The sequence below is a fragment of the Thamnophis sirtalis genome, unplaced genomic scaffold (genome assembly GCF_051295495.1).
Source record: "Thamnophis sirtalis isolate CommonGarterSnake01/CBP01778 unplaced genomic scaffold, rThaSir2_p1.2 scaffold_5, whole genome shotgun sequence".
NCBI classification, from domain to species: Eukaryota; Metazoa; Chordata; class Lepidosauria; order Squamata; family Natricidae; genus Thamnophis; species Thamnophis sirtalis.
In genome coordinates, this window is record NW_028261385.1 from 73,524,894 (window position 1) to 73,649,271 (window position 124,378).

Genomic DNA, 124,378 nt, shown 5'->3' on the forward strand with positions numbered 1-124,378 from the left:
AAACATATGGACTTCAACTCCCAGAATTCAGTTCTGCTGGCTGGAGAATTCTGGGATTTGAAGTCCACAAGTCTTAAAGTTGCCAAGTTTGAAGACCTCTGGCATGGAGAGAGCTTATTGAAATTGCTGCTAGCTATTCCTTGCTCATGCTAAGCTAATCAATAGTGGAGGTCTAAGAATGCCAGATGATCAATTGGCATGTTCTCAGTTTCAAAATGTCTGACTTTTCTTTCTCCTACCAAATACCTTCTGGGGTTCTTCACAGGAAGGGAGGAAGGAAGGGAGGGAGGGAGAAAGAAAGAAAGGGAGGGAGGGAAGCAAGAAAGAGGGAAGGGAAGTGAAACTGAATGAGATATGGATGGAAAGAGAGAAGGAGGGGGGAGAGAGAAAAAGGAGAGGACCACAAACTTGGTGCTAGAAGCAGCTTCAGAGGATGCTTTGAAACAGCACAGCTCCAGAAGGAGATCTTATATCATCTTGGTTATTTTGGTGTCTCTAACACAGTTTTTGAACCCCACCATTGGATCAAGATAACTATAGCATCATTTTGATAAGCTTCTGAAAATGCCTTGGTGTGTTTCTTTTTTTTACTGTTGCATATTTTATTTTCAGTGGTGCTTTTATTCAATGTGGTCTTATTTTACATTTTTGTAAAATGCCTTGAATAGATTATGCTTTATAGTAAAAGAGGGTAATTAATAAGTGGCACACAGGGTCAGATAGGCTGAACTTCACTTTGTCATGCCGTATATTAAGTAACATTTTGAGTTCTGAGTTAAGTACTAATTTGCAGTTATTTGGGGAGAAGTGTAATATTGCAATGTCATGATTTTGCTTTCTCTTTTTGCGTTAGTTAGAAAGAAGTTATTTATTATGCAAGGGATAATTTCCCTCAAAAATGGGACTTTTACTTCTTGAGAAATTATTTTAAGAATACAATTTCTTACTAAGAATTGTAATTTCATAGAAATAAATGAAAATCATAAGATCAGTTGAAAAAGAGGCACGTCTAAAGCTGCCATTCTGTGCATCCATTTGTAAGACTTTATTCTTCCCAATTAAAGTACTTATCCCCAGGCAAGTTTTATTTTAAACTTGATTCACAAAATGAGGTGTGGTAACCTGAATACTGTGCAGGTTCATATTGCCAATTTTTACATGTGCTCCTTGCCTACAGAATATCTGCCACATGTTTCTGATCTCAAAATGCTGAAAACATCATAAGGATTCATCCACAAGTTCTGGGTTCAACATAGCCATTTATTGGTGTGCTGCTTAAAGTAATGTAAGCCAATGGAGCTTTGGGAACCAGAACTGGCACTAGGAATCAGACTTAATGGACAGCTGTCAAGCATGACATTTCTATCAGGGTCACTGTTCAGAAGTCCAGGGCTTTCTGTTCTGAACTGTCTTTTTCATTTTGTTAGAAGAATAATTGGGGGTTTCCACGAATCATGTTGATGCAAGAATTGATGCAAATCAAAGATGAATCCAGACATACTGTGAAAAAGGAGATTCATTTTCTGGGGTAGCCACAGAGGAACTGGGGTCCAGAAACTTTGTTCCACCAGAGGGGGGTGCTGATCCAGTGGTGGGATTCAAATTTTTTTACTACTTTTTCTGTGGACGTGGCACGGCTCTGAGTGTGAGACATGGCTTTGTGGAGGTGGCTTGATAGGTGTGGCAGGGGAAGGGTACTGTAAAATCTCAATTTCCTCCTGAGCAGCTGGGACTCGGGAGGCAGAGAATAGATGGGGGGCGTCAGAAGTAATATTTACCAGTCCTCCGAACTATTCAAAATTTCCGCTTCCGGTCCTCCAGAACTGGTCAGAACCTGCTGAGTACCATTTCTGGGCTGGTCCTTGGTGTGAGCTCAGGGATGTGGTTTGTGAACATGCTGGTTTTAACATGGGTCCTTCCTGTGCAGATGTGCAGTTCAGGATGCTTCTGATTTGAGCTTTGAACCTGAGGTGCATGTGAAATCCAGAAAGGAACATCACCCTCAGTTATATAGATTCCAACTTGGGTGTTTCCCTTTAATCTGAGGGGAGGCGATTCCGTTCTTTTTTAAAATATATTTGTATTGTTTTTGCATTTAAAATAGTGCAGTGCAGGGAAGGCGTTGTGGCCATACAATCACAGTATATACACATAATCTCATCCATTAGCTGTTAGTCTACTTAGTACATTTTCTATCCTTCTATACAATCACATTATTTACAGTTTGTTCCAGTCTTGTCACCTTGTCTTATACCAATAATAAAATCTGTTCATAATATTCCGACTCCCCTTTATTTTTTAATTCTAGGGTAAGCCTATCTGCTTCCACACAGGCCAAGATTTTTCTAATTATGTCTGACTAGGATACTTTCTTTTTTCCAATACTGCATAGGTTATTCACGCCGTTGTCAATACATGGATAACTAAATAAAGCACATCCTTCTTATACCCCTCTGGTATTATAGCTAGGAGGAAAATTTCTGGTTTGAACAGAATTTGAGGGGGATTCTGTTCTTTGATGGAGTCAGTAAGATACAGATCTAAGCATTAGGATTGTATGTTTATTCTGAGGCTGATTGGAAGATCAGGGAGCTGTTAAAGTAGGGTGCCAGATCAGAGACCTTTTAATCAATTTTGCCCAAAATTTCTGATTGGTCATATAGTATAAACTCAGAATGGGTGTTCTCTTGGATACCTTTAGCCTAGCTTCTATTGCTGACCATAAGCCTATGGTACGGCATCTATGTTAAAGATCTAGGACACATCTGCTTTAGAGTCTGCTATATTGGAACATAGGGTGACAGAGAACATAGAGGTGGTTTAAAATGCTTTTTCACATGACCGAAGGCTTTTCCCCCAGTGTCTCTTGCCAAACTTCTAGGCATTTCATTCTAACAGAATTGATGACAACCATGTGATTTGAATTTCTGAGTCAACCAGTAAATTCCTGCAAATGATTAGCAGCGTTTCTTGCTTCATAAATCTGGAACGTGGCTGGGTTTACTTCGTTTCTAATAATTCAGATATAGGTATGTTAGGAAATCAGTGTGCATTTTTTTAATTGCACAGTTTGTGAATTGTTACTGTATCAGGCAGGAACTGCCAAACTTTTGATTTCCTGTTGAGATGAAGTTGTTGATAAACCTTTTCCTTTTGAGATAAACTAAAATGTTTGTGTTCTGCCGCTGAAATGACTGAATATGAGCTATATGAGAAACATTTGTCCTTTACAACCAAAGGCCTCATGTACGGAAAATAGGGGAATTCCTTCTAGAGGCCTGATTAACTATTGATTTGTGCTATAGTACTGTGGAGCCTATGGTGGATGCATAAAGCTTCATAGGCCAATATGTCTCCTGTAGAAGAGAAACATCAAATGCGTGAAATTCCTATGGTGTAACAGTTATGTCTTTCATGAACCTAAAGGGGACGATCCTTTGTACAGTTACCTGAGGAGTGAGTTGTATTGAATAGAATGGACTTCATATACACAAGCACAGACATACGCACACATATATACACACAATCTCTTCCACTCATCTCTTCTCTCATCTATATCTCTCTCATCTAGCTGCATTGTACTCAAGCAAGCAAATGGGCATGTATGTATTTAAAAAATGAACTCATACATTTTATTTCTTTGTTTATTTTTCACATTTTTGAACCACCCATCTCCCTTAAAGAGAAGCCCTGGGTGGTATACAATGAAAAATCAGAATATAAATCATAAAATTAAAATGTTAAAGTTAAAAATTAAAAATATTTAATCATTCAAAACCAGATGTTAATAACGTGTTTTTTTCCCCTTTGCTTCACTGAGACCTTTGAATATGCACTCTCTCATAACTTTGTCTCCTGAGAAATTGGACTATTTGGACCTATTTGGAAGAAACGTCCATTTCCCTTATTTGGACTTAATGCCAAGTAAACACACTGAGGATTAATCTTTAATGCAGGAAACCCTAATTTCTGCAGCCAGATTTGAAATATTGAGAAGCTCTTTTGGATACTTGCACAAAATCGTGGCATAGTGGGAATGTGGAACCTCAAGAGAACAATTTAGGGGAACCCCAACTGTAGCAATTGCTCTGGCATTTATACCCAAGTCTCTAAAGGGTGAAGTTTGCCTTTAGGGTGGAACCTCAAGAGAACAAGATGGAACAACAACTGATGACCTCCTTTTACTGCTCCACAATAGAAAACGTAGAAGATTGCATGTTGTTAGTATGATTTATTGGGTTAGGGATTCTCATTGTTTCACTGAGTTGTTGATATGTATTTATACTGGGTGGAGGGCGCCCAAAAGGAGGCTCAGCCAATCTCATTGTACACATGTTGTGCATTGACAATAAAGGTTGAATTGAATTGTGACATTACAACACATTTTGACAGAATCTTGGTTTGCTACAGATGCTCTTGCGGGAGATGCACTTACCGTATTCTTAATGACACACTTTGCAGCAGACTATCTCCCCATAGTTATAATTCCTTTTTATTTAAACATAAATTTACCAAAATAAAACCAGGAACCATTGGAGGGACTGCTGGATGTATTCATGGAATACATGAAACCACATTGGGACTTGTGCTTCACTGTAACCGCTTATATTTCATACCAGTTAGTATTACTTGTAACTCCCCAAGTTATAATGTCTAATTCAGTTGCTAGATTGTCATCCATTTTCTACTTGCAGAGGAAGTCAAGTGGATTTTGTGACAGCCAAGTTCTAAATACGTTGAGACCCCAATCAAACATTCATTCATTCACCAGCTGCTCCATACCAGCTCCATCAACTCTCTGGCCCCGGAGCCTGGAGAAAAAGCCAGCTTTTTACTAGTTTCTTGAAATCCAGCAGGGTTGGGATCATCTGCATCTCCATTCAGAGGTTGTTCTCTAGGGCTGGTTTCCAAAATCCTAGTAGGTGATTTTGTCTTTGAACAGGGTCAGGGTTAGATGGGGTGAATGGATGAGACAGGATTCGGGCTTCAGTGACAGCTCTTTATTAGAAAACTATTTACAAATCCAGCACTAGCCCTTTTATAGGGAGGTGTCAGACGGTTCAGCCAATTGGCTTTGAGTATTCTCCAAACGGAATGGAGGACCTTGGTGGAGCCTATTGCTCTAGACTCGATATATAACAGTCACCAGATAGTGATCCATAGATGCAGTTGGTAATGAGAAGAATGGATCCAATGGAACAATGACCTCTTAATAGTGCTTGATTGTATCCACTTCTAGTTTTCCAGCACTACTTCTAGAGGCATTCTCAGTTGAAGAAGGCAGGGACTATCTCTTGGCCTTAATCCTAAAGTATTGGAAAGTCCTTCTCATATGTTTTCCTTAATGGCCTTTTATTTCCTCAAAAACACTTGGAATGTCTAGTGAGATGAGGAAATTAAGGGAATTTTTAAAGGTCCTGTCCAATGAGAACAAAGTACAGTTCATAGAATTGTTTAGAGGAAGCTGGGACAATTTTTCTCTGTAATTCCCAGAGCAGCATATCACTGACTTCGTAAGATAAATTTCATTGTAGATAAATTCTGTCCATATCAGATTTTATATTTTGGCTGAAAACCAACAGTCAAATACAGAGAATTAAATGGCTATTAAAAAGATCAGAATAAAGCTGTATAAATGAAATGTTATAACATTTAAAAGCTAATGCATATTTCTAGTTTACTCCCTGTAGTGCAGGGATGGGTGTCAACCTCGGTTTAATTGAGGGCCACATCAGGGTTGTGTTTGATCTTGCAGAGGCCATGCCTTGGGTGGACAGATGGTCCTTGATTTACAATCACAATTGAACCTAAATCATCCTAAAGGTGCTTTTTCAGGAAGCAATTGGACTTCCTTGTTTTTTCTTGGAAGACTAATAATAATTGAGTGTCAAATTCTGGTTGCTAAGCAAGACAGTCGTTAAGTTGGTTTTACCCTACTTCATTGCTACAATTGCTTTATTGCCACAATTGCTAAGTAAATCACTACAATAGTTAAGTTAGTAACACGCCAATGAATTGTTAAGTGAATCTGGTTTCTTCATTGACTTTGCTTGTTAAAAAGTTGCAAAGGGGAATCACATGATCCTGGGATGGTGCAACAGTCATGAGTACATGCCAGTTGCCAAGTATCAGAATTTTGATCTTGGAGATGCTTCAATGGTCATGTGAAAAGTGGTCATAAGTAACTTTTTTCAGTTATAACTTCAAACATTCACTAAAGGAATGGTTGTAAGTTGAGAACTACCTGTACTGGCACATAAAAGTTAATCTGGTATTCCCCATTAGATTTTCTCCAGATATGTTGAGATTGTAATTCTCACTATTCCAAACCAGCCCAGTTACAGGTAGTCCTCGATTTATGTTGCTAATTGAAACATTTGTTAAGTGAATCTTGCCCCTTTTTACGAACTTTCTTGCCACAGTTGTTAAGTGAATCATTGTAGTTGTAAACTTGTTAAATTGAATCTTGGTTTCCCATTGACTTTGCTTGTCAGAAGGTCACAAAAGCTGATCACATGACATTACAATAGTCATAAATATGAGTCAATTGCCCAGCATCCAAATTTTGATCAGGGGGGATGCTGCAAGTGTGGAAAAGGTCATAAATCACTCTTTTCAAGGCCATTGTAACTTTGAGCGGCCACTAAATGAATTGTTGTAAGACGAGGACTGCCTGTGTTCAAGGCTAACCATCTTGGGGGAAGAGATGTCATGGAGAATGAGGAACATCTGTTGCTCCTAGCAGGCATGGCATGGCCTCCTCCTCCTGCTCCTAGAGACCATCGAGATCAGCTATCCTGTGAGGAAAGGCAACAGGAGAAATGTGGAGGAGGCTTCATCTCGGTCTCACTGATAGCTGATTTCAACCATAACTGGCCATCATAGAAACCCTGACTCAATAATGCCTTTTTTGGGTGGTTTGACTTAGTCCTAAAGGATCACTATCACTAAGTTTGGATTCAGTATGTGTAATAAAATAGAATATAGAATAACAGAGTTGGAAGGGACCTTGGAGGTCTTCTAGTCCAACCCCCTGCTTAGGCAGGAAGCCCTACACCACTTCAGACAAATGGTTATCCAACATCTTCTTAAAAACTTTCAGTGTTGGAGCATTCACAACTTCTGGAGGCAAGTTGTTCTACTGATTAATTGTTCTAACTGTCAGGAAATAACAGTTATTCCTCAATTTTGATAGGCCTATAACTGAAGCATCTCTATTATCTTTCTTCCTTTATCTGAAATTATTTCCTTATAAGGTGCTGTATCTTCAGATGAAAGCATGTTTGGGTAGTTATATAAATATTTTAAATAAAGTTAATGTCATCATCTTCTACCTTCCTGAGAAGCAATTACTCACTGTCCTTTAGAATGCTGGGGATTTTTTCCCCTCCATCCTACACATTACTCCACAGATTGTACAAGTCCTTACTACGGCATTTCCCTTCTCCCCTCCAATTCTCTCAAGGGCTTTCCTTGTCTCTTTTCTACCCTTCCTTCCCATACATTTCTGGCTTTTTTTCAATTGTGTTTTCTTGAGAAGGGAATAGCTGAATCACCTCCTCTCTCCACTCGCTGTGGCTGTTTAGGACTACCGTATTTTTCAGACTATAAGATGCACCAGTGTATAAGACGTATCAAGATTTCAAAGTGGTAGGTAAGTAAGAACAAAAAGTGTTTGTCCGCCCCGGCCCCCAGGAGCACTCCGCAGGCTTCAGCAGGGCTGGGAGAAGGCAAAAAATTTTCCCTTCCCCCAGCCCTGCTGAAGCGTGCGGAGTGCTTCTGGGGGGGGGGAGGCAAAAGACCCCCATTTTTGCAAAAAACAGGTGGTCCTTCTTTATCAACCACAATTGGGACTGGCAATTCAGTCACTAAACAAAACAGTTCTAAGTAATTGTGGTTGGATTTACAGTTTTACTTCAGCTTTCCTTTGTTTTTATAGACCTGCAAAGTTGTAAATGAGAGGACTGGCCACAAAGTTACTTTTCATCATTGTTATAATTGTGAATAGTTGGAAAATGAGGCAGTCACTAAATGAGGACCATCTGTACCATTTTAAAGTAGGCTACCCCATTGCCAACTTATTTTCTGTACCTCTTGCCAGCCTCTCAAGTAGATCAAACAGGTAGCATGATGAACTAAATCTACCCTCTTGCAAAGTAACAGAAACTTGCAAGTCTGAAAGTGCAAATATCCGACAGTCTCTTTTTATCTTCTGATTAATTAGAGTGGATCCTTTCTAAGTTTCTTTCTCCGCCTGTTATTCACTTGTGGCCTCCTTCCCCTTTTATTTCATCATTCCCTACGCAGCATCTCTCTCTCCCATGCTTTTCAATATATCTCTGCTTTGATTCCTTGCCACATCTGCCCTAATTTTGTGTGAAAAGAGCAGGGTGAGCAAAGTGATTGGTTAATTCTTCAAGCTATGCTGCCCTCCCTTTTTGCAGACTACCAGCCAGTGAGAAAGACACCTGCCAATCAGGATAGGTTCATCTTTAGATTCCTTCTATGTCATTCTCCTTCTCTGTCCTTCACTCCATTCTAATTCAAAAAAAGTTAAAAAGAAAAAAAAACAATTGGAAACAAACACACTATTACTTTGGAATTCTCTATTATTTTCCCATTATTTTTTTAAAATAGAGGCAACAAATGCCAGTTTCCAGATTCCTCTGTGTTTTTGTGTATGAGGCAATAGAACGGATTTGTCCTTCCATCTATTCTATTATAACCCCATTTCTCAATTTTAAGATTTGGCACATTTCTTACAGGCGTTGTCCAGTGATTGTGTGTGTGTGTGTGTGTGTGTGTGCGCGCGTGTGTGGGTGGTGGTGTAAACATTTGATTAGACAGCTTCAAGTGCCCAACAGGCACCAGGTAGATCATGGGTGTACTTGACTGGGCTTCTATCACCCTCTCCCCATAAACATCACAAAAGGCTGTTGCTGTGAAAAAAGGAAAATCACTTTAACTCACCTCTGGAAACCCAAGACTATCTTACTCATAGAATAGCACACAGATGAAAGCACACTGCAGGGCGGGGAGGAGGGGGGAAATGCCATCAGCATTTCTATTATCATCAGATGCAAGCTAGGAAATTCCCAATGATGGTCAAAACAAGTGGGAATAGTGCTTTTTGCTAAAAATGAAAGCAAATTCCGCTTCCTAGGAGAAGAAAAAACTGATTGTTTTTGCTGCTTTTTTTTTTAAACAACCAGCTGACTGCAAAGGAAGCAGAATCGTTGCATTCTGGTGTTATTTAGATACTTAGCTCAAGCCAGTGCAGAGGGAAGTCTGCTTGAGAGAAACCAAGGGAAATCATCTGACACGCTCCGGAGGTGAGTACAATCCTGATAAACAACAGTAGTATCTCTCCAGAGTACTAGAACAAGTTTCTCTAATGTGTTAAATCCTTTGCACTCAAAATGAAGAGAATTCAGAAGAGGTTGAGTGCATGATGGAAAAACTCTCAACCATGGCATAGGCAATGTCTTTGTGGCTTCCATCCACCAGGAGGCATTTTTAGCCATGGGCTCAACTGCATGTGGTTCCCAACCACAACCTTGTTGTGTTTGCAGGCAGCTCTCTCAGTACAATCTTTCCATTTGCAAATCCAGGTTTTCTATGGGGCTTAATCCATCCTGGTTAGGGAAAACCTCTGTTCAGGGGCCCCCAGGAGGACGGGAAGCATGGCTAATATTTATCCCGTGTTTCTTTTGGACCAGGCTAAGTCTTGTCTTCTTTCAGGTGTGTTTTAGTTTTGTTTTGTTTTTTCATTTTATTTTAAGGGTTTGTTATTTTACATTGAGACAGAGAAATGGATGACAGAGGGGAAGAGAGAGAGAGGAAGGGAGGGGGAGAGAGAATATAATAAAAATTAGGTTTATGTATATTGCTTCCATAATTTTTATTTTGTATAATTATTTTCAATCACCTATGTTACACCTAGAGAACTCCAGGTATTGGGTGGATTGTAACAGGTAACAGGGAATATTAGAGTCATGAAAGGCTTCCCAAGCCTGTCACTCCCCATATGTGTTGGAGGTTGAATTTGACAGAATTCCCAGATGCTAAATTTTAGTCAATGTTTTAAAAACATCCTCAGAAGAATGTGACAAAAGAGCAGAGATTTTGAAATCCTCTGGGGCAGAGTTTCTCAACCTTGGCAACTTGAAGATGTCTGGACTTCAACTCCCAGAATTCCCCAGCCAGCATTTGGGAGTTGAAGTCCAGACATCTTCAAATTGCCAAGGTTGAGAAACTCTGCTCTAGGGGAATGGCATTTCATTTTCCTTTAGCTTTGCTGTTTGGCATAATTTAAAGAGAAAAATATATTTAAATCTCTGTGCATATTCAGAGGAGGGTCATATTTCAGGTAACTTGTTAGCGCAATCTTCAAAAGCAAGTTTCTAGTCCAGATACAAAAGATATAGGTGTCTCCAAGGATTTGGGGGTAGGTAAAACAGTCATGGGGGTTCACAGGAGTGGGCGGGGGGGCATGACTGCAGTTTGCTATAGTCACCACTGGAACCCTTGCACCAATCCAGGTGTCAACAAGTCAGTAGAAGCTGAAAGAGCAACTGATAATCACATGATTTCATCTCCATATGCTTTGAAAAATATTGCAGATTTGGGGGCCCAGGCAGGCCTAACATTTATCAAAACCAGAACGCAGGGATTCTCTGGAAAAGGAAAACATTCAATAGAAAACATCTGGTTTTGCTTTAGGAATACTGTGCACAGGAGAAGACTAAGTAAGACTAAGTGGCTATCGGGTCAGACCCCGTTCCCTAATGACATCTAAGCCGAGGAAAGCGGGTGCAAAAAAGAGGCAGGCATCTCAATTACAGCCAAAGGATGCTGGCCAGCTGCCTTCTCCCCTCCCTCGGCGTCCCTTGTCTCTTTCCAAGCCTCTTCTGGGAAGCTCTGTGTAGATGCGATTGTTAGGCTCCTGCCACTGTTTCCATTCTGCATTTCACCTCTGTTGGCTTTGAGCGTTTTTTTTTTGTTCTCACAATAAAGGTAAAGGTAAAGGGGAGTTCCCATTTATGCCTCAATCCTGTTCCATCCTGCTCTTCCCTCTAACTGTGACCAGCTCCTTGAGTCATTAGAAATTTTATCTCTCTCTCTCTCTCTCTCTCTCTCTCTCTCTCTCTCTCTCTCTCTCTCTCTCTCTCTCTCTCTCTCTCTCTCTCTCTCTCTCTCTCTCTCTCTCTCTTTATCTCTCTCTCTCTCTATCTCTATCTATCTATCTATCTATCATCTATCTATCTATCTATCCATCTATCTATCTATCTATCTATCTATCTATCTATCTATCTATCTATCTATCTATCATCTATCTATCTATCTATCTATTTGGGGGTTGACCATATCGTCTGAATCATCACACAGTCGACAGCTGTTCTCAGGTCTGCTTTCTGTCATCCCAGAGGGCAGGATATAGGATGAGGGATTTGAAGTATAGGCAGGCAAGCTCTGGTAGGAAGTGAGGGTGAAAAAAGTCTTATTATAAGATGGTGGAACCAATCCAAAGGCTTGCCTTCATTGGCTACAATCCTGCAATTGTGCAGGAGCAGACTGCTATCTACCTACAATAGTTTAATTTGGAGCAGGGGGTTAGGCTCAGTAACTTGATAACTAGCTCATTAATGTTATGATTCTGCCTCACATTGCCAATTTATAGAGCAATTCTCTCTCACATGGAGAGATCAGAAGCAGAGGAAATTATGAGCCTGCATGACACACAAAATGGAGGGAGGGAAGGAGGGTGGCAGACCATGCCAATTCCCCCCCCCAGGTTTTAAAAAGTGTTTATTTTGCAAATCCTCTCCCCCTGAAGCTATCTATCTATCTATCTATCTATCTATCTATCTATCTATCTATCTATCTATCTATCTATCTATCTATCTATCTATCTATCTATCTATCCATCCATCCATCCATCCATCCATCCATCCATCCATCCATCTATCTCAGCAAAGCCCATGGTTTTTCTTCTCTGTGCCTGAGATTGGGATTTCTTTTGTAGAATTGGATTTCACAATTCTTTGAGGATGAGATCAGTCCTGTGACCTTTGGAGTGCCTTTGCATAGAACATGGGATTTAATTTAATAGGACATGGGATTTAATTTAAAAATGCACTTCTATTCTTGGGGGAAAATAAGACTTTTTGTCATAAATTTTCCTTCTTACCTTACCAATTGGATTGGTATATACTTATTGATGCCTCTTTCCAAGGACCATGCATGAGTAGAACTATTGTATTTGGATAGGCCCTTGGTCTGATCCAGCCTGCCTCTTTTTGTTTTGGCCAAACAGGTAGCCTCAGCTTATGACCATTCATATAACAGCAATTCAAAGTTATGATGATGCTGGAAAAAGTGATTTGTGACAGGTCCTTGCATCAATAACATGGTTGAAATTTGGGGGCTTGGCAACTGGCATGTATTTACAATGGTTGTAGTGTCCCAGGCTCATGTGATCAACATCTGCAACCTTCTCAGGGAACTTCTGATAATTTTCTGACAAAAATAAACCGGGAAGCTGAATTTATTTAACTATTTTGTGATTTGCTGAACAACCACAGCAAAACTGATCATAAAATTGGGCACGACTGACTTACCCGTATTGCTTAATGCAGACGTTCCAGTCTCAAATGTGGTTGTAAGTTGAGGACTATCCAAAGTAGGTTGGATGTCCAAAGTAATGTCAAATACCCTCTCTGCACTAGAGAGTAGTTATTTTTTCCCCAATTAGATTTATTGAAATCTTTATCCATGCATCTTCAAGGCAGTTTCCAAAAGAAATATGTAGAAGCATACTGTCAAATAAAAACATGAAGTAAGACTACAAAGCACCACCTAGTACTAAAACAATGCATGAATAGCAATAGCAATAGCAGTAGACTTATATACCGCTTCATAGGCCTTTCAGGCCTCTCTAAGCGGTTTACAGAGAGTCAGCATATTGCCCCCAACAATCTGGGTCCTCATTTTACCCACCTCGGAAGGATGGAAGGCTGAGTCAACCCTGAGCCGGTGAGATTTGAACCGCTGACCTGCTGATCTAGCAGTAGCCTGCAGTGCTGCATTTAACCACTGCGCCACCTTGGCTCTGAAAATAGCATGCAAGAGGTAAGTTATCAGGTTAAATGCAACTGTCAATCCATTTGAGCAGGAAATGTGAAGTTCTATGGAAGAACTTTAAACTTGGACACCAGCCCAGCAAAGTTTCTACTGAATTATAAAATTAGCTCTCTCAATTTGCAACATTGCTGCAGCCCTAGCCATGAGACAGACATGTCATTACTGATGGGCAGGAAGATGCAAATGCTAGCTCATTTCTTCTGGTGAAACGGGAGTTGGAAGCAGCCAAATGTCTTGGGATCTGCCTGTCTACCCATTAAATTTCAAGGCCAGGGGACACATGGCGAATGTATCTGAGTATGGTCTCAATTGACAAGCATGTGGTTTTTTAAAAGATGCTAAAGAGCCATTTCTCTGTGGCAAAGGAAAAATATATCTTCCTATTTGCATATCAATTGTGTGTTGTTTTTTACGTCCTCTGTGAATTGGCTTTTATTGACAGAAACATTGCAAAGCATGCTTGACTCAACCTGCTGAAGTAGTACAGTATTAATGATGCCACTCTTTTTTAAAGATATTTCTGGAAAAATGGACAATTTCCTACCAGTTCTGCAGTTTGCCATCCAGCTTCCTTTGACAGCAGGTAAGAGTTTTCTATTGAATATTTTCCGATAATATTCTCAGAATTGTCCACCAAATTTAGAACTTTATGTACTTTATGTAGATTTATGCCAGAACTTTAAACTGTTCACTACTCCCTAAAAATTCAGGTCAGGAGAACTGTGGAGTGATGGGCTTTAAGCTCAAATGAATCAGTGCTTACAGTGCTTTTGATGTGGCCATGATCCTTTGGGTACAAGCACTGTTGTAGTTTAGTGGGAGATATTCAAAAGGACAAGTGTTGTTGTTTGTGTCTCCCTCTTTTCCATTCAACCAGCATAAAGGGTATTCCAAATATATCTGGAATACCAATGGAAGAGAATATTTGTAGCTCTGGTTTGAACTGTGGCATCCTTGATGCTGTGTGGGCTTGGTTGTTTTCTTGCAGAGGTTTCATTCATTCATCCAACTAGGTCAGCAGCCTTCAACCTTTTGGGCACCAGGGATTGGTTCTGTAAAGAGATATTTTTCCGCGGACCAGAACGGGTGTGGTTTTGTGTGCTACCTGCATCCCACAGATGGAGCTTCACTTCTTTGTGCGGCCTGGTTTCTGGCATGCCATGGCCCATTGCTGATTCATGAACCAAGGGTTGGGGACCCCTGAACTAGGTAATATAATCAGTGCTAGAAGGGAGTGGGATTCACTGTCTATTTGTATACAAGTGGCTTGACCCATCTGTGTTGGTGGGAGCAGTCTTGGTAATCCCTTGATTATTGCTGTTGTTTACTGTTTGATTGTTTGTCTGAGTTGTTAATTACTTGATTGAGGTATTGTTTACCTAGTTAGGTAATGAAACATATGCAATAAAAGCTCAAAGAGGCCCAAGGACCCCACATATCTGGAATAATCTGCAAAGGATTGGTTCCGGTTATGGATTCAAACCAGTGGTGGGATTCAAATAATTTAACAACTGGTTCTCCGCCCTAATGATTTCTTCCAACAAGTTCACCAAACTGCTCAGAAACTTAACAACTGGTTCTCCCAAAGTGGTGCAAACTGGCTGAATCCCACCGCTGATTCAAACTCAGGGTAAGCAGCCAGGAACCAGAGACATTCTGGGAAAGAAGCCACATCTAAGCAGGCTTGGGGGAAATCATCTGGAACCACCAACCTGATGCTTTGGCCAGCAGTGTGCCTAAAGGTGTCTCCTTCAAAAACCCTTCCTATGTCTCACCTGGACTTTTCATTTTGTAATTCACCACAAAGCCATGATAGCAGGCTTATGAGCTGGGAAGACCATCCTTGTGACATGCCTAAGACCTTCCCTATACAGTCTGAATGCCAAATACCAGCAAAAATGCTGCCCCACATCCCAATTTATGCTATTGAAGATTTCCATTTTTAGAATTATAGGATTTTTAAAAATCATCTTCTTGATATTCACAGACCCTTAAAATTAGCAAAACGTATTTTAGTAATCATAACGAGAAGAAGAAAATGGTACCAACTGCAATAGATAGAGGTAGGTAGGTAGGTAGGTAGGTAGGTAGGTAGGTAGGTGGGTGGGTGGGTGGGTGGGTGGGTGCGTGGGTGGGTGGGTGGATGGATGGATGGATGATAGACATTTGGCCAAGTGTGATTGGACACACAAGGAATGTCTTGGGTGCACATGCTTTCAGTGTACATAAAAGAAAAGATATATTCATTACCAATCATTTTCAAATTTAAGCAGATTGCTTCCCATTTTGCATCAGTTCAAGTCAAAAAGAGAAAAAAAGAATTCAATTAGAAGTATTTTCCCATTTTCAAATCTTTTTCTCCTAGTAGTTCTATGTTTAGTAGACATTTTTCCTAACATTATCTGTACGCGGCTTTCATTGAGTTATAACTCTTTTTCACGCTATCAGTGAATGTACAGCTAGCAGGAAAAACAACCTGATTTGCATACCAGAAATGCAAATGATATTACTGAATAAGTCTACATTAAAATGAGGACCAAAGGAAATGACTATTTCTGAGATCATAGTTACTCATGTAGACAGCCTGCAATGATTAAGACGGCCCCATCAATCCCTTTCAATTAACTCAGCTTCTACATTATGGGAGCAGCAAGAAATCTGAGCACATGAATCCCTTAGAAAAAAAATGTCACAATAGTACAGGTAGTCCTTGACTTACAACTGTTCATTTAGTGAACATTCAAAGTTACAACAGCACTGCAAAAAAAGATTCATGACTGTTTTTCACAGTTACGACCTTTGCAGCATCCACATAATCATGGGATCCAAATTCAGATTGCTTTGGCAACTGGTTCATATTTATGACTGTTGCTGTGACCGTCATATGATCCCCTTTTGCAATCTCCCGACAAGCAAAGTCAGTGGAGAAGCCAGACTCACTTAACAACCGAGTTACTGACTTATCAACTTCAGTGATTCACTTAACAATTGTGACAAGAAAGGTCGTAAAATGGGGCAAAACTCTCTTAAGAAATGTCTCACTTAACAACATAAATTTTAGGCTCCATTGGACTATCTGTATAAACCAAAGGCATTTAATTGATTAGAGATCAATTGTATAAAGTATTTCTTTTGATTATATAAAGTATGTAAAAAGAGAGCAAACCAATTCCCTTCTAGCACTGGATGATTGTTACCTAATTTGATAATGAAACAACTACAAGAAAAAATTCAAGCTCAGTGAGCAGTAAAGACCTCACACTTCAGTTAGTATAAACCTTGGTGGTTGTGTTTCATTTATACTCTGTAAATGCACATATTTAGATCTTCAGCATATTTTGGTATTTGCAAAATATCGATAGAAGACAATATTTGTAGCTCAGGGTTAAACTGTGGGGTCTTTGGTGCTACAGCACTGATGATGTTACCTAGTTTGATAATGAAATATCTGCAAGAAAACAACCAAGATCAGAGAGCACCAAGGACCCCCACATGATTAGAGATGTGTTCTGACCCCCCGGCCTGTGAATAAACCAGAACACAGGCTTGGCTGTTTGCCACTGTTCAATTACTGAGACAACAAATCCTTTGGCTGAGGGCCCAGGCAACTCATGTTCAATGGAGTAGTTCTGCAGCAATCCAGATAGTTCAAATGAACAGACACGGCTAGAATACACAGATAGATTTCCTTAACTACTAATTCGAATGGTTATTTCCTGTAAATGTTCCCTCCCAACACCTCACCTATAATCTCTCTTGGGAGGGGCCAATCAACAGCCACCTGTGCTTAATCATCTTCTGTGAGTCTGCCTACGGAGTTGCTGCTTCTGTTTCTCAGCCCTTCTCAATCTAGCATCAGAGACAAACTGCCTTTGATCCTCCCCACTGCTCCATGCCTCAAGCACCTCCTAGTGGCCAACCAGCCTCTCCGGTCCCTGATCTGAGTCTGAACCCTGCCCAGGGTCCTCCACATCGTCCAGGGCAGACTCATATGGTTCCTCGCTATCCGAGTCCATCAGCAGCTCAACCGGATCCTGCTGGGCCACAACAGAGATGTATCTGCAGGTTCTTCGTTAACTGAGTCACAGCACACATACTCCTGCATAAAAATGTTAATTGCCCTGTGAATACTCAAGTATGTTTGCTTCTTTTATTTTTTTTCCAGCTTTATTCAGGGTGAGTGTTATTCAGCCTCATTACTCTGCAGAATATGGAAGCAACGTGACCATGGGATGTCGCTTTCCAACTGAAAATTCCTTGAATATGGCACAATTGAATATCTTCTGGCAGCAAAAACTGTCAGACGAAGTCAAGGAAGTTTACAAGCTCATAAATGGACATGAAGACCTGTCAGGGCAACACCAACATTTTCAAGGAAGAGTCACATTAATATATGAGGAATTGAAAAGGGGCTATTCTATGCTACATATCACCCATCTAAGAATCACAGATGCTGGATGTTACCATTGCGTTGTCAACTATCGTGAAGCTGATCACAAGTACATTGACTTGGAAATTGAAGGTTAGTAGCTATAGAATAAAGAGACGTGGTGGCTCAGTGGCTAAGACGCTGAGCTTGTTAATCAGAAAGGTTGGCAGTTCGGCGGTTCAAATCCCAAGCGCCACATAAATGGAGTGATATCTCGTTACTTGTCCCAGCTTCTACCTAGCAGTTTGAAAGCACGTAAAAATGTAAGTAGAAAAATAGGAAGCACCTTTGGTGGGAAGGTAACAGTATTCCATGTGCTTTTGGCTTTTAGTCATGCCAGCCACATGCGCTGACTCTTTGGCTTTGAAACGGAGATGAGCACTGGCCCCTAAAGTCAGGAATGATTAGCACATATGTGTGAGGGGAACCTTTACTTTTAGCCATGGAATGTCACAGGCAAAAATCTGAATGACATTCCATTATTTTAGAATATCCTTTTATATATTCAGCACTGAAGACTACCTGTGGGAGAAAAGATGCATTAGTCTATGATAGCCAAAAATCTGAAGACGTATGCCTTGATAAAAATTGTTAGCCTGCAAATTGCTATCCTGACTTCTTCTGATTTTTAAAGATATATTAATCCATTATGCAGATAGAATTGTGTAAAAGTACATTAAGGGCCCTCTTTGCTCTTTCTCTGTTAACTTCATACTACAGAGGCAAGATCTCAAGGAAGGGGATATTTTATACTTACAATAGCTGTCCTTTATTTTAGAAGATCAGGTGGAGAGCCTACACAACCAGCCTTGGAAGAAAGCTACCCAAGGAAGACAATCTGGTTATGTTCCAACAAAGTGACGCAGAAGGGAGTGGTAGGACCAGGGCCATCTCCACCTTCCTCACATCCAGTGGTGGGTTCCTACCAGTTCGGCCTGGTTGGGCCGAACCGGTAATGGCTTGGCAGCCTGGGTCACTGGATCTGGCAGCAACCCAGGCCTGCCACACCCCCCAAAAAATTTGCGCACACCAAACTGGCAGTAATGCCGGCAGCAACCCACCCCTGCTCACATTCTTGCAATCACAGAGTGATATGTCTCATTATTGCCATCATTTGTTTCATAACAAATAAACAGATCGACCTTCTTCATATCTTCTCAATTATCCCTATGAATATCCAAAGAAGAAATGAACTTCTACTTCCTGCCTCCTATTTTTATGGCTTCACAGAAATTTCCCTGGAAGGGAAGTTCTGAAATTAGCTCTCCCCACCCCCAATCTTGAAAAAGACATATATTTTATAATGGTAGCACTTGGCATTTGTTTCCTTTATATCAGAAGGGTGAAACATTAATGAATGCTTTTACCTTTAACATGCAGATTTTTTAAAATGCAGCTGGGAACTTGTGTGTGAATTCATAACTATCAAAATGTAGCTGGCAGCAAGAGAGATTTAAAATCTTTCTCCTTTTGTGTGGCCATGATAAAAATGGCTCCTTCTAAGCCAGTATTGGCAAACCTTTTCGGCATCAAGTGCCGAAACGGGAGGGCGCAGGCATGCTGGAAACCAGAAGAGTAGCCGCCTGGTGTGCATGTATGCACCAGGAAGATAATATTCTGGTTTCCAGTGCACCAGCTGGTCTTTGCATGCACATGAGCACCAGAAACTGGAAGACCAGATGGCCAATGCACATGCGCGTGCTGGAAATTGGAAGATCATCTTCCCAGCAAGCGCATGTGCACTGGTGGCTGCTCTTCCAGTTTCCAGCACTCCTGTGCAGGTAAAGACCAATTCGCCAGTGCACCAAAACCCGGAAGAGCAACGGGCGACAGCTTGTGTGCTCGTAGAGATGGCTCTGCATGCCACTTCTGGCACGTGTGCCATAGGTTCACCATCACGGTTCTAAGCCTTTGCTATTGGGAGGAAAACTGCTAATAATACCATTGTAGTTTTCTCCCCAGACATTTTTTAAAGACTTGCACAGTTAATGAAAAAGCACATTTAACAAAAGCAACACAAAATATATTTCCTTGTATAATGTTCTTGTCAATCACCTGTAAGGAAAATAAAAACTTCTTAAAAGCTTTATTTCTTTTTATGTAGCGCCTTACAAGAGGATAAACATCCAGGAAAGAAAAGAAGAAGAAGACCACATTTTAACTTGCCAGGCAGAAGGGTACCCTCTGGCTGACGTTTTTTGGTTTTATGAAAACAGAATCAATGACACGATATTTGCAAACACCACACATAAGCTGACAGACACAGGACTTTTCAACATAACCAGTGTCTTGAGAATCAAACCAACTGCTCCTGGAAATTACAGCTGCATATTCCAAAATAAGGAATGGAGGCAAACCTCAGCTCACAGAACAGTATTTCTAATAGGTAAAAAGAATAATGCATTGATTATATGGGAGTTTAATCCTGGCAGAAATGGAAAAGCTAGGGTTCCAACCATAAAAATGACAAAAGATAAAATGTGTTGTGTGAATAGATAGGGATGACTAGCCTGCAATATTGAAGATGCTCTAAGACAGAGGTCCCCAATCTTTGTGGCTTAGTGGCCTGGCTGGGGGTGGTGGAGAGGGAAACTAGTTGCAAGAGTGGTGGGCCGGCATATGCTTGTGTGCGCACATGCAGCCCTTATGCGAATGGTGGGCCAGCATGCAGCTTGTTATGGCCCATCAGTGGCCAGCAGAGCTGGCAGCAGATTCGTATAGTGAGGAGGTTGGAGAGGAACATGGGCCAGTCCTGGAGTCTGGGGAAGGCTCTGATGAGGGCTCTGAGGCAGAGAGGGGGCCAGAACCGTATGCCAGTTATCAGCTGTCTTCAGAGTCAGACATCAGTGAGGCAGACGAACAGCTGAAGCCTGTTCCTAGTGTGCACATGCGCAGAGTTGCCAGATGAAAGGAACAATTAAAGAACAGGGGTCGACTTGGGGGTAAGGCCAGAAGTGGATGATAAATGGCCCCTCCCAGAGGAAATAAAAGAGGAACGAAGGGGGAGTGGAATTTGCAGGAGACAATTAGTTTACTTAATTGGTTCGTGACTCTCCGAGACTTCTTGCCAGGTTTTGCAGATATCGGCCTGTCAGCTCTCCAAGCCAGATAAGGTCTGGGGTTGTAAAACCTCCCTTGAAAGACTTTGTTGGATGTGAATGAGCAGAATTGACAGTAAATTAATAAAAGAGGCTTTTGTCGGGACAAGGAGTTTGCTTCATGCTCTTGGGAAGCCTGGGTCAGAACACAGCTCAACTTACATGAGCAGTGAATTGGCGCACATGTGCATGAATGCCCATCAGCCTACCGCTCATGCAAGTTGAGCTGTGTGCAGGTGCTCTAAGCAGCCACTTATGGGGCCCAATTCCGAATAGGTCATGGTGCGGTAGTGGGCCGTGACGCAGGCCTTGCAGACCCCCTGCCCTAGAAACATGTAGATCAGTGGTTCTCAACCTGTGGGCCGGGACCCCTTTGGGGGTCGAATGACCCTTTCACAGGGGTTGCCTAAAACCATTGGAAAACACATATTTTCGATGGTCTTAGGAAGCGAGACACCAATTTTATGGTTGGGGGTCACCACAACATGTGGGAACTGTATTAAAGGGTCACGGCATTGGGAAGGTTGAGAACCACTGATGTAGATGATCACTAAGGAATCTAAATGTAGGGTAGTTGAAATAAACAGTCTAAGATGCAATGGCTTAAAATCTAGGAAGAATAATTGAGTGTGGCCGAGTCAGGAAGGAAACCAGTATAGGGAGGAATTTCTCTAATCCAATCTACCAATTACTTTGTCACCTTCTCTCAGAGCCACAGATTGGATTTGAGACATAATTGCAGCCTTAGGACTTTAGTGTAGGATTGATACATTTCAGATTCCAAAGAACTTGAATTTTTAAAAAAAAACATTCAAAATTTCAGTATTTGGGGCAACATCTAGAAAGACTCACAAGCTGCTTAAATCAAATAGAACACCAATTAAGTTTCTGTGATGTATCCATTATACATATCCTCCTATGAGCCTCGAGTCCACTTCTCCTCTTACTCTTGTCTTTTCTTATCTTTCACCTGAGCAATCATTACTACCGTAGATGATTACTAAAATCTTCTTTCCTCTTAACAATTATTACTAAACAATTACTAAAATCTTCTCTCAAGTCTGTATGTAATTCAGGATAGCCATCCAAATGTATGTCAGAAATTTTTTCTGCACATTTGCATGTCATTTTCAAGATGAATGTTTATTCAGGACTAAGAATGGCATGAAGTTTTCCATTTAAGGACAGATTATAAGCAAGGTAGAGTATGCAAGTTTGATGGCACCAGGTAAGGTAAGGCACCAGGTTAAAAAAAGGTCTAGTCTTGCCTGAGGCACAAAAGAAGCTGGGTGACTCTTTCTCTCTGCAAGCAGGTAGTAGCAAATCACTTCTGAAGTCTTGCCAAGGAAACCATAAACAGTTGTCAGGAGTCAACACTAACTTGAACGCACAGGAGAAAAAACCATCTGAAATAGAATCCCTGAATATGCAACCAAGATACTGCAAGGAATCTAACCTTCAAGAAGAAGGTTAGAAGTAAATGGTACATTATGAAAATTCAGGATCTTAAAGTCCAAACTCAGTGCAGGAAATATCAAGGCAATTACTACCTAGGCAATTGCAATCATTAGTTGCACAGCTGGAAGAGTGGAATGGACTCACCCCAAACTATAAGAACTAAAAGCACCCATAATTCTAACTTAAATCAGGGATCAGCAACCTGTGGCTTTGGAGCCACATGTGGCTTTTCCATCCCTGTGCTGTGGCTCCCTGTCACCGGTTGGCTCCACAATTGATAGGGCTTTCGGTTAGGACAGGTAGAGGAAAAAGGGCACCATTCTAGGAGGAGACTCTATGGTGGGGGAACTGGACTTCCACTCGGGTCCAGAATTTAACTGGGGTCTTCAGGTTTGGATCTTTGTGGCTCCTTGAGTGTTTAAGGTTGCCAACTCCTGACCTAAATTATGGGACCAAACACTTTCCAGTTAGGGGGATAAAATAATCTTATTGTTGAACATGAGAAAAGAAACCATGATGACCTAGGATGGATCTGTGTTCAGCTCTTTTGAAAAGAAGAAGTCTTCAACCTAAAAACAGAGCATGTAGTATTTTAGCATATGTGCTAATTAGAGACATAAAGGATTGTGCTATATCAAAGAAATCTTTGAAATATGGTTTGCCAATGTCTTTCACTTCAAGGGCTATACAAGTTGTCAATGCCTCAGACATTAACAGGCAGTGAAATTTTTTCCAACAATTGGTTCTCCGAACTGCTTAGAAAATTAACAACTGGTTCTCCCGAATAGGTGCAAACTGGCTGAATCCCACCACTGGTTATGGGCCCTGAGAGACTAATACTCAGGCAATTTATTGGTGCATTATTGCAAAAGTGAAATACTTTTTGGATACTGTCAATCCAATGAAATCAAAATAGCAGAATATTTTGCTGGCTTAGAGTTAGTTCTTCTAGGACAGCAATACAAGAATTATCTAAGGGACAATATCTCTGCTGGAACCTGACTTGTATTTACCTGCAAAATTAACTCCCATCTACCATTTTCAAACTGAATCTTAAATGCCAGTAATTCCATGTTCTAGTTTAATGCTTTTCAAACTTGATAACTTTAAAATGTATGAACTTCTCCTCCCAAATTTCCCCAGAGGCCAAACTTCCTGTTCCATCCATATTTACTTATTTTAGTTTTAACCAAAAATATCAACTAGAACGCTGGCAAAGAAAGTACCAGCCTCTAGCTTCATTCCCACCCACCCACCCACCCAAGATGTCCCTGTCAGGCCTGCAGCTGGTTCCTTTTGGGATCTTTGGCCTGCCACACTAATATTCTATTATACTATGCTGTTCATTAGTGGGTAATTGGAGGGAGAATAGTAAGGAGTAGAATGTGGTGTGTCAAAATAAAATTCCTTTCTAGAATCCAAGGTCATCCTTTGTCTCGACACCTTTGTACCTGACGGAAACTGGATGGGTGGAACTGCCAGCATGGCGGTGGAAGATTGGACCATGTGATGGATTTGTGGGTGTGGGGGCAAGATCATGAACATTCAACTGGGTGGGGAAACCCTAGGAAGCTCAGATTCGGGTTTCCCCAGATGTGTCAATGTGTCTCTCTTAATAAATTGGAACTTAGAGCAATACTTTGCCTTGGACTCTGATTTAATTTGGGATGTTATTTGGAATGCTGACAGTTTCCAAGACTTAAAAGAGGCCACATAGACATTCTTAAAAGTTGAAAATGGTAGATGGCTGGAGTGCAATGAGAAATGTGCCTACCAACTTCCTCCCAAATTAAAAAAAAAAGACAGTTGCATAGCCATGTTGTGAACAGGCAAGCCCTTATCATAACAATCATGTAAAGTAAGGATGTCAAACTCAAGGCCTGGGACCCGGATCCGGCCCAGGGAGTGCTTAGATTTGGCCCGCGAGGCCAACCTAGAAACAGCAATGGACCGGCCCACAGTGCCTTTTGCCAATGAAAATCGAGCCCTCCCAAGCTCCATTTTCACTGGCAGAAGGGGGCAGGAGGCCATCACAGTTGAAAATGGAGCTCTAGAGCCAGTTTTTACTGGCAAAGCACTTTGGCCCTGACACAATTGATGTCAAGCTGGCCACGCCCACCCTGGCCATGCCCACCACATCCCTGGGGTCAAATACAACCCTGATGCAGCCCTCAATGAAATCGAGTTTTATACCCTGTTGTAAAGGGTCACATTTCTGTGATATATAAAGCATCTTGGGGTAAAAAAAAAAATCCATTCTGCCATGGTAAGGATTCTGAAAAAAGATGCATATACCCAATTTTTTTAAACCTAACAATAGAGAATCAGATTTTGTCCAAAATCCCAACACGTTGTATTTTCTTATTTACAGATCAAAGAAATGAAAGAAATGCATCGGGCACTGGGAAAAATTCCATGATCTTGTTTATCCCAACAATTTTGTATAGTGCTATGATTTTATTTACTACCACTAAAGTCTAAGGGTGGGAAATTAATAAATTTGCACACCCAGAAAGGTAAGTGTCTATTTGTTTTCCAATTGAATTGGAAATTTAACTCCATTTGATATCTTAAGTATTTATTGCTTGGCAATTATATAGTACTAATGTATTTATGGGGAACCTTTAACACACATGGCTGTGTGAAAATGCGTGAGTTTAGCAGCTAAGCAAGAAATCCTGGTTACTATTCGAATGGGAAACTCGCATTGTGGCTGGAATGTACAGAAGATAGAGGGAAACTCTAGACAGGTGGCATGGCAATCCCAGTTCCATACTAATGCCAAGAAATGGGGTTTCCACAAAGTCACCAAAGATGAGCTTGATTTTTAATATACTAATTTTCTATTGACCGGGTTACATTTATTTATTTATATTCCCCCCCCCCATCTCTCCCTCCATCCACCCTGTGTGTGTGTGTGTGTGTGTGTGTGTGTGTGTAAAATCTCTTATTTACCCCATTATTTACCCCATTTACCCTCTATAATTTTGTCTATAATTTTTGTCTATAATTTTGACAAGGCTGTTTCTGATAAAAGCAAGTTTGGCCCCTTTACTCTAAGGATTGAAAATGTCTATGCAAATGTGTGATCAAGCAAGTGAAAAGCAAAAGTAATTTTTTGTTCTTCATCTGATTAAGCCTATATTGAAACAGAATTTTGGTTTATACTATTTCCTGTTGCTGAATGTGTCAAATCTGTATTGGAAATGAACTTAACTGCTTTGATTTGAGAAACCAAAGTTGGGAAATTTGAGAAGCTGGGTCTCCCCCCAATGATAATTTCTTAACTACGGTATGAAGTGCAGCTTGTAGCACTGATCCCAATTATTAGAAATCTTAATGTTGGGATGTCCATAGGAAAAGGTTGGCTAGCCACAACTCATTGTTTCTTATGTACCTCTTTTTGTCTCTCTGCTATTGGTTTTAGAAGAAGATCTGTAGCATCAAATCAAGGATAAAGTTTGATGACTGATGCAGATGGAGAATCCTGAGCAAATACAAGAAGCAGTTCTTTTTTGTTGTTTGATCCTCCATTGAGTCTCCTCTTAGAAACTTCCTTAAGGAAGTTGGACTGTAGAGGTAATTAATGCTGATCTCTCTGGTTTTCTTATGTTCATTGTTCATTCCAAATACTTGTGGAAAATGTGCAGGTTAGAGATTTGGGAATTACTTATTTTCAAGACTCCCTGCAGCTTCCAGATATAGCCTCATACAGAACAGGTGATATATAAGAAAACATTCTTCTTCTTGTTGCAACACAAACTCCAGCCCTTATGGACTTGTGTGTGATGTCATGATTTAATTAAGAAGATAGGGTGTATCCTCTAATACTGCAATGAACATTTCCTTATGTTGGCACCTTTATGGCTAGCTGCAGATGCCTCTAGTCTGACTTCACATTTTTGCTATATAAATGTTCTTTCTGAAAGCTAGCTCCACCATTAATTATTGCACAGCAGCATCTCAATCAACAGATGATGAGGTCTTAGGAAACAGTTGTGTGCACTAGATCTCCTTCCTTGTAAGACAGCCTGATATTCTCAAGCATTAGGGAGAATGTTGTCCTGTTACTATTAAATTAAAATAATTTTAAATTTTAGCTATTATTGTTCAGTAGATGGCTTCTGGATGGGTATGAAGAGTGGTAGTTCCATTTTGTCCTGTCTGATGCTCTTATGAAACATTGTAACTAACATTTTAAATATATTTACAAAGTATTGTAATATAGCACGTGCAAAGTATGAGTTAGAAATCGGATATCTGCTGTTTCAAACCTTTCTGCAACTATAGTCTTAGACAAGTTTTTTGTATAATAATGACATTCTGGATCTTTTCAATTACAATCAAAAATCTTTGTTGTAGAGATGTTAAAATGCTATACATTCTTTGAATACTTAATAATGCATAGTTCAGATTAACTGGGATATTAGGTAGTTGAAAAGCGCTGTGAATCTCTGAGGAAGATTAAAAGTAGCAAAACTGAATATTGCCTCAAGACTGATAATACATTAACTAGGATTGATTTTTGCTGACAGTTTAGATAAATTGATTATTGATTTAGTTCCAATTGAATGGTAAATAGGGTTTCTGTTTCAAAAGTATGTAAATAGAAGCTCTAACTTTCCTGACTGCAAATTATATAATTCAGCACATTTATTAGTTTCTATAATACATTCAGATGAAAATGATACTGAATAGGTCTGGCTCATGGACCATTTGGAAAGTCAAGCTTTGGAACTGTTGAAATCCTGTATATATGTGGTTCCAACTATGCAGGTAGTCCTCAACATGTGAATGTAATAGAGCCTGCCCATTATGGTTACATATTGTGACTGTCATAAAACAAGTTGTCATGTGACCGGTCCAATTTTACAACTTTTTTTCATGGTCATTAAATGAATGTGGCAGTAAGTAATAAGTGCAAACCCATTTTTCCCCTATGGGCACAGTCTTGCGGAAAACCAGAAGTGCCAGTTTTTCAGCAAAAATGTCATAAAATGTAACATGACTATGGGTGTCAACCGTCCCATTTGGCCAGTGCCGGATTTAGATGAAAAGAGGCCCTAGGCTATTCCACTTATGAGGCCCTTTCACCTCCCATTTTTAAGTTTGTAAATTACATGACAGACAATAAAATACATCATTACTGTGATATATATCAATATATCAATATATATAGCTGGCCTCCCGATGGAGGGCGGCTCTGCTCTGCGGCAAAGGCAGCGAGGCCAGCCGTCTCCCCTGCTGAGCTCAGCTGCCTGGCTCGGCCCCCTCACCCTCACCTGCCTGGCCGCTGACGGGGCGGCTACTGCTGTGGCGCTGGAACAATCTTAACCAATACATTTTTATGTTTGTTTATTAGTCATATCCGTAGAATTTCTCCTTATTTTTGGTTCAGTGTTTTAGTGTTCACTGTTTTTAGAATAGTGTAATTTTAATTTTGCTAACAATTTGAATGTAGGCCCCTCTTGATCTTGAGGCCCTAGGCTGAAGCCTAGTTAGCCTATAGGAAAATCCGGCCCTGCATTTGGCACATTCAACAAAAGAAATCCGAGGCTCTTTAAACTAATTAAGAGTGTAGCTTTTTTGAAAATGGCAGAAGCAAAGTCAGTTCTGGGATTTTCCTGTGAAAACCCACATAGGTAACTCCCCTTTTCCCCTCCAGGCCACCCACAGTTCATAATTCACCAACTGAGTTCAGTTCTTTTGCTTTGGGAAAAGCTGTCTGCTTCCATTAAAACATTCTTCTTCTGATTAAAACATCTGGCCTTGTCAGATAATGTCCCTCCAGCAATACAGAGTTCACTTGCATTCCATAGCCTCCCTCCACCCTTAGGAATTCACCACTCTTCTCCCGTCACTGTTTGGCAAAGCTGCAAGCGAAAACAGGTACAGGTGACTATAGAGTCAAGTCAGATTTGACCACAGGTGGGTTCATACCAGTTCATACCGGTTTGGCCGAATAGTTAGTAACTCAGCCTGCCACACCCTTGAACTGGTTCTGTCAGCAGTGCTGCCATCTTGCTATTTGCTTCTGCGCATAAGCATTTTTTTACTACTGTGCATGCGCCTGTAGTGCGCATCAAGCATGTGCCTGAAGCGTGTCCCTGAGTGAACCGGCAGTAGCAGAAGCTGGAAACCACCCCTGGGTTTGACAGTAGGATGCTGTAAACAGCTATAAATTCAGCTGTGTTGCCAAACATCCAGTCATCTGACTAAAATTTTTGGCTTTTTTGCCAGTTTCTGGCAAGAATGCCCATTGGTGAAAATGGGTTTGCTTAATGACCATGGGGTTTGCTTAGTGATTGTTGCAAAAAAAAAAAAAAGTTGTAAAATCTGGCTCTGTCATGTGGTAACATGCTTAACAATCATCATTATTTATGACTGTAATTCCAGGTTTAATTATAGTTGTAAATCAAGGACTACTTGTAATTAAAGTCCTTATTATATTCCCATTTTGTTCCAAATGCTTTGCCTGCCTCCAAAGGCCCTGATTTTTTAATATTATAGGTTTTGATCGAGAATAAAGTCATAATTCAACACCACCAATAGTCTAGAATGTTTACAAAATAAATATGGATAGAAAACTAGATTAGGTTTTCTTATTACAAAATCAGTGGTTTCAGGTCTTTATTTATATAAAATATGTGTTTTATGATTAAAGCCCCCACCCCCATTTTTTAGGTTTCCTGGACTTCCTAGTGAATGCTCAAATAATTCTGGTTACTGTCCTTACATTGGAGATAACATGCACATGCTTTGATTCTATTCGTTAGCATTATTTTATTGGTTCTATGTTTTTAATGCAATGAACCAGAGTTTGGGGAAGATGTTAAGATATTTATGAGCCATTACTTTATATTTAAACAATCTGGATTTTTATTTTATTATTTATAAAATTTATAATCTTACTATAGGGTAACTCTGGTCTGCTTACTATAGGGTAACTCTGGCCTGTTTTCAGTTACATAAAATCTAAAGCATAAAAAGTTAAAAACAAACATTAAAACCAAAAACATACATGGAGGAGGGGAGAGGGGGGATCTCTTATTATCAATCAACCATCCCCATTGGGGGCCCAAGCCATCTGGCACAGCCACATCTTTAGGCTCTTACAAAAAGACAGGAGGGTTAGGGCCCATCTCATGTTGGGGAAGGGCAAGATGTTCCAAAGGGCAGGAGCAACAGCAGAGAGCCTTCCTTATGGATTCTGCCAGCTGGAATACTCGGGGTGATGGGACCCAGCATGCCTCCTCTGCCAGCACGAGTGGTACAGGCCAATCCCAGGGTGGGTGAGACTCAATTTATCCATTTATTAAGAGATTTTGGTCTATCATGCTTAGTTACCAAAAAGATTATGTGCTCATGGAAAGCACATGATACATGATACGTGTATCTTAAATACTAGATACAAAATAATGGATCAAAAAAAAAGTCAGCTCTCAGCCTTTGAAATGGTTCTTTTATCACCAAAAAAGAAAACACTGGATCACGTGGTTCTGTGTGGTCAAAGGTTGTTCAAAATTTGAGTTGCACTATTTTTAATACAGATGTAATTATTATACTTATAGTACTATGGACTAACTCCAATTTTGTTTTTCTTATATTTGTTTTTTATATATTTTTTGGAATTATTTTAAGGTAAAAAGTTAGTTATAAGAAAAGCAATGAAACATTTTTTTAAAAAAAATAAACTTCCTGCTATCTCGCAACCTCAATCTTTATCTGTGAATTTTGTACGCTTCAGTGAAAGTAAAACTAACTGTAAAACCCTGGGACTTTCTAAAAATGTCATGCATCCATTGCATGACTTGGACCGCGTGTTTGCCGATCAGATGAGCAGTCTGTTGAGATTGCAGTCTTATGTATTTGTTTCATAAAATTTAATTCTGTTAGGGAGGTCGCCAAGAACTTCTTTACATTATAAAAGAAATCACAAGGCAGCTGGAACCTTGCAAGTTTAACCTTTTTCTTCTTGGCAACTGCAGATATATGAATAGGTATATTCCTGTAGAGTTCATCCGCACAGTGGGTTTGAATAGGAGAAATGCCTCCCCTCTCATAAGGAAATTCTAGTATTCTAATCTAGTAATGTGCCAACTATCCCTTTCGGCAGTTTACAAGACAGTTTTAAGATTCAGGCATTAAACACTATTTTAACTGAGCTTTTGATTCAAAAGACAAGCACCATTAATAATGAATAAATCCAGTGTTTCATGTGGCTCCTCGAAAAAATTAATAGCCCACCCCTGCTATAGAATGCAGTCAAAAAAGTGAATACACCAGCCACAGGGGCATTTTATATGCATTGCATATTTTTTTAAAAAATCCTTTTGCCTTTTTAAAATCATACCCTGCAGATACTTCTGGTGGCAACTGTAGGTGAACCTCTTCAGATAATTCCAAGCAGCATGGAAGCTCAGATTTTAAAAAAGGAGTTCTTTCAGGCAGCTGGATCTAAGGCCATTTAACGCTTTAGATTAGAATAAGGCAAAATGTGTGGGTGGCCTAAAAAAGAACATGCAGAGGCAGCCTTTTCAACAAAGATGTAATGAGGCATTTTTTTCATTCTTCTCAAGACTAACCCAGCTACCAATGTTTTATACTAACATGGTGGCCTTTGAACTTGGTTGCTTTATTGTAGACATTTCATTTCTAAACTAGATAACATCATCAGGGTTAGAACAGAGTAGGGATTGTGCTTTATTTATCTACCCATTCTCTTCTAGCACTGACGATGTTATCTAGTTTGGGTAATGAAACCTCTGCAAGAAAACCACCAAGCTCACAGCAGTGAGGACCCCTCATTTCAACAATGAGCTACAGTACAAATATTCTCTTCTACTATATCAGTAGTAGCTGAAGTTTCTAGTACAGACACGAAAGCAACCTCCTGTACAAGCACTGCTGGAGGGGAACCAGAGGTTTTCAGCAGGTGCTTTAGTTTTATTTCTATTATCGTCCAGATACATTGGACAAGTCAACCAAAGCTGGTAAATGGTCATCCTAGCTTTGTCTTAAATCTGTTTAATAGAGAGAGATTTGGATCCCAAAGCACTTCCAAAACTCAGCACTTGCTCTTTCTGTAAAGGGTACTCCCCAGAGATGGGATTCAGTTTTTTTTTAACTACTGATTCTGTGGGCGTGGCTTTGTGGGCATGGCAGGGGAAGGATACTGCAAAATCACCATTCCTTCCCCACCCCACTAATCTGCTTTCCAGCTGTTCAGGGCAACAAAAGAAGATCAGCAGGGGGCAGGGCCAGCCTATTTGCAGGTTCTCCGAACTACTCAAAATTTCTGCTACCAGGTCTCCAGAACCTGTCAGAACTGGCTGAATATCACCTCTGGTACTCCCACTCAGTCTGACAGTGTTACCTTGCTGGAATTAAAACCTCTCACAAGGAATATAGTGACCATTTTATCTGCATTTAGTTTCAAGTTATTATTCTCCAGGGAGCCGTTTACCGATTTAAATTGGTCCCTAAATAATTTATCACTTCATCAATGGTTTTATAATTAACAACAGATGTGCCTGTAGGGCAGAAGGTGGGTAGGAAAGAAAGCAGCATTGGTCTGCAATTTTTGTATGCCTGACATTATACAAACACAAGGAAGCGACAGAACTGGTGGTGCCGGCAAATAACTCTGATTAAGAGGGATTATGCTATTAAAAGAAAATATACTACTTGTATTACTGGATTTTCTACTCTTTGATCCAGAACCTTTGAAAGGAAATAATGAGTAAACATGTAGTTGAGACAGCTGTAACATTTCTGCTTTGAACTAAAGTTTAGTTTCTAATATAAGATGTGATGCAGCTCCCCCTTGTGTTTTTTATTGTATTCAGATTACTAGTCATTTTTGTTTTAAAAATGATGAACACTGAATTTTAGTATGGAAATAGAGAACATTTATTTATTCAGTCAAATTTTGTCTTATTGCTCACCACCTGTTTTTATTAACACATCCAATGTTCATTCAGTAAAGAATGTTCAAAGCCAACTAAAATATAGCATTATCAATACAATACCTTGAATATTCCCATTTTATGTCTTGAAGCATGATGATCAACAGGAATATCCAAGACGGCTTTGATCAAATACAGCTTAAAATAAGGAACTATTTTAGGGACTATTTTGTAATTTTGGAGTAATGGAGATAAACAGTTTTGAGTCCTCTATTGTAAAATTTAAAAAATAAAATAGTATCTTTTAAGTCTTTGATAGCTGATGATGAATTTTTATTGTTTGTATTTATTTTACTGTATTGTGTTGTTTTGAAGATTATGGAAAGCTATGTACAGTATATAGCAACAGTAAAGGGGTATCTAGAGGAAGAAAGTCACATTTAGCTTGAGATAAACAAATAAATACTATAATAAATAAAGCTACTATTCGTAGTAATTTTCTTGATTACATTTATGTGTAGCAGGTGTTCCCATTTCTAAAGATACTAAAAGCAATTGACCATTATGCCTGGGGGAGGGGGGAGAGACAAGCATTGTTGATTTTTGCACAAGAAAAATGGAAATGGCTGTCAACAAAATATATAATGTTCTTATCGTTACAATATTGCTACCCTTTAGAAGGCATTATTTAAAAATATTTTTACTGATCCATACAGAAATGTAATACCCAGAATGTATTTTCAACACAGCTACTTCGACTTTGCAGTAAAAATGCATGTATATGGGAGAAAATAAGCAAGTACCAACTCAGAGTACATTCCAAAAAGAATCTGGCTGCCTTCTATAACTACAGTGAATTATCTCCAGCTGTCATGAGCTGTAATTTCTTAATTGTAAGTTTAATATGCATACTGTGTTTACAAACTTATTTGGGATCACATTTGGTGCTTATCTATTGCAGAATATATTCTGTATTATGAATAAAGGCAAATATTCTGTGTTTGCCCTAGAGGTTCTACATCTTATTAATAAAAATAATGGGAAAATCTCAGAAGAAATGGGATCCTGCTCATTAGAAATGATCAATTATCTTTTATTTCATCATCCATAGCATCCCAGATAAGAGGCACTCTGCTGTACTTCTTTTCTAGTAGTTAAAGCACTGGGCCAGTAACTAGGACTGAGTTTTAATTTTGCCTTAAGCATGAAAGTCAACTGGGCATTTGTGGGCCAGTCATTTTCTTAGGCATAGGAAGAAGGCAAACCAATTATTATTTTTGACAAGAAAGTGGCATGGATTAATCCAGTTAGTCACGAAGGATCAAAATGTACTTGATGGAAGGGGGGGAAAAGCAAACAAAATTTTTGTAAAACCTACTCAATTGTTTACTGAAGATGGTTTGGAAAAATGTAGATCAACATATCTAGAAGGCAACTCAATAGGAAAAGCTGCACTAATGCAATCTATTGTGTTTTAAGCTGCTTTTAAAGAAAGTTTAAAAAATCTCTTTGGGCAGCAATAAAATATGCTAAGAGACTCATGCTCCCTGCATGATGGCTAGAGCAGAAAATCATAAAGCTCCCTTGAAAAAAAATGAATTGTTAAAAGTTCTTTATTAATACTGTGCAGCATCTGTTTAGTATCTTTAAGCAAAGGCTTCTGATAGTGTTAAATATGAATTGATATTCCTGCTTGGAAAAAAACCCCGAAACACAGATGGTTGTTACTACCCAGAGACAATATGTTTACTCAACCTATTTCAAGCATAGTTTAATGCTTACTGTACCAACAAGTGCAATCATAATACTCTTTTGAATTGTATATTTAATCATGAAATCAGAATAATTAAGGGATTGAAACCTAATTTGCTATTTAGAATAGTAAGTTCAGATTTGAATAAGTCTTTGAATACAGATACAACTCCACTATTGGCACTATTGGCATTTCCGATTTACACTAGTAATTTTTTTTGTAATACAACATGTACAACTTTTATTGTGTTGCTTTTAAATACAGTCAGGTTTCAAGCCCAATTATAGTGAACAGCTGTCAGTAATTCAAAATCTGGTTCCCAGAATATGCTATAACAGCCATATTTTGCTTCTGCTTTATATTCATATAAACTGAGTTTTCATTATTAAGCACTTCCACTTTTGCAATGGAAGTGTAAATAGGCAAATGCAAATAGGTAGCGTCATCTCTTTAAACTTCTACAGTATGTACAAACTTCTTTGTCAGGCTTTTTAACTATAACTTAACTTATATAACAGAGACAGTTATATAAGAAACAGGAAGACCACTGCTTTCGATGTTAGTTCTACCATCCAAGAAATCTCTGAGATTTTGTCTATCAGACACAATTTTGGGAATTTCCAGAGCACTTTTTGCATCAGTAATCGTAATCGTATGCCCTGTTTTTAAACCAATCTTCTATTTATATTTATATAAATGGAAGATTGGTTTAAAAACACATATACACACACACATACACATACACACATACTTTGCTGCAGTCCTACCTTATTAAAGCAGCCGTAAAGTGAGATTTGGACATTAAGTGTGAAACCTACTGGGTCAGCCTGGACAGCCTCTTAGAACCCCTTTACTTCTATATTAAAAGTCACATAGACAAGAGTTGGAACTTGCAATAGAATAACAGGGACAGTTAGAAGTTACTTAAAGGAAGTGTCCCCATTCACTAACCACAGGATGTTCTCGCCAACGTCCCTATGTCAAAACTTGTGTTAAAAGTCCAAACCACAAAGTTCAATTAAAGTTCGTTAATAACATGTAAGCCATACCTGAAACAAAAGGAGAAGTAAGACCCTCATCTCCTTATAAGGCTTTCTCCTCAAGGTAACCACTAAGAAATGTGTTAAGTATTTCTGTGTTGCAATGCTTTTGAGAATGTATAAGAATGCGTGCTTCGATAATTAAGGTTGTTCAGAACTTGCAATGCTAGCCATGGGCTAGCTTTCTGAACCTGGCTGCCAAATAAACTTTTCCTGTATCCTGAGAAGTCTAACGCCTGTCATTTTCTGCAACATTATAATAAATTAAATATATGTTTCTTTGGTAAATATTTGCATCTCAAACATTTCTGATGTAAATATATCCTAATAGTACGGTCTCCAAATCACTCTGGCTCTCACACACATTTTATTTAATTTTATTGTTTCTAAGATCTTTTGGGGGGGGGGTGTTCTGCTTGAACCAACACAAAACTATGTTCTTTCTAGAGTTCAGCTGACGAATCAAGCCCTCTCTTCCCCAAATTATAATGCCAGAGATGGCAAAATCTGCCTTAGGTGCAGGTTCATCATGCTCCAGTTTCAAAAGGAACTTGTAAACTAATGAAACTGGTCACTAGATGTGTTGATCAGAGATAGGGAGGGGAACTTAAAGTACAAGAGGCACCTGCCTTTGTGGTAGAGGATCACATCACATTTTGCTAAAAAGCATGAAATATAAAAGGTTTTAGGGAAGCCTGGATGAAATATAGGTAATCCTCGACTTACAACAGTTCACTTAGTGACCAAAGTTACAACGGCACTGAAAAAAAGTTACTTATGACCATTTATCACACTTATGGCAATCCCAGGGTCACTTGATTTATCCCAGGATCACGTTCTGCAACCCTCTGATACGCAAAGTCAATGGTTCATTTAACGACCGTGTCACTACAACTTAACCGCAGTGATTCATTTAACAAACGTGGCAAGAAAAGTCGTAAAATGGGGCAAGCCTCGCTTAACAAATTTCTCACTTAAGAACATAAGTTTTGGCCTCAATGGTGGTCAGACATTGAGGAGTACCTGTACAGTGCATGTACATTTTGGACTGGCGGCTTCAAAATGATCTTTTGCCGGTAAGAACACGTTAAGTGCGCGTCTGCCTAACTCCTTGGCCATCATCGTGGAGAAAGAGAGCCGACTCTGCATCCCAGGAAAGCCAAATGAAAAACCGTCACCCGCCTCTCCCCCTACCCTCGCCCCCCGCCTCGATCTCGCCAACCGCCCCGCTGATCGCCATCCAATCCGCAAAATGGAGAAGTCCTCCACTGCGCAGGAAATGTGAGGGAGGGGGAAGGGGGAGGATTTCTTTTCCTCCCTTCTAGCCTTTCTCTGTGGTTCTTCCGCAGATCTTAAAACGTCACCTCCGGTTTTTGTTCCCGCCCCCTCCTAAGGGCCCTGGAGCCAATCGCGGGGTCCTCTGGTCCGAATTCTCCGCCCCCTTTTCCCTAACCAGTACTGAGTTGCCGTCCTGAGGCGAACAGGGCTCGCTCGCTCCCTCCTTCGGGTCGTATGCGTCTCTCGCTCGCTCTTTCTCCTTCTTCACCCCCGCCCCCCCTTGCTGTCCACCGCCAGACGCCGACGTAGCAGAAAGAAAAAGAGATGGCGGCGGCGGCAGCGGCGGCCGAGGCAAAGGAAGCCGCGGCGGGAAGAGCGCGAGGCACCCGCAAGGTTAAGGCGACGTCGCGAGGGCGCCGTCTCGAGCTGTAACCGTCCTTTCCCCTTAGGACGCCCCCCCTCCTACTCCTCCTCCCCCCCGTCCCGTTGCTTGAACCCGCCAGGAAGGCAGCTGCGACTCCCTTCCTCTTCCGAGCGCCTCTCCGCCTGGCGAGGGGGCGAAGCCGGCCTCCCGAGTGGAGCTTCCATCCCTTCGCTATTATGCTGGTACCTCTCGGAAGCGCCGAGAGCGTCCCGGCCGCCCGAGACAGATGCTGAAAACCCTCCAGGCTTCGGCCGCCGTTTCTGCCTGCTAGGACGGCGCCTGGCCAGGACGCCCGGTTGGCTCTCCGGCTATGTATTTCCTCAGCGGCTGGCCCAAGAGGTTGCTTTGCCCCATAGAGGCTCAGGAGCCCCCGCTCGGCATTCAGGCCGACCCGCAAAGGACTTTGTTCGCCGTGTTGTCATCGTCCCAGCTCAGCATCTGGTACAACAGGGTAAGTAAAGTTGTCACCCTATAATCACCACCCTGCCTGGGTTTTTTTTTTTTGTTTTTTTTTTTCTGGCTACCGTCTCCTCCCGAAGCTCTCTCCTGTTTTTTCCTCCCACCCAGCCAGATTGCTCCATACCTGACTTTGGCCTCTTCCACCTCTTATTTTTGAATAGTGAGAAAGAATTTTGTGTGTGTGCGTGTAGATACATATATACCAGTATTTATGTATATACACGTATGAATGTAAATGTATATACATATATATCGGTATATGTGTGTGTGTAGATATAGGTGTCTATGTCTATGTCGTATATATGTATGTATGTATATATGTATATTTCATCTATCTATCTATCCATCCATCCATCCGTCCGTCCATCACTCCCTCATTGGAATGTGATGCTGAATTGGGAAATACTTTGAAAACATGGCTCAAACAAAACTTGTGGCTTTGTTTTGTGGTATGGCTAAGGCGGAACATGTGTGTTAATATTATCCTTTTAAATGTAGGTCTTTTGCCTCTTCTCTTACATCTTCAGATTGACAGCATAGTTTAAATGTATTTTTAGTTACTTAATAGGCTCTAGATGTGTCAGAAAGTTGAGTGTGCAGAGGGATGCTTACTTAAAAAGAAAGGACTTGTTTTGCAGATAAAACAGATTGGTTCTGTTGTAACGTCCTTGGAATTTTTCAAAATTTTCTTTTAAACTTTACTGGTATTTCTTAATCTCAATTCCAAACCTGCCTTCAGGTACATCCAGATAGTCCTCGATTTAAATTTGCTAAGGAGACATTTGCTCAGTTAGCTGTGCCCCATTTTATGACTTTTCTTGCACCGTTGTTAAATGAATCACTGCAGTTGTTAATAACATGGTTGTTAAGTGAATCTGGCTTCTCTATTGACTTTGCTTGTCAGAGATTTGCTACACTGTAACCATCATAAATACATGCCAATTGCCAAACATCTAAATTTTGATCACACAAACAGTGGTCATAAGTGTGAAAAAGGGTCATAAGTCATTTTTTCAGTGCTGTTGTAACTTTGAATGGTCACTTAACTGAATGCTTGTAAATTGACAACTACCGGTAGTTGTAGTGGCTAGAGCATAGGGAAAAAATAATTTCAAGAAGCTGTTCACTTTTTTAAAAAGTAGTAGAATTGCATTCTCAATATTCTCCTAACTTATATCTACATTTGAGGCATATTCCTCTTGATTATCCATTTTGTATACATGTGTCACTTATGAAAAGCAATTTAAGTTTGCATCTGAAATTTTCATAAATTTGAGTTTATTTCATACATTTCTTATTCCGTTGGATATCCGATTCCATGGAAGGAGTAGGACGTGCTGTTTATGTAAATTATATAGAGATGTGTTTAGAAAGAACCAACTAACAGAAATGATGAAGATAATTGAGTGGGTTTAAATTTTGTGTAAGAGTGAAATATCTTTCAATAACAACTTACTAATGACATTTCTAATACAGTATAGTGCTGTATACTCAAATTACTATATACATATGGCGCCCATTCCTTAAATATTTCGGTAATTGAATTTTTAAAATATCTTTTAATGTCCCATCAATCTGTTGATCTAAATTTAGCATCGACACATTTATTTTATAAAGTCCAGAAAGGAAGTTGAATTTTAGTTGTTCCATATGCTTCTAATTCAGTTCATATCTATGATGCAACATTATTTTGCAATCGCAGTCTGTTAGTTCCAGTAGTAATATCTTTGTAAGCAATGGTTTCAAAATGGTCAAGTTAGTGTAAGTCTACAATTCCCTGCAAAGTTATCATTCAAAATAGCAAACTTAAACATATTTATTATACTACTACATATGATTGCATTAGAGTGTCATCTGCCTGAGACAAGCAATGTGTTTTTATATAAGATTTGGTGTTCTATCGAAAACATACCGGTAATACTGGAAGGAAATTCAGAAAACAGTGATTAAAATTAAATGATTGGAGAACCTTCTCTTGGGGTTTCTTAATTTACAAAAAAAGTAGAGGTAGAGTAATAAAAGAAGAGAAATTTAAAAAGTGAATATGAAAAAAATATCATATATAATACTAGAACTGAAGATTAGTGAATCAAATGCAATGGAAGGTATAAGATGAAAAGGAAAATATATAATTATCTACAGTTCAATTTTTCAATGCGTATTAATCATCCACATGGCGTTAAACAATTTAGAATACAGTTCTACATATACTTACTCAAGAATAAACACTGAGCTAAATACCAGAATATCAATTTCTAAATGAACGAGGATTGAATTATGCCATTACATATTAACCTTGGGTTGGCTGTTAGTTGTAAAAGATGAATATAATATATTTTTGTTTATAATTTATAATTTATCATTCTATTTTTCTGGTGAGGAGGGCAAGTTTATAATGCATTTGCAAACATGTAAAATGTATTTATCTAGTACATATAAGGGCTTTGATGATGTAATAAGATTGTTCTTATTTTCTTAAATCCAGTGTAATATGTGCTTTTGATTAGGTTCTTTATGCAAATACAGAAAGGCTTTGTTATCATCAATCTTGTTCTAGTATTTCACATATGCATAATTTTTTAGAAGTTTTCTGTATTTTATATGTCCAAATCCCAATAGTTCTGGATATATTACCAACTTTTATTTTGCTCTTCATCCTGTCCTAATGACTTCACATGAAGTTGTGAATTCTCCTTTGATAGAATCTTCAAACAGAAGTTGGATGGTTATTGTCAGAGTTGCTGTAATAGAGTCTGTTTTGAGATGGTGTTGGGTTGGATGACAACTAAGCCTCTTTCCAGCTCTGATTCTAGGAGTAGATTACCAGCTTGTATAGATAAATGTTTTTTAGAAAATGCCTAGTTTTATACATGTGTCTATAAACATCAAAGGTATCAATACTTATTTGCAATGTGTGTTATGTAAATATGGCATCAAAATGGTAAATAATTTTCAATATTAACAAGAAGCATTGCTGGGAAGCTAATGTTTTCAATTTCTGATATCAGATTAGAAATTGCCCTTTTTAATTGCAATTGGGATGTTATTAACAATGGAGCTATTTTATGTATATGCTTTGTTATATCCACTAGATAAAATATCACTGAAATGAATTAGATCCAGAGGCTTCTGTCATTAAAGTAAGAAATGGAAGCAATATCTAATAATGATTTTGGGCCCATTACATAGGAACACTGCCTTGAGTTGTGGGATTTAAACAATTGAAAAGAGGAATCTTTTCCATTTCTTTGGAAAAAGACAGTAAGATTATCTACTCTATTAAAATCTAAGACAGTAGAGGGAAAGGAATAGGGTCAGTGCAAGAGCTAAATTAAGATACTTAATATGACGTTCAAGTTTCAGTTTCCAACCCTTTTGGGCCAGTAGGTGGATTTGGAACTGGGCCATAGTTGAACTAAATAAAGGGGCCAACATCAGAGAACTATTAACAGATCACTAAATACTGTTGTAATGAGCATGGTGTGTGCCATTTTTTGAAGTCAAGGTGTTGAGGCTAAAGATAATTTAGCAGAATGGTTCTAAACTGTATGAGTCATAACTACAAATACGCAGAAGATACGAAAAGCTTGTTAATAATCAGTAGCATCTTCAGATAACTATAGCTGTTAGAGGAAAAAGTTTGTTAGGCTTATTCTCTATTCCACCTTTCTTTCAGAAGCTTATTTCAGCCTGCTACATTCCAAATTATTTCAGAAGTAACTCCCATAATGGAACAAAGCATTTAGTGAGCTTGTGGGTACTCCCCTTTCTATGTTTTAATTAACTCCTGCTGCTAAGACACTAAGTCATGCATGGGATAAGGCAAGAGTCCCTTCATTCATGATGATTCTTACCTAGTTACAGTTTAAAGCTACTCGGTACCGGGATCACATTGGGATTTGTGAACCTATCTGCATGTCTTTCAAAGTTCCTCCACTTTACCAAGGGTTTTACAGTTGTTTGCCTCAGGATTTCTATAGTGAGAAGATCTCTTCCTCTGAGCGTGCCTGTTTCTGGGATGCTGGTGGTTGAGGCTACTAATTCCAAAGCTGTGGCTAAATAGGACAGCTGTTATCCCATTTAGAGACTAAGAGGAGCTCATTTCATGTGGCAGGTTGTAGTTGCTTTCATTGTACATTGCCTTTATTTAGCAATTTAAAACTCCAGTTCAACAGAGCCAGAGTTGGAGAAAAAATACAAATTCTTACAATTTGTATGTCATTCTACTGAAGACAGTTGGATTTGAAAGTTATAGATATTAAAACAGGATCCCTGAAAGATCCTATTCCTCTTACAGAATTATTTTCTTACCTACAAAAACCACTCCTTATATTTTTCTTTACCAATTATGTATTATTAATAACAAGCTTTTCTTCCATTTTTGTTGAAATTTTGGTAAGTGGAAAAAGGATTTTCTATGCAATCTAGTAGTTTCACAAGTCCCTCCATAGCACATTTTCCATTTTTTCCATTTTTCAGGTACACTATTCATGTTTATGAAATCCATACCATTCAGGGGGCATTGCAAGATTGATCCAGGGTTTATAATGAACTCTAACATGTTAAGGTCCCTCAGTAGTGCTGAGCTGACTTTCCCTTAAATAAAACTGTTCTATTACCCTTTCCCTACATATTTATCTATCTATCTATCTATCTATCTATCTATCTATCTATCTATCTATCTATCTATCTATCTATCTATCTATCTATCTATCTATCTATCTATCTATCTATCTATTTGGAGTTTTTATATGCCACCCAATCCCAAAGGACTCCGGGCGGCTTACAAGAAATATAAAAAGCACATAACGACAAAACAATTTAAAACAATTCATACATTCATTCTAGTCGGGGCCGGACCTCAACAGTGAGGTCAACAGCCCCAGGCCTGCCGGAACAGCCAAGTTTTTACTGGTTCCAAAGAGTCGGAGCAGCCACCAAGAAGGCTCTCCTCCGAGGGCCCGCCAGCCAACATTGTTTGGCCGACGGCATCTGAAGGAGGCCCAATCTATGGGATCTTACTGGCCGCTGGGAGGTATGTGTCAGCAGGCGGTCTCGAAGGTATCCTGGCCCTAAGCCATGTAGGGCTTTAAAGGTAATAACCAACACCTTGAATTGAGTCCGCAGACCAATAGGTAGCCAGTGCAGCTCACGGAAGATAGGTGTAACGTGGGTATACCTCGGCACACCCAATATCGCCCGCGCAGCCGCATTCTGAACTAACTGCAGTCTCCGAACGCTTTTCAAGGGTAGTCCCATGTAGAGCGTGTTACAATAATCCAGCCTCGAGGTGACAAGGGCATGTGTGACCATTAGAAGCGCATCCCGGTCCAAATAGGGCCGCAATTGGTGCACCAGACGAACTTAGGCAAAGGCCCCCCTGGTCACAGCCGACAGATGATGCTCCAATTTCAGCTGCGAATCCAGGAGGACTCCCAAATTGTGAGCCCTCTCTGAGGGGGCGTAAATTTTCTCCCCCCAGGGTTAAGGATGGACTGTCTAAACAGTCCTTCGGGGGCAACATCCAAAGCCACTCAGTCTTATCGGGATTGAGCACAAGTTTGTTCGCCCCCATCCAGACCCTAACAGCCTGCAGGCATCGGCACGTCACGTCCATCGCTTCACTGAGCTGGCAAGGGGCAGAAAGATATAATTGAGTATCATCAGCATACTGATGATACTTTACCCCATGCTGTCGCATGATCTCACCCAGCGGCGTCATGTAGATGTTAAATAGGAAGGGGGACAAGACCGAACCCTTCGGCACACCACATTAGAGGGGCCTAGGGGTCGACCTTTGCCCCCGACCAACACCGACTGTGACCTGTCAAAGAGGTAAGAGGAGAACCACCGTAAAACGGTGCCTCTCACTCCCACTTCCCCCAGGCATCGCAGAAGGATACCATGGTCGATGGTATCGAAAGCCACTGAGAGGTCAAGAAGCACCAGGATAGAGGAATATCCTCTATCCCTGGCCTGCCAGAGATCATCGATCAGGGCGACCAAAGCAGTTTCCGTGCTGTACCCGGGCCTGAAACCAGACTGAAAGGAATCTAGATAATCCGTTCCATTCAAGGTCCGTCGGAGTTGAAGCGCCACCACCTTCTCAACAACCTTCCCTAAAAAAGGAAGGTTGGAGACGGGACGATAGTTTTTCAAAACAGCTGGGTCCAGGGAAGGCTTCTTGAGGAGGAGTCTTACCACTGCTTCCTTTAATGGTTGCGGGAAAAACCCCTTCTGCAAAGATGCATTGATAATCATCTGGAGCCAGCCTCGTGTCACCTCTCTGCTGGTCGAAACCAGCCAGGAGGGACACGGGTCCAGTAAACAGGTGGAGGCACTCATCGCTCCCATGGCCTTGTCCACTTCCTCAGGGGTGACAAATTCAAACTCATCCCAAAAAATCTGATTAAGACTAGCCCTCAGCATCTCGTCTGGTACTGCCCAAGCGGAGTCCAGGTCTGTCCGAATCTGAGTGATTTTATCCAACAGAAACTGAACAAACTCCTCAGCTCTTCCCTGCAAGAGTTCCCCCGCCTCCTCGCCTTTCAGGAGGGAGTGGGTCACCCTAAACAGGGCGGCTGGGCGAGATTCCGCAGACGCAATAAGAGCGAAAAAATGCGTATATTTAGAGTGGTACCATTAACTTCTGATAATTGTTCATGTCTGTACTTTTCTGTGAGCTGTCTTCTGAACCTCTCTAAATTTCCAGTTTAACCAGGAAAAAAAACCATTGCAAGAAAAAACATTTGCAACACACAGGAAAAACCCAGGCAATTTGCCTCATATTGTCTAGCAAAAATGCCCACCATAGCAATAAGAAACAAAATGGGCATGTAGGCACACATATAAAGTAAACACACATTACAGCAACCCAGACAAAACATTTCAAAGACCAAATATTCTCTTGTATTGGTAAAAGCCATTCCTGTGTATTCTCTGCTACCTCTAGCTTTTTTTCCTGCCCATTTGCTAAATATATGTTGCCCATATACACATGAATAAAGACAAACAAGGTAGGGTGGTAACCTCAGAGGAAACAACTTCTACATTCAAGTGCTTTATAAGCGCTTTATCTTTGTGATTTTCAAAAATCCAGTGTGAGCTTGAATTTTTTAAATTGATCCATAAGAGAATTGGTTAATATATAACATATGATTATATATATAGGCATTTTGTTTGTATGCTTATTACAGTGCTCTGCTATGACTCTGTAATTTCCTGCCATTGACAATGCATATTTAATGAGCTGTACTGTACAACACATGAAACAAAAAATAAAGCATATTTCTGAAAAAATTCACTTGCAAGCAAATTGTATAAGAGAATTTTACATTAGAATTTGTATATTGTATATTAGAATTTTACTATAATTTCTATTGAAGGAGAAAATAGTGAAATGAAGTACAAGTATTTCTGATTGGGCGAAGTCATTACAGTAGTACAGGCAGTAAACACTGCTCTTCTTAAATGCTGCAGCCCTCTTTTCCCATTATGCTGCTTTCCTCGGCAGCTTATCTTCTGCAACAAGTTGCCATTAGTTACTGCCAAATATTATAGGCAAGGTTGTGCTTTAAACTCTATATCAGCCTTTCCCAATTGATGCCTTCCAGGTGTTTTGGATTATAGCAACCATTGTTCTTGACTGCAGGCCTTAAATGGCAATGGAAGTGGAGGAAATGGTAATTGTAATTCAAAACAACTGGAGGGTACCAGATTTAAACAGTTTGAAGTAATATTATTGCAACAGCATATGCCAGAATACCAGTATCTTAATATTCCATATCTTCATTTTAAGATATGACCTTTCAGCTGAATTCCTATCAATGAAATAAATGTATTTGAAGCATAAAGATAAAGGGGTTAGTGCATTTATGATGTGCTGGCATAGTAGTTTGGGGTTTCTTTTGGCTTGAAGAGTTTAAAAACTAAATTTTTTCACACTGTTAAATTTCATGAGTTACAATGAGAATCTATATTTATTATTATTTATTTTATTCATGGCACAAATCCAATGGACTCTGGATAGTGTATAAAAATATAAAACAAAGCATAAACATGGCTAAAAACATTGAATCAGATGTACGGCTCCAACTAAAACGATGTAATAAGCAGCAACATCTACAAAATAGGGACCTTAAACAAATAATAAACATTGTCCCCAGATCTGCAACCAAAGCCAGGTTTTCAAGCTTTCCAGACTTATAGGAAAAAAAGTGCCACCCTTGTCTCTGAGGGAATGCTGGTCCAGAGGATGGGACCAAAAGGCATGCTTCCTAGGTCCTACAATTTAACGATGGGGAGCTGGAGCATACTCATTTTGCTGGAACATACTAGTCAGGCAGAAACAATTGGAGATAATCAATTTTTCAGATATCCATTTAAAAGATTAAACATGCAGATATTACTCAGGTTATTTATTTGAATATACTAGAAAGCAAGCCATTACAATAAAATTAATAAGTAGTTGAATTTATGATCATAGCTTTTCTATCTATTGATTGTAGAATCTGTGATGGAAATACTCCACATATAGCTAGCCTTGTTTAGAAAAATAGCATAAATCTATCCAGATATCTAAAAATAGTGCAATTATTTGAAAAGTAAATTATTCAAGAAATTATTGTTTTGTAATAAAAGCAAGTTGTTGAATGGTACTTTATTTTTATTTATATATTCATAAATGAAAAAAACCCATAGTTTTGGCATACATACTATGTTTGTTTTACAATCTTTTAATATACTCCTGGGACCCTTCAAATTGATTCTGGAAGTATGTTATTGATACCCTAGGGAATTTATAAATTAGCATCTTGGTGAAGCATCAGCTTACTTTCCAATGTTTCTGGTATCTAGTTTAGATCTGAAATTTTGTGCTGCAAATGATAGAAATCAAACACTATTATAAAACAAATTCCCGAACAAATGCTCAGCCATTTGTTAAAATAAACATTTCTGAGCAAAATAAAATGTTCTGATCTTTCCAAGTCTGAGAATTGTAATGCAACATTAGCTTTTATTAATACATTTCTCACTTTGGAATGATTAACTATTCTATCTAAATTGACCCATTTGAATGATAGCTGTACATCTTGAATAAATCTTTAAAACCAATAATAGTGCATGAGCCATATTTTTAAAGCAGAACGTTTTAAGGCATCGTGCTTAATTTATTACTTGCCAAGTAAGTAAGATTATATTGTGGTTTTGAAATAAGGAACTCTTAGATTTTCCTAGCCACAATTCTTAATTAGTTTGCTAAGAGGGAGCTTCTTAAACATGTTAATATATGCTTTTGGTATAATGCATTGAATTTAGGTATAAAACAACATCTTAGAAAATATAAATAAACAATGATTTTTACAGTTCTACTGTAGTTGTCTTTAAAAAGAATTAGGTAGATATGCTATCACTTAAAGTGTATAAAGCTGTTTGAAAGAATTGAATTTATGAAAGTAATAGGTAGTAGATTTAACTTTGTTAAAAAAAGATAACATTGAAATATAAAATAATGTAACTATTGTGTACTATCTCTCTTCCTATCCCAGCCCAGTGTGCTAATTGTAAGCTACAAAGAAACACTAAAAGCTGTGTCGCAATTTGGACATTATGACCAAGCTGAATGGAAGCCTGACAGTACCACGATAGCTGTTTCGGTAAGTAAAGAAACTTGTATAGAGACATTTTATGACTCTAATAGGCATTTCACATAACATTTTATTGAAACAGATAAAAAATAAATTAAAAAATAAATTTAAAATGTATGTATGTATGTATGTATGTATGTATGTATGTATGTATGTATATATATATTGTTTAGAGCAACCATGATCTGAGAGTCAGATGCCATCTCTTTAAGCTGTCATCAGTTAGGGCTGTTTTCAAGGCTATCACAAAGTCCTTTGGGCACTCTTTTTTGTCTTTCCTCCAAATATGTTGGATAAAGTATTTAGTGTCCTACGATTCCAGCAACAACTTGTCTAAATACATCTGAATTTGTGGTTGCATTATGCTTCATAAAACCATCATTCTTCATAAAGACATACATTCTGAATTTTGGTATCTCATTCAAACGTGTATTCACATCTTTAAATTGTATTAATCTTTGTAATATATTAAATACAGCAATAGTAGGACAACCTCTTACAGGTGACCTATGCTTACTTCATTTTCTGCTAAGATTTGAAATGCTTTATTTTAATTGTTTAATATATTCCTGCAATTTGTCAGTTTAATCCTGAGGTTCTCTGAATGATGCACAGGGAGATTTTGAGGCCACAGTTATCCTCCCTTGTATACTTGCTTGATTGGCTAATTTTATTCAGAATCATAGTTGGCCATTAGCTATTTTTTTACTTGTTACATTCCAAAGCACTATTTTAAGGCTGTTTTTATATATATTTGTGTCAAAGTTGTGAAAACATTTATTTTTTAAAAAAAGAATGGCAAGATTAATTTTGGATTGCTTAAAAAAACCTGATAGCATTCTTCTGGGCTGTTGTAGCTTTCCATAATGATAATTGCTATTTTTTTGGAAGAATCTATATCTAAACCTATATCTGTTTACTTATATAATTTCCAATGAAAGTTAACGGTAGCTTCTTAAACTTATACAACCGAATATAAAATAATAACGTCGGAATAATTGTTACAGAATAATGTAGGCTAAATGTCAAATTCAGCCTTTTTTCATATCAGTACAGAACTGAGCCTTGTAACATTATCAACTTGTATGGCAAATGGAACACAAGAATGTGCATCTAGGCTGATGTCAGGTTGATACTTCTACATAGTATTGTCTTACACTTTCTTGTAGCATGACATAGCAAATGAATAAATTATTTAAATACAGAAAATGGTAAAGAATGCAAAATTAAGTAGACAGTGCTATCTTGTTCCTTTTGTTTCTTTCAAACACTGAATTTAATTAGAACATAATCTGGAAATTGTAATAGATATATAAACACATATGTCTATATTTGGATTCATAGTAGTTTTGCATCAAATATTAAAGAAAATATTACTAGGAGCAGCTGTGGAAATATGTTTTCCTTCTCCATCTTATTCTTAACTGTAAAACAGGAAACCATGCTTGGAAAGAAACCTGAAACCTTTATATTTTTTTCTCCTTCTGTCTTTGAGAAATATGTTAAATTATTTAAAAAAGGAATCTAGTTAACATTCTTTTAAGTGCCTGTTTTTGATTTAGAGTCCATATTAATTAAATTTTTGGGGAAAATACTGATTAGTATTGTGGGCAGTTACCCATCAAATGTGGAGGTTACAATTAAATAAAACAACATATTGAAACTAAAGAATGAAAATTCAAAAATCAGGTGTTCAAACTGTGATATTGTGTGCTCTCTCTCTCCCCCTCCCTACCCCATATAAACTCTGCCTTTTAAGTACCTGTCTGTCTTAAGGTTTTCTTAAACTTTTTTTTTGTCATTAAGTCAGAATTAATATTCTGACAGTATTAACAGTGTTAAAAGAAAGAATGCTCAATTTATGTGGTCAATAAATATAATACATTTTGATTTGATTTGATTTGACTTACAAGCACTGTTCCCTCTAAGGTGCGCGGCTGCGCGGCCGTGCACGTGTCAAGAAAACCCCGCGCAGCAGTTTCAACTGCCGCGCAGTGATTTCTGCCAAAGCAAACACATGCACACACACACACACACACACACACACAGAGAGAAACAACAAAGATGAGGTTTGCATAATTCCTGTTCTCGTGGCTGAAGATAAACAGCTGCGGCTTCCCAGTTTCCACCCTTCCTTGCGCCTTTTATTACCGTGCGAAAAAAACATTACAGTTTTACAAACCGTAATCTGTGGGCTAGAGGAGAATTTCCGCTTAGGAGGGGGTGGGATAGGGGTCGAAGGGGCGGGGCAAGGGTGAAGACCGGGCGCTATCATTGGCTGAGCGAAGGTACCATCCGTTGCAGGTGCAAATGCTCGTTTTGCCCAGCACCGCTTTTGCTCCAGGAGCGCCGCCTTCGTGTCCTTCGTGCTGGGGACTGCGGGGGTGAGAAGCACGAGGGGGAAAGGGTGCGAGTCCCTCGCGAGTCTTTCTGGGGCCCTGGGCGGAAAGGGAGCGGGGTCTGAGCCTGTCACTGCCCAAACACGCGGCAACCCCCTTCAGATCTTCCCCCAAAACTCTATGGGGCGAAGATGGAATCGATCGGTAGCCTCGCAAGCAAAATTAGCGAGGAAGGCATCGCGGTGGCTGCATTCACACAATGGGGTAACCAGGACATTTGAGCACTACCATTGCCCGGTTGTGGGCAACGTCTCCCTAGGAGCCCTCCCTCCCTCCCTCCCTCCCTCCAGGGCCCCCGGAAGACAACAAGGGAACAGCGCTCTTTTCTCTCTTCTTCACGGCCCGAACCTGGTGGATCTTGTAACTTGACAGCTTTAAGACTTGCATGCTTCAATGCCAGAGTTTCTGAGCCAACATGACTGGAGGAGGAATTCTGGGAGTTGAAGTCCATAAGTCTTAAAGCTGTCAGGTTTGAAGACCCCTGAGGTTTTTTTCTAAAGGGTTAGGGGTGTGAGGGTCTTGTAACAACAGCTTTAAGATTTGCGTGCTTCAAATGCCAGACTTTCTGAGCCAACATTTTGGTTGCTAAGCAGGAGCGTTGTTAAGTGATACTGATATTATATAACACTTTTAATTAAGCGGATACCTTGAATAAACATAACTTTGAGTTTCAAATAATACTGATTTCATTGTTGACTTAGGTGACATCTGTGAAAAAAATTCAGGTGCTCAGGCATGAAAATATGCCGCTCAAACACTATACTTTTTTGCTCACACTGAAAAAAAATTAGAGGGAACATTGCTTACAAGTAGACCTTGAGTTATGATCACAGTTGGCACTGAAACTGCTGTCATCAGTTGGTGTGGTCATACACCGAGACGTTACATGATCACACTGACTAATGACAGCAATCCTGTTGCTTCGCATTGTAGTCATTAACTGAGAATTGTGGGTCATTAAGCAAGTATCCATTCCAATCAAGACATTCTGGCCTTGGTCCGTCAGCTTTTCCAGTAACATGCAACCATAGGGTTACATGGGGGCATTGCAATGGCTATAATTTTGGGCATGGATCATAAGTCTCTTCATTCAGTGCTACCATAATTTCAAATGGTCACAGAAAAATGGTTGTATCCGAGGACTACCTGTTTTCATTTTTTTCCCTTGAGTACAACATTCCATATGTTTTAAATATATGGAGTTTAAATTACTGACAGCTCTGATTTTTTTGGAAAACTTTTAAATCTATGCATTTTTTAATTTTGTCTATCTTAACTTTCAGACTGCAAATGGATACATATTATTTTTCAATCTTATTTCTGCAAGAGACAAATACCTGTATGAGCCAGTCTATCCCAAGTAAGTTTTGCTGTAAATCTTTTATTTGTTCCACTGTACAGGGCTACATGTATAATACCACAGAAACAAATTTCTAGTTGCACAATAGGAATTTTCTTTTATTTTTCTTCCTGTCCCTCCCTGATCTTTTTCAGTACTTTAACATTTTGCTAAAAATATTATTTTTGATCCAGAAAACTATTCATATGGAAAAATATAGGGAAAGAAAAAGAAATTGGCTTTTTGTATGACATAAAATATGGATATATTAGTAATGTGTATAGTATACATGTCAATTTTTTTTTACTCCATAATATGAAAAATTAAATCCTGTTTTAACAGCAGGAGCTTGAACATTCTATTGAATAAGTGTAAATAAGAAAAAATACATATCGGGATCAGTTGTCTAGAGAAAGGATGGACAGGTCTTAAAGTGTATTCAGAAGTTGGTGGTGGTTTCTTGGAAGTGGTTTGTTGGTTTGGTGTATTGGAAGTGGTTTGTTGTTGGCAGAGGTTTGTTGTTCAGTGTATTCTGAAGTGTTATGCAAATTAACCAACACCTAGTTACCCTCAATAATTGTCATGTTAACACTTCATATGAAGTGTTACATTGTAATAAAGCTTTGCTTTCAAAGCTATGATGACCTTTGATGGCATAGAAATGATACTAAGCCACTATCTTGAATTAACTGCATCTAAGGCAAATTAATTAATTTGGGGATATATAAAACTCCTCAGTTTGGAATAGTTCAGGAGAACTTTGGAACATTCTGTAATTCTTCCACATCAGACTAAACTTTTTCCAGGATCATGCTGTGCCAGGGATGATCTGTAGTTGAAATGGAAGATTTAAAGAGTTTTCCAGAATTGTTTATGAAGCAGTGAGCTCTTCAGCATCCTTATAATGAAATCTTAGTTGAACATTTTAATATTTACCACTTGGTTCCTTAATTTGTGTATAAACAACAAGTGAAGTTTTAGAACTCAATCTGCATTTAAAAAAATCAATTTCATTTAATAAAAATCTTCCATTGTATTTTGATCATTTTGTTTTAACTTCATTTTAATAAACAGAATTCTATTAATTTTCTTCTTTCACTGTTAAGATATTAGCTAATTTTCAGGGAAGTAAGCTACCATAAATAATGTGAGAATGTAACAACTCCAAATATTCCTTTTCCTAATATCAAATTGTATCCTGTGATTTTGAAAAATAGTTTCCAGCCCAAAATTAAATACTTTATGCTTTTGATTAAAACTTTACTCATCTTTAGAAAGTCTTCTTATCACTGCTGCTTCTAATGATAATACTGTCAATATTGGAGGAAAAACTTGTAAATCTATTATGAAAAAATGTCAATAATTTCATTCTTTGGAAATGCTATATGTGAAATATACAAAGTTATGTTTATGATATGTTTATGACAGATACATATTTTGTTCAGAAATGCTTGATAGATAAATAGATTTCTAAGAGTATTATAAAACGTTTTTGCTGACAGTCTCTCATATCTCCTTATAATAGAATTATAATTTCTATACAATGTATGCATATAAAGGATTTTATATGAAATCACTTGTTGCTTTTGCTTTCTGTCATTCATGTGTTCTTTAGGTGATCTTCCTTTTCATTTCTCCTAATTTTTAGACATCTATGGTAAGAGACTGCAGAAATATAGCTCTTGTTGATGTTGCAACATAGATGAAACATTCTTTCCTGCTTCTGTCACCAACTTACATTCAGAGTTTAAAGGTCAAAGCTATTGATGTACTAAAATAAGTTCACAAGGCTATTTTGTGTATCTGAGTATTTTAAATGGGTGTGATCATCTTTTATTTTTCAACTTTTTCAGTGGCTATCAACAAAGAAAAAAGAGTAAAGTGGAGCCATTTCTGTTAAAGGATTTAGCATGGGATTGAATTCCAGCTTGATTCCCCATGACCAATGATGGTTAACCTTTTTCTAAAGGTATGCCAAAACTATGTGCATGTGCGGTATAGCACACACATGCCCTAAAGTGCATGCCTACCCACCTGCACATGGGCAAGAACCCCCCCCCCTACCATGCATGCACAAGCGATCCCTGTGCATGTGAGTTAGATTTTTGCCCTCCCCAGGTTCCGGAGGCTTTCCTGAAGCCTGGGGAGGACGAAAATGGCCTCCCAATGGCCCAAGCGGAACTTTGGGAACTAACTTCTGGTTTGCCCATTGGGCCATTTTTCACCCTCCCTAGGCTTCATTTTTGGCCTTCTGGAGGACCGAGGGAGGTTGTTTTGCCCTCCCCAGGCTTCAAGAAAGGTCATTTTGCCCTCCCCAGGCTTCAGGAAAGGGCTGAGGGAGGTCATTTTGCCCTCCACAGACTTCAGGAAAGTCTCTGGAGCCTGGGGAGGGTGAAAATCAGGCTCAACGGGGCAAACCCGAAGTTTGTTCCCGAGCATCCAGTTTGCCCGTTGGACCTGTTTTTTGCCCTCTCTAGGCTCCGGAGGCTTTCCTGAAGCCTGGGGAGAGCAAAACGACCGCCCTTGGCCCTCTGGAAGGCTGAAAATCAGCTGGTGCGTGACAGAGCTGAGGGCTGCCATGCCGGCAAATATGACTCCGCATGCCACAGGTTCTCCATTACGGTCCTAGATTGAAAAGATGTAAATAGAATGTTGTAAATGAATTTACATTTAATTTCATTTTTTAAATGAAAATGTGATGTCATCAGGGGGGTCCATAAAGGCTTGAAGAAATGTTATGATTTATATCTATAGTTAAGTCTTTGAGGGGGAGTCCATGGCCATAGCCCATGGCAACAAAAAGTATTTAAAGGGGGTCCGCGGTGAAGAAAAGGTTGATGACCACTGATTTTATATATTTATATATTCATCTATGTTGCAATACACAGATACGACATCCTCAGCTTTCTATTTCCTTTGCCTAACTGGATGCTGCACCTCCCAAGCAAATCATTTGTTTGTCAGAATTAGAAATGGATATGTCTAGAATTAGAAATGGATATATATAGGAAAGTACAGTTGACAAAAATATAAAGCTAGATAAAGAAAAAACAATTAAGCAAATGAGTTTAAAAGAGTATATACTCTTTCATTTGTTTATTGAGGGAAAGGAGCCAAAGCTATATGTTGATTTTGAGACTTGTGTAGAGAACAGATCACATTTTAGGTTGCATTTATGCAGAAATATTGAATATTCAAAAGGATTCATAAACTTTTATGCACCACAATATATGTATGGCCTTTTCACTATTTAGGTGTACAGGTAGTGTTCGACTTACAACAGTCCATTTTCCAGGGCGCTGCTCTGAAGAGTCCAAGCAAGGGTTAAATACAGCCAATCTGCCCAGAACTGAATTGAAACTTTAATCCACACCTCTGGTGCTGACTATCTTCAGTTTTTTTCAATTCAGCTAGCCCAGTGGATGCGCTTTCGAGTTTCTCTCCAATTCTACAGATTGCTTGGACTCTCCTAGAGTTTAAAGTAGGAAAAGTTTCCTTAATGTGTTCATCACGAGCAGGCTTGGTGAGGGAAAATTCCTTTCTTTTCAATTTGGCTATTTGCTCACCTTTTTGGTCCTCCTGGTGTCCTGGGTTTGCTCGGGCGCCGTAGGGCCACAGGCAGCTGTCGTAGGAGGCGCCAACACCAGCGCTATCGCAGCACCCCTGCTGCGGTGGGGACCTCCGCTGAAGGCTCTGTTGCCGCTGTCCGCGCTTTGCAGAAGCCGGCGTTTGGCGTGGCTCTTCAGGGCTCCTATTTAGTTCTGGTGGCCAATTTAAGTTGCATGACTGGTGCAGCAGCCAATTTGGGAAACAGGAAGTTCCGTCCGCCATTTTGTTTTTGCCAGTTTCACTTCTGAGCACATTGCCACAGCTGTCTGGTCGCCTGACTCATTGCAGGTAGCCGCGTGGAGGCTTTTTGTCCGCTTTCACTGGCAATTTGGCTCCTATTCTAGTGAAGCCATCAGATTAGTGTGGCAAAGGATCGTGGCTTACTTAGATCGCCTCCTTACCTGACCTGCAAGATGCTGGGAGCTGCTAACGCTCGTACCGCATTCCTGCTTGGCTGGATCTGATCTCAGTGACCTTCTGTGTGTCTCTTCTGAGCGCTTGGGTCTGCGGTCGGCAACTGTGAAGGTGGTGAGTGGAGGTAGTCCCTGCCTGTTTCAGTTAGATCCAACCTTTCAGCCATGGCAGATCAGATCCCTGAGAATTCAGAGCAGCTTGGGCCCTCTTCCAGAGCTTTCTCCAGGCAAGCCGGCAGAGATGCCCGGGAAGCCATCGGGCAGCAAACCCTATTCTAGGCCTGGACCCAAACATGGCTCAGGCCAGGATAAGGATGCCATCCGTCGCCAGAAGGCCTTAGAGAAGCACTTTTCCAAAGCTTAGTAGCAGGCCCAAACCTCCCATTCGGTGTCCCCAGTGGAGCCCTCCATGGAAGTTCAACCAGATCAGAGGCAACCTATCTCCGTTAGTGATGAGGAGGGCGAGGAGTTTTTTCCCACTGCTTCCCTTGCCATGGCAGCTTCTCCAGGCCTGTCAATGGTTGACCAGGCCAATCTCTTTGCCTGCCCTTCAGACCTGGGGGAAGGGCCTGTTCCCGTGGGCCCCTTGGTGCCCCAGCAGCCGGCCCCCTGACCCATTCCAGGAGTTCGACCCATTAAGGACCAAGGCCCTAACCTTTCAGCAGAGATGCAGGAGGTCATTAACAGGGCTATATCCTAGGGCATAGAGGCAGGCATGCTGCAGCGAGGCAAGCGCCCGCGCAAGACCCAACATCTCCAGCCCCAAGATATTCCTAGAGAAGTGTCCTTCACCCAGCCTTCTCAGTCTCCACATTCCTCTCTGGTCAGCGAGGATTCGGACTGGGAGGAAGAAGACATCCTATCTAGGCAGGAACCTGAGTTTTCTGGGGACAAAGGGGTTGCATCCGAAAAGCCTGTCTTTTCAGATTTATTTAAGCTTGCCAACTTCAAAACCGTCTTGAATAAGGCAAAGGTCTTGACCTGCTTAAGGTCTACCCCCCGCCCCAGCTCAAGCGACTAACGATCCAGACAACCCTATCTGGGGACCTATTTGAAGAGCCTGTGTCGGCCCCAGAAATAGTGCCAGTTCCCAAGCTCTTTCTGAATGTGGTTCAAAAGCAATGGGCACAGCCACCCACCCTTGCTACTCTCAATAGCAATGATAAGAGGTTGTACGTGGTAGATGCCAGTCTGGAGGACTTGCTTAAATTACCTCCCATTGATCCTCCTGTGGCAGCCCTTACCTCATCCTCTGTACTCTCCACCCCCCCCCCCCCCCGATTTACTGGAGGGACAAAAGAAAAAGAAAACAGAGAATGCCTGCCATAAAACGCACCAGGCAGCGGCTTGGGCGATTAAAACATCCGCCTCTGCGTCCTTCCTTTCTAGGGCCGCCCTTCTCTGGTTGTGACAGTTGCTGGCCAAACTTCCGGCCGGAGATACCAAATTAAGGCAGGATGTCAATAAGATTATGGCAGCTACTGAGTACACCGCCAATGCCACCTTGAGCGCAGCGAAATTTGCCTCCCGGGTCTTGGCGTCCAATGTCACTACTAGGCATCTCTTGTGCCTCAGGCACTGGAATGTTGACATGCATTCCAAGTGGAAGCTTGTCTCGGCCCCCTTTAAAGGGACAGGCTTTTCGGGGAGGTCCTGCACCCAGTCTTAGTAGAAAATAAGGACAAAAAGAAGGTGATGCCATCGGTCACCAAGAAATCTGACCGGAAGGGCTCCAACTCCTACATGAGACAGCCCTTTCATAATGCGGAGCCTTCGTCCAGCTCCGCTTCTTTCCATTGACCATACTCACAGCAGGCTGACCGGTCCCAGGACCGTCAGCCATTTTGCGACAGAGGTTGCCAGCAGAATTTCTCCAGGCATCCCTTTCGAGGGGGGTCTGGTTCCCAACCTTTCAAAAGATACAAGTGACCACCAATGTTCAGCTCCCATAGGAGGGTGTCTTCAGTTATTCCACGCCCAATGGGAGCAGATCACGTCGGACCAGTGGGTCCTACAGACAATCCGCTTGGGTCTCACCTTAGAATTTTTCTCCCCTCTCCCCCGACACTTCATCTGCTGCCCCAACCCTTTATGTCTTGTCAAAAAAGCTCTAATGGAACGGGATCAGACATCTCGGGGACATCAGAGCCATACAACCGGTCCCACCAGGTCAGGAAGGAACAGGATTCTACTCCATTATGTTCCTGGTCCCCAAAGGCTCCAGGGGGTAGAAGGGAATCCTAGATCTAAAAAGATTAAATTATCACATAACTTACCGGAGATTCAAAATGCAGTCCCTACAGTCCATCCTGGGCTGCATCAGGCCAGGAGACATCTTGACATCCATAGATCTCAAAGAGGCCTACCTCCACGTACCCTCCGCAAAGCTCACTGCAGGTACCTGAGATTCGTTTATGCTGGCCGCCACTACCAGTACAGGGCCTTGCCGTTCGGCCTGTCATCGGCCCCCAGGACATTTACAAAGCTCCTTGCAGCAGTGGCAGCTTTTCTCAGATCTTGGTCTGTGCGGCTCCATTGCTACCTAGACGATGTCCTCATCCAGCCGTCATCGCCACAGCAGGCGATCCAAGACCTGAGGCACACCATGGAGGTCCTTCAGGACTACGGCTTCTCCATAAATTTGGACAAAAGTCATCTTCAACCAACGACCAGGTTGCAACATCTGGGCGCCATCATCGACACCGTCACCTGCCAGGTCTTCCTGTCCCCGGAGCAGGTAGCGAGCCTAAAGAAAGGATTTTACAGGTGCAGCGGTCCCCTCATGCCAAGGTCGTGCAGTTGTCGCAACTCCTAGGCAAGATGATATTGTGCCTGTCCATTGTCCCATGGGCAAGACTCCATTCTCATCCCTTGCAGTGGCTTCTGCTGCCCTACCAGAGGGCCAACAAAAGCAGCTCGACGAGGTTGGTACCAGTCTCCCCGAAGTAGTGACTCCCTCAAGTGGTGGCTGTCTCCAGCCCTGGCAAGGGGCACCCCATTCAGGGAACCAGCACGGGTCTCCATCACGACGGACGCCAGCCTTTATGGCTGGGGAGCCCACCTCCACAATCAACTTGCGCAGGGCAGGTGGTCTTCGACCGAGGCCTCTCACAGCATCAATTGGCTGGAGCTGAGAGCAGTCAGATTGGCCCTCCTCCATTTCCACCTCAACATACAGTGGCATCACGTGAGAGTGCTAACGGACAATGTAGCAACAAAGGCGCACATCAACTGCCAGGGGGCACTCACTCCAGAAGCCGACGCCATAGGTCAGTGGGCGGAGAAACATCTCCTGTTGATACAGGCGGAGCACATTTTCGAAGCAAGCAACAGTCAGGGAGACTGGCTGAGCAGGGCCACGGTCGACCACTCGGAGTAGTGTCTATATCCGCTTCTATTCCAACGCCTGTCCCAGAGGTTTGGCTGTCCACTGGTCGATCTGTTCGCCATCCCGGCCAACACGAACCTTCCCAGGTTCTTCATGAGGTTTCACGATCCGCAGGCCAAGGGAGTCAACGTCTTGCACTGCCCATGGCCGCAGGGAATGTTGTATGTGTTCCTGCCATTACCTCTCCTTCCCAGAGTCATCCGGAAGATCTTGTCAGAGGCAGTGGAGGTCTTGCTTGTGGCACCGTTCTGGCCCAAGAGAACCTGGTTTGCTGATCTGGTGAATCTCTCCATCAACCCTCCTTGGCGGATCCCACCGCACGAGATTTCCCTCAACCAAGGGGCCCTTCAACACCCAGAGTGCCAGTGGCTGCAACTGGCCATCTGGCACTTGAGAGGGATCTCCCAAGCAAGGGCAGCCTCTTGACCAAGGTCATTTACACCATCCAGGTGTCCAGATGTCCCTCCACGACCCGGATCTACGACGCCACCTGGAGGACGTTCGCTGCCTGGTGCACCTCGCACGAGGTATCTGTGACTTCGGCCACGATTCCTGTCATCCTGGACTTCTTGCAAGATGGACTTGACAAAGGACTAGCGTCCAACACTCTACGACATCAGATGGCTGCAATCTCCACGATACTTGCGCCTGACAAACACTCCTCCCTTGGACATCATCCAACTATACATAGCTTTCTGAGGGGCACAACCAATCTGAGGCCCCCGGTGGTCCACAGATATCCCTCATGGGACCTTAACATTGTTCTCTGTGCTCTGATCAGTCCCCCATTCGAACCACTTTGTTCGGCCAGCATTAAACATTTGACCTTTAAGACCGCCTTTTTGATCGCCATCACTTCTGCGTGGCGTATCTCAGAGCTGGCAGCCCTATTGGTTTGGGAGGACTTGTGTTTGATACAACAGGACAGGGTGGTCCTTCGACTGGACCCAATGTTCATCCCCAAGATCAACTCCTGGTTTCACCGGCCCAATAGGTCATTCTCCCGGATTTCTGCCCACATCCCAGGCACCCGAGGGAGAAGCGTTGGCACATGCTCGATGTCCGCAGGACACTCCGCAGATATATCAAGCACATAGCTGTGTTTCGTCGTTCCGAATCGCTCTTCGTTTCTTTCCAACCGGCCTCCCAGGGCCGGAAAGTTTCCTCTTGTACTATTGGACGGTGGTTATGGGCCTGCATTGCCCTCGCTCATGTTCTGCAGTCCAAACCTGTGCCTAGCCACATCATGGCACATTCTACTGGGTGACGCAGGCGCCAATCGAGATTTATAGGGCAGCTACTTGGACTTCGTTATCTCCATTTGTTCGGAATTACAAGTTGGACAAGTTTGCCTCAACGGAAGGGGCCTTTGGGAGGTGTGTTCTTCAGGGCATTCATACCAGCAGAGAGACCCTGAACGCGACTGCTTCCCGCCCCAGTGACATTTAGCTTGGGTATGTCCCTTGCTTGGACTCTCCAGAGCAGCGCCCTAGAAAATGACCTTTGGCTTACCTGAAGGGTCTTTTTCAGGGCGCTGCGAAGGACAGTCCAACCCCACCCTGGAGTCTGGTTCCACTGGTTTCAGTACAGATGCCCACAGTTCCGGTCAGATTTGTGCCTATGTTGGATATGGTTCTTTTTTGGAATTATTGTTGAACTTCTCAGCGTGCAACAGTTCTACGCCTTCATTGAAAAAATCTGAAGATAGCACCAGAGGCGTGGCTTAAAGTTTCAATTCAGTTCTGGGCAGATTGGCTGTATTTAACCCTTGCTTGGACTCTCCTTCGCAGCGTCCTGAAAATGACCCATCAGGTAAGCCAGTGGTCATTTAGTGACTGTTCAAAGTTACAATGGCACTGAAAAAAATGACCAATGTGACCATTTCCCACGACCATTGCAGCATACTCATGGTCATATGATCAAAATTCAGACACTTGGCATTCATATTTATGATGGCCAGAGTGATCTAGGGTCACGCAATCACCTTTTGCAAACTTCTAATAAGCAAAGTTAATAAGAAAGCCAGATTCACTTAACAACTGAGTTACTGACTTAATATTTGCAGTGATTCACTTAACTTTCTTGTGGCATGAAAGCTTGTAAAATGGGACAAAACTCACTTAACAACTCTCACTTAGCAACATTAGTGTTGGGCTCAATTGTGGTCATAAGTCTAGGACTATCTATACATGATAGGTTACAAGTACATATTTATTGCCTTATTTATTTCATGTCTAGGAATACAGGTATTTAGCACATTAATTCTATCTTTCACTATCACACTAAAATCAAGATGAGTAAGAAAGAAAATCTCAAGTGTACAAAGTACTTTGTGTTTACCCAGAATTATATTGGACAAGGATTCCTTATCTACACAGTGCATCATCTCATAACTTGCTGATGTGTATTTTTTTCTGCTGCTACACAGGACATCTTAATTAAGCTTGTTGAGTGTTTTAAAATGTGGTTACGAAAAATTCTTTCTTATAGGTGACTTCAACATGTTTCAGTTTTATTGTTTTCTTACATTTTAGACATAGTTGGCATTTTGGACAGGCTGTGTATTTGAGTGAAACTGAGATGCATTTAAGATGCTAGTATTCTGACTATTCAAATAGTTTTGTTCTTTTGGGTTTTTAAAAATGTGTGTATTGCATTATTTTCATATAAAATTAAGCAGTTGTTTATATTCCTAACTATTTTATTTACTGGTTTTGACTGCTTTTCAGTTGTGGCTACTGACAGTCTTCGGGTGATATTAATTCATTTCATTTATTGTTGACTTTTTTTTCCTTTCCAGATTCTTAAATAACTTTGTAATATGTCCAATAAATAAATGTCTTCCTAGCCTGTTGTAATGAGTTATATATTTTTATAATCCAATGCAATAAACTGAAGAGATGCTACATATTTTGGACTGAGTGTCTTTCAGAAATCATTACTCATCCCTATTTAATGTAACAATGTAGTCAGTATTCATCTGAAGAACAGTTTTTGGTGACTTTGCTATTATATCATAATAAAATGTGATTAATGAAATGTTAATTACAATCTCTCTGTGTTAGTTGGAGTAGCAGAGTGCTCTTAGTCTAGATCAGTGGTTCCCAAACTTTTTCAGTCCACTGCCCCCTTGGTGCTACAAACTGATCCTCAGTGCTCCACACCCAGTGGTGGAATTCAAATTTTTTTATGACTGGTTCTGTGGGCGTGGTTTGGTGGGCGTGGCTGGGGGGAGTGAGTGGACAGTTTGCATGACGGAAGGAAGATAGTAACAGTAAAATTCAAAACTGTAACAATTAATTACACATTTATTCAAAATCCAATTTAAAAACCTTTGTAGTTAATATTAATTCAACAAAATTGTTGAACATGATGCAGTGAAACCAGGTTTTCAAAGTCTGATAGTCATTTATCAAAACCCTTAGTAACTAGTAACTTAGTAAATTTAGTTAAATTTAGTAACTACTTCACTGTTCAGTAAATTCTTAATATGATGGATGGACTTGATGAAGTGATACCAGTTTCCCAATGTCTGGTTTTAAGTCACTTAGCAGGAGTCTTAAATCACCACATTCAGTAATCTGGAGTCGATTTCTTTGCTTGGAGAGAAGTTGGATGACCACCCTGAAGCCACGTTCCACCAAATATGATGTTGGAAATGCAACAAGGAGCTTCTTAACCACTGTCCATAGTGCAGGATAGTGATCAGGAATTTCTTTCTGTAACCAAAACTCTTGGTACGATTTCTTGAACTTTGGCTTCAGCTCAATGTCACCAACATTTTCTTGAATTATTTGATGAGATTATTGCATGGTACCTAGGGATTCCCAATATGGAAAGTGAGAATGCGAACATTTTAACAGATCTATATGTTCTTGGGTTATAATTTTCACTAAAGAACCATGGGGATGGAAAGGGAAATATAGACAATGGAGTCCAATCCCCTTCCTCAACAGTTTGGAAGCAAAGAATAACTAGCAAAATGTAGCCTTTTACCTCTTTGGGGAATCATTTTTTTAAAATTATTATTATGATTTTTTTTTATTTTTCCCAATACAACTCATGCAAAGAGTCATCCACAACTGCATTACATTTTCCACACTCATATTTGTGATTCCTTATAACTTCTTGAAGCTAAATACTTTTAGTACAAATCAACGTATTGACATATATATCACTAATGCAATTTCCTATTCCATTGACATAATTAATACCTTATGTATTGAATACAAGTATATCAAGTATAGATTAAATACGAATTGAAAAACATCTAATTCAAATGTATAAGCTGTGAATTTATTATGTAATCACAGGCAAACATTGCACTTAAGTCCTCTACCCACAAACATTATAAGACATAAAACTATCTTAGCTGGCTGTTGTAAATATTACTCTGATAATTCAACAAGAAATGCTACTGCATGAATCCTTAATGCAGAACACAGCTAAAAGTGATTTTAGCAATTTTCTTCCCAAGTTAATTCAAAATGTATATCCAAACATTCTTCTATTTTTTCCTCAAGCACTAGGGAGGATTATATTCAAAACCAGACACTTTTGCTGTGTGTGTGTGTGTTTGCTTCTGGTCTCCGGAAAGAATTTCACCTGTTTTTCAAATTTTGGTCCCATTCGCATCTCCCTTAGGATTCAGCAGCCTTGTAAGGATTCCTGGCTTGCTTATAGCCAGGGCTGCATCGCCGCCTGCAAGCACGGGCGCGGGGGTGGGGACGGCAGCGGGACCTTATCTTCTAGGCGCTGGCTGCACCGCACAAACTACCCCCCTTCACCCGGGGAGGGGAGGTCTGACCACCAGCAAAGGGCTTCCGCCGAGGTGCCCCGTGCAGGCAAAATAGCGAGCGAGCGAAGGAGAATCAGGCAGGGCACCGAGGCCCCTTCGCCTCCCTTTGCTCTCACTTTGTCTTGATGAGGTTGCTGCAACTGCTGGGCGTGGACGGATGGAGCTAGTCAGAGCAGCCCGGGCAGGTGAGCAGGCAAGCAACAGAGGATCAGGCCACTCGCTTGCTTGCCCGCCGGGGCTGCCCCACCGTTCTGGCTACCTCTGTCTGTCCACACCCAGCAGTTGCATCGACCTCAAGACAAAGTGGGAGCGAAGGGAGGCGAAGGGGCCTCCCTTTGATCACTTGCTCCCCCCGCCCGTCTGCACTATGTTAGCCCTGCCCACCGCTCACTGATTGGCTGACTCACCAATCGCCTTGCCCACCTCTAAGAGCCAGCCAATCAGTGAGCGGTGGGCAGGACTAGCATAGTGCAGACAGGCAGGGGGAGCGATCGAGCAGCTTCTGGATGGGCAGGGGTGAGTGAGCGAACTGGTTCTAAATGGCTCACTAGAAGGGGCCACCTCCAGCACTCCTTTGCCACCCCCCTTGCCTCTTAGGGGCCCCCTGCTGCTCCCCCTTACATCTTAGCACCCCCTAAGCCATCCCATCGCCACTTTGGGAACCACTGGTCTAGATATTTCTGTTATATCCAAATGTTTGAGAATGGGAGATAGGAATGAAAGTTAGAGGAGAACAGAGTAGAAAGGGAACAGCATGGTTTCTGACTGCAAGAATTATCTCCCACTTTAAAAAGGCTCTTTAAACCTGATTGTTATTCAGTATTTGAAATATACATTTAAATTTCATATGTAACTGGATTTAGGAGGACTTGGACTCCCACATTAATACATTGTACTTCAAAGTGGTCAATTCTTATTATTTGATTATCTGACAAATTATCGGTACATGATGAGAAATTATTATGGTTCAAAGTTAATGGTAATGGTTCTTCTATTGAGGCAGTATTTTTAATAAACCACTTACAAGAACAATTTGCGTGGTGTGATAAGGGAATAGCCTTTAAGGTAATTTAGAGCCTATTCCAGGTAACTCTTCTTGAAATGATCTCTCCCAATAAATACCTTGTGGATGAGATTCTGAACATTTGTAATTTTTGAAAATACTTCATTTTTATTTATTTTTTTCTTTGTAAAGTCTTTTATGGTTTTGATCATGAAAATCATGATACAAATAATTGAAATAAACAAATCTGTGTTTTCTGCACATTTAAGTTTTTCTTGATGAAAATTTCTTTCAAGTTCTTTCAAATTGCAACATACAGTTGTTGATTAGATAGTATCTTTCTGAGTACAAAGTAAGTCTTCAGTTTTTATGATTTTAAAACACTGATTAGATTGTAATCTAGTTATAGGAATTGTGGAGCTATTTTGCATAAAACTCATTCTTGCAAAGATAATCTGTAAAACTATGAATATTTGATTGTCTTAGTATCACATATTTGATTATATCAAATGTCAAAAATTTTAAGTATTTTGCAGTGAAATACTGTGTATCTCCATGAGTAGAGGAATCTCAATGCCATGCAATAATTTGAGGTTGAAAAGCATTTAATAAGAATTGTTTTCAGGACCACAGCTTGTAATATAAATGTAGGTGGGTGTTTAGAATGTTTTACTTTATTATGTATCTTCTCTTCAGATCAAGATTTATTTTAAGAACTTATTTTAAGGATTTATTTAACAACAGACTAAATTAGTATGTTAATGTATAGAATTTGGGGGAAATGAATTAAGCATTGTTGGTTCTTTTTTTAAAAGAGGAAGCCCCCATCTTAAAGGAACACCGTATTATAAGGAAGAACAATGCGCTCCATCATTAAATCTAGAGAAGAAACAAGTGCTAGATTTACAAGCAGCTATTACCAGGTACAGTGGCTAATAACTTCTATATTTAAATTCTTTACCAGAACAGCAGAAAATAAGGTGATTAATAATGCAGCATATAGTATAATTAAAATAGAAGTGAATAATATCATATTAGAGTATCAATTTTCTTGGCAGTTCCTCAGAATCTTGAATAAATCTTATCATCATCTGCTATCTACTTCTTTTAATCAGAAATGCTACAGCTATCACCACCAAACAATTTCTGGAAAAAAGCTTACATATTGTTATCAATTTGACTGCCGTCTCATTCAGAAAGCGACTCACAGTGAATAAAGAATATTATTAAAACTTGCTATCTTATTTCTAGGCATATCATTTATAAGAATCATTTTTATGATTACATGCCTAATACAAATGGAACTAATTTACTGTTGAATAACATGAAATTTTATTTTAAAATGTGAATTATACAGGTTTTTTTCATTGAAAATAACGTACAGAAGTTCACTCTCTGCAAACAATTGCAAAATAGCTTCCTTGAATAGTAGGTAGAGTTATATTTTAGTGGAATATTTTATATTTTAGCATTTATTATATTTTAGCATTGAATAGCAGTAGCCATAGGATAATAAAAAGAATTTTAAAAAAGACAACATTTAGGATTTTTAAATTCCTACCATAAAATCATTTTTCTAGATGCACATGCCACAGCAGTGAAGCAATGTGTTATTGTAGAATGGAATAAATTAAGGAACTTCCCAGCTTTGTTATGAATATGAATTTTATAGACTATGTATTGAAAATTAATGTGTTGTGCAGTATGTTTCAAATATAGTCCGAATGGCTATTTACAGATCATTTGTCTTTTTTTGTTTTTTCAAAGCACTCTGGATTTATGAAATTATTTTCAACAAGATTAAATGGACATTTTTTTCTTGTTTCTATTTAATTGGGAAATTGGAATAAATACTTCTGTTTATTCTGTCCGTAGTAGTGCACTATTTTCATATTTTTTTGTATTCTGTCCATAGTAATTCGTCCTTATTTTTTACTTTGGAAACTCAGAATATATCGATTAATCCTCCAAATATCTCTAATCATTCTTGATATATTGAGGGGAATAATTGTATGGTTGATAGCATTGGTGTTCATAGTCACACTGAACTATTTTGAGTAAAAAAATAGTTAAAATGGCAGTTGTTATGAGTCTGACTGTCCCCCCTCCCCCAGACTCATGAATGCTGGTTGTTAGTTAAATAAAAGGAAGGGTGTTCACAGATATGTATCAATTGCCAAGAGCTCTAGTTTATCTACAAATAAGCATGGAATTGATCATTAACAGTCAGGATATCGCTGGTGCCAACAACAATACTTTTGTAGTGTACTGCTGGCTGAAGTTTGGAACAATATCATCTCTTCTGTTTTGTCTTGTGCAATTTAGATTCTATGACAACCATTGCAAAAACAGTACTGATTTTTGTTACCTTTCAACCATCGTAGTTCCATTTCAACAAATTTCTATTTCAACATTCATGACCTGGTTTTAGTTTAGAAAATATATAATTTTGAATTAATTTTTACTAAATCTTTTCAGCATGGCATTCTTGAAATAAGATCAAATATACTTAGTGGATTGAAAAATTTCCCATCAATATTCAAAGTATCTAAAGAAAATTCTGAATTCACAAGAAATATAGATTCTGCAAGACAGGATGTTTGAACTTCCAAATGTTATTTCATGATCGAGTGAATGAGCATGTGTGTGATACTATTTGGACAGATTCTGTATGACTTTTCCTGCAGCAACACTGAGTGGCAGGACATGGATATTCCTAAAGCCTTTGCATTGTACAACTAGTCCTCACTTATGAACCACAAAATCTGTCATTAAGCAAAGTGGTTGTTAATTGAAATGCTACATGACTGCACGGACTTACATTAGTTCTAGCGGTGATTCTTAAGTGACTCATCACAGGTTGTTAAGTGCAATGTCATGTGACTGCAACTTGCAAGTTCCTGTGACTTCCCTGTTGATTTTGCTTGCTGCAAGCTGGCTGGGGAGGTTGCAAATCGCGATCATATGACCATAGGATGCCTCAACTATTATAAATGTGCACTGGTTGCCAAGTGCCCAAATTGCAATCATGTGACTTTAGGGATGCCGTGATGGCCACAACTTTGAGAACTGGTTATGAGTCTCCTTTTTCAATGGCATCATATCTTGGATCAGTCTCTGAATAAGTAGTCAACGGACCACTTGTATATAGTCTGTACTATATTTATCTAAAAGTACAAATGTTCACGACCTCAATTGCCAATACAGGTTTTGAACCCCATTGAATTCCCACTGGCTACCTTTGTGCAGCAAGTCCCAAAGAGGGTAAATCTGGTCATGTAATGCCTCCTAATGGTGACCAGTGTAACTGAAAGCACAATATATACATTGTATAAAAATAGAACATTTTCCTTTTTCCTTAAAGTGGAGGGGATGGAAATCGTGTAAAACCTTATACATGCAAGCATGAAATAATGTAACATCACATCTCTCTTTGCTCTAAAAGCTTAATAGAAAGTGAACTGTATATACCATTTTGATTAATTTCAGATAGTTGGGAAGCTCTAAAATAGTACCCAAAGTCAGTCTGCGTCTGATTTATTTTGCTTCTCTTTGCACAATGCAGGGCTACTTTCAACAATTCTTGTTCTTCCACCCCTACATCCAACTCCAAAAAGTTGGAGGATTATTTAGAGATGATAATTAGAGGTGATTGGGTTTATGAATACAGACATGTTGAAAAGTTCTAAAGAGAATTGATATATTAGTAAGATTGACATTTCTTTTATATCAAATATCTGATAAAATAATGTGCCTTGCTTGTAGTTTACAGTCCATGCTAGAGGATCTGATCATTGCTACAGCTGATGGTCTTCTACATCTTATTCACTGGGATGGTTTGACAAATGGAAGGAAAGCCATAAATCTCTGTACAGTACCATTTTCAGTGGATCTACATTCATCTAGAGGTATTTCTTATATGTATATATGGTTGAAAAGTGGGGATTCTAAATTAAAATTTAATATTTTGTAATAATTCATAGCAGTTTCCATTTCTTATATTACATAGAAATAGAATTGATGAAGAGAGCTTACAATTTAATAATGGCAGCTTTTAATAATTCTGTTCTTTACCAGGTTCTTTTTTGGGTTTTGAAAATGTACACATAACAAATATGGAATACTGTGCTACTCTTGATGGATTTGCTGTAGTGTTTAATGATGGCAGAGTTGGTTTTATTACACCAATGTCAAGTGGATTCACAGCAGAGGTAAGATTTCTTAGCAGTTCAATAGTTTGATTAGCTTTTCCAAGATATATCAAATTATTTGGTCATCTGTTGTCTGTTTAGTAATATTTGAGCTATGCCTGAGAAATTGTGAAAATACATATAATTAGCCTCATTTACTAGAAAATAGGGTTAATTTACAGAAATATTCTAAATAAAATGAGATTCACTTTTTTGCAGTAAAATATTAAAGTAAGATTACCCCTTTAAAGAAAGGATGAAATAGACAAGTAATATTTCTAGAATATCAGCTTGTTTCATAATCTCACACCGGCATTATTATATTCTGCTAATAAATTTCAGCTATTGTTTATTGTTAATTTATTTCCTTAAAATATGTTGTTCCCTTGTGCATCATTTATACATTCTTCCTTTAATATTTAGCACTATATAAAACAAATATTTCAGAATGCATGATACTGTACTTATATCAGTTTAAAGCTTGTTATCCGTTTTAAAAGGGCATATAGGTCATGTCTCATTTTAAGATATAACATAATGTGCTGAAAGCTAAACAGATAACTTGGATAAAATACTCTTGCAGCAACTCCATGGTGTTTGGGCCCAGGAAGTTTTTGATGGGACTTGTGTGGCTGTAAACAACAAGTACAGATTAATGGCATTTGGCTGTGCAAAGTAAGTTGAACATCTTAACTCAGAACTGGAATATATTCTTTTTAAATTATCTGAGGGTAAAATTGTTACTGTGCTAAAGTTACTGAATTCCTAATTATGCCATTCTTTCTCTAAGCTTTTAAATACAAATCCAAAGTTTATCATATCATCAGGAAAACTATCTTGTAAAGGAAGTTATTTAATTACTTAGGTAATTATTTAATAGCGGTTGGTGGAAGTACATATTTTTAAAATCTGCAGTTTTTAAATTCTTGATGGAAAGGTTATATCATTGTGCTTACATTTTGTACATCAACAGTTGTTGCTATAATGATCAATGTTCCCAAGTTGCCAAATCTTTTATGTTCATTGAGCAATATTGGATAAGGCTTATACTGTATAACTATGGTTTTAGAAAAAAATCTCAAACCAGTAAGTGTATTTTTGCTATTGTTATAGTAAAAAAAAAAGATTTAAAGCAATTTTGCTTCTTATCAGGTCTGTTTGCCCAGACCAACCAGGATTAGTCTGCAAAAGGTGTGGTTAACCTTTGTTTCCATTGTTTATTATGGAATTAAAATAATCACCATCCTCATTCCTGCAGCTCAGGTTTGTGGTAAATAGCACTCGAAATGGATTATCAGGCCATGTTTATATGCTTATGGCTGAAAAACAAAGGAGCATAAGGCTTGCTTTGAACTGCTTTTCTTTTTCCTGTAATAGAATGTTCAAAACATTTTAGAGTGATGGTATGGAAACATGGGACATTGTTGGGATGTTTGCAAGGTATTTTTGTACAATTTGCCTTCCTATAAGTTGATTATTATATGCCTTATATTCTGCACACATGTAGAATATGTTTTGATAGACGTTTGTCAGATATTTGAGGTGTGCTATCATATCCACTGCATTCTCCTCAACACTAAATGTGTCAAATACCTTCAGTCTCTCTTCATAATACTTAGTTTTTAGTGCATTAAGTACCCTTATTGCCCTTTCTTAAACCTCTTCAAATTTTCCGAATTCTTCTTTAAAGATCTGGACAGTGTATTCAAGTTGGAATACCTGCCCCAAGATAAGAAGGCCATTTCCAGTATTGTAATATGAAATGGTACTGTGAAAATAATTTTACCAGAATACTAGATCATTCTGTTGATATCTAAAAGATTATCTATTTATTGCATTTCTAAGTTATTTGCTGCATGGTATAAAAGTAGTTATCTTTGAGGTGAGTATCAGTACCAATGGTTAATTTCTGCATTTTATATTCAGGGCTGAATTTGTGTGATTTTTATTATTATTTTAAATTTGGTTGTTAGCTAGAACAGTCTGTTTTGAAGGGGGAAAAGGTGGATGTGAAAAAATAAATAAGAAAACCAACCAATCCAATCTAACAAGTACTGTGCATAATTATTTATCTAGTAGATCTAGTAGCCAATGGATTCAGTTGGATGCAGGATGTTCATGTAGCATCCACCAGCAGTTCTTTCAAGAACTCATCTTAAATCTAGAATTGGTTTAAGGAAGGCCTGCAGATGCTACATTCATGCCCATGTCATCTTTTTTCCCTTGAATCAGGCTCTCTGCACAGTCCTAATATGATTCTAACATTTGTTTCCCTCTGACACTAATGAGCTACCGGTGGTCCTTGCCTTACAACAGTTTGTTTAGTGATCATTCAAAGTTACAACGGCACTGAAAAAAGTGACTTATGATCCTTTTTGACAGTTATGATCTTTCCAGCATCCCTGTGATCCTGTGATCAAAATTCAGATACTTGGCAACTGGTCCATATTTATGACTTTCTGTGTCCCAAGGTCATGTGGTTTTGTGACCTTCTCACAAGCAAAATCAAAGGGGAAGCTAGATTCATTTAACAATCAGGTTACTAACTTATCAACTGCAGTGATTCATTTAACAACTGAGGCAAGAAAGGTCATAAAACTTAACAACAGAAATTTGGGGCACATTTGTGGTTGTATTTGAATTAATTATATGAAAATGGACTTATTTTTTACCTTCAGATTTTCATCTGATCAGCTTAATTTTAAAATTCTTGTCTCAGAATTGTTTGTGTTTTTTTTCTTTTCTAGTGGCTCTGTGCAAGTATATACAATAGATCATTCCACAGGGGCCATGCAGCTATCTCACAAACTGGAACTAACACCCAAGCAATATCCTGGTAAGCCCAATTATATCAATGTTCAGGTTGGATTTTTTATCATCTTTTTGGTGATATTCCTCCTTGATTCATTTATAACAAGTAAACAATTTGGCATACAGTGGCTGTACAAAAGGCTGAGCTACCCCTCCAATCATCTGGGTCTATGCACATTCAATTATGTATATCCTGTGCAGTTCTGTAGCAGGCAATATATGTCTGACAAAATATTAAAATATTATTAGTCTTCATAAAACACAGTCAGGCTGGCCATGTTATGCTCATGGCTGTACCATCTCTGTAGAGACAGTTATTTCTTTCTTTTAAGGAGTAGTTAACAGCTGTTTGTTAACAGTAACAGAACTAGCAGATGTGAACCAAAAAAATTCTAGAAGTTGTGAAAGAGCTATGTTTGCCCTAGTTCTTTTTCTTTTTTTTAATCTAGTAGTTATAATGGTTTTGCAACCCAGGTCATTCTACTAGTTACCCAACATGAATGCATTGTTTGCTTAGCCTCAGAGAAATCAAGTGGTTGGTTACCAGGAGAAAAGATTCCCTTTACACCAACATTTATACATCTAACACACAGTTTAGAAAGTTATAAATCTTGCTTTGCATTTCCGGATATTGTGCTCTAACTACAGACTTGTTAGAGAAATAGAGAAACTGCTTGGAAACAGTTATAAGTTTCACTTACGCTGTTCCAATATTTTTTACTAGCTTGGAAGGAATTGTGGCAGGGTTCCAGAGATCTATGACAACTTTGCTAAGAGCTCTGGTAAAAAATTTTCATATCTTTAAGCAAGAATAATTTATACAGAGGAAAGAGAGAGGGCGGAATGTAGATATGCATTTTCTATTTATCCTGATGACTTCTTACTCTGTTTTTGTGCATTACTTCTATGTATCTAATGAGGATAAAACTCTGCAGAGTTTAATAAAATTAAATTGCACCCTGTTAGAATTAATATTTTGAGGAATATTACCTATCCCATAGAGCCAATGTATAAGGTGACCAGACGTCCCACATCTGGCGGGACAGGCACGCCTTTTCATAATTTTTCCCATGTCCCAGGCCGTTCTCAAAAAACCTGCTTTATTTTGGTGCTCGCTCGCACCGCATGCCCGCCATGTATCTTTGCCTGCAAACAAAGCACTTCCGCACCCGCCGACAACTCCTGTGCGCGAGAAACGAGCCGGGCTCCCACGGGAGACACCCACCCACCCCCAGTCCGGGGGGGGGCTGCAGGTGGGGGAAGGGCAGGGGGGGTGGAGGAGCCGCCACAAGGGCACCGCATTTACCCCTGCCGCCGCCTCATCCTCTGCCATGCTTTTGAGAAGACATGAGGGTTTTTTTTCCTGCTCCCGCCTCCTCCGCCACCTTCCTATTGGCTCCCGCGGCTTCATTGCTCCTCAAAAGCACTGCTGTTGGAGGAGGAGGAGGCAGCAGATATTCCGGTGGCGGCAGGGGCTTTGGGGGTTTATTTCAGCCGCAGCGCCGGGCGCAAGCGGCTAGAAATGGCTGCCCACAAAGGACCTCCCCAGACTTGTTTTGATGAGCACAGAGCGACTGACGGTAATTTGTGCCGGCTGCGGCCGCTCAAACTAGTGTCAGTCGCCCCCGTGTTCTGTAAACTCAAGCAGCCCCGTCCTCTCCTCCTCCCTCGGTCCTTCCCACGGCCGCCTCGCCAAAACCTGCACTCGCTCTCCCTCCACCCGCTTTGGCCGCTGCTGGCCATCGCCCAGCCGGGGCTGCTTGGGAACGGAGAGGACCCGGGCACGGAGGGAAAGAGCAGTGCGCGCCACACCCAGCCCCGCCGCATCTCTTCCCTGCAGTGGCGCGCCAGGCTGGTCAGGCAGCCTCGCCGGGTCTGGAGCGCTGCTGGCCATCGCCCAGCCGCCGCCGCCTCCCCTTCCTCCCTCCCTCCCCTTCCTCCCTCCCTCCCCCTCGGACTCCTCTTCCCGCCCCCGCCACCTCGGCTTGGAAGGGCCGGGAGAGCGAGAGAGAACGGGGGAATCTCTCGGGGCTCGCCGGAGCGCTGCTCCTTTCCCAGAGTGAGGGCGGCGCAGGGAAGACGATCCGTCGGAGAAACCTTCCGAAGTGGCCTTATTTCGCGCTATTCCACACCCGGCATTGGGGCACCGAGACAAAGTGCCCGAGGAGAGAGAAGGAAAGAAGGGGGGAGAGAAAAGCGGGCGCCCGAGCTCTTTCCCCACATCCCTATGCAGCGGGTTAAGAGAGGTCGCTCCCGGTGAAGCGTCGCCCCCGCACTCGCTGCTTCTGCCGCAGCCACACCAAGGCCGAGACGGGATTCGGGGTTTTGACAGATGCCCGTTTCCCCCCCGCGCAGCTCCCTCCGGCTGGAGAGCCATGTAGATCCCTTGTAGGGGGATGGGGAGGGAGGGAAGGGGAAGAGGTTCCGCGGGTGGGGGAGGGGAGGAAAATGGGGGATGCTGCGGAGGTCAAGGAGATGAAGAAGACCTTCATTGTGCCAGCCATCAAACCCTTCGATCACTACGATTTCGCCGCTTCCTCCTCTTCTTCTTCCCTGTCTGCGGTTCTGATTGCAGTTGCAAGGAGTGGGAAGGAGAGGAAGGAAGGAGGGTGGGGGAAGGAAAAGAAGAAGGGAGGGGGGGAGATGATGGAAGGAGAAAAGATGGATGGAAGGAGAAAGAATGGAAGGAGGAAGATGGAAGAAGAAAGGAAGAAAAAGAAGAAGGGAGGGAGAAAAGAGGGAAGGAGGTAGGAAGAAAAGGGGTAGAGAGGGAAAGAGCAGAAAGACAAAGAGGATGAAGTTGATAGGCAAGAGGAAGGAGGAAGGAAGGAAGAAAGAAAAAGGGAGGGAGAGAGGAAAGAAGAAAAGATGGAACTAGAAAGGAAAGAAGGGAGGAAGGGAATACAGGGAAAGAGCAGAAAGACAGAGAAGGTAGATAGGCAAAAGAAATGAAGCTGAAAGAATGGAAGGAGGAAGGAAGAGAAAATGAGGAAGGGAGTGAGTGAGGAAAGAAGAGAAGATGTAAGGAGAAAGGAAGGAAGAGAGGGAAAGAGCAGAAGATGGATAAGGTGAAGGTAGATAAGCAAGAGGAATGAAGGAAGAAGTGAGGTGTCTCGAGGAGGGTTAAAACATTTAGTGACCAAAGTTACAATGGCATTGAAAAAAGTGACTGATGACCATTTTTCACACTTAGCGACCGTTGCAGCATCCTCATGGTCACGTGATCAAAATTTTGTTTGGCAACAGATTCGTATTTATGCTGGTTTCAGTGTCCTGGGGTGACCTTTTGACAAAATATAAAATTTTTAATCAAGCACCACCACCCCGTCAATGGTGTCCCTCTTTACCAATCTGAAAATCTGGTCACCTTACCAATATACTACAGTCTTCCCTTCACCTTGTAGCTAAGTCTCTCTTTCTCATCCCAAAAGAATAGCAATGGTGGAATTTAATTGAATCCCTTGTGTACCATTTTGAATTTCCAGAAGAAAAGTAGGATTTCAAAATATTAACCACTATTCAACTACTGCCCATCTTTAAAATAGTTGAAAATATTACAAACAGTTTTTTAAATCTGCCAACAATTTTTATATTTCAATAGATATTTGGAACAAAACAGGAGCTGTTAAACTCATCAGATGGTCTCCAGATAATTGTGTTGTTATGGTGACCTGGGAATGTGGAGGCCTGTCTTTATGGAGCGTATTTGGAGCCCAGCTTATTTGTACTCTAGGAGGTGATTTTATGTAAGTAACTTGTGCTTCATATTAGGAAATTTAACCAAAATATGTATCTGCTATTCAACGTTTTATTTGCTGCCCCCTTATTAGTATGTATGTAGTGAATTGAAAACCAATGTAATATTTTGTGTATGCTATTCATTTTAGTCATCGAACTGATGGTACTAAAAAGGACCCTCTAAAGATCAGCTCTATGGTGAGCATCATTTATTATTATTTTACTAGTCTTTTTCTCTCTCATATAGGTACATACAATTAAATTTTATTCTAATACTTTACCAATAAATTAACCTGGACTTATCCACTCTACTTAAGCCTCTTTCTGCATTAATATTCCAATCCAGATATTTCCAAGTTACTTTTTAAATTTAATTTACTTAATTTACACAAAGAAAAATATTCAGGTTCATAAGCAAATAATATTCTCTGCCAGGGACAGATCTTAGAAAATCACAGTATGTTGTTCCTTCTGTCAGAATAACAAAATCATTCAGTTCATAGGAACTGGAATATGTCTTGGATACCAGTTCTCAGCAAATACTACTAATATTTCACAGAACAAGGCTGATGTTTGGATAGGGATTTTGTCTGTGGTTTCTCTTAGCACACATGGCTATAAAAGGTATACAGAATTGTGAAAATATCTAAATGGTGGGAAAGGGATATAAAGAAGGAGACTAGTGCTTTTCATCAAACCTATTGGTAACAATTTGATATTAGGCATTCTTTGAGTAGTAAAATTCTAGACAGTATTTTTCTATTACAATCTTTTAGTTGTTTTAAATGATATATACTTTATTTTTTATTTTTCTTCTTAGAGTTGGGGATCCGAAGGTTATCATCTGTGGGTAATCGATGCAAATAACTCTGGGAATTCAATGACCGAGAGCAAAAGCAAAGGGCAACATTTTGGTATTTTGCAATTTCAGTTCATCAAAAGTGCACTCGCAGTTAATCCTTGTATAGTAAGTATTAAATTTTGATGATTTGTAGTGCTATAATAGAAGTGTAGTTACTTCTGTTATATTTTAGGTCAAAACATTGCCTAAATTGAATTATATTAAAATTGTTTTTTTAAATAAAATATAAATAAAACAGTATATAATAATGCTGCTGTGCAAAGTTTCTTTGAAACATGAACATGCCACCACTCTTATATAATCTTTTCCCAATTTTATTTGGTTTTCTTATTTTATTTAAACTTTATTTATGTTACTACTGTTCACTGTCTGAAGTATTGGTTTCTTTGTTTATTCACAGAGCAGCCAGGAGCAGGTCCTCCTTCAGGGAGAAGATCGCTTATACTTGAACTGTGGAGATGTTGTGCAAGCTCAGAATCCTAGAAGTTCCTCGGCACATGCTGAACATAAGCCTGTCCGAGAAAGAGGCCAATTTTCATATGAGAGCTTAGATTCTCAGGGTTTAAGCACTTTATTAGGGCACAGGCATTGGCACGTTGTACAGGTAACTTCCTCCCTTGGCACTTGACTGCTTCCCTTTTCACATCTTATATTTTGAATGCTTGTCGGCTTCTGCTGTGAAAGAAGACCAGATTAAAAACTAGTGACTTCCCAAGGATACACCTTAAACTACTTTAACTTTCTCATATAAGAAACCTATCCTTAGTTCTATAATATCTATTGTCTATTAGGATCAAAACATATTTACTGTTAAAACTTCCTAACTGAATTTTTTTACTTATGTTCCTGATAGACCAGACATACATGCCAAGAAATATACATATGTCAATAAATATATAAAATGTACATGCAGATAAAGAACGCTGAATATCTACTATAGAGATACCCAGAGATCTTCTGAAAATGGGAATAAATATTTGCTGGTATAATCATGTAATATTTTATCTATTGGCTTTGATGGAATGTGGTAATTGTAATAAATTTTCATAATGCTTTTTTTCTTCTTTTAAAGATTCACAATATATATTTAGAGATCAACTGGCCCATAAGGGTAAGTTCCTTTAAAACGTGAATACTTTACAATTTTGATTGTATTGAGATAGAAATTTCACTTTTTATAGAAATGAATTGGATGGGACAGCTTGTCTTAGAAATAATTATTAATGAAATGGGACAAATAGTATAATTCTTCTGTTAATAAGGATCTGACGTTGCATTTGTTTTCTTCATAAACAGTTTTCAGCCATTGATAAGATGGGGCAGAATGTAGCTGTAGTTGGCAAATTTGGCTTTGCACATTACTCTCTGCTTTCCAAAAAATGGAAACTGTTTGGCAACATTACCCAGGTAAGTGACTGATTATAAATGAATTAGTGAGTTTCTTTTCTAAAGATGTTATTACCAATTTATAGAACGTCATTGAGGTTTATAGTCTGCTTGCTAATCTGTTGTGTGTAATGTATGTAATGTAATATAATGCATGTAAGATATGTATATATTAAATAATAGACATTTACCTTAAGGCTCATAGAAATAGTTTCTTGTCTCAGTGTTCAGTGATGGATATGACATTTTGTATTTTAGGAGAAAGGAGGAAAGAATCTTGTAAAAACAGGTCATTCCAGTAATATTGTAATTAAAGAATTTCTTATAATTTTGCTAAAAATAGAATTGTTGGCTAATAGCTATTCTGGCAGAATTCATTTTGGATAAGAGGGAGGCCACATTGTTTCCATTGTTTATCAATTTTGTGAATGGAGGAGATGGATTATAATAAGGGTGAGGAGGAGAAGGCAGGCCATGGGTATCTTTATTCCCAAAGCAGCTTAACTGGATTCTTTCTTCTGCCAAAGGCAGCTACAAGTAGCTCTGTAGGAAGGATCCTGGAAGTTTTATGTTTTTTACATTGTATTAGCTGCTTGGGAGGTTTGTTATTTTGAAATGTGAGTTCTAAATAATGTAATAAATAAAATAAACTGAGGGAATCAGGAAGGTAAACAAAAAATAGTCAACATAGTTCTAGACTGCATAAACAGGGATAGAATCAAGATCACATGAAGTATTAATACCACTTTATAATGCAGAGAAGAGCAATAAAGATTATTAGGGGGCTGGAGGCTAAAAGATATATTAAAAAGTTGCTGGAATTATTGGGTATATCTAGTATTATGAAAAGAAGGACTAGTGGTGACATGATAACAGTGTTCCGATATCTCAGGGGTTGCCACAAAGAAGATGGAGTCAACCTATTCTCCAAAGTAATTGAGGGTAGAACAAGAAGCAATGGGTGGAAACTAATCAAGGAGAGAAGCAATTTGGGACTAAAGAGAAATTACCTGACAGTTAGAACAATTAATCAGTGGAACAACTTGCCTCCAGAAGTTGTGAATGCTCTAACACTGGAAGTTTTTAAGAAGAGATTGGATAACCATTTGTCTGAAGTGGTGTAAGGTTTCCTGCCTAAGCAAGGGGTTGGACTAGAAAACCTCCAAGGTCCCTTCCAACTCTCTTATTCTATATTCTATAAAATATCTTCTACTTTCATGCTCAGATTTTTCTGAGCATGAAAAATCCACTTCAAGGAAATACTTCCTGGAGATTTAAGACAATAGCATTGCTTTCAATCGCAAGGGGGTATGCACAATATTTAAAATGTGAAAATAACTTGTTTTGAGCACTAAACAGATGTTTTCAATAGCAAATGGGCCTTTTCCAATGCCATTCAGACTTTACCAAAACCATAAAAAAATTCCAGCAAGTTCAGAACAACATCAAAACATTTCAGTCATCTCGAGCTTGACACAGCTCTTTCAAATTCAAAATGGCATTTCTGGCTCAATTTTTTTCTAGTGGGATAGCATGTTTGTACTATCTTCTCAATATCAACCCCTAATGATTATATAGTGATGTCAAAGCCAATAACCTGCAGTTCTTATAAATAGTGTAAATATAATATTTAGGATTGACTTCTAGAATACTCTGGGCCAAGGAAGAATGTTTATCCATAAACGTTATTAGAATTTTACTAACATCTTTTTATTATGTAATTGTATTAGCCTTGATTATATTAGTCTTGATGGATAAGCTGTTCGGATTTTTAAAAAGTTGAATAATTCTAGCTTTCCATTTACTTTTAGGAACAAAATATGACTGTTACTGGAGGCTTAGCATGGTGGAATGACTTCATTGTCATTGCATGCTACAACTTAAGTGATCGCCAGGAAGAGGTAAGGCAGACCTTGAATATAAAAGACTGAAATTCTCCCGTTGATGCACTTTTATGGCAACATTAAATAGAAATCTGCCTGTAATATTAGTTATATTAGAAACTTTATTGCCTGCATAGCAATAACAATTACAAATAACAATAACTGTTATTTTCATTTTTCTTTCTGTTCTCAGAAAGTGTTAGGATTAAAATTAATATTCCTCAAAATTCTGATTTTTGTAAATAAGATTTTTTTAATTGCAGCTAAATAACAGGATGTTAGTCTCATTTTTCTTATGAGTGTGATAGTTTAGAAATTGGATTCTCCCTCTAAAATGTTTAAAGATTTACTTCCATAATAGTTTTATTGTTTCATACTGTAGGATTAATTGTTCAAATGTCTGCCCAACATTACTTTTGCATTTTGTTTTTAATGTAAGAGTAACATCTGATACATATAGAGTGTTCTTTCTTCCTCATCTCAAGGAGGAAAAGGATAGTGAATGAAGAGTATTTAGCATCACAACAGAGATGAAAAATCCATTCTATGAAAAATCTTCAATCAGTAGTAAGGGTGTAGATGAGCCAGCCTTATTATAATGAGGAAAGGACAAGGTTTGAAAATTAGTTTAAATTCTCCTTATAAGTTTGTGATCAAAAGTTTTCATTATTCTTTCAGCTAAGAGTATATTTACGAACAGCCAATCTGGACAATACATTTGCTCATATCACCAAAGTGCAGGCAGAAACTTTATTGCTCAGTGTCTTTCGGGACATCATAATTTTGTTCAGAGCAGACTGTTCTATTTGCCTTTATAGTATTAAAAGAAAATCTGATGGGTGAGTATACTTGAAATATGTTATTGCATAATTCATTTTACTTTACTTTTGTTTTAAAGTATGGGTGAGGGAGAAGGAAGCCTTTGGTGAAAATCTCTTGAATTAGATTTGAGTGGTGTCCTTTTTGCTCTTGTTCATTCTGATGTGGCCCCCTTGTAAATATTAACCCAGACAGAGTTCAGTATTACAGGCATTAAGTCATGTTTAGCTCAGCAGGTACTTTATGTTAGATAACTCAACAAAGGTAGCCATAAAAATGAAAAATATTTTCCTTAACCAGTAGTATTAAAAATTGCCAAAGGAATATATAGTTAATAATTAAATATACAGTATAGCCTATTGTAATCTGACTTACTTTTCAATGCTGTTTGCTTTATTTGGTTACATATTTACAATATCTTTGTCTCATCAGGATTGTTGTATTATCTGAAAATTATTATCATAGTGATAGACAAAGATGTTAGAGTACCTCACACATGTTTATTTGGGGCTAGTAGGATACTGACCACTGGACATTTCTTTGTCTTTCAGCCCTAATCCCACCACAAGTATTCAGGTTCTTCAAGAGGTTTCTATGTCACGTTATATTCCTCACCCCTTCCTTGTTGTGTCCGTTACTTTAACATCAGTAAGAACAGAGACAGGTATCAGCTTGAAAATGCCACAGCAGGTATCTACAGGGTATTTTAAAAATTATTTTAAAGCCAGTGAAAGCAGATTTTCCACTTGAAAACAGTATATATGACAACACCATCCCTCATTAAATCTCCCCAATTGTTGGAGCAAGATATATGAGAGGACATGGTTGATAAATCATGGTGTTTTAGGTTAAAGGCAAGATAAAAATGCATGTGTTTGAACTAATATTGATTTTCCTAATGTGAATATTTTTATGAAGGAATGATTTGGATTTATTGCTGCTTTACAGCTTTGTGTAAATGTTTTTGTTTTTTTTAAGATGATGAAATTGCTGTTGTTTTGAATGAGAGTTTACTTGTAAAACTTTTGAGGATTCAGTCTGGCTCTATGATGTTCAACATCAAAAATAAACTACGGGGAGAGATAGGGGATATAATGTTATCAGTCTGCTGAATGATAATCAGCTTTACTTTTCGGAGAAGGCAGTTGGGTCATCAGCTTTTCGTTTATGACCAGCATGGATTGAATGATATTGAATAGTATGCTTTTCTAAACCCAGTGCTGATCCTGATGTGTTTGAACTTTCAGAAAAACAGATTCAGCAAAATTGAAAAGGAATAATAAATGTTTGTTTTTCTTTAAGGCCTGTGAAGCAGAGAGCATTATGTTAAATTTAGCTGGACAGTTAATCATGGTACAAAGAGATCGATCAGGTCCTCAGATACGAGAAAAGGAGAGTAGTCCCAACCAAAGGAAACTTGTGAGTTAACTTATGGAAAAATCTCAATGAAAGGAATGCGCATTGTGAATTAATCTGAACGTGTAATACTTTGTTGATCTTACAATTAAAATAAGCGGTTAATAAATGACTAACTTTTCTAAATTCTTGTAACATTGTTTTTTTGTAACAGTCTTTTCTTTAGAAGCAAATTAGAATTAGTTTCAATTATTTCAATTATTATTTTCAAATAGTGCTTACTTACCCAAAATTGTAGGATAGTGATTAATGTACAAGGTTGTTTTCAAACTAACACAACTAACAGTATGAACTGTAGCAATATCTTAATAAATATAGCAGGGACGGAAGGCAAAAATAAGGGAATTAATATCAGTAACAAATATAAGCAGTACTGTAACTTTAGATTGTTTTTAAGGAACCTTTCCTTCATTTCTGTACTTCGGTAACCCGTTTATGTTAATAAAGAGTGAAGAAAAATAGATAACAAGCTGTATTGCTGATTATTTAAAACTATGGGGAAAATACTTTGTAGTAACAGGATAATATGAAGAAAATGATGGAGGAGATTAGGGCGAGTTACATTAATTTAGTAAACTAACATGAATATGCTTATATTGAGGAAGAATGTGATGTCAGCAGAATTAATGTTTGTTGCCATGTAAAATTTGAACAACTTGTGTAAAGGGAGAAAAGAAAATAGCCTAATTAGTATTATTCCTATGTTCTCAGCTGCCATTCTGTGCTCCTGTTGTACTTGCCCAGTCTGTAGAAAATGTTTGGACGACATGCCGCTCTAACAAACAGAAACGGCACTTATTGGAGGCTCTGTGGCTCAGCTGCGGGGGATCAGGTATGAAGGTCTGGCTTCCTTTGTTTCCCAGGGACCATCGCAAACCACATTCCTTTCTTTCAAGACGGATCATGCTGCCTTTCCACATTAACATCTACCCCTTGGCTGTTTTGTTTGAAGATGCCTTGGTTCTTGGTGCTGTCAATGACACTGTGCTTTATGACTGTTTATACACTCACAGCAGTGCTGTTGAACATTTAGAGGTCCTCTTCCCCTTCTGTATTGTTGAGAGAACATCTCAGATCTACCTCCATCACATTTTACGCCAGCTTTTGGTGAGGAACCTAGGCGAACAAGCCTTGCTTTTGGCTCACTCTTGTGCCGCATTACCATATTTTCCTCATGTGCTAGAACTGATGCTCCATGAAGTGCTGGAAGAAGAAGCTACCTCGCGGGATCCCATTCCCGATCCTCTTCTTCCCACCGTGGCTAAATTTATTACAGAGTTCCCCCTCTTCCTACAGACTGTTGTTCATTGTGCTAGAAAAACAGAATATGCCCTGTGGAATTATCTCTTTGCTGCTGTTGGAAATCCAAAAGACTTGTTTGAAGAGTGTTTAATGGCCCAGGATTTGGACACAGCCGCATCTTATCTTATTATTCTGCAGGTAATTATATTCACTCGTTTTATTCAGACAAGTGATATGGTGTATTAAGCACACGACCCAAAGGACACATTATTTTGATAGAGCTTTGTCTCTTACAAGTATATATTTATTAACTAAGGACGGAAATAAAAAATTAGAGAAGGATGCTAATTATCTTTGGGAATGAAATTGTCTACTATGCAGTCATCTGTGTAAGTATAGAGGACCTGATTGATATAATAGGTGTCTCTAGGCCATTCCCAGTTAGCAGTCCTATCATAGTCATGGACAGTAAAATCATGGGCCATGATTATTGGACAATGAAATCAAAGGTGTGAAGTTTGATCCATGCTTTTATCTGCAGCCTTTTCTGTTTGCTTATTGAATCAGTGGCTTCTGTGTAAAAAGTGTTTTATATTGGTTCCAGAATATGGAAGTTCCAGCCGTTAGTAGGCAGCATGCAACTCTGCTATTCAATACAGCTTTGGAGAAAGGAAAGTGGGATCTTTGTCGGCACATGATCAGATTTCTGAAAGCCATTGGCTCTGGCGAATCAGAGACCCCTCCTGCTACACCAACAACTCAGGTTTGAAAGGCACACAATTGCTCTATCATAAATGTCTTTGACACTAACCCAGGTGTAAATTTTTGGAGGGGAGGGTGTTCAAGTCATGTGTGGAACTTGCTAACTATCCAGTTATCCTATCAGATATTTTCCTCAATAAATGGATTTTAATCATACACTAAACCATAGTCCTTTTTATTAATGAATGACTGTATGTGAACATAATTATTTGATGGTTAAGAGTAACTAGAACTTGCAACCCATATTTGACATCTTAAGCAAAGCCTGGATTTGCTTGTGTATAATGTCACATTTTGATCAAAGGGAATAGGAAAAAAGAGTCATATTTTCAGAACTATAGCATAACATTCTCAGTCTCAGCAGAACCACTATTTGCTTATAGTCGTTCTTTGATGTCTGCAATCTGCAAGATGTCCAAGCTAGGCCTATGCTGTTTTGGTAGCAGATGGCAAGGTGTCTGGACAGAGGCTTTCTTCTCTTAAGCTAAGGGTTTTTGATCCTTTTTTGAAAAATAACCAAATGTAGCATTAAGCCTATCTGACGCAGTAGCCACCTTAATGTCATAATATAGCAAGAAAGCAAATAATAATAATAAAATTGAAGTCATTATAAGTAAATGGAATTTTTTTCAGGGAGCATCTTTTTGATGGAGGATTACTTGAATAACTCATCATTGTGAAATTCATTAGAAATATTTCTTTCATCATAAAACCTACTCTCAGCTTTTCTGGTTTTCAGCCAGTCTACTCTTTGCTTTTTTAAATTTAATCAGTTTAGATACTGTCCAACTCTAAACAAGTCTCCAACTGGTCTATTCTTATCCTCCTTTCCTTCCATGTAGGAACCTACTTCAAGTGGTGGCTTTGAGTTCTTCAGAAATCGCAGTATTAGTTTGTCTCAATCTGGAGAGACACTTCCAGCTGGCAAATCGAATTTGCAGAAAACCCTGAGCATGCCATCTGGCCCATCTGGCAAAAGGTAACCAAGTAGAAGATAATATATGTCTCTTGCTATATATTTCTTTGCATCAAGCCCCTACATAAATTATAGAGATTATTACTACCTTACTGATTCTATTTGAGGATGAAATTTTACAGTACTCCAACTTTTGATTCCTAGAAAATTAGGCCAAATCCATAGTAGAAGTTAGTCTTTGGTGTTAACTTTCTTATTTTCCCACCTTTGTAGGTTGAGTAAGGAAAATGATTGTGCTGAGAACATGTACATTGACATGATGCTGTGGAGACATGCTCGCCGTCTTCTGGAAGAAATCAGGCTTAAGGACCTTGGTTGTTTTGCTGCACAGCTGGGCTTTGAGTTGATCGGCTGGTTGTGTAAAGAGCGCAACAGAGCTGCCCGTGTGGAGGATTTTGTGTCTGCCTTGAAGACATTACACAATGATTTTCTTTGGCCATTTCCCATTATTCCAGTGTGCTCTATAAATTCACCTTTGAAGAATGGAAAATGTAGAACAGGTATCTTATCCTCCCTTTTATTTAATTTACCAGAATCTAAATGTAGCTTTAGAGTAAATGGAGTCTTACAGTGCTTTCATTTTGGGTTTTCAGATCAGATTATTATTTTCATATTTGTACCAAATCCATTGTTGGTGCTACCATAGAGGCAAATGTAGCAGGCACTTTGAATTCAAGTGATGTTACACTTTAGCACATTAAGATTAAACATGTTTAATTCAGTCTTTGAAATTAAACTGTATTTAAACAAAGAATAAAAACATACAGCAAGTAATTGTTGGAAGCAAGTTATTGTTGGAATTGATACTATCTGCTTGATGAGTTCATAGGAAATAAAATAAATCAATTTGGTTTGATTGTGTGCAGGTTTCCACTATATGTGGCTTTATTAATCTATACTGAAGCTTGTTGTAGGCATCCTAAATAGTAGGAGTTAGTTACAAGTCCTTGAAATGAAAAGCTTGAAATCTTAAATAACATGTTTAAGGCTGGAACAACAGCTCGTTCACATGCTCTCATTTCTAGTAATAGGCGAACAACTCTTAAAATCACAGTCTGCGGACAGCTTTTTAAACATGGAAATAGACTCTGGCATCCCGGGTATACCAAGGAGTCACAGCTGGTTTGGTGCCATCAGCTCCTCCCAAAGAGAGATGGATACAGCATCTTCCCATGGCCCTCAAATGCAGGAGGCATTCCTCTCACCTTTGTTAAGTAAAGTGGGTGAGTTCTTTATTCTGATATTTGGCTTTCTTTTAGGTGATTCTGGGTATTTTGTCTGAAAATAAAAATATATTTTTCATATATTACAACTGCCATTTGCTTCTTTATCTTTCTTGGGAATAATGCAGAAGGTAAAGGATTAAATAGCAGAGGAAAAACAAACCAATAATATATTTATGAATTCATATTTAGAATGAATTCAAAATAGGAATTCTATTGGCAGCAGCAATCTAGAACTTCATCACAAGATAGCATACCTATATGTATAGTGACCATGCTAGTCTCTTTTGGAATAAGCAGTGTTCACAATGTGCAGAAAAAGAATAATAAATATTAAATTGGAAAAAAAATTATTTGTATCCCACCGTTATTATTTTTATAAACAATTCAAGGTGGTGAACATATCTAAATATTCCTTCCTTTTCCTATTTTCCCCACAACAAGCCTCTGAGGTTGGCTAAACTAAGAGTGAGTGATTGGCCCAGTCACCCAGCTGGCTTTCATGCCTAAGGAGGGACTAGAACTCACTAGCCTAGTGCCCTAACCACTAGAACAAACTCACTTGTTCAAATCAACATCATTCAGTGTCTGTCCTTATAAGCTATCACTAAACTTCTTAACTTCCCATTCTTAAGGATATCATTAAGCACAACCTTCTGAAAGTCCTCTTACTCTCAACAAGTTTACTCTTTGTACATTTGCTTTGCTATTAGATTCACATTCATTCTCTCCTTAACAGGAGTACTTGGAATGGACAACACCACCACTAAGCGATCATAAAATATACACAAAGTGGTCATAAAATGTCATCCCGTTTGGTTGATGCCACACACTCCTCTATGCTATTCTGTGACAGAACTTTATTCCCTTCGGGAACTCCCCCTTTCCCGGGGATGGCTTCCTTAAGACGCTTCCTTAATGACGGATCTTGGGATCCCGAGAGGTGGCATGCGAAGAAGAGATTTCTTAGGGTTTTTTTACAGGAGTTTTTAAATCAAATTTTAGGGGGGGGGGGCGGGAGGTTGATACGGATGGCTCAGACAGGCTTGGTGGGGGGGGGAGTCTGCCAGGGCACAGGCCAGAGCTAACTAATGGGTGCGGGTCGGGAGTGCTGGGAAGGGTTGGGATTCCGGGGGAGACATTAAGCCTTTACATTTGGGGGTTCACCATCTCTACTGTTTGTGGGAGAGGCAGATATGATGGGGGCCGAAGGCCAAATTATGTTCGGAGGACGCGGGTCCGCTGTTTAAGAGCAATCGCGCGTTCCAACCCTCATCACCCTTCTCACACCCCTGGGTCCTCGGGATTACAGGACCCTGGTCTCCGGCTGGTGTCGCTTAATGCCAGGTCTGTGGTACATAAGGCTCCCCTCATTTATGACCTCATACAAGAGGGTAGAGCAGACCTGGCGTGCATTACGGAGACCTGGTTGGGCCATGAGGGGGGTGTTCCCCTTAGTGAATTATGCCCACCAGGCTTCCGGGCGTTTCACCAGCCGAGAGCCCAGGGCAGGGGTGGGGAGGTGGCGGTGGTTATTAGGGAAAGTCTCAGACCTCAGGAGGTCACTGTGCCTCAGATAGGCGGGTGTGAGTCCCTTTTTGTGAAATGGGGCCTTGGAGTTCAGGTGGGCCATTTTGTTATGTACCTGTCTCCCTGCTACGTTTCATCGGCCCTGCCGGAGCTGCTAAATGTGTTACCTGGATTGGTGGTTGATTTCCCCAGGCTTATGATCCTGGGGGATTTCAATCTGCCTTCCATTGGCGAGACATCCGAGTCAGCTTGGGAGTTCATGGCTTCCATGACGGCTATCGACCTAACTCAGTTAATTCAAGACCCCACCCATAATGGGGGACACATGCTCGACCTGATTTTTGTCTCTGGGCAGTGGATGAATGATCTAGATTTAGGGGATATTTCTATCCAACCCTTGTCATGGTTGGATCATTTCCTCATCAGTCTTGACTTCCATACTGCTACCCCTCACCGCAGCGAGGCGGAACCGACTAGATGGTTCCGCCCCAGGCACCTGATGGACCCTGAAAGGTTCCTGATGGAGCTTGGGACTTTTCCTGAATCCCTTGCTCACAACTTGACCGCAGCCCTAGTGGAAGCCTGGGATAGGGCGGCTACGGGGGCTTTGGAGCGTGTTGTGCTTTGGTGGCCTCTGACCCGGTGTGGATCCTGGGTAGCTCCCTGGTTTACCGAGGAGCTCCATGAGATGAAACACCGGAAAAGATGCCTAGAGAGTGGTTGGAGGGCCAGCCGGTCCGAATCTGATTGAACACTAGTAAGAATTCATATTAAATCCTACTTAGTGGTGATAAAAGCGGCAAAACGGCAACATTTTCCCGCTCTTATCGCATCCGCAGATAACTGCCCAGCCGCCCTGTTTAGGGTGATCCGCTCCTTACTTAACCAAGGAGCTGGGAAAGACTCCTTGCAGGTAGGACTGAAAAATTTGTTCAGTATCTGCAGGATAAAATAGCACAGATCCGGACAGGCTTGGACTCTGACTGGGTAGATTCGGGTGAGTCGATGGGGATGAATCTTGTGGAGACCATCTGGGATGAGTTTGATCCTGTGACCCCCGAGGGCATGGACAGGATTATGGGGAGACTCAGTGCTGAGTGTCCCTCTTGGTTAGTCTCGGCTTCCCAGGAGGTGACACGAGGCTGGCTCCAGGTGATTACCAACGCTTCATTGAGAGAGCGGTTCTTTCCCACCGCCTTGAAGGAGGCGGTGGTGAGGCCCCTCCTTAAGAAGCCTTCCCTGGACCCAGCTTCTTTAGCCAACTATCATCTGGTCTTCAACCTTCACTTTGTAGCGAAGGTTGTTGAGAGTGTGGTAGCACATCAGCTTCCCCAGTCCCTGGATGAAGCTGTCTACCTGGATCCATTTCAGTCGGGTTTCAGGCCCGGATACAGCACAGAGACGGCATTGGTCGCGTTGGTCTATGATCTCTGGCGGGCCCGGGACAGGGGCTGCTCCTTTGTCCTGGTCTTATTAGACCTCTCAGCGGCTTAAGATCCCATCGACTATGGTATCCTACTGCGACAACTCAGGGGGTTGGGAGTGGGGGGCACCGTTTTACGGTGGTTCTCCTCCTACCTGTCGGATCGGTTGCAGTTTGTGTTGCCTGGAGGGCAGGGATAGACCCCGAGGCGCATCACTTGTGGGGTGCCCCAGGGGTCGGTTCTCTCACCCCTCCTGTTCAACATATATATGAAACCACTGGGTGAGATGACTGTAACAGTTAAATGGTTTGGGGGTACGGTATCAATATGCTGATGATACCCAACTTTTCATCTCTACCCCAAACCACCCAAACGATGCCCTCGACGTGATGTCCCGATGCCTGGAGGCTGTGCGGATCTGGATGGGGAGGAACAGGCTCAAGCTCAATCCCTCCAAGACTTAATGGCTGTGGTTTCCGTCATCCCGATTTGTGCATCTTGTTCCATCTTTGATGATAGGGGGAGAAATTTTAGCCCCCTCAGAGAGGGCCCGCAATCTGGGCGTCCTCCTGGATATGCGGCTTAGTTTAGAAGAATACCTGACGGCCGTGACCAGGGGGGCCTTTTACCAGGTTCGCCTGGTACGTCAGTTGCGCCCCTTCCTGGATCGGGATGCTCTGTGCACAGTCACTCATGCCCTCATCCTTTCTCACCTGGACTACTGTAACAGTCTCTACATGGGGCTGCCTTTGAAGAGCACCCAGAGGCTTCAGCTGGTCCAGAATGCAGCTGCGCGGGTTATCATGGGGGCACCTAGGTGCTCCCATGTTACACCCCTTTTAGGCGTCCTGCACTGGTTGCCAGTTGTCTTCTGGGTGCGATTCAAGGCACTAATTATGACCTTTAAAGCGCTCCATGGCTTAGGCCCAGGGTACCTGCGAGACCACCTACTGCCACCGATAGCCTCCCACCGTCCAGTGCGATCCCACAGAGTTGGATATTCTATTTATTTATTTTTTTAACTTTTGTATTATGTGTTTCTTTTAATGTTGTACGTCGCCCTGAGTCTTTGGGAGAAGGGTGGCATATAAATCTAATAAACCTAAATCAACCAAACCAAAATACAATGTTGTATGACTGTACTGACTTAATGTGGCAGTTGTAGTTGCAATTATTAAGCAAATCCTGTGTAGTCTTGAGTGTGACGTCACATGATTGCCATTTGTGACCTCCTGCCGGCTTCTCCCTTGATTTTTGTTGGAAGCCGGCTGTGAAAGTCATACATGGTGATGATCTGACTAAGGGACACACAGCCATTGTAATTTCAAGCCAATTGTCAAGTGTCTGAATCTTGATCCTCTGGCCGAGAGATGCTACAATAGCCACAAATACAAGAAACAGTTGTCTCATTCAACACCATTGTAACTTCAAATAGTTGTTGAACGTTTACATATTTTACATTTTGTTTCCCCATTTCCCCTTCTTTAGTAAAGTCACTTATTGCTGCTATTTTGGTTTCTTATGTATAACTTGTTTTCAGTTTTCCCAGAGAAACACAATTATCTTGTTTTGATACATTATTATTTTTTAGATAGACTTTCATGCATCACATATACTAGTGTTCACTGCAGATGTGGTACTTGATAATATGGCATCATCTACATACAAAAATACATGCAGGTTTCATACTTTTCACATTCCACCAGCATCCATATGTATTTATCCATAAAAAAATATTAAACAGCCAAGTACACTATACTGATGAGATGCAGGGTTTTTTGCACATTTTAAATAAGTCACAGAGACATTGAAACATCTATATTTGGTTTACTGTATTTGACAGGTGACGAGGGAAGCATTGGCTCTGCCACGGATCTGACAGAAACAAGCTCTATTGTGGATGGAGACTGGACCATGGTGGATGAAAATTATTCTGCCTTGAGTCTGACGCAGTCTGAATTGGAACATATCTCTTTGGAGCTAGCCAGCAAAGGGCCGCACAAATCACAAGTTCAGCTGCGGTAAATGTGATGGGAGTTTGTATTGTCATTGGGATTCCTTTGAGTTGTTCTTAGTGGATGGGGACCAAGGATAATATACCATGTTTCTGTGCCTTAGACAGTGCCTGTGGGTCTTTTTGTAGGTATTTGCTTCATATTTTCATGGAAGCAGGATGCCTGGACTGGTGCATGATCATAGGCCTCATCCTTCGAGAATCTTCAATCATCAATCAAGTGTTTAGTCTGGCGCAGTCTTCAGAGGTTGATGGGGAAATGTTGCAGAACATTAAGACGGGACTGCAGGCAGTAGAAAGATGGGCTTCTACAGACTGGTGAGTTGCATGAACCTCCTTTCACTATACATAAGATTTAAGCTGCTTTTCTAAGAAACAGCAGTAAACAAAGAAATAATATTCAACTTATTCAAAATTTAACAGATAGCAAAACATAATTTTAATGCTTAATCTCTTTGAAGACAGTATTCTATATGTTGAAATACTACATATAATACCTGATATAATTTATCTGTGGAATTATTTTGTAACTGACTGACTGTTCCTATTAATACACTTGACAAGAGTTCTTACTTCAACATTTGAAGATGTATAATATGAACAGAGAAGTATGTATCCAATGATATGCACAGTATCTTGAATTAGCATATTTCTCATAGTAAAGTAGTAGGTTGCAATACCAAAGTTTGGCTTAATTTGAAAACGCTAGGAAGCTCCAGGACTGTAGATTAGATGGGAAGAAAAACAAGCACCATCTCCACTAGATAAAAGCATTGAAAAATTGCTTGCAGGTTGGCATTAAAAAAAAGTATATTCATATGATTCACAAGAAACCAAGCTCAATTTTAGTGAAAATTAGAGCATCATATATATTTTCATTGTACAAAGGGCATCCACTTGTTGGATTGGCTTACTACACCAAGTTAATAATCAAAAAAGGATAATTACTGAATTTGCAGTCTTAAAAATGTTTAAACTATTTTTTTATTTTCTTATCTTATATGGTTTAGTCCTGGCTATAAGCCATTTTTAACCATTATCAAGCCACAACTGCAGAAGCTGAGTGAGATATCGGAGGAACAGGTGCAACAGGAAGCCTTTCAGCCTACAAATCTGTCAAGAGTGGCTGAACAAGCCAGTCCAAGGGCAGAGGAGAACCGGATTTCAACTAACCACAATGCTAGTCCTCAAAGTGACATTGGTCCTAATACTTCAATTCGACCTGATGAGGACATGATTGGATTGGAAAAGGAAGACCATCCCCTTCAGGAAGGCAATTATGACTGTACTGTCTCCTGACAGCATCAAACATAATAACTGTTTTAGTAAAGCTTCATAATGATGGCATTGAAGAATACTGCTTTTGGAAGAAAGTACAGTAATCATTTTTTTTTTCTTCAAAACATACATTTAGTTTTGCTTTGTTTCTGTTTTTAATGAATACTTTTTTTTACATGAGTAGAGAATTTCCTTGAATTTGGGAATGCTTTCCCAGTAATTTCCTCAGTTCTTTTGTTTATCTGATTGTGTGAAAAGCAGCAATATTCACCTGTATTCCAAGATTTATTTGAAGTTCTTGTAAAGTCTTTCTCTATTTTTACTTAATCATGCAGAATACCTACTATGTATCAGTGTATATGATCTTTATTGATTTTTTTTTAAATGAAAGAAAATTTAATCTTGGAGGCAATTCTAAGATTTACCCATCTGCACCATCCCCAACTCAATTTTTGAACCAAAACTTGAACAAGTTGACAATGAAGCTTGCTGGGATGAAATTTTGATGCATTCTGTGTAGTTTAATTGCCTAAAGGAAATGATGGCCTGATTAAGCTAAATTCTATTCTATAAATTATGCAGGTATCACATATTTTGACATCACCAAATATTATATATTAAAAATTGTAAAATACCTTGTATCTTTTGTGAATACTCTTGTATATTTTCAAGTTTATTGTTTATGCTTTTGGTCTTTGCTCCACAGTGTAGGGTAGCTTTATCTATCTTGCATGTTTGTACTTTTAACTCCAGGAAAACTAAAAGTAAAATTGCACTTCTATCAGAATGCAACTGACTTTCATCTGGATTATTTGCAGCTTCGTTTCATCATTTAGTCTGTTCAGATCCATTCTGAGCAAAAATATTTTAAATGAATTACTGAATCCTTATTTATTTCAATTGTAAAGATGCTTTCCTCAAGATTATTTTTGTGTAAATAAAACCAATTTATATATTACTGCTATTAAGACTTTGTAATGGCAATGTACAGTGTATATATTTAAGCCACCATCTTGCTAATATTTTATAATGCATATACTTGTAACTAAAAAAATGTTTATTTTAACTTTCATACAACAATATTATGAAAAACTGGCTGCAGCAGAATCTCATGTTTGCTTGAGGTACTTATTTTTTCAGCCTGCTGACTCCAGATTGGTATTATAAATACTGATGTGTAATACCTGTAACAGTATTAAAATTTAAATATTGTATGGCTTGTACTGTGCAGTTGGGAAAAATGCAACACTACTACTTTTTCTACAGAAACCTAACACTTATTTTTATAATATGGGTGTAATGAATACATATATGGACCAAAATCACTTATCTTTTAGGTAGTATGAGAATGTGTATCAGCCACAGTCATAGTTCATGAAATTCTCTATGCAAATTCTGAATGAATATATTACGAACAGTCAAAAACATTGCTTCCTAACCTTAGCAAATCGAAGGTGAGTCTCAATCTTCAACTCCCAGAATTCTCAGCAATGGTTATGTTGGCCGTGGAATTCTGGGAGTTGAAGTGGAATTTGCTAATCTTGGAAACCTGGTCAAGAGGGTCAGCAAAAAAAAAAAAATACTGGTTATGACTTTATATATTTGCTTAGAAAGGCATGGTCATGTCTTTTTATTGATAAATGTAATTAGACAGTTTTTATTGCTGTTGTGTAACCTTTACCGTTGGTAAGACTATAAGTAGTGGTACATGTGCAATAACTTTTAAATAAAATATAAAGGGGTGGAAATGACCTAATTTTTCCATACTTCTGACATTGTATTTTGTGTATCATGGATGCAAAAATTGTCACTTTCCTTACATCAGAAAGAAGAGATACTACTTTTCTATACTGTAGCGTTGAACATACTAATAGCTCTTACCATTAAACACTACACTGCTGTGGTTCCAGCCTAAGCAGCTTTTTTTTTCTAATAGCATCCATCATATGCCTTATCTCCACTGCTCTTAATTCTGTTACTCTCAATAAGCTCTTTTCACACCTTTACAATGGGGACATTGTCCTCCTTTGGAAGTTAAGCAGGTTCCTTATCTTACTTGATATCCACATTAGAAGAGAGATGCTGCTCTGAAAGTAGAAATATTCCCAATTGACCAACATATTTTAGAGCTTCCCAACTATCTGAAATTAATCAAAATGGTATATACAGTTCACTTTCTATTAAGCTTTTAGAGCAAAGAGAGATGTGATGTTACATTATTTCATGCTTGTATAAGGTTTTACACGATTTCCATCCCCTCCACTTTAAGGAAAAAGGAAAATGTTCTATTTTTATACAATGTATATATTGTGCTTTCAGTTACACTGGTCACCATTAGGAGGCATTACATGACCAGATTTACCCTCTTTGGGACTTGCTGCACAAAGGTAGCCAGTGGGAATTCAATGGGGTTCAAAACCTGTATTGGCAATTGAGGTCGTGAACATTTGTACTTTTAGATAAATATAGTACAGACTATATACAAGTGGTCCGTTGACTACTTATTCAGAGACTGATCCAAGATATGATGCCATTGAAAAAGGAGACTCATAACCAGTTCTCAAAGTTGTGGCCATCACGGCATCCCTAAAGTCACATGATTGCAATTTGGGCACTTGGCAACCAGTGCACATTTATAATAGTTGAGGCATCCTATGGTCATATGATCGCGATTTGCAACCTCCCCAGCCAGCTTGCAGCAAGCAAAATCAACAGGGAAGTCACAGGAACTTGCATGAAGGGAAGACTGTAGTATATTGGTAAGGTGACCAAAGTCAGTCTGCGTCTGATTTATTTTGCTTCTCTTTGCACAATGCAGGGCTACTTTCAACAATTCTTGTTCTTCCACCCCTACATCCAACTCTCCAAAAAGTTGGAGGATTATTTAGAGATGATAATTAGAGGTGATTGGGTTTATGAATACAGACATGTTGAAAAGTTCTAAAGAGAATTGATATATTAGTAAGATTGACATTTCTTTTATATCAAATATCTGATAAAATAATGTGCCTTGCTTGTAGTTTACAGTCCATGCTAGAGGATCTGATCATTGCTACAGCTGATGGTCTTCTACATCTTATTCACTGGGATGGTTTGACAAATGGAAGGAAAGCCATAAATCTCTGTACAGTACCATTTTCAGTGGATCTACATTCATCTAGAGGTATTTCTTATATGTATATATGGTTGAAAAGTGGGGATTCTAAATTAAAATTTAATATTTTGTAATAATTCATAGCAGTTTCCATTTCTTATATTACATAGAAATAGAATTGATGAAGAGAGCTTACAATTTAATAATGGCAGCTTTTAATAATTCTGTTCTTTACCAGGTTCTTTTTTGGGTTTTGAAAATGTACACATAACAAATATGGAATACTGTGCTACTCTTGATGGATTTGCTGTAGTGTTTAATGATGGCAGAGTTGGTTTTATTACACCAATGTCAAGTGGATTCACAGCAGAGGTAAGATTTCTTAGCAGTTCAATAGTTTGATTAGCTTTTCCAAGATATATCAAATTATTTGGTCATCTGTTGTCTGTTAGTAATATTTGAGCTATGCCTGAGAAATTGTGAAAATACATATAATTAGCCTCATTTACTAGAAAATAGGGTTAATTTACAGAAATATTCTAAATAAAATGAGATTCACTTTTTTGCAGTAAAATATTAAAGTAAGATTACCCCTTTAAAGAAAGGATGAAATAGACAAGTAATATTTCTAGAATATCAGCTTGTTTCATAATCTCACACCGGCATTATTATATTCTGCTAATAAATTTCAGCTATTGTTATTGTTAATTTATTTCCTTAAAATATGTTGTTCCCTTGTGCATCATTTATACATTCTTCCTTTAATATTTAGCACTATATAAAACAAATATTTCAGAATGCATGATACTGTACTTATATCAGTTTAAAGCTTGTTATCCGTTTTAAAAGGGCATATAGGTCATGTCTCATTTTAAGATATAACATAATGTGCTGAAAGCTAAACAGATAACTTGGATAAAATACTCTTGCAGCAACTCCATGGTGTTTGGGCCCAGGAAGTTTTTGATGGGACTTGTGTGGCTGTAAACAACAAGTACAGATTAATGGCATTTGGCTGTGCAAAGTAAGTTGAACATCTTAACTCAGAACTGGAATATATTCTTTTTAAATTATCTGAGGGTAAAATTGTTACTGTGCTAAAGTTACTGAATTCCTAATTATGCCATTCTTTCTCTAAGCTTTTAAATACAAATCCAAAGTTTATCATATCATCAGGAAAACTATCTTGTAAAGGAAGTTATTTAATTACTTAGGTAATTATTTAATAGCGGTTGGTGGAAGTACATATTTTTAAAATCTGCAGTTTTTAAATTCTTGATGGAAAGGTTATATCATTGTGCTTACATTTTGTACATCAACAGTTGTTGCTATAATGATCAATGTTCCCAAGTTGCCAAATCTTTTATGTTCATTGAGCAATATTGGATAAGGCTTATACTGTATAACTATGGTTTTAGAAAAAAATCTCAAACCAGTAAGTGTATTTTTGCTATTGTTATAGTAAAAAAAAAAGATTTAAAGCAATTTTGCTTCTTATCAGGTCTGTTTGCCCAGACCAACCAGGATTAGTCTGCAAAAGGTGTGGTTAACCTTTGTTTCCATTGTTTATTATGGAATTAAAATAATCACCATCCTCATTCCTGCAGCTCAGGTTTGTGGTAAATAGCACTCGAAATGGATTATCAGGCCATGTTTATATGCTTATGGCTGAAAAACAAAGGAGCATAAGGCTTGCTTTGAACTGCTTTTCTTTTTCCTGTAATAGAATGTTCAAAACATTTTAGAGTGATGGTATGGAAACATGGGACATTGTTGGGATGTTTGCAAGGTATTTTTGTACAATTTGCCTTCCTATAAGTTGATTATTATATGCCTTATATTCTGCACACATGTAGAATATGTTTTGATAGACGTTTGTCAGATATTTGAGGTGTGCTATCATATCCACTGCATTCTCCTCAACACTAAATGTGTCAAATACCTTCAGTCTCTCTTCATAATACTTAGTTTTTAGTGCATTAAGTACCCTTATTGCCCTTTCTTAAACCTCTTCAAATTTTCCGAATTCTTCTTTAAAGATCTGGACAGTGTATTCAAGTTGGAATACCTGCCCCAAGATAAGAAGGCCATTTCCAGTATTGTAATATGAAATGGTACTGTGAAAATAATTTTACCAGAATACTAGATCATTCTGTTGATATCTAAAAGATTATCTATTTATTGCATTTCTAAGTTATTTGCTGCATGGTATAAAAGTAGTTATCTTTGAGGTGAGTATCAGTACCAATGGTTAATTTCTGCATTTTATATTCAGGGCTGAATTTGTGTGATTTTTATTATTATTTTAAATTTGGTTGTTAGCTAGAACAGTCTGTTTTGAAGGGGGAAAAGGTGGATGTGAAAAAATAAATAAGAAAACCAACCAATCCAATCTAACAAGTACTGTGCATAATTATTTATCTAGTAGATCTAGTAGCCAATGGATTCAGTTGGATGCAGGATGTTCATGTAGCATCCACCAGCAGTTCTTTCAAGAACTCATCTTAAATCTAGAATTGGTTTAAGGAAGGCCTGCAGATGCTACATTCATGCCCATGTCATCTTTTTTCCCTTGAATCAGGCTCTCTGCACAGTCCTAATATGATTCTAACATTTGTTTCCCTCTGACACTAATGAGCTACCGGTGGTCCTTGCCTTACAACAGTTTGTTTAGTGATCATTCAAAGTTACAACGGCACTGAAAAAAGTGACTTATGATCCTTTTTGACAGTTATGATCTTTCCAGCATCCCTGTGATCCTGTGATCAAAATTCAGATACTTGGCAACTGGTCCATATTTATGACTTTCTGTGTCCCAAGGTCATGTGGTTTTGTGACCTTCTCACAAGCAAAATCAAAGGGGAAGCTAGATTCATTTAACAATCAGGTTACTAACTTATCAACTGCAGTGATTCATTTAACAACTGAGGCAAGAAAGGTCATAAAACTTAACAACAGAAATTTGGGGCACATTTGTGGTTGTATTTGAATTAATTATATGAAAATGGACTTATTTTTTACCTTCAGATTTTCATCTGATCAGCTTAATTTTAAAATTCTTGTCTCAGAATTGTTTGTGTTTTTTTTCTTTTCTAGTGGCTCTGTGCAAGTATATACAATAGATCATTCCACAGGGGCCATGCAGCTATCTCACAAACTGGAACTAACACCCAAGCAATATCCTGGTAAGCCCAATTATATCAATGTTCAGGTTGGATTTTTTATCATCTTTTTGGTGATATTCCTCCTTGATTCATTTATAACAAGTAAACAATTTGGCATACAGTGGCTGTACAAAAGGCTGAGCTACCCCTCCAATCATCTGGGTCTATGCACATTCAATTATGTATATCCTGTGCAGTTCTGTAGCAGGCAATATATGTCTGACAAAATATTAAAATATTATTAGTCTTCATAAAACACAGTCAGGCTGGCCATGTTATGCTCATGGCTGTACCATCTCTGTAGAGACAGTTATTTCTTTCTTTTAAGGAGTAGTTAACAGCTGTTTGTTAACAGTAACAGAACTAGCAGATGTGAACCAAAAAAATTCTAGAAGTTGTGAAAGAGCTATGTTTGCCCTAGTTCTTTTTCTTTTTTTTAATCTAGTAGTTATAATGGTTTTGCAACCCAGGTCATTCTACTAGTTACCCAACATGAATGCATTGTTTGCTTAGCCTCAGAGAAATCAAGTGGTTGGTTACCAGGAGAAAAGATTCCCTTTACACCAACATTTATACATCTAACACACAGTTTAGAAAGTTATAAATCTTGCTTTGCATTTCCGGATATTGTGCTCTAACTACAGACTTGTTAGAGAAATAGAGAAACTGCTTGGAAACAGTTATAAGTTTCACTTACGCTGTTCCAATATTTTTTACTAGCTTGGAAGGAATTGTGGCAGGGTTCCAGAGATCTATGACAACTTTGCTAAGAGCTCTGGTAAAAAATTTTCATATCTTTAAGCAAGAATAATTTATACAGAGGAAAGAGAGAGGGCGGAATGTAGATATGCATTTTCTATTTATCCTGATGACTTCTTACTCTGTTTTTGTGCATTACTTCTATGTATCTAATGAGGATAAAACTCTGCAGAGTTTAATAAAATTAAATTGCACCCTGTTAGAATTAATATTTTGAGGAATATTACCTATCCCATAGAGCCAATGTATAAGGTGACCAGACGTCCCACATCTGGCGGGACAGGCACGCCTTTTCATAATTTTTCCCATGTCCCAGGCCGTTCTCAAAAAACCTGCTTTATTTTGGTGCTCGCTCGCACCGCATGCCCGCCATGTATCTTTGCCTGCAAACAAAGCACTTCCGCACCCGCCGACAACTCCTGTGCGCGAGAAACGAGCCGGGCTCCCACGGGAGACACCCACCCACCCCCAGTCCGGGGGGGGGGCTGCAGGTGGGGGAAGGGCAGGGGGGGTGGAGGAGCCGCCACAAGGGCACCGCATTTACCCCTGCCGCCGCCTCATCCTCTGCCATGCTTTTGAGAAGACATGAGGGTTTTTTTTCCTGCTCCCGCCTCCTCCGCCACCTTCCTATTGGCTCCCGCGGCTTCATTGCTCCTCAAAAGCACTGCTGTTGGAGGAGGAGGAGGCAGCAGATATTCCGGTGGCGGCAGGGGCTTTGGGGGTTTATTTCAGCCGCAGCGCCGGGCGCAAGCGGCTAGAAATGGCTGCCCACAAAGGACCTCCCCAGACTTGTTTTGATGAGCACAGAGCGACTGACGGTAATTTGTGCCGGCTGCGGCCGCTCAAACTAGTGTCAGTCGCCCCCGTGTTCTGTAAACTCAAGCAGCCCCGTCCTCTCCTCCTCCCTCGGTCCTTCCCACGGCCGCCTCGCCAAAACCTGCACTCGCTCTCCCTCCACCCGCTTTGGCCGCTGCTGGCCATCGCCCAGCCGGGGCTGCTTGGGAACGGAGAGGACCCGGGCACGGAGGGAAAGAGCAGTGCGCGCCACACCCAGCCCCGCCGCATCTCTTCCCTGCAGTGGCGCGCCAGGCTGGTCAGGCAGCCTCGCCGGGTCTGGAGCGCTGCTGGCCATCGCCCAGCCGCCGCCGCCTCCCCTTCCTCCCTCCCTCCCCTTCCTCCCTCCCTCCCCCTCGGACTCCTCTTCCCGCCCCCGCCACCTCGGCTTGGAAGGGCCGGGAGAGCGAGAGAGAACGGGGGAATCTCTCGGGGCTCGCCGGAGCGCTGCTCCTTTCCCAGAGTGAGGGCGGCGCAGGGAAGACGATCCGTCGGAGAAACCTTCCGAAGTGGCCTTATTTCGCGCTATTCCACACCCGGCATTGGGGCACCGAGACAAAGTGCCCGAGGAGAGAGAAGGAAAGAAGGGGGGAGAGAAAAGCGGGCGCCCGAGCTCTTTCCCCACATCCCTATGCAGCGGGTTAAGAGAGGTCGCTCCCGGTGAAGCGTCGCCCCCGCACTCGCTGCTTCTGCCGCAGCCACACCAAGGCCGAGACGGGATTCGGGGTTTTGACAGATGCCCGTTTCCCCCCCGCGCAGCTCCCTCCGGCTGGAGAGCCATGTAGATCCCTTGTAGGGGGATGGGGAGGGAGGGAAGGGGAAGAGGTTCCGCGGGTGGGGGAGGGGAGGAAAATGGGGGATGCTGCGGAGGTCAAGGAGATGAAGAAGACCTTCATTGTGCCAGCCATCAAACCCTTCGATCACTACGATTTCGCCGCTTCCTCCTCTTCTTCTTCCCTGTCTGCGGTTCTGATTGCAGTTGCAAGGAGTGGGAAGGAGAGGAAGGAAGGAGGGTGGGGGAAGGAAAAGAAGAAGGGAGGGGGGGAGATGATGGAAGGAGAAAAGATGGATGGAAGGAGAAAGAATGGAAGGAGGAAGATGGAAGAAGAAAGGAAGAAAAAGAAGAAGGGAGGGAGAAAAGAGGGAAGGAGGTAGGAAGAAAAGGGGTAGAGAGGGAAAGAGCAGAAAGACAAAGAGGATGAAGTTGATAGGCAAGAGGAAGGAGGAAGGAAGGAAGAAAGAAAAAGGGAGGGAGAGAGGAAAGAAGAAAAGATGGAACTAGAAAGGAAAGAAGGGAGGAAGGGAATACAGGGAAAGAGCAGAAAGACAGAGAAGGTAGATAGGCAAAAGAAATGAAGCTGAAAGAATGGAAGGAGGAAGGAAGAGAAAATGAGGAAGGGAGTGAGTGAGGAAAGAAGAGAAGATGTAAGGAGAAAGGAAGGAAGAGAGGGAAAGAGCAGAAGATGGATAAGGTGAAGGTAGATAAGCAAGAGGAATGAAGGAAGAAGTGAGGTGTCTCGAGGAGGGTTAAAACATTTAGTGACCAAAGTTACAATGGCATTGAAAAAAGTGACTGATGACCATTTTTCACACTTAGCGACCGTTGCAGCATCCTCATGGTCACGTGATCAAAATTTTGTTTGGCAACAGATTCGTATTTATGCTGGTTTCAGTGTCCTGGGGTGACCTTTTGACAAAATATAAAATTTTTAATCAAGCACCACCACCCCGTCAATGGTGTCCCTCTTTACCAATCTGAAAATCTGGTCACCTTACCAATATACTACAGTCTTCCCTTCACCTTGTAGCTAAGTCTCTCTTTCTCATCCCAAAAGAATAGCAATGGTGGAATTTAATTGAATCCCTTGTGTACCATTTTGAATTTCCAGAAGAAAAGTAGGATTTCAAAATATTAACCACTATTCAACTACTGCCCATCTTTAAAATAGTTGAAAATATTACAAACAGTTTTTTAAATCTGCCAACAATTTTTATATTTCAATAGATATTTGGAACAAAACAGGAGCTGTTAAACTCATCAGATGGTCTCCAGATAATTGTGTTGTTATGGTGACCTGGGAATGTGGAGGCCTGTCTTTATGGAGCGTATTTGGAGCCCAGCTTATTTGTACTCTAGGAGGTGATTTTATGTAAGTAACTTGTGCTTCATATTAGGAAATTTAACCAAAATATGTATCTGCTATTCAACGTTTTATTTGCTGCCCCCTTATTAGTATGTATGTAGTGAATTGAAAACCAATGTAATATTTTGTGTATGCTATTCATTTTAGTCATCGAACTGATGGTACTAAAAAGGACCCTCTAAAGATCAGCTCTATGGTGAGCATCATTTATTATTATTTTACTAGTCTTTTTCTCTCTCATATAGGTACATACAATTAAATTTTATTCTAATACTTTACCAATAAATTAACCTGGACTTATCCACTCTACTTAAGCCTCTTTCTGCATTAATATTCCAATCCAGATATTTCCAAGTTACTTTTTAAATTTAATTTACTTAATTTACACAAAGAAAAATATTCAGGTTCATAAGCAAATAATATTCTCTGCCAGGGACAGATCTTAGAAAATCACAGTATGTTGTTCCTTCTGTCAGAATAACAAAATCATTCAGTTCATAGGAACTGGAATATGTCTTGGATACCAGTTCTCAGCAAATACTACTAATATTTCACAGAACAAGGCTGATGTTTGGATAGGGATTTTGTCTGTGGTTTCTCTTAGCACACATGGCTATAAAAGGTATACAGAATTGTGAAAATATCTAAATGGTGGGAAAGGGATATAAAGAAGGAGACTAGTGCTTTTCATCAAACCTATTGGTAACAATTTGATATTAGGCATTCTTTGAGTAGTAAAATTCTAGACAGTATTTTTCTATTACAATCTTTTAGTTGTTTTAAATGATATATACTTTATTTTTTATTTTTCTTCTTAGAGTTGGGGATCCGAAGGTTATCATCTGTGGGTAATCGATGCAAATAACTCTGGGAATTCAATGACCGAGAGCAAAAGCAAAGGGCAACATTTTGGTATTTTGCAATTTCAGTTCATCAAAAGTGCACTCGCAGTTAATCCTTGTATAGTAAGTATTAAATTTTGATGATTTGTAGTGCTATAATAGAAGTGTAGTTACTTCTGTTATATTTTAGGTCAAAACATTGCCTAAATTGAATTATATTAAAATTGTTTTTTTAAATAAAATATAAATAAAACAGTATATAATAATGCTGCTGTGCAAAGTTTCTTTGAAACATGAACATGCCACCACTCTTATATAATCTTTTCCCAATTTTATTTGGTTTTCTTATTTTATTTAAACTTTATTTATGTTACTACTGTTCACTGTCTGAAGTATTGGTTTCTTTGTTTATTCACAGAGCAGCCAGGAGCAGGTCCTCCTTCAGGGAGAAGATCGCTTATACTTGAACTGTGGAGATGTTGTGCAAGCTCAGAATCCTAGAAGTTCCTCGGCACATGCTGAACATAAGCCTGTCCGAGAAAGAGGCCAATTTTCATATGAGAGCTTAGATTCTCAGGGTTTAAGCACTTTATTAGGGCACAGGCATTGGCACGTTGTACAGGTAACTTCCTCCCTTGGCACTTGACTGCTTCCCTTTTCACATCTTATATTTTGAATGCTTGTCGGCTTCTGCTGTGAAAGAAGACCAGATTAAAAACTAGTGACTTCCCAAGGATACACCTTAAACTACTTTAACTTTCTCATATAAGAAACCTATCCTTAGTTCTATAATATCTATTGTCTATTAGGATCAAAACATATTTACTGTTAAAACTTCCTAACTGAATTTTTTTACTTATGTTCCTGATAGACCAGACATACATGCCAAGAAATATACATATGTCAATAAATATATAAAATGTACATGCAGATAAAGAACGCTGAATATCTACTATAGAGATACCCAGAGATCTTCTGAAAATGGGAATAAATATTTGCTGGTATAATCATGTAATATTTTATCTATTGGCTTTGATGGAATGTGGTAATTGTAATAAATTTTCATAATGCTTTTTTTCTTCTTTTAAAGATTCACAATATATATTTAGAGATCAACTGGCCCATAAGGGTAAGTTCCTTTAAAACGTGAATACTTTACAATTTTGATTGTATTGAGATAGAAATTTCACTTTTTATAGAAATGAATTGGATGGGACAGCTTGTCTTAGAAATAATTATTAATGAAATGGGACAAATAGTATAATTCTTCTGTTAATAAGGATCTGACGTTGCATTTGTTTTCTTCATAAACAGTTTTCAGCCATTGATAAGATGGGGCAGAATGTAGCTGTAGTTGGCAAATTTGGCTTTGCACATTACTCTCTGCTTTCCAAAAAATGGAAACTGTTTGGCAACATTACCCAGGTAAGTGACTGATTATAAATGAATTAGTGAGTTTCTTTTCTAAAGATGTTATTACCAATTTATAGAACGTCATTGAGGTTTATAGTCTGCTTGCTAATCTGTTGTGTGTAATGTATGTAATGTAATATAATGCATGTAAGATATGTATATATTAAATAATAGACATTTACCTTAAGGCTCATAGAAATAGTTTCTTGTCTCAGTGTTCAGTGATGGATATGACATTTTGTATTTTAGGAGAAAGGAGGAAAGAATCTTGTAAAAACAGGTCATTCCAGTAATATTGTAATTAAAGAATTTCTTATAATTTTGCTAAAAATAGAATTGTTGGCTAATAGCTATTCTGGCAGAATTCATTTTGGATAAGAGGGAGGCCACATTGTTTCCATTGTTTATCAATTTTGTGAATGGAGGAGATGGATTATAATAAGGGTGAGGAGGAGAAGGCAGGCCATGGGTATCTTTATTCCCAAAGCAGCTTAACTGGATTCTTTCTTCTGCCAAAGGCAGCTACAAGTAGCTCTGTAGGAAGGATCCTGGAAGTTTTATGTTTTTTACATTGTATTAGCTGCTTGGGAGGTTTGTTATTTTGAAATGTGAGTTCTAAATAATGTAATAAATAAAATAAACTGAGGGAATCAGGAAGGTAAACAAAAAATAGTCAACATAGTTCTAGACTGCATAAACAGGGATAGAATCAAGATCACATGAAGTATTAATACCACTTTATAATGCAGAGAAGAGCAATAAAGATTATTAGGGGGCTGGAGGCTAAAAGATATATTAAAAAGTTGCTGGAATTATTGGGTATATCTAGTATTATGAAAAGAAGGACTAGTGGTGACATGATAACAGTGTTCCGATATCTCAGGGGTTGCCACAAAGAAGATGGAGTCAACCTATTCTCCAAAGTAATTGAGGGTAGAACAAGAAGCAATGGGTGGAAACTAATCAAGGAGAGAAGCAATTTGGGACTAAAGAGAAATTACCTGACAGTTAGAACAATTAATCAGTGGAACAACTTGCCTCCAGAAGTTGTGAATGCTCTAACACTGGAAGTTTTTAAGAAGAGATTGGATAACCATTTGTCTGAAGTGGTGTAAGGTTTCCTGCCTAAGCAAGGGGTTGGACTAGAAAACCTCCAAGGTCCCTTCCAACTCTCTTATTCTATATTCTATAAAATATCTTCTACTTTCATGCTCAGATTTTTCTGAGCATGAAAAATCCACTTCAAGGAAATACTTCCTGGAGATTTAAGACAATAGCATTGCTTTCAATCGCAAGGGGGTATGCACAATATTTAAAATGTGAAAATAACTTGTTTTGAGCACTAAACAGATGTTTTCAATAGCAAATGGGCCTTTTCCAATGCCATTCAGACTTTACCAAAACCATAAAAAAATTCCAGCAAGTTCAGAACAACATCAAAACATTTCAGTCATCTCGAGCTTGACACAGCTCTTTCAAATTCAAAATGGCATTTCTGGCTCAATTTTTTTCTAGTGGGATAGCATGTTTGTACTATCTTCTCAATATCAACCCCTAATGATTATATAGTGATGTCAAAGCCAATAACCTGCAGTTCTTATAAATAGTGTAAATATAATATTTAGGATTGACTTCTAGAATACTCTGGGCCAAGGAAGAATGTTTATCCATAAACGTTATTAGAATTTTACTAACATCTTTTTATTATGTAATTGTATTAGCCTTGATTATATTAGTCTTGATGGATAAGCTGTTCGGATTTTTAAAAAGTTGAATAATTCTAGCTTTCCATTTACTTTTAGGAACAAAATATGACTGTTACTGGAGGCTTAGCATGGTGGAATGACTTCATTGTCATTGCATGCTACAACTTAAGTGATCGCCAGGAAGAGGTAAGGCAGACCTTGAATATAAAAGACTGAAATTCTCCCGTTGATGCACTTTTATGGCAACATTAAATAGAAATCTGCCTGTAATATTAGTTATATTAGAAACTTTATTGCCTGCATAGCAATAACAATTACAAATAACAATAACTGTTATTTTCATTTTTCTTTCTGTTCTCAGAAAGTGTTAGGATTAAAATTAATATTCCTCAAAATTCTGATTTTTGTAAATAAGATTTTTTTAATTGCAGCTAAATAACAGGATGTTAGTCTCATTTTTCTTATGAGTGTGATAGTTTAGAAATTGGATTCTCCCTCTAAAATGTTTAAAGATTTACTTCCATAATAGTTTTATTGTTTCATACTGTAGGATTAATTGTTCAAATGTCTGCCCAACATTACTTTTGCATTTTGTTTTTAATGTAAGAGTAACATCTGATACATATAGAGTGTTCTTTCTTCCTCATCTCAAGGAGGAAAAGGATAGTGAATGAAGAGTATTTAGCATCACAACAGAGATGAAAAATCCATTCTATGAAAAATCTTCAATCAGTAGTAAGGGTGTAGATGAGCCAGCCTTATTATAATGAGGAAAGGACAAGGTTTGAAAATTAGTTTAAATTCTCCTTATAAGTTTGTGATCAAAAGTTTTCATTATTCTTTCAGCTAAGAGTATATTTACGAACAGCCAATCTGGACAATACATTTGCTCATATCACCAAAGTGCAGGCAGAAACTTTATTGCTCAGTGTCTTTCGGGACATCATAATTTTGTTCAGAGCAGACTGTTCTATTTGCCTTTATAGTATTAAAAGAAAATCTGATGGGTGAGTATACTTGAAATATGTTATTGCATAATTCATTTTACTTTACTTTTGTTTTAAAGTATGGGTGAGGGAGAAGGAAGCCTTTGGTGAAAATCTCTTGAATTAGATTTGAGTGGTGTCCTTTTTGCTCTTGTTCATTCTGATGTGGCCCCCTTGTAAATATTAACCCAGACAGAGTTCAGTATTACAGGCATTAAGTCATGTTTAGCTCAGCAGGTACTTTATGTTAGATAACTCAACAAAGGTAGCCATAAAAATGAAAAATATTTTCCTTAACCAGTAGTATTAAAAATTGCCAAAGGAATATATAGTTAATAATTAAATATACAGTATAGCCTATTGTAATCTGACTTACTTTTCAATGCTGTTTGCTTTATTTGGTTACATATTTACAATATCTTTGTCTCATCAGGATTGTTGTATTATCTGAAAATTATTATCATAGTGATAGACAAAGATGTTAGAGTACCTCACACATGTTTATTTGGGGCTAGTAGGATACTGACCACTGGACATTTCTTTGTCTTTCAGCCCTAATCCCACCACAAGTATTCAGGTTCTTCAAGAGGTTTCTATGTCACGTTATATTCCTCACCCCTTCCTTGTTGTGTCCGTTACTTTAACATCAGTAAGAACAGAGACAGGTATCAGCTTGAAAATGCCACAGCAGGTATCTACAGGGTATTTTAAAAATTATTTTAAAGCCAGTGAAAGCAGATTTTCCACTTGAAAACAGTATATATGACAACACCATCCCTCATTAAATCTCCCCAATTGTTGGAGCAAGATATATGAGAGGACATGGTTGATAAATCATGGTGTTTTAGGTTAAAGGCAAGATAAAAATGCATGTGTTTGAACTAATATTGATTTTCCTAATGTGAATATTTTTATGAAGGAATGATTTGGATTTATTGCTGCTTTACAGCTTTGTGTAAATGTTTTTGTTTTTTTTAAGATGATGAAATTGCTGTTGTTTTGAATGAGAGTTTACTTGTAAAACTTTTGAGGATTCAGTCTGGCTCTATGATGTTCAACATCAAAAATAAACTACGGGGAGAGATAGGGGATATAATGTTATCAGTCTGCTGAATGATAATCAGCTTTACTTTTCGGAGAAGGCAGTTGGGTCATCAGCTTTTCGTTTATGACCAGCATGGATTGAATGATATTGAATAGTATGCTTTTCTAAACCCAGTGCTGATCCTGATGTGTTTGAACTTTCAGAAAAACAGATTCAGCAAAATTGAAAAGGAATAATAAATGTTTGTTTTTCTTTAAGGCCTGTGAAGCAGAGAGCATTATGTTAAATTTAGCTGGACAGTTAATCATGGTACAAAGAGATCGATCAGGTCCTCAGATACGAGAAAAGGAGAGTAGTCCCAACCAAAGGAAACTTGTGAGTTAACTTATGGAAAAATCTCAATGAAAGGAATGCGCATTGTGAATTAATCTGAACGTGTAATACTTTGTTGATCTTACAATTAAAATAAGCGGTTAATAAATGACTAACTTTTCTAAATTCTTGTAACATTGTTTTTTTGTAACAGTCTTTTCTTTAGAAGCAAATTAGAATTAGTTTCAATTATTTCAATTATTATTTTCAAATAGTGCTTACTTACCCAAAATTGTAGGATAGTGATTAATGTACAAGGTTGTTTTCAAACTAACACAACTAACAGTATGAACTGTAGCAATATCTTAATAAATATAGCAGGGACGGAAGGCAAAAATAAGGGAATTAATATCAGTAACAAATATAAGCAGTACTGTAACTTTAGATTGTTTTTAAGGAACCTTTCCTTCATTTCTGTACTTCGGTAACCCGTTTATGTTAATAAAGAGTGAAGAAAAATAGATAACAAGCTGTATTGCTGATTATTTAAAACTATGGGGAAAATACTTTGTAGTAACAGGATAATATGAAGAAAATGATGGAGGAGATTAGGGCGAGTTACATTAATTTAGTAAACTAACATGAATATGCTTATATTGAGGAAGAATGTGATGTCAGCAGAATTAATGTTTGTTGCCATGTAAAATTTGAACAACTTGTGTAAAGGGAGAAAAGAAAATAGCCTAATTAGTATTATTCCTATGTTCTCAGCTGCCATTCTGTGCTCCTGTTGTACTTGCCCAGTCTGTAGAAAATGTTTGGACGACATGCCGCTCTAACAAACAGAAACGGCACTTATTGGAGGCTCTGTGGCTCAGCTGCGGGGGATCAGGTATGAAGGTCTGGCTTCCTTTGTTTCCCAGGGACCATCGCAAACCACATTCCTTTCTTTCAAGACGGATCATGCTGCCTTTCCACATTAACATCTACCCCTTGGCTGTTTTGTTTGAAGATGCCTTGGTTCTTGGTGCTGTCAATGACACTGTGCTTTATGACTGTTTATACACTCACAGCAGTGCTGTTGAACATTTAGAGGTCCTCTTCCCCTTCTGTATTGTTGAGAGAACATCTCAGATCTACCTCCATCACATTTTACGCCAGCTTTTGGTGAGGAACCTAGGCGAACAAGCCTTGCTTTTGGCTCACTCTTGTGCCGCATTACCATATTTTCCTCATGTGCTAGAACTGATGCTCCATGAAGTGCTGGAAGAAGAAGCTACCTCGCGGGATCCCATTCCCGATCCTCTTCTTCCCACCGTGGCTAAATTTATTACAGAGTTCCCCCTCTTCCTACAGACTGTTGTTCATTGTGCTAGAAAAACAGAATATGCCCTGTGGAATTATCTCTTTGCTGCTGTTGGAAATCCAAAAGACTTGTTTGAAGAGTGTTTAATGGCCCAGGATTTGGACACAGCCGCATCTTATCTTATTATTCTGCAGGTAATTATATTCACTCGTTTTATTCAGACAAGTGATATGGTGTATTAAGCACACGACCCAAAGGACACATTATTTTGATAGAGCTTTGTCTCTTACAAGTATATATTTATTAACTAAGGACGGAAATAAAAAATTAGAGAAGGATGCTAATTATCTTTGGGAATGAAATTGTCTACTATGCAGTCATCTGTGTAAGTATAGAGGACCTGATTGATATAATAGGTGTCTCTAGGCCATTCCCAGTTAGCAGTCCTATCATAGTCATGGACAGTAAAATCATGGGCCATGATTATTGGACAATGAAATCAAAGGTGTGAAGTTTGATCCATGCTTTTATCTGCAGCCTTTTCTGTTTGCTTATTGAATCAGTGGCTTCTGTGTAAAAAGTGTTTTATATTGGTTCCAGAATATGGAAGTTCCAGCCGTTAGTAGGCAGCATGCAACTCTGCTATTCAATACAGCTTTGGAGAAAGGAAAGTGGGATCTTTGTCGGCACATGATCAGATTTCTGAAAGCCATTGGCTCTGGCGAATCAGAGACCCCTCCTGCTACACCAACAACTCAGGTTTGAAAGGCACACAATTGCTCTATCATAAATGTCTTTGACACTAACCCAGGTGTAAATTTTTGGAGGGGAGGGTGTTCAAGTCATGTGTGGAACTTGCTAACTATCCAGTTATCCTATCAGATATTTTCCTCAATAAATGGATTTTAATCATACACTAAACCATAGTCCTTTTTATTAATGAATGACTGTATGTGAACATAATTATTTGATGGTTAAGAGTAACTAGAACTTGCAACCCATATTTGACATCTTAAGCAAAGCCTGGATTTGCTTGTGTATAATGTCACATTTTGATCAAAGGGAATAGGAAAAAAGAGTCATATTTTCAGAACTATAGCATAACATTCTCAGTCTCAGCAGAACCACTATTTGCTTATAGTCGTTCTTTGATGTCTGCAATCTGCAAGATGTCCAAGCTAGGCCTATGCTGTTTTGGTAGCAGATGGCAAGGTGTCTGGACAGAGGCTTTCTTCTCTTAAGCTAAGGGTTTTTGATCCTTTTTTGAAAAATAACCAAATGTAGCATTAAGCCTATCTGACGCAGTAGCCACCTTAATGTCATAATATAGCAAGAAAGCAAATAATAATAATAAAATTGAAGTCATTATAAGTAAATGGAATTTTTTTCAGGGAGCATCTTTTTGATGGAGGATTACTTGAATAACTCATCATTGTGAAATTCATTAGAAATATTTCTTTCATCATAAAACCTACTCTCAGCTTTTCTGGTTTTCAGCCAGTCTACTCTTTGCTTTTTTAAATTTAATCAGTTTAGATACTGTCCAACTCTAAACAAGTCTCCAACTGGTCTATTCTTATCCTCCTTTCCTTCCATGTAGGAACCTACTTCAAGTGGTGGCTTTGAGTTCTTCAGAAATCGCAGTATTAGTTTGTCTCAATCTGGAGAGACACTTCCAGCTGGCAAATCGAATTTGCAGAAAACCCTGAGCATGCCATCTGGCCCATCTGGCAAAAGGTAACCAAGTAGAAGATAATATATGTCTCTTGCTATATATTTCTTTGCATCAAGCCCCTACATAAATTATAGAGATTATTACTACCTTACTGATTCTATTTGAGGATGAAATTTTACAGTACTCCAACTTTTGATTCCTAGAAAATTAGGCCAAATCCATAGTAGAAGTTAGTCTTTGGTGTTAACTTTCTTATTTTCCCACCTTTGTAGGTTGAGTAAGGAAAATGATTGTGCTGAGAACATGTACATTGACATGATGCTGTGGAGACATGCTCGCCGTCTTCTGGAAGAAATCAGGCTTAAGGACCTTGGTTGTTTTGCTGCACAGCTGGGCTTTGAGTTGATCGGCTGGTTGTGTAAAGAGCGCAACAGAGCTGCCCGTGTGGAGGATTTTGTGTCTGCCTTGAAGACATTACACAATGATTTTCTTTGGCCATTTCCCATTATTCCAGTGTGCTCTATAAATTCACCTTTGAAGAATGGAAAATGTAGAACAGGTATCTTATCCTCCCTTTTATTTAATTTACCAGAATCTAAATGTAGCTTTAGAGTAAATGGAGTCTTACAGTGCTTTCATTTTGGGTTTTCAGATCAGATTATTATTTTCATATTTGTACCAAATCCATTGTTGGTGCTACCATAGAGGCAAATGTAGCAGGCACTTTGAATTCAAGTGATGTTACACTTTAGCACATTAAGATTAAACATGTTTAATTCAGTCTTTGAAATTAAACTGTATTTAAACAAAGAATAAAAACATACAGCAAGTAATTGTTGGAAGCAAGTTATTGTTGGAATTGATACTATCTGCTTGATGAGTTCATAGGAAATAAAATAAATCAATTTGGTTTGATTGTGTGCAGGTTTCCACTATATGTGGCTTTATTAATCTATACTGAAGCTTGTTGTAGGCATCCTAAATAGTAGGAGTTAGTTACAAGTCCTTGAAATGAAAAGCTTGAAATCTTAAATAACATGTTTAAGGCTGGAACAACAGCTCGTTCACATGCTCTCATTTCTAGTAATAGGCGAACAACTCTTAAAATCACAGTCTGCGGACAGCTTTTTAAACATGGAAATAGACTCTGGCATCCCGGGTATACCAAGGAGTCACAGCTGGTTTGGTGCCATCAGCTCCTCCCAAAGAGAGATGGATACAGCATCTTCCCATGGCCCTCAAATGCAGGAGGCATTCCTCTCACCTTTGTTAAGTAAAGTGGGTGAGTTCTTTATTCTGATATTTGGCTTTCTTTTAGGTGATTCTGGGTATTTTGTCTGAAAATAAAAATATATTTTTCATATATTACAACTGCCATTTGCTTCTTTATCTTTCTTGGGAATAATGCAGAAGGTAAAGGATTAAATAGCAGAGGAAAAACAAACCAATAATATATTTATGAATTCATATTTAGAATGAATTCAAAATAGGAATTCTATTGGCAGCAGCAATCTAGAACTTCATCACAAGATAGCATACCTATATGTATAGTGACCATGCTAGTCTCTTTTGGAATAAGCAGTGTTCACAATGTGCAGAAAAAGAATAATAAATATTAAATTGGAAAAAAAATTATTTGTATCCCACCGTTATTATTTTTATAAACAATTCAAGGTGGTGAACATATCTAAATATTCCTTCCTTTTCCTATTTTCCCCACAACAAGCCTCTGAGGTTGGCTAAACTAAGAGTGAGTGATTGGCCCAGTCACCCAGCTGGCTTTCATGCCTAAGGAGGGACTAGAACTCACTAGCCTAGTGCCCTAACCACTAGAACAAACTCACTTGTTCAAATCAACATCATTCAGTGTCTGTCCTTATAAGCTATCACTAAACTTCTTAACTTCCCATTCTTAAGGATATCATTAAGCACAACCTTCTGAAAGTCCTCTTACTCTCAACAAGTTTACTCTTTGTACATTTGCTTTGCTATTAGATTCACATTCATTCTCTCCTTAACAGGAGTACTTGGAATGGACAACACCACCACTAAGCGATCATAAAATATACACAAAGTGGTCATAAAATGTCATCCCGTTTGGTTGATGCCACACACTCCTCTATGCTATTCTGTGACAGAACTTTATTCCCTTCGGGAACTCCCCCTTTCCCGGGGATGGCTTCCTTAAGACGCTTCCTTAATGACGGATCTTGGGATCCCGAGAGGTGGCATGCGAAGAAGAGATTTCTTAGGGTTTTTTTACAGGAGTTTTTAAATCAAATTTTAGGGGGGGGGGGCGGGAGGTTGATACGGATGGCTCAGACAGGCTTGGTGGGGGGGGGAGTCTGCCAGGGCACAGGCCAGAGCTAACTAATGGGTGCGGGTCGGGAGTGCTGGGAAGGGTTGGGATTCCGGGGGAGACATTAAGCCTTTACATTTGGGGGTTCACCATCTCTACTGTTTGTGGGAGAGGCAGATATGATGGGGGCCGAAGGCCAAATTATGTTCGGAGGACGCGGGTCCGCTGTTTAAGAGCAATCGCGCGTTCCAACCCTCATCACCCTTCTCACACCCCTGGGTCCTCGGGATTACAGGACCCTGGTCTCCGGCTGGTGTCGCTTAATGCCAGGTCTGTGGTACATAAGGCTCCCCTCATTTATGACCTCATACAAGAGGGTAGAGCAGACCTGGCGTGCATTACGGAGACCTGGTTGGGCCATGAGGGGGGTGTTCCCCTTAGTGAATTATGCCCACCAGGCTTCCGGGCGTTTCACCAGCCGAGAGCCCAGGGCAGGGGTGGGGAGGTGGCGGTGGTTATTAGGGAAAGTCTCAGACCTCAGGAGGTCACTGTGCCTCAGATAGGCGGGTGTGAGTCCCTTTTTGTGAAATGGGGCCTTGGAGTTCAGGTGGGCCATTTTGTTATGTACCTGTCTCCCTGCTACGTTTCATCGGCCCTGCCGGAGCTGCTAAATGTGTTACCTGGATTGGTGGTTGATTTCCCCAGGCTTATGATCCTGGGGGATTTCAATCTGCCTTCCATTGGCGAGACATCCGAGTCAGCTTGGGAGTTCATGGCTTCCATGACGGCTATCGACCTAACTCAGTTAATTCAAGACCCCACCCATAATGGGGGACACATGCTCGACCTGATTTTTGTCTCTGGGCAGTGGATGAATGATCTAGATTTAGGGGATATTTCTATCCAACCCTTGTCATGGTTGGATCATTTCCTCATCAGTCTTGACTTCCATACTGCTACCCCTCACCGCAGCGAGGCGGAACCGACTAGATGGTTCCGCCCCAGGCACCTGATGGACCCTGAAAGGTTCCTGATGGAGCTTGGGACTTTTCCTGAATCCCTTGCTCACAACTTGACCGCAGCCCTAGTGGAAGCCTGGGATAGGGCGGCTACGGGGGCTTTGGAGCGTGTTGTGCTTTGGTGGCCTCTGACCCGGTGTGGATCCTGGGTAGCTCCCTGGTTTACCGAGGAGCTCCATGAGATGAAACACCGGAAAAGATGCCTAGAGAGTGGTTGGAGGGCCAGCCGGTCCGAATCTGATTGAACACTAGTAAGAATTCATATTAAATCCTACTTAGTGGTGATAAAAGCGGCAAAACGGCAACATTTTCCCGCTCTTATCGCATCCGCAGATAACTGCCCAGCCGCCCTGTTTAGGGTGATCCGCTCCTTACTTAACCAAGGAGCTGGGAAAGACTCCTTGCAGGTAGGACTGAAAAATTTGTTCAGTATCTGCAGGATAAAATAGCACAGATCCGGACAGGCTTGGACTCTGACTGGGTAGATTCGGGTGAGTCGATGGGGATGAATCTTGTGGAGACCATCTGGGATGAGTTTGATCCTGTGACCCCCGAGGGCATGGACAGGATTATGGGGAGACTCAGTGCTGAGTGTCCCTCTTGGTTAGTCTCGGCTTCCCAGGAGGTGACACGAGGCTGGCTCCAGGTGATTACCAACGCTTCATTGAGAGAGCGGTTCTTTCCCACCGCCTTGAAGGAGGCGGTGGTGAGGCCCCTCCTTAAGAAGCCTTCCCTGGACCCAGCTTCTTTAGCCAACTATCATCTGGTCTTCAACCTTCACTTTGTAGCGAAGGTTGTTGAGAGTGTGGTAGCACATCAGCTTCCCCAGTCCCTGGATGAAGCTGTCTACCTGGATCCATTTCAGTCGGGTTTCAGGCCCGGATACAGCACAGAGACGGCATTGGTCGCGTTGGTCTATGATCTCTGGCGGGCCCGGGACAGGGGCTGCTCCTTTGTCCTGGTCTTATTAGACCTCTCAGCGGCTTAAGATCCCATCGACTATGGTATCCTACTGCGACAACTCAGGGGGTTGGGAGTGGGGGGCACCGTTTTACGGTGGTTCTCCTCCTACCTGTCGGATCGGTTGCAGTTTGTGTTGCCTGGAGGGCAGGGATAGACCCCGAGGCGCATCACTTGTGGGGTGCCCCAGGGGTCGGTTCTCTCACCCCTCCTGTTCAACATATATATGAAACCACTGGGTGAGATGACTGTAACAGTTAAATGGTTTGGGGGTACGGTATCAATATGCTGATGATACCCAACTTTTCATCTCTACCCCAAACCACCCAAACGATGCCCTCGACGTGATGTCCCGATGCCTGGAGGCTGTGCGGATCTGGATGGGGAGGAACAGGCTCAAGCTCAATCCCTCCAAGACTTAATGGCTGTGGTTTCCGTCATCCCGATTTGTGCATCTTGTTCCATCTTTGATGATAGGGGGAGAAATTTTAGCCCCCTCAGAGAGGGCCCGCAATCTGGGCGTCCTCCTGGATATGCGGCTTAGTTTAGAAGAATACCTGACGGCCGTGACCAGGGGGGCCTTTTACCAGGTTCGCCTGGTACGTCAGTTGCGCCCCTTCCTGGATCGGGATGCTCTGTGCACAGTCACTCATGCCCTCATCCTTTCTCACCTGGACTACTGTAACAGTCTCTACATGGGGCTGCCTTTGAAGAGCACCCAGAGGCTTCAGCTGGTCCAGAATGCAGCTGCGCGGGTTATCATGGGGGCACCTAGGTGCTCCCATGTTACACCCCTTTTAGGCGTCCTGCACTGGTTGCCAGTTGTCTTCTGGGTGCGATTCAAGGCACTAATTATGACCTTTAAAGCGCTCCATGGCTTAGGCCCAGGGTACCTGCGAGACCACCTACTGCCACCGATAGCCTCCCACCGTCCAGTGCGATCCCACAGAGTTGGATATTCTATTTATTTATTTTTTTAACTTTTGTATTATGTGTTTCTTTTAATGTTGTACGTCGCCCTGAGTCTTTGGGAGAAGGGTGGCATATAAATCTAATAAACCTAAATCAACCAAACCAAAATACAATGTTGTATGACTGTACTGACTTAATGTGGCAGTTGTAGTTGCAATTATTAAGCAAATCCTGTGTAGTCTTGAGTGTGACGTCACATGATTGCCATTTGTGACCTCCTGCCGGCTTCTCCCTTGATTTTTGTTGGAAGCCGGCTGTGAAAGTCATACATGGTGATGATCTGACTAAGGGACACACAGCCATTGTAATTTCAAGCCAATTGTCAAGTGTCTGAATCTTGATCCTCTGGCCGAGAGATGCTACAATAGCCACAAATACAAGAAACAGTTGTCTCATTCAACACCATTGTAACTTCAAATAGTTGTTGAACGTTTACATATTTTACATTTTGTTTCCCCATTTCCCCTTCTTTAGTAAAGTCACTTATTGCTGCTATTTTGGTTTCTTATGTATAACTTGTTTTCAGTTTTCCCAGAGAAACACAATTATCTTGTTTTGATACATTATTATTTTTTAGATAGACTTTCATGCATCACATATACTAGTGTTCACTGCAGATGTGGTACTTGATAATATGGCATCATCTACATACAAAAATACATGCAGGTTTCATACTTTTCACATTCCACCAGCATCCATATGTATTTATCCATAAAAAAATATTAAACAGCCAAGTACACTATACTGATGAGATGCAGGGTTTTTTGCACATTTTAAATAAGTCACAGAGACATTGAAACATCTATATTTGGTTTACTGTATTTGACAGGTGACGAGGGAAGCATTGGCTCTGCCACGGATCTGACAGAAACAAGCTCTATTGTGGATGGAGACTGGACCATGGTGGATGAAAATTATTCTGCCTTGAGTCTGACGCAGTCTGAATTGGAACATATCTCTTTGGAGCTAGCCAGCAAAGGGCCGCACAAATCACAAGTTCAGCTGCGGTAAATGTGATGGGAGTTTGTATTGTCATTGGGATTCCTTTGAGTTGTTCTTAGTGGATGGGGACCAAGGATAATATACCATGTTTCTGTGCCTTAGACAGTGCCTGTGGGTCTTTTTGTAGGTATTTGCTTCATATTTTCATGGAAGCAGGATGCCTGGACTGGTGCATGATCATAGGCCTCATCCTTCGAGAATCTTCAATCATCAATCAAGTGTTTAGTCTGGCGCAGTCTTCAGAGGTTGATGGGGAAATGTTGCAGAACATTAAGACGGGACTGCAGGCAGTAGAAAGATGGGCTTCTACAGACTGGTGAGTTGCATGAACCTCCTTTCACTATACATAAGATTTAAGCTGCTTTTCTAAGAAACAGCAGTAAACAAAGAAATAATATTCAACTTATTCAAAATTTAACAGATAGCAAAACATAATTTTAATGCTTAATCTCTTTGAAGACAGTATTCTATATGTTGAAATACTACATATAATACCTGATATAATTTATCTGTGGAATTATTTTGTAACTGACTGACTGTTCCTATTAATACACTTGACAAGAGTTCTTACTTCAACATTTGAAGATGTATAATATGAACAGAGAAGTATGTATCCAATGATATGCACAGTATCTTGAATTAGCATATTTCTCATAGTAAAGTAGTAGGTTGCAATACCAAAGTTTGGCTTAATTTGAAAACGCTAGGAAGCTCCAGGACTGTAGATTAGATGGGAAGAAAAACAAGCACCATCTCCACTAGATAAAAGCATTGAAAAATTGCTTGCAGGTTGGCATTAAAAAAAAGTATATTCATATGATTCACAAGAAACCAAGCTCAATTTTAGTGAAAATTAGAGCATCATATATATTTTCATTGTACAAAGGGCATCCACTTGTTGGATTGGCTTACTACACCAAGTTAATAATCAAAAAAGGATAATTACTGAATTTGCAGTCTTAAAAATGTTTAAACTATTTTTTTATTTTCTTATCTTATATGGTTTAGTCCTGGCTATAAGCCATTTTTAACCATTATCAAGCCACAACTGCAGAAGCTGAGTGAGATATCGGAGGAACAGGTGCAACAGGAAGCCTTTCAGCCTACAAATCTGTCAAGAGTGGCTGAACAAGCCAGTCCAAGGGCAGAGGAGAACCGGATTTCAACTAACCACAATGCTAGTCCTCAAAGTGACATTGGTCCTAATACTTCAATTCGACCTGATGAGGACATGATTGGATTGGAAAAGGAAGACCATCCCCTTCAGGAAGGCAATTATGACTGTACTGTCTCCTGACAGCATCAAACATAATAACTGTTTTAGTAAAGCTTCATAATGATGGCATTGAAGAATACTGCTTTTGGAAGAAAGTACAGTAATCATTTTTTTTTTCTTCAAAACATACATTTAGTTTTGCTTTGTTTCTGTTTTTAATGAATACTTTTTTTTACATGAGTAGAGAATTTCCTTGAATTTGGGAATGCTTTCCCAGTAATTTCCTCAGTTCTTTTGTTTATCTGATTGTGTGAAAAGCAGCAATATTCACCTGTATTCCAAGATTTATTTGAAGTTCTTGTAAAGTCTTTCTCTATTTTTACTTAATCATGCAGAATACCTACTATGTATCAGTGTATATGATCTTTATTGATTTTTTTTTAAATGAAAGAAAATTTAATCTTGGAGGCAATTCTAAGATTTACCCATCTGCACCATCCCCAACTCAATTTTTGAACCAAAACTTGAACAAGTTGACAATGAAGCTTGCTGGGATGAAATTTTGATGCATTCTGTGTAGTTTAATTGCCTAAAGGAAATGATGGCCTGATTAAGCTAAATTCTATTCTATAAATTATGCAGGTATCACATATTTTGACATCACCAAATATTATATATTAAAAATTGTAAAATACCTTGTATCTTTTGTGAATACTCTTGTATATTTTCAAGTTTATTGTTTATGCTTTTGGTCTTTGCTCCACAGTGTAGGGTAGCTTTATCTATCTTGCATGTTTGTACTTTTAACTCCAGGAAAACTAAAAGTAAAATTGCACTTCTATCAGAATGCAACTGACTTTCATCTGGATTATTTGCAGCTTCGTTTCATCATTTAGTCTGTTCAGATCCATTCTGAGCAAAAATATTTTAAATGAATTACTGAATCCTTATTTATTTCAATTGTAAAGATGCTTTCCTCAAGATTATTTTTGTGTAAATAAAACCAATTTATATATTACTGCTATTAAGACTTTGTAATGGCAATGTACAGTGTATATATTTAAGCCACCATCTTGCTAATATTTTATAATGCATATACTTGTAACTAAAAAAATGTTTATTTTAACTTTCATACAACAATATTATGAAAAACTGGCTGCAGCAGAATCTCATGTTTGCTTGAGGTACTTATTTTTTCAGCCTGCTGACTCCAGATTGGTATTATAAATACTGATGTGTAATACCTGTAACAGTATTAAAATTTAAATATTGTATGGCTTGTACTGTGCAGTTGGGAAAAATGCAACACTACTACTTTTTCTACAGAAACCTAACACTTATTTTTATAATATGGGTGTAATGAATACATATATGGACCAAAATCACTTATCTTTTAGGTAGTATGAGAATGTGTATCAGCCACAGTCATAGTTCATGAAATTCTCTATGCAAATTCTGAATGAATATATTACGAACAGTCAAAAACATTGCTTCCTAACCTTAGCAAATCGAAGGTGAGTCTCAATCTTCAACTCCCAGAATTCTCAGCAATGGTTATGTTGGCCGTGGAATTCTGGGAGTTGAAGTGGAATTTGCTAATCTTGGAAACCTGGTCAAGAGGGTCAGCAAAAAAAAAAAAATACTGGTTATGACTTTATATATTTGCTTAGAAAGGCATGGTCATGTCTTTTTATTGATAAATGTAATTAGACAGTTTTTATTGCTGTTGTGTAACCTTTACCGTTGGTAAGACTATAAGTAGTGGTACATGTGCAATAACTTTTAAATAAAATATAAAGGGGTGGAAATGACCTAATTTTTCCATACTTCTGACATTGTATTTTGTGTATCATGGATGCAAAAATTGTCACTTTCCTTACATCAGAAAGAAGAGATACTACTTTTCTATACTGTAGCGTTGAACATACTAATAGCTCTTACCATTAAACACTACACTGCTGTGGTTCCAGCCTAAGCAGCTTTTTTTTTCTAATAGCATCCATCATATGCCTTATCTCCACTGCTCTTAATTCTGTTACTCTCAATAAGCTCTTTTCACACCTTTACAATGGGGACATTGTCCTCCTTTGGAAGTTAAGCAGGTTCCTTATCTTACTTGATATCCACATTAGAAGAGAGATGCTGCTCTGAAAGTAGAAATATTCCCAATTGACCAACATATTGCTCTGAATAAGCTGCATAATACTGTTAAAATTGAAGGGGGGGGGTGTTAAATAGTTAAATTGATGATAAATATAAGAGAAAAGACATTCCACATTCGGTTTGCAACAAATCTAAAATTGCATAGAAACGGCTACTTGAGTCACTTTCTAACACTCCAGTTCAAGAGGAATGTCCAATAGTCTCCTTCATTGGGACAGATGATCATACAAGGAGTATCTTTTCCAATTTAAATGAGAAACCAAGTCACAGTTGTTTTTTATGATGGAATGAGATCCGCGCACACAGACAATTCCAATGAATTTCAAAGCAATAGGGTTTTAAACACAATTCTTCCTGTTGCTAGGAGATGGTGCAGGTCCTGTTTTTTGCATCTGCTTTCTCTCCAAGCAACCAAATGATGAGAATGGGAAGAGATTCCATTTAGCTAATAGATTAAGCAGTAAAGACTTTTCACCTAAATCTGATGGAAGAAATTACTATAGCATGCATATTATTCACTTCATTGAAGAATGAATTGCCGCTGATTTGAAAGGATACAATTGCCTGGTCTAGGAGGTGGTACAATTATTTGAAGTAGGGAACATTTCCCTTTCAGCTGACTTCAAAATGGAGGGCTGTATTGTAGAATTCCTGCAATTCAAAATCTTGCTGGCAGAATACTGCCATTCTGCAATTGTACCAGCCGGTTACAGCAAAAAGCAAAAAAAAAAGGGGGGGGGATATGATCTTGTAAGGTTTTTGAGTGCAGCTCAGAATCTGATAAATCCAATGAACACGAGGCAACTGATAATCAGTTTTAATTCTGATCAGAAAGCAAAACTAGGTGACCTTTTATCTCCCACTTTAAACAGAGGAGGGAGAGAAAAAGCCAAAGCAAATTTTGTTCTTGAACTTCTTACAGTTTACACGGCTTGCACAGATCATCATAGGGTTAGACACATAGTTTCATATCCCATTAGTTCATGCAAACCTCATGATTTTCTCAGCGCTCTGCAAATAAAGGACTTTAGAAGGGGAAAGGGGTACATTTTCTGGCCTATACCCCAGAGCTTTGTTGGGTGCTATCTCACATTGTGTTGCTGAGAATATACATTTTAAGTTATAAGGGAGGCTATTTGGCAATTAGCCTAAAGGCTTTATCTTTGCTGTTGACACATTAAGTTACAATGGAGCTCAGCTCAGTAGGGAATCAAAAGTTGTGTTAGGTACACTCCAGTGGTGGGTTGCAGGTCGTACGCCCCAGTACGGATGTACTGGAGCCTGCCCGGAGCACCGGGTTCCAGTACGATGCTCCGGAGGGCCCAGCCACCCGCCCGCCCGTGCTCCTTACCTGTTTTTAAAGTCTTTGGTGCTTCCTCACACAGCGTGTACAGCACCTGGGCGATGCTCCACTGAGCATACTGGTAGCAACGGGATCAGGAACCCACCACTAGTACACCGTGTGTATGCTCTAATCTTTTCAATCTCTTCCCACAACCCACTTTTATTCCCTGTCTAGTTGGTAACAGCCATGTGAGCAGGTTTGAAATTCAATTTTAGGAGGGGAACTGAATATTGAGATACATTTATGTCTTGCCTCTTAACAAAGTAGTCAATAAATCTTCAATGGAGTGGCAGCTTGACTAGCTGGATTTCTGTCAATATTTGAAGTTCTCAATCCTGAGATTTACCTTATATTTTTCTCTTCCCCACTAATTTACTTAAATGTCCATTTAATAATGTTTTCTTGATTCCTCCCTGCATTCTGATTCCTTTCCTCTAAACTGTTTCTCATTCGCTTCCAAATTCCTAATGTGTTTACTGTTTTAATTTGCTACTAACACATGATGTTACTGTTCGTACAAATATATCATGATCTTGCTGCCAAAACATCTCGCATTTTGATCTCTTTGACCTGTTCACTGCCTCTGATAATGGTGAATCACAGTTGCTTCAGAGTCATTTCCTTAAGGTCTCAGGTTTCATGACAAAGCTCCTTGCTGAGGTGGGGTTTTTTTCTGCTTTCAATTTTAATTATTTAATGCTTCTATTGGTTATTATTTCTGTGACTTAGTCTTGTCTCCCTGTAGATGTCATCCCCCGTCCAATTCCATTGTAGACTCCTGTGCCTATTGTTTTTTCTCTCCACAAATGCAACACAGGTATATGGTCTCATCACTTTCGTTCCAAAACCAACTATCATAGTTTGGGGGCTTTATTCCTGCATTAAATATGAGCTAAGTAACTTTGGGCCAGTCATGCTTTGTCAGCCCAACTCACCTCACAGGATTGTTGTGGGGAAAATAGGAAGACAGAGCTGTGTTGGATGTGTTCAACATCTTTAATCTCTATATATAAACCCCTTGGGGTGTGCTGTTAGGATACAGCCTGTTTTGTCTTAAAATGGCTTCTACTGTACTGCTGTAAAATGGCTTCTACTGTGCAGCACAGTGGAGTTGCCATGGTAACGGTTTCACATTACACTACAAGGGTGCTCCCTCTGGTAAGGGCAGGGGTGGGATTCTACCGGCTTCACTACCAGTTCGCTGAGCATGCACGTCCACAGTTAAGAGAAAATTGAACTTCTGCATTGAAACAAGGAAAAGAGCAAGGAAAACAGCCGAGGAGTGGCAATTCAATCTGCCACCCCTGATCATCTGGGCTTCAGAAGCAGAAATAAAGGTTTGTATAATGCAGGGGTGGATGGTGGGCCCACTTTCATAGAAACAGAGAACCGGCTTGCTCTCAGCTACCGGTTCAGGTGAATACCACCTCTGGGTAAGGGAGAAAATCCAACATTAAAAATTGTGTTTGGTCCAGACATTTCCCCACTATAAATAAATAACCGGGTAATGCCGGGTTATCGGCTAGTTTCTTATAAAGTAAGAAAAGTGGGATAATAAAATTAAATAAATACATGCAGCAGTTTGTACACACCCTTCCATCCCCCACATGCCCTCTTTCCTCATATAGATAGATCAACTGTAGATCTATTTATTTTAGTTGCCATACGTATAGCTGGTGCTGAGGATGTTACTTTCAACACCAATTGAAAAGATGAAGTGCAATTTAAATTATCAGGAATGATTTGCTTCCTTATCCAATATTAACGTGTGTTTTGTGCAAACCTAACAAACTAGTTGCTAAGAGGACGTACTTACCTGGAAACTGTTTCTTCATTAAAATAATGTTACTTAATACAAATTAATTGTGTATGTCTTCCTTTTCCCTATTTCTGACATTGTGATTCCATGTGCCATCTCAAATGGAGCGCTCTGTGGATGAACTAAACTCCCAACTTCTAACTTCCAACTAGCATGATGATTCTGATATGCCATTTAGTAATTAGTAATTTAATAAATTTATATGCCACCCAATCCCGTAGGACTCTGGGCGGCTTACAGAAACAAGATAAAAGTTAAAAATTAAAAATTAAAAAGAGATACAATTTTAAAAAACAACACACCATACAATCCGTCTAGGTGGGGCTGGACCTTGTTCAACAGCCCCAAGCCTGCCGGAACAACCAGGTTTTAGTGGCTTTTGGGAAGGCCGAGAGAGTGGGAAGGGTCCGGATCTCTACGGGTAGATTGTTCCACAGGGCCGGAGCAGCTACAGAGAAGGCCCTCCCCCGAGGGGCCGCCAGCCGGCATTGTCCGGTCGATGGCACCCGGAGAAGGCCCAACGTGAGATCTTATTGGTCGTTGGGAAGTATGTGACAGGAGGCGGTCTCTCAGATATTTGCCTGAAGGTTTCAGGTTTAGGAAGATTTGTACATTCACTGACCTGGGAATAAGATTTTTTTTTTAATTTATTTTTTATTTTTTATTACACAGACAACAATGGGAAAGGGAGAAGATGGAAAAAAAAGGGGGGGGAGGGGAAACCCATCTTCACATACAATATGTCGTTTAATCACAGGTGCATCCCTACTAAGTTTATACATCCCGTATCTCTCTGTTGTATATTTAATAAGCACCACAATAAGCTAGGGTTTAAAAAACAAAAAACAACAAAATAAAACAAGAGGAAAAAAAGGGGGGGGGGAGCGGGGGAGGCCAAAAAGGACAAAAAAAAGTCCAAAAAGGAAAGGAAAAAAAAAAACCCCATCATCACATGCAGCATGTCGTTTGGTTACGGTTGTTTTAACATCTACATCTTCAAATAATATTTACCATCTCAGATATTTCCTCTAATGTAACTAAAGGCCTCATTTTCCTTCTACAATATATATTCAGTTAACATTAGCATTGTTTTCCCCCAGAGAATATACTTCTATTCATTGTTAACCTTGCATTTCATACCTTCAAACAGAGATCTTATTCCT

The 124,378-nt window shown here is 39.5% G+C and overlaps 3 protein-coding genes across 3 annotated transcripts; all 3 read left to right on the forward strand.

Moving 5' to 3' along the window:
- Nucleotides 1–9,289: 9,289 nt before the first annotated feature.
- Nucleotides 9,290–24,621, forward strand: CD274 (CD274 molecule). The gene is made up of 5 exons (XM_087715120.1): nucleotides 9,290–9,332; nucleotides 13,658–13,726; nucleotides 17,309–17,665; nucleotides 19,677–19,958; nucleotides 24,500–24,621. The coding sequence occupies exons 2-5, from the start codon at nucleotides 13,672–13,674 to the stop codon at nucleotides 24,607–24,609; spliced, it is 804 nt and encodes a 267-aa protein (XP_087571246.1). The 5' UTR covers nucleotides 9,290–9,332; nucleotides 13,658–13,671; the 3' UTR covers nucleotides 24,610–24,621.
- An 11,699-nt stretch (nucleotides 24,622–36,320) lies between these two features.
- On the forward strand, nucleotides 36,321–92,352 carry RIC1 (RIC1 partner of RAB6A GEF complex). Its single transcript, XM_087716041.1, has 26 exons — nucleotides 36,321–36,982; nucleotides 46,539–46,646; nucleotides 50,320–50,396; nucleotides 64,402–64,509; nucleotides 67,352–67,494; nucleotides 67,664–67,797; nucleotides 68,360–68,451; nucleotides 70,524–70,612; nucleotides 74,189–74,333; nucleotides 74,475–74,523; nucleotides 75,146–75,292; nucleotides 75,588–75,791; nucleotides 76,260–76,298; nucleotides 76,484–76,594; nucleotides 78,385–78,474; nucleotides 79,135–79,295; nucleotides 79,827–79,965; nucleotides 80,578–80,694; nucleotides 81,403–82,131; nucleotides 82,538–82,696; nucleotides 83,538–83,674; nucleotides 83,885–84,171; nucleotides 84,697–84,894; nucleotides 89,692–89,869; nucleotides 89,992–90,180; nucleotides 90,873–92,352. The coding sequence occupies exons 1-26, from the start codon at nucleotides 36,842–36,844 to the stop codon at nucleotides 91,159–91,161; spliced, it is 4,260 nt and encodes a 1,419-aa protein (XP_087572167.1). The 5' UTR covers nucleotides 36,321–36,841; the 3' UTR covers nucleotides 91,162–92,352.
- A 1,776-nt stretch (nucleotides 92,353–94,128) lies between these two features.
- LOC106553335 (RIC1 partner of RAB6A GEF complex) lies at nucleotides 94,129–119,160 on the forward strand. Its single transcript, XM_087716043.1, has 22 exons — nucleotides 94,129–94,303; nucleotides 94,473–94,606; nucleotides 95,167–95,258; nucleotides 97,331–97,419; nucleotides 100,997–101,141; nucleotides 101,283–101,331; nucleotides 101,954–102,100; nucleotides 102,396–102,599; nucleotides 103,068–103,106; nucleotides 103,292–103,402; nucleotides 105,193–105,282; nucleotides 105,943–106,103; nucleotides 106,635–106,773; nucleotides 107,386–107,502; nucleotides 108,211–108,939; nucleotides 109,346–109,504; nucleotides 110,346–110,482; nucleotides 110,693–110,979; nucleotides 111,505–111,702; nucleotides 116,500–116,677; nucleotides 116,800–116,988; nucleotides 117,681–119,160. The coding sequence occupies exons 1-22, from the start codon at nucleotides 94,144–94,146 to the stop codon at nucleotides 117,967–117,969; spliced, it is 3,843 nt and encodes a 1,280-aa protein (XP_087572169.1). The 5' UTR covers nucleotides 94,129–94,143; the 3' UTR covers nucleotides 117,970–119,160.
- Nucleotides 119,161–124,378: the final 5,218 nt, after the last annotated feature.

Bases quoted from the DNA above. Each gene is read 5' to 3' on its own strand.
- CD274 (XM_087715120.1), top strand. From the start codon at position 13,672: ATGGACAATTTCCTACCAGTTCTGCAGTTTGCCATCCAGCTTCCTTTG. The intron at 17,666-19,676 runs GTTAGTAGCTAT...CTTTTTATGTAG, and splicing joins CATTGACTTGGAAATTGAAG to CGCCTTACAAGAGGATAAAC. The intron at 19,959-24,499 runs GTAAAAAGAATA...TCTTATTTACAG, and splicing joins CAGAACAGTATTTCTAATAG to ATCAAAGAAATGAAAGAAAT.
- RIC1 (XM_087716041.1), top strand. From the start codon at position 36,842: ATGTATTTCCTCAGCGGCTGGCCCAAGAGGTTGCTTTGCCCCATAGAG. The intron at 50,397-64,401 runs GTAAGTTTTGCT...TTTTTTTAAAAG, and splicing joins TATGAGCCAGTCTATCCCAA to AGGAAGCCCCCATCTTAAAG. The intron at 68,452-70,523 runs GTAAGTTGAACA...TTTCTTTTCTAG, and splicing joins ATGGCATTTGGCTGTGCAAA to TGGCTCTGTGCAAGTATATA.
- LOC106553335 (XM_087716043.1), top strand. From the start codon at position 94,144: ATGTGCCTTGCTTGTAGTTTACAGTCCATGCTAGAGGATCTGATCATT. The intron at 94,607-95,166 runs GTAAGATTTCTT...ATACTCTTGCAG, and splicing joins CAAGTGGATTCACAGCAGAG to CAACTCCATGGTGTTTGGGC. The intron at 97,420-100,996 runs GTAAGCCCAATT...ATATTTCAATAG, and splicing joins AACACCCAAGCAATATCCTG to ATATTTGGAACAAAACAGGA.